The sequence below is a fragment of the Psittacula echo genome (genome assembly GCF_963264785.1).
Source record: "Psittacula echo genome assembly, chromosome: 18".
Classification (NCBI taxonomy): domain Eukaryota; kingdom Metazoa; phylum Chordata; class Aves; order Psittaciformes; family Psittacidae; genus Psittacula; species Psittacula echo.
The window spans coordinates 2,242,017-2,385,527 of record NC_137754.1 but is presented as its reverse complement, the minus strand read 5'-3'; the positions used below and the strand labels follow the sequence as shown (position 1 = coordinate 2,385,527).

At 49.0% G+C, this 143,511-nt stretch overlaps 1 protein-coding gene across 1 annotated transcript; it reads left to right on the top strand.

Annotated features, from left to right (window-relative positions):
- Positions 1-42,968: 42,968 nt before the first annotated feature.
- On the top strand, positions 42,969-132,974 carry NECTIN1 (nectin cell adhesion molecule 1; the record flags this gene model as incomplete). Its single annotated transcript, XM_080631586.1, has 9 exons — positions 42,969-43,050; positions 84,210-84,560; positions 85,203-85,505; positions 85,930-86,047; positions 88,798-88,949; positions 117,931-118,078; positions 119,827-119,914; positions 120,462-120,572; positions 132,756-132,974. The coding sequence occupies 9 exons, from the start codon at positions 42,969-42,971 to the stop codon at positions 132,972-132,974; spliced, it is 1,572 nt and encodes a 523-aa protein (XP_080487712.1).
- Positions 132,975-143,511: the final 10,537 nt, after the last annotated feature.

Below are 143,511 nucleotides of genomic sequence, written 5' to 3'. Positions count from 1 at the left end.
ACACCACTTAAAAGGAAGCTCAGCCAAAGGTGGGAGATGACACAAATAACCCAGGGGTCACAACTTGCACCAAGCAGCTGAAGTCTGTACCCCAGCTCTCTTCCTCCAAGCAGAAGCAGCTAAAGCAGACACTCCAACACAAAAGCTATGGTCCTTTAGAGCTTAACAAACTTAGTCCCATTTCCCACTCCTTCTCCCTTCTCTATCCCTGCTTTTCACTCCAAGCTCCTCCCTTGCTCAAATTGATTTAATTATTCATCAAGTGGAGCTCTAGTACTCTAGTTAATCTCTTGCATTCTTTTCTTCCCAGTTTAGGTGAGTGACAAAGCCATAGTGATGTTGATTAAAGTATTGATCAGCTTGCAGCATTTGTCATCTCAAACTAGAATAGTCAGTGCTAGTCAGTCGCTATTATACCCCAGGGCATCCAAGCTGCAGAGATGCTTTGGTCTGCCTGACAGCATTGCTCTACCTGCAAGAACAGAGGCACAACTCCACTCATGGCTAAGGCACATGCAGCAGGCTCCTGCAGCCTGGCTTTGGCATCTTTCACAACATCAGCACACAAGAGGATAAGCCAAGTAACCTTTCCCTGTATCATCTCCACACTGCATGGCCAGACACATCACATAGCTCTGCTATCCCAGGACCTGGGATGCTCTCTGTGCAAGTCAGCATGAACAGACTTGTGCAAAATAAAGACCTGTCTCTTTCAACACCCGAGTCTCTTTGCAAATCCAGTTTTTGGTTCAGACTCTGTAAGGAGGGGACACAATATGATCAAGTTTGGGCAGAACTTGCCTTGAAGATTTAAAGAGGTATGCCAGAAGAGAAAGCAAGGGAGGGATGTACTCAGCCCTAGCCTAAAGGCAGCAACAGCTAAGCTCTAAAACAGCCCAATGACCAAATAAAACCAAGATTCATTTGCAGCAGGAACTGGTTTTACCAACCTCTCCTCTTTCCTCCATCAGCTGTGACCCCTATAGTCCCTCTTCCCCCACTGCCTCCCTGATGTAACACAGCTTTTTACAGCCACATATGGCTCTGACTAATGAAGCCACTGGTTTCACATTCATTAAGGGGTTTTTGGTTTGCCATTCCTGGACTCTGCAGCCTTGGCACTTGCTGCTTGTGATGTCTGACATGAGAGGAAGAGATTGGGCTCTGAAGCTGGCAAGGGTTGGGAGAAGCTGTGGAGGAAAGGACAGTTCATTGTACCATTACAGGACAGCAACTTCTGATCATAATTTAGCTTTAAGCAGCAGGAGAAAGAATTTCTCAGGCAGCTATTTCTGACACCAAGGATTTTGACAACGATGTCTTCTGCCCTTCTGTGCTGCCTTTGTGCCTGTTCAGCTCTCTAAGGAGAATTTAAAGGTGAGCTATAAAACAGGGAGAAAAGGAGGGGAAAAAAAGTAGTATGTGTTGGCCTAAAAAGCTCCAGTATCAGTGATAAGGGCAGGTTGAGAGCCTGCTTCCCACCTGGGGAATGGCCTGTATTTTGATACCAGTGAACGCTTAGGAGACAATACCTCACAAGAAACTTGTTGAGCATCTTGGATTCGCATGCAGAGGGCAGCAAAGGGGTTGAGGCTGTAACATCTCCAGCTGTGAGAAGACAATTCCAGTCTTCTGCTGCCCTGAAAAGCTTTGAGTCTCAGCAGCCTTCCTGATCCTCAGCAGCCACAAACCCAGAACTGAGCACCTGTGTCTATCCCACATCCCCAGGCATTTTGGTCAGCATGATGAGATGTGTTCAACACCAGAAGCCAGGAGAATCCACAAGTCCTGGCTCCAACTTTCAGGTTGCTCTCAGCTTACTCTTAATACCTGTCTAAAAGGAATATCTCCATTTTGTCAGATAGAAGAGCAGGAGCCCTTTTCCTAATATTTACTTCTAATCCACAGCACAAACATGTTCCCATAGAACCTGACCCTAAGGGGTAATTAACACTTGCAACACCTATTGACTCCAAATGAGAGGCAGAGGTTCATAGTACCCCCTCCTTCCAGAGAGGCTTCTTATCATTTGAGAGCACAACCAGTCCCCTTTTGGCAATACAAAATGAGGGTTTCCTCAATGAGATCAGCTGGGCTGAACATGAACCATGTGAATGCTTCACTTTGCAGCTTTCAAATTTGGAGCCACAGGGCTCTTCAGAGAGGTATTCCTCCTGATAACATGAGATATCTATCAGCTTTCAGATGATACCACAGGAGACAAGAACACATGAACCTGCAGAGGCTTCTGCATGCCAAAACCCCTCTTTTGCTATATATATTCTTGTCTTTAAAGTGATTTCAATATACTGCATTAAAAATTATCATCGAGTACAGGAAAGCCCTCAAACCTGGGGGCACAGTGAATTCAGAGCATCAGTGACAATTCTGTACTTTTCCAGTCTCTCATCTCAGGCTGTGTTGCCTGCAGGGTTGAGATCAGGCCTCTGTGTGCACATATATATTTTCATCTAATCACTGCTGAAAACCAGCAAGGCTTTTCACACACTTTGATGAAACAACTCAGTGTGTGGCTGGCCAACAGGGTATCTCTTTATCTCCCCTTGCCTTCAAGGGCAGGGGAATCCACTGACATGAGCTACAGCCAGAATTCCAGAGTACCTTTGAGCCAGTCACTTGCATGCTCTGCTTTCTCATCTATGAAAGGCTACCAGCAATGTCTTCATCTCAACACAGGCTGCCTCCATGTTCCAAGGGCATGCCCTCAAACTCAAAACCCATTGGAAAAGCTCATTGAGGCACAGCTGAGTACCTGCGATGCTACCGTAAAATGAGGGCTCATCTTCAGACATCCTTCCCAAGTCTATTTGTGCCTCGCCTCTCAGGACAATCTTTGCACTTCCCAGGCTGCTCTGCCCTTGCTGGAGTCACTCCCAGCCCTGCTTGGCCCCACGGGTCCTTGTGTCCCACTTCTCCCAGCTAGCACCAGTGAGCCCAAGAGAAGGAGCACTTGTACTAGTGTCAGTGCCACAACAGTTGATGGAGGCACATGGAGAGGTGGAAGATGCAAGAGATTGTCACAGTCGCAATCACTGCTGGCACAGCCAGGAAAAATGAACCTTAATTCTCTCACTCCTAGAATATGACTCCTGTCTCCTTAACAGAACAGGCTGTGAAGCAGAGAACGTTTTTTCCTTCCTCCTCTTTCATCCATTTCAAATGTCAAGCAAATTGAAGCCAGTTCTGAAGGGCTAAAAAACCAGGCCTCTTGCAGCTCCACAGCACTGCCTTGCACCATGTCAGGGATCTTAACTCCTCGTTTTGTAAATAAGTTCAGGGCAGCTGGAATAATATACCTGTCAAACAACAGTGAGCTTCCAATTTCCCTTGACAGCATCAACTCACATGGGCTGCCTGCCTTTTACAAGAGCCTGCCGGAAGGAATCAATCCTTTAAGCATTTGTTGATGTATAAACATGTACTCTGTTGCTTTGGTGTGTTCTAGCCATTGACCATGGACCTGAAGGAAATTTCACCTCCAATCATCATTTCTCATTTCGGTTTCAGTCCAGACCTAGTTCCAGCCTTCCACTGTGAGGTTTACTATAGGCAATGCAGGTAGGTTGCCCACAATCTTGACTTCAGTTATGACTTTGTCACGTGCTAATCAGTTGAGCTAAAAGTCTCCATGCCAGTGGCTTGTCTGCTAGACAAAATCTGACAGGGAGTTTCTTTTGGGATAAGTTTGCTGCTTCCAAGAAGAAAGGTAGGGGTTTTCATTGGAAAACCCATGTACCTTACCTATAGCAAGAAACAAACACTGTTTCGGCTGCATTTTTGCAATGGTCTCCATACTGATACATAGAGACTCATTAAAAAACTTGAGTCCATTGAAGCAAAATAGTTAAAGAATAGATACAGGGCTATACAAATAGAAATCCTTTCAAGTTTACAGGGCACTCAATTTGACAGCCTTTGTGGAAATCCTGTGTTGTTGTAGTTGGCTGTTGCCTCAATGTCCTTCTCTCAGAGAAGCAAATATAACATTATACAGTTTGTATAATAATGTCAATAATGGAACATCAATTGCTATTATATATAATATATATTAAATAATATAATGTCAATTGCAACCCAGGCTCTCAAAATATGCTGTGGACTTCAATGAATGATGCTGAACCCTGTGCTCTGACAGGTGGAGGTGGATCCAGACATCCCATTCCAGGATGGAGAAACTGAAGCGCAGGGAAGTCAATGTTTGCTCAGGGTCAAAATACGTCTGTGTTAAAAGCGGAAACAGAAGAGATGGCACAACCCAATACATGGGACAAGCCTTTGGTGCTACAAACTGGAACAAGTCTCTGTATGTGTGTACAGCAAAGGCAGCAGGTGCTTGATTTCACCCACAGGATCAGCCCTTCGTCTCTGCAAACCAGCCTTTTTGCCTTGTTACTGACATATCACAAAGGTGCAAAGAATGACATAGCAGCAGAACATTTGACCCAAACTAAAGCCAGCAAAGCACCTGGGCAACAAAGTTCAAATACCAACTGTGCTTCTGGTTACTGAGAGGTACTGCTTAATACAGCGAGGAAGCACTCTGACCTCTCTTACAATGCTAGAAATAAAGGAGCTGAAATAAGCATAGTAGCAATGGTGGCAAGTCACAGCAAAGTAGGCTTGATTTACTCTAGTAAGGACAAAACAAGGCAGTTATGTTTATGAATCCAATAGGTGAGAAAGAGTGAATTCAATGTCTTAATTGCAGGCTCACCAGGCTGTGACCCATGTTGCCTCTAATCCACCATCCTGTTTTATACAGTGGCCAGATGTAGGGACAGCAAAAGAACAGAGCAAACATATCCAAGTCTTCCCTGATCTCTTTGAACATTGATTTATCATACCATAATACTGAGTGTAATTGCATTAAAAATTACTAAGACTCAAAACTAGGACTTGGACCATTGAACATAAGCTTAGCCAAATTATTTTTGCTTCTCTTCAACTCAGTGCACTATCAGCTCATTTACTAAGCTAAATGAACAGAAATTTAGCAGCTCTGCAGAAGGGTTTGATAAAATTCCCTCTACCAAAGGCCAGCCCTTTGCTGCTTGAGCTAGCAAAACAGCTCCTGTCAGTAAAATCCTATTACCCCCCAATAGAGTAGGGGCTGCAACAAGCATTGTACAACCTCATTAAGAGTCAGTGCCTGCAGATCTAAAGGACTAGAAAAGCCATGAGCATCATTGCAAGTGACACCGCAGCTGACTAACAGCACTAGCCAAAACACTGACCAAATGTCTCCACTTTGTGTCAGGAAACAAAACTAAGTGTTGACAAATAAAGACACAAAAGCTGTGCTGGGCAAGAGACACTTCAATATTTCCCTGTGTCTGGCTTTTGCTTTCTAACGTTGAGACATGCAAAAAATCCCTGCTATGCCCAAATCTGGGAACACATCCCAGAGCGCACGGAAGGTGCCAGCCCTTCCAGCAGGCACTTGCTTGTCACCATTCGCCAGCAGAAACCAGGGCACACAGAGGGGACGAGGCAGCAGGCTCTGCAGAGTCGCAAGCAGCTTCACTTTAAGCACCTGAAACAGCCCTTTCCTATAGCCTGCCCAGAGCAGCAGAGGGGCTGGCGTGGGACAAGGGGTTTCTCCTATCCCATTCTTGCTGGAATCAGGGCTATGGAGCTGGAACACAGGCGAAATCAGGTCCTCTGCACTGACCTATTCTATAACACAACTCAAAAGCAGAGCTGGTTTCCCACTCACAGCTGACCTCATTGCTGCCTCCCATCCACAACCTCTCCCAGCACTGCCTGAGCTGTGCTGATTTCTCATCACTGCTCAGATGATCTAAAGGAATAGGATGGGACTCAAAAAGCAGGTCCTTTGCCCCAAAAACACTCCACTGGGGGTCCGCATGATGCAGAGAACTGGTCCTCATGCCTCAGCAGCTTATCAGATTGTATCCTTCTTGCTGTATCTCTTAGATGGCTGTGACACCCTCCTGGCATGGTCTCTTTTCCCATGTCATTAAGTGCCTCCTCACCTCATTCAGTTATTCTGCAGAGTCACTGCATAAGGATCCATGTTCTGCTCAGAGATAACTCACTTGGAAGTCCCAGTGCTCACATTCCAGCAATGTATCTGCCTCCAGTCTGTCCCATTTGAAGACTTCACCTGAAGACCATATTCCCGCTCAGCAGATGCAGTTACAGGCATCTACCTAATGGGGTAGTTTTAAGCTGCCTTTATTTAAGTGCTAAAACTCCTCTTCCCAGCCCAAATCTTCCCTGGAGCATTTAACCTTCTGCAGTTGATTCCCAGCTCCACCTACCCCAGGTAAGTTGCATTTTGATGGTGGTAGCTCACTGTTGAAGTCATCTCACCACACTGGGGATCTAGTGTGGTTGAACAGGCTGCAGAAAGAGGGATCTATTTGTCTCAGTGTAGACACTGACCAGGAGAAGGTCTTCATTTGAGCTTCAGTTCCTCAAGAAAAATAGGTGTTCTAAAGAGCAATGAGTCCCATCCAGGTCCCAAAGTGGACTCCTAATATCAGGTAGAAGGACTTCTCTCATCTGTTCCTCTTTCTTTTCATTGACTAAGACAAAACAGATGCACAGATTGTAGGTGCTGCCTTCTCAATGCAGTGGTGTAAGGAAAAACCATCTCAGCCAAAATGCTTGTTTTGGCAATGGGAAGCAGGGCCCTGCAAACCAGGATTTCCTCCCCAGCCCTTCATACTATACTGCAGCTGTGCAGACCTGAGGGGGAAGGATTTAGATTACACTGTCTAGCAAGGCCTCGTAGTGAGATTGCTTTTGGCTGCAAGCAGAGCAATGCATTTGCAAAACCACTACACCACCCTGAGATGCCATCTGACTCCATTTAGGGAGGTTTGCTGCAGAGTTCCCCCTTTTGCAGATAGGCAAGAAAACAATCTGAAGTGGGAGGACTGCAAGGAAAACGTTCTGGCTCTCACAGGCAGTCTGAATTGCGAGTCAGGCTGCGACAGCAGAATAGAACAGAGAAGAGAAAATGGGTAACACCTCTTCATAGAACTGGCGGCACTGCAGTATTTCAGAGAGCAGTTTGGGAAGCTTAGGGAGCAGCTGAAGATTTCAACCCCCTAACATTAAGAATCAAAGTCTTTACAAACACAAGAAATCAGTCCTGTTGATCTGGCATTAATGAGCTTTGCCATTGGGAACGGTGTTAGCCTCTAGTGGAGAGCTTTCCTTCTGATGGGGATAAGGTCTGGCCATTCCAGTATGCAGGTGCTGTGGTGTTTTATCAGGACAGCAGTTCAGATGCCATAGGGATCCTTTCAGCAAGGGAAAGCACATTAGCGAAGCTGCTGCTCATCACAAGATGTTTGAATGAATTTAAACTAATTTGACAGATCCACCAGTTTAAGGGAATTATGGTTTGGAGTTTTTTTGTTAGTTTTGTAACCACTGGCAGGAATGAGAAGAAAAAGGTCAAATTCTTGCCCTGCTCCTAAAGAAAAGGCAATGATTACACTCAGTTATGTTATTAGCTATCAGAGCATCCACAGGGAAGAGTGTTTTTATGAACTCTCCAACCATGCACAAAGCTTCAGAAGCGCACATTTTATGAGACACCAGAGACTCCAACATAAATCACAGGTCTGAAGCAAAGCTGGCTGCATTACTTCTGCAGCTCCTGGAACTGCTTGTTTAACAACACAAAGGACACAAAAGACAAGTAATATTTGTATACATAACTATGTGTAACCATAGGCAAAGCGCTGTGCCCTGTTGCCCAGCTCATGGTGCAGAACAGTACCACTGATGCCAGTGATGCTCATGTGTTTACAGCGATACAAGAAGTGGGAGGGTATCTCTCAGTACTTGCCAGACTCTAAACTGAAGAAGGCAGAAGGGTTAACTGAGACCAGAATGTCCTGGGATGATTCTGCTCTGGGCTAGCATGTATTTAAGCCTCCCGATCTATCTTTGGAGCTCCTTAGCATATTTGCTCAGCTTATTTGCATACACAAATATAAACTGTGCTCTCCAAAAATTGCTCAAGCAGAGTCTGGAGCAAATTAAACACCAAAGCGGAGGAGAGATAGAGGGGGAGAGAGTGAAAGATGTAGCTATTGCATGTTCTGGGCCTGTAGCAGACATGGCTTAAAGCAAAGTGACTTGCAAACATTAAGTGCTAGGAGAAAACACAGAAAACATGACAGGAAAGTCATGCTAGTCTAAGAAGATGCATGAGTAGTTTATTTCTGCATATTTTTTCAGCTAATACAGAAAGCTGTAGCTGTCAGCTTTAGCTATAAACCCTGACAGGGATTATATCTAACTGCAGAAAGACTTGGGGAAAGAGCAAGGCACAGGACCTGACCCAGCATTTCCTGGAATAAGGAATACTACTGATTTCCCTGGCCTTCAATCAAGCTTTGACTGGCAAGAGGACTCAATTGCATTGGTCCTGCAGGTGTCAGCTTCAGAGGGCCACAAGCTGGCCAGGCTGTGTGAGCAGATCCAACCCCACAGCTTGACTCCAACTGGGAAACACGTTTTGTGTCAAAAGCCAGATGGGGAAAAGGCTGCTTACACTGGCTGGTCCATTCTCCTGCCAAAGCAAGATGCTCCATAGAACACTATGCTCCATAGAACAGTGAGTCACAGTTATGTTTGTGGCTCAGTGACACAGGAATGGGCTACTGGGACTCTTAACTCAGGGCTGTAAATACTTGGCATTTCTACCATTCTGCCCCAATCTCTGATAATCCAGGAGAGGCAAAAAACAGCAATCCAGAAGTTCAAGATGGAATGAAAGGAGGCAAACTGTTGGTACAGATTCTTCCTGCTCCCTGCAGACCAGTAGCAGAAGCCCTGAAGAGAAGCTTCACCTAGTACAGGGCAAAGAGCAGCCAAATTCCCTTTTGGCCTTCCCTCACCCACCTAGAAGATGCAAAGCCCCCTCCACCATTAGCACTGCAAAACATCTCCCCAGTTCTTCCATTCCTCAACAAAGCAGCTGAGAATAACCCAGTTCCTTTTCCCCATAACAGGCAAGGCTGCGAGCACCCAGATAATGCTGACTTGCAGTATGATGCTCCAGATGCATTGCACCATGCAGGGACTGGAGGGGATATTGTTATGCAGGAGATGGAAAAGAAACTAATGGAAAGATGGAAGAAGAGGTTTCACACTGCTTTCTAGCAAAAAGTCTGTTTTGGGAGTGATGGATTTATCTAATGGGGACAAAGAAGTGCTAGAGTTTATCCAGGCTGGCATAAAAGGAGGGGTAAAAAAAGACCAAAGAGGCTCCGTCATTCATTGTGCTTCTCTCAACCCCTGGCTGCTGGAAATTAGCTGGGGTAGACCAGGCAGAAAGAAATGCAAAGGGACTACCACAATACCACCTCAGTTACAACCATCAGCCCACAGTGGAACAACTTCATCAAGCTCTTCCCGCTAGCCTCTGCAGATAAACCACATTGAGCTCAAAGTAGCTTTCATTGTGCAAAAAAAACACATCTGCCATTCACAAGGGTTGAAGTTTTTGTGACCAAGCCCTCACAGACACTTGTTTTGATCAAGCAGTTCCAAAACCATCTCTGCAACAGACCTAGGCCCAACCTCTAATCAATGAGCTTGGATGATTTCAGCCTGTGTATCTATGGAAGCTTTGTCAGTGAAAGCAGACCTGGCACTACAGCAAGGACAACCCAGGACCTCCATTGCTCTGTTATATTTCACCTTTGCCTTAAACATGTTGCCCCATGGCTGAAGTGACATCCCCACCAGCCTCACACCATCCCTGTTATCCCAACAGCAGGAAAACTGTCTCCATCTGCTGAAGTGTGAACCACAATCCAAGATTTTGCCCCTGGATTCACAGCTTCTGACTATATATGACTGGAGATGGTTGTGATCTTCAAATGCACTTGCAAGCATATCCAAACATGCCAACATTCTGAATTAGATTAAAACATCACGATGGTGGCAGATGCTCGTCCTATTTGAATCAGCAGAGGAGTTTCCCTCCCAACAGGGATTTTTCCTGAAGTTTTCAATCTTTACCATTCCCAAAGTCACTTCTATTCTTACCACACAAGGAAAGAAACTTGGGAGAAATAAAGGACTGTGCCTGGGGGAACTTGGGCACATTCAGTGACAAAGATGGGAAGAGATCCAAACAATTCACTGCTGCTTGCCTTTGATCTGCTGAATAATTCTTGCGAGGCCAAGGAGCATCTTGGGTACATTTCTAAAGGAATTACTGGGGAATCCTGGAGCTGAGGTTCCCAGTGAATAGCACAGTTACACACAAAGGGTTCTCAAACATTGCAGAGGAGCAGAGTGAGGAATCCTTTTTGTTCTGGGCATGTAACATTAGAGAACCTGTCAGCTCTCATTTCATTTGATGACTTGGGTTAATCTCCCTCTTTTTGTCTTTTTCCACTTTATTTCATTGTTTTCCCCGAGAAACAGTTGACATGAAAAATGAGAAACAAGAATTGCATTGTCTGTTAGAAATGCATACATGTAATGAATTGTAAGCTAGTTAACCGTCCTTGGGTATTGAGTCTGCTCTTTAACAAGGAGGGGAAGCACAGGCTGCTTTGCAGAAGCCTATAGAAGAGAAATGAAACCTGCCAAATGAAAACTGAACCCAGGATTTCCTTATTTTAAGCTCATCACAGGGCTGGCTGGAGCACTAAATACAACACAATTCTTTCACTGAAAAGAGGCTCCCTCAAAATGACTCTTTTCTGCCCATGAAAAACTCCCCTATTTCCGTTGATCACCATTTTTATCATGAGGATAACGTAAATAATGGAGACCACGAGCAAAGGCAGCCTTCTCAAAAGGACGGTTCCAAATGTTTTGCTTCCTGGGATCCCATCTCCCATCAAAACCTTAAAGATGCTCATGAAATATTTTCACTCACTGGAGAAGCGTTTTTATGAAAAAAGCATATTTTCTGAAGCCAAATTTGCATTTTTCAAACAGCTGCAGTAAATCCTTATCTCGCAGGGATGCGCAGAGAGGAATACTAAGCTTGAAACAGTTTTAGACACAGATCTTCAGCTGGCATAAATCAGCCTAGCTCCACTGAAACAACAGACTTTGAAGCCCAAACACGCATAATGCAACTCCAGAGAAGCTATCCCAACTTAGAGCAGGTAATCATTTGGCTCTCTACAATCCCACACACACAAACAATAGAAGACATTACAAGTGACACATTCCCAACTTCAAGCAAAAACATTTGCAATCATCCCAGCTGAACACCTGGATAAACCTACACTGCTTACACTTAAGCTCTTCAGTATATTCATCAGCATCGCAGCTATTACTGTGTATTGCAGATGACAGGAACAGGTAACAAAGTGCTCATGTAAGTTCCTCTGTCAGGCAATAGATGTTGTTTGCATTGCAGAGAGCATGGGCATGATTGACTGTGCACAGAAGCACAGACTGAAGGAAAGGTCCTTAAAGATAAGACTTGCAAATATGCACAGAAACACCAAGTGCATTTCCAGTACATGGATGCATTCAGGTGTTATTTCACCCCACACCCCAGAGGGCTGGCAAAAAATGCTTTCTAGATTTTCTCCACCAAAGATGCAAAACAATGAACCTTCAGTCTCAGCAACAAGCACCAGCAGAAAAGGGTAGGTAACAGCAAAGTGGGATGCTTCAAGGTAGCTATTCAGCCTGCCGCTTTTCATCACTGTTGCCTGTGCTAGTTATACATGCTGTAGTTTTCCCTCTTTCTTTTTAAAGAGAGTGTGTAAGTAACTTTTACCAATCTCCCATGAGCATAACCCAGGGTGTGCAGAACCAAGAGACACCGGAGACCTTCTCTGCAGCCCAAGTGGAGAACCTGTGGCAACTACAGAACAATCAGACAGAAACACCGAGCCTTACAGAGGCAAATCACTCAAATGGAGGTATCTAGAGATGCAAAGGGCTACTCATCAACTCATATTTGCCTTCAAAAGCAGGGATCCCTTTACTAATCTTTTGCAGAATGTGACTGCAAATGGTCTTATACCAAGATAAAGTCCCTGGTTTTAGTAAAACCATCCCGACTTCAGCACAGAATGTGTGTTTTCACAGGGGACCAGGGCTTCTGCTAGTGCCCCACACAAACACGCTGGAAACCCGGTAACAGGAGGTGCTAATGCATCTCTCTGGCCCAGTCAAGATAGAGGCCAGCAGATGCAAAAAGACAGGACACCTTGAGTAACACATTAGGAATGTCACAGGGTTAGGTCGACCGACTCAGAGAGAAACTTGGTGGTCTCAGCAACAACAGAGCTCCCCTTCTGCATTTTGCATCCAGTCAAAACCACTGATGATTCCTCATGCAGCCCTTCTATGGGAACAGCCTGGCTGCTGCTTGCAGCACTTCTATTCTGCCTCAAAGGATACTGAGCCATGCTCAGTGCCCTCCAGCCCAGCTGACCTTACTGAGCAGCAAAGAGGGAGGAACAGAAGTACAGACTGGAAATGCAAAGCTAACAGATGGGCATTAGCTTGATACTCTGCATAGCACTACAAGACCTCCTGAGGCACAGCCTTAGCAAACTCCTATTTGCCCACCACTGCACACTGAGGAGGAGAGTCCGGGGAGAGATTTGGGGCTGGGCTACACAGACAGCAGAGTTTTCTTTATCCTCTCCTTGATACAGCCCCAGAATGCCCTGAAAGCAATAATAAATAAATAAATCAAGAAAAAAGAAGGGGAAAAAAGTGCTGTGTCGACATTTATGGGCAGATGAGGAGGCAGAGATGGAAATGAATTACTGTGCAGCTGCTGTCTCATTGACAGATATCACTGCTCTTTAAAACGCACTTATCCCGCTGACAGATCTGCTGCATCTTTCCACTACCTCCTCTAGCACTCCAGGCTGGAGGAAGGGACACGAGGCTGAAAACCAGAAGCTACGGAAAGTTTTCCTACCTTATCATCAATGCAGCTCCAGGGTTCATTGAGGCGAGTAGAGCAAACAGGAAAATCACCTTGTACCTACAGCACGGTGAGGCGCAGCTACAAAAAGGAACAGCTAAAAGCTCAAGCAGGGCATAGGACAAGAAGCAGCTCGACATTTGCAACACAAAAGCCAGAGACAGAGCTGTGCTCCTCAATAAATACCTCACCTGCAAAGGCGGTGCCCCCAGGTGATGGTGCTGATTGAGGCATCATGGCCTGATGAGAAACAGCTGGGTAAAGAATGCCTGAAACGTGGTTTGTTTGCAATCCCGACAGCTCACTCCGATGCCAGGCATAGGTTGCAGATGGAAGGTAGCATCTATAGGTGATTTTTAATAGACTGAAGAAACTGATACATGACTATGGGAGAAAATGTTTTCCCGAGGAGAAAACTTTATTGCCCCAATTATTGAATCAGCTGCATTCCCAAGTGAGGCTTAGGACTGCACCCATTACTTGTACCTGACGCTCTATGAAATAATCCTGCTGTTTCTGCTGGTTTCATGTTTATCCTACAGGACTCCTGAAATCCCAGTCCAGTTTCACTCTGTTTACAAGAGACAAGACAGTGTGTGAGAGTGAGGTTCTGGCATGTCTCTACATCTTAGGTCTAGAGGGAGAAACTGTTTCTAGCACTGCTGAAGCATGAGACCATTAGACATTGAAGAAGCTATGCAAATGCTCATCCCTTGGAACTGTGAGTCCATAGATTCCCCAGAACAAGGACCTAATTAAGAATGTATTTAGGTTTGCAAAGTGGATAACGTTTTCTTGTTCTTGTCCCTTGCTTGGATGAGTGAAAAGATACTCCTATGCCAAGGCAATTCTCAGTTGTCCCTAAGGAATAGCTGCAAATATTATCAAAATTACACCATGATGCAAATGACGACTGTGTGTTTGAAACTTTCCATCTATTAATATTTATTGAAAAGACTTGAAATTCCTTAATTCCAACAAAAACCTGGGAAAATAGTGGCTTGAGCAAAAAGTGTCTCTCGCTGCGTGGTACTGGCTGAGTTCCATCTGCAAAACTGGCATCTAGACCCAAGCTTCAAATGAGCTCCAGCTGAAACCCATCTTTGATCAAGCTTTGGAGAGAAGGAAAGAAAGAAGAGCCGCAAGGTCTAAATAACATTCAGAGTAATAGTGGTAGCAAGGGAAATGCTTTATGCTGATCGCATGGAAAACAACATCAAAGCCTGAACAATAAAGTGAATTTATTAAATTGGTCCAAAAAGTTTATTTTAAAATCAATTCTTATTGAACCTCCATAACAAAGAAATCATAAACTCCTTGCCATGTAATGAACTTCAATTGACCTCAGCCACTCATCTGAAAGATGGGAAGCCACTAGTCAACAGACAACCCCCTCGCCTGCTTAATCCATATCCTGCTCAATTCAGAAAAGCACTAGCTGTGTAATTTAGAACACAATCTCCCCAATCTAGAAGTAAACTGCCCTCTAAGCAATCAAATTCAGAAACCACTAAACCAGTCCGTTCCCCATTCCCCGGTACATCACCGGTTTAGAACACAGTGACTGTTTTATCTATAAAGGAGTCAATGGCGTAAATCTAATACCCTGTAAAATACTCTCTCAGAGAAAAGGTGCTGTGCTATCAAATTCCTACAGTCTACCAATTAGCATCTAGAGACTCTCCAGCTGGAGTTTATTATCTGTGGGCATTAGCACCAACAGATCTACACCGAATCCAAACTAAAATCACAACCCACTCTAAAGCTTGATGTCTGACTTAGATAACAGATTGGATCAGCCTTTGGTTGTTTTCTGAGGCTCAGTGCCACACAGATCTCCTCTAACAAATGTGTGGCAGGTTCTGACTGAAGTTTTTCTTAGGGCTCAGCAATCAGCATGTCTCTGGCCTATGTGGATTCTCTGGTGCCTGTTGCTGCTGCTGTGCTCACACCACAGCTCTTCCTTTAGCTGGGGAAGTAATTTCAGATTCATTTCGCAGCTAGAAAAACCCATCAGAACTTCACCAGGGATCTGCTGAAATCAGCCAATAGTTCAAACTGATTAGGAACAGGACTGGCACATAGATAGACATAGAGAGAGCTGGACTAAAAAACGCTGCCATGTTTGACTGTAGTAAAGAACAAACAGAACACTTAACAAATATCTGTATGCATGTCTATGAAAAGCATTATCCCCCCTTACATTTAAGAAAGTCTTTACTAAGCAGACCTCCCAGATTGAAACCCTATAACCTACCTATGTTTGGCTGTGGAGCACCCCAGGCCTGGGGAGTACCATGTCAATACCAATTAGAAGTGAAGGGACAGAGGTTTGCCCCCGTCAGCACTTTTACATGCGCAATTAGTTTCCCAAACCGCCCTGTGGATAGGTAAGGCAGCCTGCACTCAGTGATAGGAGAGGGATGCCATGTGCATTACAAAAAGGCTGGACCTTGCTCTGGGCTCCAGCCATTCACGGAGCCAAGCAGCTGCTCAAAATCACATTAGCTCCTTGCAAAAGTGCTATAGCAAGGGAAAAACAGAGGGAAGAAATTGGCATTGCTCTTCCCCTTGCCTCTGGGTTCCCACAACAACTGCAATCACTCTTGGCTCCTTGATGACGCTCTGGCTTGCCTTGAGAGAGGGATATTGGAAAGGGTACCACGAAAAGGAGCAGACTGTCTCGCATCACCACTGTGTGAGAGTGTGGGTGAGCACTTGAGCACTGGAGTGCCTTGCAGGTGAGTTGAGCATAGCATGTCTATAGCCTAGGAGGTCCATGAAGCACACAAGCAAAGCCATCAGCCAGATGCTATAAATAAAAGGAAGAAAAATGTGATGAGTGCAAAGAGAAGGACATCTTCATCCACCTGCTTCTAACACTGCATTCCAATAGGAAACAATAGGAGACTTGGATCCAGCTGGCCATATCCCACTTGTATGGCCCTTGTGAATGGCAGCACACTGATGTCCTGAGTGAGGGGTTCGCAGCAGTCCCTGGAGGAGCAGGGGTTTCTGCGAGGTTTCACCACATCACCAGCAAATCCCTGTGTGCAGAAAAATACTGGAAACAAAAAATCCACCCACATGCCCAGAACAAGTGTGTAGGGCATGAGAGAGCTGTCTTTTCCCTTGGCGCCTGCCAGACTTGGCTGGCTCTGCTGCTCTGGAAGTTGCTAAGAGTGGCATGAAAGTGGAATTTGAGGAAACAGCTTGACATTAAGCGCTAGACGTTTCTGCTCCACCTTCCACCTGGGTAGCTGAGATCCATCAGAACCATTCCCTTCTCTGCTCAGATCCTGGCCAAAACCCTTGGGAAGTGCTGCTCTGAGGACTATGGCCACATGGTTGATAGCTGCACATCACCAGGACCAGTCTTATGGAGAACTGAGCTCGAGGTCCTGATTTATTTTCCTAAGTCTCAGATATCGGATGAAAACAGGACAGGCAGGATTTTCAGAAGCTTATGGGAACTTCACACCTCAGAGGTATCTTTTTTTCTGTGAGAGCCAAAGGGGCCAATGACAACAGAAGTTATTAGTGGAGTGTACCAGGCACACAGGCAGACAGCCAGCAGGTTGCATACACCTTGCTTCCCTCGGGAGTCAGGCTTAACTTTCTAAAGAGAAGCAACCAGTAGCGCAATGTTTTCCCTACAAGCCCCATCTTTATTTTTAGAGCTTAACCAGAAGAACATTTTGTCTCCCAGTCAGATCAAAATGTCTGCAAATGCACAGGGGGCAGCTTTGTTCCTCTTTTCCTTTCTTCTTTTGTAAGTGGAAGAGTGGAAGCAGTGAGGAGAGTGGGAGGAACAAGGCACACGTACACCTCAGTGCTGCAATGGCCCAGCGAAGCGACCGCGCTGTTATCAGCACTGTTGTGCTTTCTGCGAGTGCACGGTGAAGAATGCAGAGGCAGAAGAAAAGCTTCATTTAGAAACACATTTCATTTACATTTTTATAACAAAACTTCAAGGTTCTGATGTATCATAAGGGCTTCACTTAGTACAAAGAGCGGAATGATTAAAGCTCACATAAGCAGTGATTAAGAGCCAGAAGCGAAGTCATTCTCCCTTACTGATGGAGGCATGTTTATCCTGCAAAGATTTACCTTCTCCTAAGAGTTTCACAGCACTCTGTATTTATATTGAAGCCACAAGTGTGCGGGCAGGCCCTCCAAGACTAAAGAGACAAGATGCAGCCTCATTTCCAACTGTGTGTTTAATAAATGACCCTGCGACCAGAAGCATAGATGAACCCATTAAGGAAAAGTTCCCATACGTGCTAACAGATGAACATTATCCATGCTAAGAAACAAAGGCCAAAGGACCACAGAAGCAGTGAGTGGGAGCAAGCATTGCCCATTGATGCTGTGCAGATTTATGCCTGCTGAAGCCCTAACTCCTTATGTGACTGGGACAAGGAAAACCCTCAGGGCCCTGCAGGGCTCTCAGCATGGAAAAGGAGCGAAGCACTGGACAGCAGGACTATGGGTAGAGCGCTCAATCCTGCTGTGGCTCAGAGCCCCCAGCTGTACAACAGGGGGAATAACACTCCTTTCTGCACATCTTTTGCCTTCCTCCTTCAATGAGGTACCCCAAGGCATCCCACACCATAAGGCCCAAGTTGCAGTTTAGACAAAAACCCCAAAGCAGCCACATTCTGAGTTAGATCTACCATCCTGGTAGAGCCATCAAAATATCAGCATAGAGTTTGCCATGGGCCAACACACAAATGTAATTTGAAGTGGTCATCACCCAGATACACAGGCTCTCTTGCTTGTAAATCTGGCCTCTTCAGCATCAAGAGAAAGTAGTATCACACTGAAACCCATCTCATAAGCCTTATGAGGAAAATGGATCAAGAATTGGATAACACCTTTCTTCAGACTCAGGAGTCAGGTATTTTAGAGAACTAGTTTGGAAATGATCCAAACGGTATAATTAAGGGATCAAGATCAAGTTAAACTAGACTTAAATAGCTCTGAAACAGTATCAGATCCATTCAAGTACAAAATTGTTCTGCATTGCAGCACCATTTGGAGGTTCTGGCAAAGAGGTCCAGGTTCTGTCATGATGCTTATCTATATACTAAGATAGGGCTTAAATTCCCCAAGCCTGATAGGTCTCTGTTATTCTACATGCTGCCAATACCTCTATTGAGAAGCAGTTGCTGCCACAGTGTCAATGTAGCTTTCACCTTCCACTTCCACATGGGAAACTATTGCCCAATCCATATACTAACCTGGAATAATAAGGGGTAAAAGGACTGATATCCCACAGCAGTCAGGACCTTCGGCATGAAACTCTTGGCTTACACCCATGCTTGAAAGTTTTAGCCTGCATCAAGCAGAGCAAGAGTTAAATCATCCCATAAAGATAAGATTTCATGTGTGGGAAACAGCTTAAATCTGTTCCAAAGCAATGAGCAATATTGACCCCCTTCATTGATGTGACACTGGAGTTTACAAAAGCTGGGGATCAGTCTCAGGATTTGAGGCTTTCCAAACTGGTTATCCCACTTACCAATCTTTGCTTGGTCCCAAAGCTTCTCCCTTAAACACCTCTTGAAGAACGAGCATTTGGAGACCTGAAGGATGTAAAAATTACCCAGATTTTGTATCTTTATGATTCCTGAACATCAGTCATGACTCGATTCGGAGCATATTAGATCTTGAATTATATATGTATTTTTTCCCTGATTAAGAATACATTTGTACTGAAAGGAACACTATGTATTTTATTCGCAATGCTGTGACTAGGTTTAAGATTGGCCAAATACAGTGATCTGTGTCTGCTTTGTTCTCCTCATAGCATTTTTCTGGCTCTTTAGTAGGAGGTTTATGGCTTTTTGTGCAATATCAATTCGGCAGCCTGTATTTTTTCTTCAATAATAAATACAATGTTTACAAGAATAAAACCTCAATTCCGGATAGAAATATGCACCCTCATATGTGTGTCAGTGCCAGGGGCTCCGATCTCTTCCCATTGGTAAGTACCAAGAGTAAGCTCACAGATGCACATCATCCTCAGAGGGTTTAAACAGCTGGTCTTGGCTCGCAGGGAGCTTCACAGACCTGTCCCTGCTATGGTACAGCTCATCCCAGCAGAGGAATGTTCCTGTGTGAGGAGGAGGGAGGCTCCTGCTTGCCCAAGGGACCTGTCAAGTCCAGGGCACTACATGGCACATGGGTCACACGCCTGGGAGGCCAACAGCTGCCATGTGCCACTTGTCACAGTGCTCCTTGAAAGAAGGGTCTCTTGAGGTGATGCTCAGGCGAGCGGCAGTATCATACAGCTGCTAGTCTCTGCTCGGAGACCCTGGCACCAGCACACATGAAGGCAGCAGTGCTGGAAACAGATAGGCCAACAGCCCCTAGAGGGATGCAAGCTGGAAGAAGACTGCTAGCACTAAACCAGCTCGTTGGGGCTCAGCTGAAAGTTAGGTATTTCTTACAACACGGCACAGAAAGAGTACAATGATGGCACAGAGGCAATGTTCCTGCAGCAGGATAGGTCCCATTTGCATAGATGCACCAACAACAGCCATAACTCTGTAAGTGATTTAAAGCAGGATTTAAATCCCCATGGCTTCACAGCCCAGCTGAAACATGGCAACCAGCTGGACACATCCCAAATGTCAGGTTGGATGCATCAGAGCTTCCATTGACCTCTGAGCTAACACAGTTCTTTCACAATTGTGGTGCCAGTTAAAATCACAGTTACCAAACTAGAAAAGGGGTTGAAGGCATTGTATTGCCACTGTGAAGGACACAATCTGCTTGTGTTTACCTCACCTGGTACTCAGCAAGTGACCCAGAACCAGGAAAGGACAGGTTTTAATACACTTGTTACTGCTAAGCACAGTTATAATCCAACCATCGTGAGTATGATTACCAAAACCACACTTAAACCAAAACTGCAGATGGACCCTTTTGCTGCCACATCTCCTTAATAAATGTATTCGGAATAGCAAAGACAAATATATGATGCTGTAGAAAATGACACCAGAGAAGCTTCGGAGGGGCTGTAGCCAACGATCAGAACTAATGGATCACTATTTAATGTTAATACTTAGCACTTGAATAGGTTTGAAGCTTCAAAAGAGCTGTGCAAACGGTAGCTAATTAATCCACACAAAATCCCAGCCAGGTATTACTGGATTCTTTCCTTCCTTACACAACGTTCAGAAGATTACAGCTCCTGATTGTCCCCACAGTCACAGTGGCAGAGTGGAGATTGCTAAGGTAGAAGGAAGCACGTTCATGTGGATGCGAACTCCACCACACACAAAATGAGAGGTTTAGGCCCTTGGAAACATTAATTGAGCTAATGATTCATCCCTTTCCAGTGATCCTAGGGGCTACTATTATTATTATTACCCTAATCTTCACAGGGAGGAGGGAAAGGAGCATCAGAAGATGAAGAGCCCATGTAGGGACTTGGTAGAGGAGAGGGTTAGAAAGCAGACCTCAGGATGGGCAGCAGCAGTGTGCAAGGGCAGCAGGGTGAGTGTGGCTGAGGAGCGGACGCTCCTTGTGCAGTATTCCCCAACCACTCTGCTTGACTGTAAATATTTAGCCCCGCAGGGCCCGAACACCAGCTGTCCAGGTAATAATAGAGCTAAATCCCTCCTCAAACACCCAGGCACCTCCTCCCTCTGGCAAGGCCATTTGGCTAATGCACTGTTTGCACATGTTAATCTGGAGCAGGCTGAAGCTGAGCCACCCCCTCCGAGGCAAAGGCTGAGCAGATGGAGATGCGCAGGAGATGGGATTCACCCAGGAGCAGAGCGCTTGTGGGCTCTCTGGAGGAATAAAGGAGAAAGCAGGAGCACATCCCTCCATCCCCAGGGTACTGGCAGCACGTGGAGACCCCAGAGGAGAGGTTCCAGCCCTGGCACTGGCGGTGCTGCTGCTCTGCTTGCAGGGCTCCGAGGCACAGGGCACAGGGCAGGCTCTGGGGCATAGGGCTCTCTGTGCTGTCAAGGGCAGGAGCCTGCCCCAGCCTGGCCATGGCTTCACCACTGAACACCCTGGAAAGACCAGGGAGGAAGAAGCAAAGGATCTTCTCTTGCTCAGTGAGCAGTGTTGGGGTCTCTGGCTTGCCACATAGTGATCAAGAAGAGTTTGTGTCCATTCTGCCACTGCTGCACTGAAAGACTGCTTCAGCAGTTTGCTACTGTTCTCACTTGTTTTGTATGTGTGGTATAAACTCTTGAAGGTTTCCTGTTAAGGCTATGTATAGCACATTCACTGTGGTCTGTTACGGATGGGCTCACATCTCTCCCTCTCCACTGGTGTCATATGTGGCTGTAGAGTCATCATAAGGGACAGAGAGAGACATACCAGCCAGATCTATGAGCTTATGTGGCTTGTTCCTTGTGCTGCAATTCAGACTAGCTGCTGCAACCAGAAACCCTGCAATACTTCTGTTCCACAGGGAATCTTTCAGCTCATCCCCTTCCCTGCCTGCTCTTCAGGACCAGCTCAGACCACTTCCATCTTCAGGCATGAAACACCAGGTTTGATAGATTTGAGCCCTCCTGAGTCATCACGGATTTCTGCAGATCCCTCACTGTGCAGTTGTACAGAGCAAACAAAAGGAGTTTGCCTTTCCCTTTTTGCATGTGATTTGTGATCATTCAGCTGGGCATCACAATACAACTAACTAATCTTCAGGCTTACAGGGCATTTTGCCATCAGCAATTCAGCACAGGGGAGGGAAATAAAACGATTTCTTTTCTTTGTCACTGGCCGTCACACTAATACCACAGCACTGAATGGGATCAATGGGAAAGTGCTGCTACACTTCCTTAATGCTTTATTACAGGCACCAGGGTCCTGCTAAACAGCATAATAAAATATCAATAAATGGACTGTTTGCTGTGAAGGCTCCTTCTGCTTCTGCAATTTCTCCACCTCAAGTGCAATCTCTGCATTTCAGTACGTTTCAGCATAGCCAAAGGGTATTCTGGCATGCAGGGAGAGATGGGAATGGATAGATGGATGAATGAACGGATGGACTGGCAGCAGGCACAGGGGTGCTGGGTTTCAGAAGCTGGGAAGAAACAAGCACACCACCAGAGAAACACTGATGCCCATTAAAATCGTTCTGCTTTCAGCTTCCTACAAACCCCTCAATTGTTCATGTAAAAGCAAGACTGATTCCCCTCCCTTATTAAACACCCTAGAGAAAAAGAAGCACAGCAGTGTTTTTTAAGCCAAGATTTGGGGGAATTTGGTATGAAGGGATATTTCATACAGGTACAGGAGTAGGGAAAAGCAAAATATAAGAAGGCCTACATAAATCATTGTGATTAAACACAGACAAAAATGGGTCTTGATAAGTGATGAAAACCATCAGGATTTTCATTTTGGGAAAGCAGGCTTTGACCTTCCCACAGAGCAGGAAATCCTCTACCCAATCTGCTCTTCTCACTCGCTCCATTTTGGATATAATCTTTTCTTTAGTGCCTCTGCCTAGAATATCTCAGTGAAGCTCCTCGCTCTGTGATGCAGCGTGGTATAACACAGACCTCCTTTTTTATTAATAGCTGGTGGTCTACCCAAGCCTTTGGGTTAGCCAGGGCTCCACGCAGCCTGGCTCTGAATCTCAGCCAGCCTGTGCCTGAAAAACCTCTGCTGACCAAGTCCTGTCCTACAGCTTCCCCCTCGGGGCTTTGGCAAAGCACCTGATAAAGATGTCTTCAGCGTGTCTGACATCAAGCTATTATGCTGTTTACAAGAGATCTGTCACAGACAAGTGCCTTCTGTATGGAAGCTGTTTCCTTTCCAGGCAGAGAGCAGAGGACATCCTAAATTAGCTCCTGAGAATGGAGTTATTCCAACACACCCAGACACAAACTAAGCCATGCACAGAGCTGCATCCTATTGAGTTTGGCTTACAACCTGTAAATTTTCTCTCCCCTTCCTTGTTTGCTTGGCTCCCTGACCTTGCAGTTTATCCAGAAGTTCAGTGGGAGAGAGGGAAAAATCTGGAGGGGAGGGACAGGAGGTGGCAAGGCTGAGAAATGCCTGCTGGGAATGCTTTGGAAACCACCCAAAAGTAGGAATGCATCATTGTGAAGAGGACTGGTAATATGAAACAAAGCAGTGAGGAGCCCTGCCTCAAGGGCTGCAACCCACTCCTCCTCTGAGACACACACGCAAAACCCAGGAGCCCAGCGTACAAGGGTGGCTTCAGTTTATCCTCCATAAACCAGGGTCCTCCATGGCCTCTATTCCCCCTTTGCCACTGCACTGCAGAGCAGAGCGAGGTGCTGCGCTCCTGCATGGTGTACAGAAGGGGGGGCAGCATGGAGTGATGGAGGGTTCATCTCTCTAATCATAAATTCAGCCTCCCGTAAACTCAATTCCGTGATGCTGCGCCTGTGACGTCAGTAAATCACAACCAGAAAGACGGGAAGGCAACAAGAGCATGCAAAGGGAACGTAAATGCATCCGGGAAGCTGGGGCCATCACTCACATCAGGTTGCTGCTGAGCTCAGACAGGAGAGGCAGGTCTGACAGCTGCACAGGCAGAGATGCCCGTGCTAGCTCCTACCCTCTGGCATTCCCACCAGCCATCCAGCAAAGACAGCATCTTGCAGAAGGAAATGGGAAGCATCTCCCTGGAAGCTGACTTAGCTGAATGGATATTTGGGTTCAGTGGAGGATACCTGGCAGCTCCAGGTTTTTAACAGCCGGGTTTCATCATCTCTTGTCTCTCTCCGTAAAAGCTGATATTCCTCTTGTTTTAATGACCAGATTTTCCCCAAAGGAACAGCATTTACTGCACATTTGACACCTGCTGTGCAGAGCCGGGTGCACAGCAGTACAAAAGATGGTGGCTTGTTCCTCTTCATAACAGGTAACCCTCTGCATCCTGGCACTGCCACTGAAAGTGCTTCTGCTTTGTATATGGCAACACACAAAATCTCTTCAGATCCCACTAAGTGAGAAGGGACTGCAGATATTCTCAGGGGTGAAGAATGAGGCATTTGTGGCCTGACATCTATGCAATAGAACATGTATGAGAACTTTGCCTCCCCTTGTGCACTGAAAACATCCTGCTCTGTAATCATGGCTGAATTCACCCTGCACGGGTCTGCCCAAACCGATCCCAACTGGATTTCACATCCAGGTGACCTTCTTCCAGCTGGCCATCACATGTGTGGCTCTTGGCAGCACAACGTGACGCTGACCTAAGCTTCCCCCCTGCACACGCTGCTGCTCTGCAAAGCAGAGGCCAATGCAGCAGCGGCTTGCTGGCAGCCCCGTGGGTAATCATGATGAGCAGGGAAAGCTGCTATGCCCTCTGTGCACACAGCAATGAGCCTCCTGCACCCCCTTCCCAGTACCCCCTCTTTGAGCCCTGCCACACCAGCACAAACTACTTGGGGTTTGGCCCCCTCTGCTTTACCATGTTGCTCCTTTGCCCCCCTTGCAGGGTGGCTTTGTGAGCCCCTGAGCTGTCACGGCATGACTGCCCACTGAAAGTGAAGCTAATGCTGTGTGACATCGCGCTCCCAGCACATCACACACTGACGATGAGACCAGCTGAGGCTGCTCCTTGCTTCCTGCCCTGGAAACTTCCAGCACCAGACACAAAAGTCTCCCCGCAAAGAGCTTTTCCAGGGTGATGGAGGGATTCTTTCAATGCATCTGAACTCAGCCTGTCACAGTCCTCACCATCTACTTTCTCCCCAGAGCAGGGTGCCTAACTCAGCGGCAGCAGATTGGGTCACAGCCTGATTCCTGCTCTGATCCAACTAAACCAGGAGAGGCAACATTAGAGGAGTCTCAAAGGCTTCTCCATAGTAGAGGCTGGCTGTATCGCCCTTGGCTGTGCATGGCAAAAGCCATCAATAAAGTCCACTAGGAAGGAAGCTGGGTGAAAGATTCTGTTCTCCCTCCTGTAGAACAAAACCTCATCTCAGCCTTGCAGCCTTCTTTTAACTGCCTCCATCCCTCCTCCGTGGAGAGGCTTTGCACAGAAGTCACAGATGGGCAAGGGCCATTTCTATTTGCAGCCATTCCAGCGACTGTGCTTCATCCGCTTGCTGATAAAATGCCCCTCACCAGAGAAACAAAGAACAGCTTCTAAAATAATCCATCCGCCCTCTACCTCCAAACCACGCTCCACTTCTGACTGACAGCTTGGGAAAGTTCCTAATTATGTCCCCTGGATACTTTGGAGGCCACCCACCCCTGAGCGTGATTTGATGGCTCAGCGAATGGATGGCCTCGTTTGCACTGATTTATATTACAGAGCCAGATCGAGCCTCATCAGCCTGGCTTGACCTAGTTTTTCGCTTGCATAGGTCAATAAAAACACAGCAAATAGAGCTAATCAGACACTGAGGATGCACAGTTAATATGGGCTGGTCCAAACTTACCAGAAGGCTGCAAACTCTGCTGTCATGAGAAAAGAGAGGATAAATCTTTGCCTAAAGAGTCAAAGGGAATTGTACACAGAACAAAATACCATTTCCAGGACAGATAATGCAAGAGGCTTTCTCTTTCTTTTTATGGTCTGTCTGCATGCGGTGGATGCTGCACAATCCTCCTTCCCCTGAAAGCAGAGAGGATTTGTCCCTCCTCTGAGCTGGGGTTATGAGGAATCACCAAAAGGGCACAAAGTCAGACAGAAACCAAACAACCAAAAAAACGTGTGCAGCTGGCTCTAGAGTGTCCAAATAAACCCTGCGTAAATGCCAGGCTGCCTTAGTCACTGGCTGTAGTGGGACAAGGATGACCTCCTTTCAACTGCCTGTGTAGTGAGAGGAGCAGTCCTCACATTAGAGGGCTGGCTGCGTCGTGGCGCTGTGCCATTGCTGTGGGCACGGAGCCGGCGGGACCTCAGGCAGCAAACAGGCACACGGGACACAGACACTGCAGAGCGTGCCTCGCAGAGCACACACAGCGGGGTAACCCACACACACAGACAGGGACATCCCAACCAAATGCCTGGGTTTCGTGCTGATTCACACGTGACATTAGAGAGCTCTGCAGACCAGGATGCAGGGAGATGCAATGCCTTACAGACACAGACACGCGGTCCCTCCTTAGCCCGACACGCCACGTGGATGTGACGTCTGCAGTCAGACGTCGGCATAAATATGTCCAAGGCAGAATGCTTACATGTATCACCCATGCATGGAGGTGGGGTGCAGGGACCCAGCCATTTTCTGCCCTTGTATGGACATTGTGTCCCTCACTGATCCCACTGCAAACAGCACAGTAAAGGTGTACTCTCTGCTGATGTATTTCCCCATGTAGTCATACTGGAGCATCAGTCACAGTACGCGTGCTGGTCTGTCACAGTAGGTATGCAACAACAGTCTGTGTTAGACCATACAGATGTCTACAGTACAAAATACACCCCATCACAAAAAGACACCATCTACAACCTACTTAATGGCTCTCCATTAGCAACCTGCATGCTTCCAGCACCTTTTCCTTCCAAAAGCAGCCCTGACAGAAGCACTAACAAAGGACCATACCTGTTAAGGTGCTCCAGCCCTTTGCCTACTACCAGCCTGTGCTCTTGTCCCTCCTTTCTCCTGCCTCTTTCCTCATGTGGATATCCTCATGGCTCAAGGGAACAAGCCCAGGCCTGTGATAACCTAACGAGGGTATCTCCTGCTATATATACATCCACCTGCTATTATTGCCACACACAGTGGATGACAAGCGGAGCTCACCAGAGCTCAGGGCTGGTTGGTCTAGGGCTGAGGTCAAGAGTGTTCATTTCCCTAGGGAAACTAATAGACACGTGCAAGCTTGCTTTGCAAAGCAGGCAAGAGCTGATGTTTTTCCATGGAACACTTGCCCCAGGGGGCTGTGGGAGAGCCTGCCTCCGTGTCTGCAGCCGCTGCTGCCATTTCCACTCAGGGACTGCGGCTTCAGTGCTGCAGGCACTTGGAAACAGCCTCATAAGGGCAGGAAAAGGGGCCAAGGTCACCCATACCCATGCTTGCGCTCCAGTGAAGGCAGTCAGGCAGAATCCCATGAGAATAAAAGCTGGCACCAACATGCCAGTAGTGATGAGGTCTCTGCTTCTGGATGGAGTTGGGATGCTCAACCTGGACTCAAAACACCCTGGGGAAGAACATCAATCCCTGCAGGCACTGAGCAGCTGAATCCCTACGAGGTAAATGGCAGGGCTGTTTGCATGGGGGGAAAGCAGGGAGAAAAGCAGGGTAGTGTGGAGTGGATGGAGGTTGAACTGGCCCACAGAGGACTGCAGGGCAGTGTGGAAGACTCCTCTGCTGAACGAGTGTCTGCTGCAGGGTGTGCAAAGCCCACCCAAGCCTGACATGTGGAGACCACGCTCTATTCACCACTGTGGGGAGAGGGTTTACCTGCCACCAGAAGGGCACCAAATACTGCACCAAGCAGCAGGCTCTGGTTCTGCCTGTCCGTGTGCTGGCTGCTGTCTCAAGAGATGCTCCTGTGTTTGCAGTAAGGGACAAACAGCAGCTGACAAAAGCTATTCCCAAGCAATTAGCCTCAAGAGGCCTGTGAAGGCTGCAATTGCTGTGCTGCACTGCATCCACGTTTGACTGTACTGTTGCCAGGGCAGAGGGAAGGAGCAGGACCTGGATGCACGGAGATATGCTTGTGTATGTGTAGGAGCTCCCGCTGCTCTGGTTGCAATTCATGAGGGTATTTCTGCATGGGGATCCAGGCCTCCTCCTGCTGCACAGGGAAAATGCAGCTCTGAGACCTGGTCCTTGGCTTCAGCTTTCTACGTCTTGGCCCACTCTTTGCAGCAATTCCAAAGAGCTGGGTGTTTTCAGGGACTCCTTCTTTAGGGAAGGAGTTGTGCAATCCCAGATGCTTGCATTGACGCAGCCTAACTTTCTGTAAAGAACTGTTTATTCCAAAGATAACAGCGTTTAGATCATAGCTTGGTGAAGGGAGGTTTATCAGCAAGGTTATGCTCCTAGGCCAATATCCTCCCACTGGCACAAAAGCAAGTGGGATATATCCATCCAGGAAAGAAAACAAACTCCAGTGTTTAAGTACATTGGGAATACCCAGATTGTATTTCCCCCATTTTACCACCACACACCCTAACTCTACTGTCCCTTAAGGCAGGGCCAGGCACAGGGATTTAAGAGCCAAGTGCCACCACCAGCTGATGCTAGTATCCGCGGTGCTTGCCCTCCCCTGGCCTGCAGGAAAACCCTGCTCTGGTGTGCCATGCTGCCAGGACCCCAACAAAGACTCGGTATTTGCAGAGCAAACTCATCTTACGGCCTCCTGGCCCCCACCACATCCCACTCTGCAGCATCGCCCCTGTGTCTCTGGCGCTGGAGCATCAGTGTAATGTGATGTGACGCCTTCCCCCACACTTTGTTATAAATATCATGGTTCACTGTAACTGTGTCTGACACCCCCTTGGAGGCATCTTCTCATGCTCCCAGCCAAGACGTGGGCACGTGCAGATCCCCCCACTGTGCATTGTCTCTGATGGCAGGGGGCTGCCCTCCATACCCTGTCCTTCCCCACCAACAGCAGCAGAGGCAGCAGAGCCAGCATGACGGGGTTGTGTAGGGTGAACCGTCTGCAGGGATTCCTTTGCGTTCAGCCTGACTCTCCAAGAAATAACACTGCTGCATCACAGTCTTTCCCTTTTGTTCTTCCGTAAGATGGATGCCAGTGCAAGGGACAGGGGCTTATATTTCCCCGTGACCAAAGCCTATTACTTATTTGGAGAGCAGAACCATCTCCTTACTACCATACATACCCCACCTCTCTCCCCGGCACCCCCTTCTTAGCTTGTAGTTATAGGAAAATGCCACTAGATGTCTGTCAGGGTCCTACACACTGCCTGCTAGGGGTAGCCCTGGTAATCAAGGCTGGGGTGCAAGCTGTGCAGAAAGCTGTCTCCTTCTCACTGCATTATCCCAGTCAGACTTTTGGATATTATTGGACCTGAGGAGAAATCTCAGTTTTCCATTTATTTCCTTCTAAGAAATGCGGGGAAGCTCAGTATTATCTCTGTGTACCATAAGCTCTTCTCCAGTTTCATTGCAGATGCTTTTCAGGCAAGTTTTAAAGTGTCTCTTTAGGACATGGCCTTGATGTAGATACCTCCATTAGGGCTGCTTAGACAGGCCTTCACCTTTACCCTACTGTAGATAACAGGAAGATGCTGTTCCAGTACCAGCCAAGAGCAAACCCAGCTGTGCAACCCTTGAATAAGCCCTTCCTAGGAGGACTGCTCACCCCAAATCAATCCTACAAGGACAAAACATTCATGCAGCTCATGTTCTTTCAAGAGCTGAGGATGTCTTGCAAAAGATACATCACTTTTTCATCATCTCAGTCTCAAATGACTGTGTCCTGAACTGAACTCCTAAAGACATCCCTGGGCTCATCCCTTTCTTGCCTCTCCAGCCTTTTAATTCTGCCGTTATCACCTTCTTGTCCTGGGAGACCTACTCTGCTTTGTTGGAGGGTGGGATGCCCATTGATGGGTTGTAACTGCAGCTGCCTCTGCTCCTGGAGCCACCCATGGTGCTGGAGCACAGGTCAAGGCAAGGAGCCGCTGCCCAAGAGCCATCACTGAGGCTTCTTCTTCCAGCAAGAGGGCAGCTGCAGCATTATGGTTTCACCTCTTGGGTAACTCTCTGCCGGCAGATGCAATGCAATTACCGTCACTGATGTAAGCACAATTACTGCTCAAGCTGCTTGAGAGATGGCAGTTATTTTTCAGAGGAAATTTGGGAAGGAAATCATCTCTTTTTGTGTTTTGAGGAATTTCAAATTTCCACTTGCTTCTTTTTCTCTCAAAAGCAAAGTACGAGAAGCAGCCTTCTCTTAACACTGTTGATGTAAAAACATATTAAGGAAACATGAGGAAGAAAAAGAGGAATTTGTAAGAAAGAAGCTATCTTGGAGTAGAAAAGAGAGCATTTTACATATTTTACTTTCTTTCTCGATTTTTTTTCCTCTTTCTTTTCCGAGGGTATTTATCTTTCTATGTAATAAAGTTAGCTTGAAAATAATGTTACCCAGCTTTACATGCAGGTCTATCCTGTAGAGGTCAGGATAGCATAGGAGCCTCTGCATCCAGAGCTGTCTCTCCCCATGGCTGCACAGCCCAATGCCAGGCCAAGGAGATTGTGACAGTCATGGAGATGAAAAGCAAACTTCCTTCCCTTTTGCCCAGTATGAGACCAAAGGGGACACTCTGTCAAAACCAACCAGAAAGGCATCTGGCTGATAGCTGGCTGGGAGAAAAAGGTAGTTAAGAAACACAATGGAGAGGACAGAAAAGAGAGACAGAGATAAGGTACATGGCTTCCAAGATGTGGGATGTAATGAGCACAAAGCGTTTAGAAACGCTCAGAAGTTGCATCTGAAAAGCTCCCCTGGCTGATGTGTCAAGGAGTTTCCAATCGTCTTTCAAAAGCTTCTCTCTGCTGCCTCTTGCTCCCTTTGTAATGGGTGGCTGTTTCTAATTATCTGTAAATGTTAAATGTTCCCTAATTCAATCAGAACAACTTGTTCACAGATGGCAAACCCTTCATCTGCTCAGTTTTCAGCAGAGTCTCTGACTCAAGAGCCGTTGATCTCTTAGTTCCCAGGGAGGCTGGCTGGAGACATGCAAGGGATGAGGACAGGAAAGGAATGTGTAGTGCACAGGAACAGTTTCAGGTCTTGCTGTCTTCCCTTGACAGCTCTCACACCATCCTCTGCTCCCCCATAACCCAGCACTCTGTCCTGGGCAGGATACCACCATCATTGATGGTGGCAGATGCATGGCTTGGGTTAAGTCTCTCCTCCTCTCCCCACGGCCATATTAGTGCTCCTTGTCCTATCTGAGCGAGCAGTCCTGCTCAGTGCCACCTCACCCCACCTTGCAATAGGTACATAGTGTGGCATCTTGGACCCTGATGCAGTTATGTCACAGACCTGTGGTTTATCTCATCCTGCATCCCAGCTCCTGTCATCACTATGCTAGCTCATGTCACACTCATGCTTAGCAGATGGTGATACCATTGGACTCTGCATTTCTTACATCATTCCCTACTGGTGAATGGCACATGCCAACACTCTGTGTCCTTTCTTATTCCCTGCTCCTAGCACTTGTGCTCAGTCATATTTATTCCCCTTGGCTATAGCACTTTTCCCCATGCTGCCATCCAGACTTGCTGGTTGGGGCAGAAAACTACTGCCCAAAGCCTAGGAATAGCTGTAACAGGAATCCTAAATCAGGTAATTCCATTGATGTCACTGAGATTTTCAATTTACACTGCACAAGCCAGGGGGCATGGGGGACAAAGGAGGGGGGTGGTGAGGCTTTCTTGTTAAACCCAAGGAAGCTGTCTTTACTGCTGATTCCTAATGATTTATTGAAGCATCCAGTCTTCCGCTCAGACCTCGAAAAGGGTCTCGCCTTTGATCAACCAGTGACTCACCATCTGCAGCCGAGGTGATTTACGACAAACGCAAGCTATTTCTGCACATAGAAGGAGAGAAAAAATAGGCCTCATCATCACTGAGAGGGTGGGAAGGATGGAAAACAAGCCGCCCACAGGATAACGCTGGCTGGGCTGCTCCTCACTGCTCCGCTGCTCCCCAGCACCTCTATGCAGTGCGTGGCTCCCCACAGCAAACATGCTGCTGCAATGGGTTGTGTGGGGGAGACTCTTGCGTCTCCGACAAACGGATCCATGCCAGGATAGGAATAGAACAGCTTAAATTATACTCTTCATGTTGCTTCACGGGGCTGGGCGTGGGTCTCCATCAGCCATGCTGACAGAGCGGGGCTGCGAGCACGTGGGGCTGAGAGGATTGGCAGCTACTGTCGAGCACACAGACGGATCATGCTCTTTTCAATACCCATCTTTCCCTCCCTCATGGCGTAGACAAAATCTAATCACTTCCAGATCAGGAAACTCTATTTCCTGGAAACCTCTTCTTTTATTTTCCCCAAAATCTCCAGCCAAATCCTGCCAGAAAAATCCTTAAAGACCCCTAACCTCTTTCCATGACGTACCTAAAACCTGAAGCATCACCTCCACCATCCTCCTAGCCTTCACTTTCTGACTCTGCAAAAAGATGCCTTTAGCTAAAAGGCTGTGATTCAAACCAGACTGTTTAGAGACGGAAAACGTTTCATCGTGCAGGAGGTGAGCAGATTCACAGCTACCATCCAGCTACCCATGAGAGACTCCCAGCACAGCGAGTGTTGCAGAATCACTGCTCCATATCCTCCAACAACTGGCTAAGGAGAAGCAAAGTCATTAAAGTGTGCATTACATTCACTGTAACAATCCTTGGGCAGAAGCTTCATGCAGAGCCCCACTGGGCAAAGTGCTCCACTGCTCAGGAGCAGTGATTATGGAGAGTTTGTTAATGAAGCAGATTTCAGTGACTAAAGGCAAATGGAGAGAGAAGAGAGAGAGAAGACTTCATCAAATGGCATAATGTGGGCTCGCTGCAGCTGATCTTCAGTGGACATAAATCAGTTCGGTTCTCCCAGCTTTTATCAGCCAAGGATCTGACCCACGGGATGTGAGGATCATTGAAGGGCATAGCACCAATCACATCATAATTAAACTGCTTCTCTTTGGCAACTGGCTGCTGCAGATCTCAAAGTGTTTTGCAGATGTCCAAAGCTGCTTTAGAGCCATGAAGGTTTTCCTCCCATTTCCAAGCTTGCCTTTTACATACTCCCTGAAGGTTCAGCTGCTCTAAACCAGGGCGATCGCCCCCAAAGCAGAGGAGGGGGGTGTAAAGGGACCCTGACTGAAAGCACAGTCAGCCCTGCTGTTGTGATCTCACTGGGCCATCCGCCTCTGTAATGAAAATCAGCATCACCCTGTGGATACCAGCAGAACATGACCAATTTACTCTGTCTGAGGCTCTATTCCCAGCTCTATGGTACATGTTTTGCCCTGTGTGAAAGATGAAAGGGTGGATCAGTGCTCTTAAAAGACCCAACACGGTTTCACCAGTGCACAGATGGTGTGTATAGCACACACAGCATCCCCAAACACAGAAAAACACACTTCCTGTTCCCATCTTGCCTCTCTAATTTGTCATCCTCCTCCCCATCTTCATATGTAAAGGGCACCCTAATGCCCTTTACACCATCCCCTCATTGATGTAACTCCACCACTGCTAATACCCTTGGAGCTGCAAGTCCCTGCTCATGTACAAGTTCAGCACGAGGCGGGGAACTTGTGTCCCTGTTGCAGTGCAGAAAGGCCATAGAGGAAAGGAATGAGCTGGAAGTGGAGAGGATTAGCAAAGAGCAAAATAACTCCTGTTAGATGCAGGGAAGATGTCCAAATGACTCCAAAGCACTTCCCAGAGGACCCAGGCACCTGGTGCATGGCTTTCCAGTGGCTTTCCGGTAGTGCCAGCCTTTATCCTCTGTTATCCATAGTGTGAGCTCTTCCAGGAGCTCTAGTCTCCCTTCCGATGCTGAATTACCTGTGACAGGAGGAGATTAGGTTTGAAGGGATCAGGAATGGATGGCTTTGGGGAGACATCTCTCCTTTCTAGAGGAAAACTGGGAATGAAGGGAAAGAAGACCTCCTGTGGTGCTAGGTGGAGTACAAGCACAGAAGAGAGAAGTAGAGAGATTGCAATCAGATCTTACACAGGCTTTCCACATGTCCTTCAGGCACAAGTACCTCAGTTTGGCAAGCCCTTCTAGTTCCCTGCAGTTAGCAGTAAAAATGAGGCATTTTCCCAGCCACCATCTGATCCTCTTCATCAGTCACTGCTCTGCACTGCCCACCCACCCATCCCTATTCATCCTCAAGATAAAGCCACTTAGCCAAGCCCCTTCCCATACAGCCCTTCATCACTAAGAATCGATTTCCTATATTGACTGCGCAGGCCCCAGCCATTAACAAGTTCATTTTCCACCACTTAGATGCAGATGGATTCCCTCAGGAGCCCCAGGGTCACCAAAGTTTCATTAACAGATGCTGTAAAAGTATTTAAAGGCATGAAAGAAAAAAGAAAGAATCACTTGACAAATGGAGTGAGCCCACAGCCCTGCTCCTCTCAGGTTATCTTAAAAGATGAGAACCTTGCTGCCTGCAGAAGGACAGAAAGCTCTTAACAGCTTGTCCCTGCTATTATCCATCTCACAACACATCACCTCCAAAGAGGGCCAGATTCCCATAATGCGCCAAATGGAAACCATCTATTCATTTACCTAAGCTCTGGATGAGCATGCTTCAGCCACTAAGGGCTTTTGGCCTCCAAACTATCCTGTTAGCTGTGATGTGTTGTCTGGTGGCAAACTGAGGCATGAAATGATGAAGCCTCAGGCCCAAATTTGGATGCTCAGGTACACTAGCAGATGTTGGTATTATAGACAGGCATTGGCAGCTCTGCTGCAAAGTGAATTCTAGTCCCAGTTGCTTATATCAGGGCAAAATAGACATAACTGTGCCCTACCCGGCCTTGAACACCACACAGAATATTACATGGGAGAATATGTGTCAGAAATACAGATTAATAGAGACTCCTATATCAGGAGCTTGCTTCTGCTGCTGGAAGATTTCTGTCTTCTTGCCACAGATAAGACATGCTGGACTCCACTACCATGAAACTCCATATAGATGCTCTTTTAGCTGTCACTATGAGAGGGCAGCTTGGAACTCAGAACCATCACCAAATCTCCACCAAAAGCATGGAAAACTGAGCCCTGCAGACAGCTTCCACTGGGAGCTCATTTGTGTTGAGAACTCGAGATACACATGTGAAGAATTTGCAAACAAGAATGTAATGTGACATTTTTCTCCCTGCTTGGAAAGGGATGACTCATGAAGTCAGCCTCCAACTCTTACTGTGTGCCCAGGATGATGAGATCTTACAGCATTTGGAAGTAGAGCCACATTACCCCCAAACACTAGGAGGTAGGGCAAATAAACCTGGCTCCCCCAGGTCTCCCCATTGAGGAGGAATCCATGAATTCCCATGGATTCCCATGGGAACGCTGTAAAGTACCACAGATCTACCGTATTTTTCCTAGTATCATTTCCATCCCCCAACCAATCAGCTAGTAGGAATTATCAGGCAGAGCCTGGCTATTTGGCTAGCTGGCTGGCTATTTGGCTTAGTTGAGTGAAAGCTTGGGTAGACCTGCCATGAGGACAAATGCTCCTCCAGCTCTGCCAGGGAGATGAGCAATGCCTCCCTATCCAGCATCTCCAGAAAGGTCCCATAATCTCCTAGGAGCTCAGCAGAAGGAAGGTGACCTCTTCCCTCCAACACCTGCAGAAAAGAGCTCATGGATGGGGGAGAACAATTGCTCCCACTGTTGGACAGGAGGAGGGAATTGGCCCGTGAGGAGAGGTTTGTCCTCTGAGAGAGAACAGTAACATCATTCCGCTGGCCCCTCTGCAGCTACTCCAGGCTGACAGAAACATTTCCCTTGGAGTCCCTCCAAATTCACATCTTCAGCTCCCCAGACTGCAGCAAAAATCCCCTCAATAGACAAGAGCCAGGCCCAGTTGGCATTTGCAAAAGCAGGCTGAAAAGGGGATTACTCCAGGTTCACAAAAGCACTGTTTGGATTAAACCCTTTCACCTTCCCTCAGATGGCGGAGGAGCATGCACAGGAGACCTCCACTGCATGCACAGCCTGGCGATAGCCTCCCCCTGCTCTCCAACAGGAGATTCATTAATGCCGACAAGGTAAACTCAGCCTGTATTATTCATATCTGTATTTATCAAGTATTTATGCTGACAACCTAGCGGGCGATAAATCAGCATCACCGGGATGTGTTGATTCCTGTGGCTGATTCTGATGCTGACAAGGCTGATGCCTGCCTCGCCTGCTGGAGAGGGGCAAAGGGCTCTGCTCACAGAGGAACAGCTCGTTTGTGACAGCCAGAAATTAACAGCCTGGCTGGGAGCAGGGGGGAGAGAGAGGACAGACTTTGCTGGATGTGCGTCACAAGCAAACGGCACTGAATGGGGAAGGTGCTTGTGCAGCAGAAACGTGTCCTCACCTGGATGTGGATTTAAACAGAGCTCACATCTGCCTTGGAAATGCTGGGGCTGCCTTCTGTGTCCAGCCACAACAGCACAGGCTGGGCTGCCATGCTGCTCCATCGGTTGTGCTCAATTCAGTTCATATTTACACCAGAAATTCCCATGTCTGGTCTGGATTTGCTGCAGATTTGCATTGGATTTGCTCCAGAGGTGCACCTTGACATGGGGGATTTGATTCCAGCGGGGTGACAGTGGAGTTGCCCTGCTGATGGCAATGTTCCCCTCCAGACTCACTGTGGTGTCTGCAGGGGCATTGTTCCCCATTCACAGCAGCAGCTCTGCTGCCACAGCATCAAATTTACACTCTGGTGCTATTGACTTGACAGCCTGAAAATGAGACAGGCCTGCAAACCTCTTGACTTCTCGCCCTCTGATCCAGAGATCAGGTTCCAGAAGAGCTTATGCAAGAAAAGAAGCGTATTTGTGCAGCTACTAAAAGCAAAGGGCTTATTTCCACTTGTAAATTTACAGCAAGTTCTGATCCCGATTCAAATCCAAAGCAGAACATGTCAGTGAATTTCCAGCTCAGAAGAAATCCTCTCTGTGGCTTTTCCCTCGTGGATGACTGCACAGCAGCTTCTAAACCCCTCAGACAGAAGGCTATTCTGGGTATTGGGACTCTGTGTCCTGCCTTCCTTGCCACGCATGGGCACTGCCAAGGCACTCAGGAAGGCAGGGCTACAACACTGTTCAATAATGCATGCCATTTTCTAATACGATAACCTCTGAGACTTGTGCATGCTCTGAATGAGCTATGTCAGTGCCAGAGAGCGTATGAGTTCAGATGTTGGAGTTGAGAAACAAGTGTGAAGAGGAGAGGGAGAATTCGCCTTGCTGGACCTCATTAGCAACGCCAGGAACACATAGAATGGTTTGGGTAGGAAAGGACTTTAAGATCACCCAGTTCCAACCCCCTGCCACGGGCAGGGACGCCTCACGCTGGACCACGTCGTATTTCCACCCCTATTTTCTTTCTCTATGCCATCGTACCTCTGAATTCTGTCTAACCTTGACCCCTGGACCCATGTGTACGCAGCCGTCCCGCCGCGGCACCGGTGATGCCCTGCCCGACGGAGCCGATCCTGCTGACACTAGGTGGTGCTCGGCCGTTGTGCTCGGTGCGGCGGTGCCCGGGGCTGGCGCTGAGACTCCTAACGTTTTCCTTTGCAAGGCGTTCGGCCCGTTGCTCCTCCAGACAGGGTCCCCTCGCCGTGGCCGTGGTCCCTGTGCCGGGCAGGATGGACGCAGCTGCATCCTGCTGCTCCGGCGGGATGTTTGCACTGACTCTGCTCCTGCAGCTGGAAAGCGAGAGGTGCCCCAGCAGCACTCAAGCCGTTTGGAACCCTTTCCCCTGCCTATCAACAGATGGAGCCTCCACCCCTCCTCTGCCGAGCTCTGCTCCAAACTAAAACCATCTCCCAGCAAGAACTTCAGCGTTAATGGCTGGAGTGGAAGGTGCTCGTTGGCGTAGAAAGCCGAGAAGAGTGGACCAAGCCACACCTGGATGCTGCTTGCATGCAGGAGCACTACAGATCAAATTCACACCCGGTTTATTGCTGCTTGGATTGAGAGACACTCATATGGACTTCTGTTGGGCATTTCCAAACGCGGGTCCTTCCAAGTCCACCAGCTTTGCACTTCGAGGCACTTTCCACTGAAAGCCCATAGCGGAATTCATACTGCTTCCTGCAAGGCTGGTATTCCTAATCTCCCCGGGCTTCTTTTCTCCATGTATAATGAGGATTATGGATTAATTCCTGTCTCACAAGGGGGTGCTGTGGGGATTGAGAGGGTTAAGGCGCTCAGATAGCATTGCAGGAAGGCTATTACAAACCCTTCAAGAGAGGGGGACAGTAAAACCCCACTGCTGTTTGCAGACTGCTTACAACCTTACCTTACAATCAGCTTCCCTTAACTGGGAGGCAATTTTCTCACAATTTCAGATTTAATATCTTCTCCAGCTGCTGGCGCTATCCAGAGAACAGCAGGACAGGAGTGACTATCAGCACCGAATTGCCTTTCAAAAGGATAGTGCTTTCAGGAGTGTCTGCTGTCTGTATAGTGTCTACGTGTGCATACGTATGTGTGTTCATGTAAGCATGTAGGAGGCTGTATCAGGAGAGCTCAGAAGTGAAGCCAAGCAAAGAATCAGCTCAGGAAGCCCTTTGCTTCTCTGATCCCTCATTGTTGACTGCGCTGCACACACGTTATGTGCGTTTACAGATGAAAAGGCAAAAATAAAAACGATGCTGGCTTTAACATTCCCTTCAGCACAGCCTCCCGCACGGATTCAAAATGTTTATAAACACAGAACTCAGTGTAATCAGCGCTGCAGCAAATACACACCAGGTACACAGTGGAGACAGAAGTGTCAACTGCACGCCCAGCTCAGAATGACAGGCCTCTGCTGGGGGCTCCTGATCAAACAAAAGCAGCTGAAAAAACCCACAGAGGAATGTTTTAAAGAGCAATTCCTCCTCCCCTTCCTCCCCTCTGGTAATAACCATTGTATAAAATTATATAAGATGTCCATTCAAGTCCAAGAGCCTTTCAAGTTGCAGAGCTCTGCCAGGCAGTGTGTGTGCAGGGAGCCACTGGAAAGTCGCCATGGCTGGAGAAGGGGAGCAGAGGCACAGTCCCAGACATCAGGAGAGGAACTGGAGTTCACCAGTGTGGGGGAATTCCTGGGTGACATTTCCTCCTCCGTGGCAGGCAGCAGCCCCGAGGATGGAAGTGAAGTGGTCCCCTGAGGGCAATCCATCAGCTCAGCCCCATTGTTCCTGAGCATGTGCTGTGCTCATCCCAGAGCAGATAGGAGCTGCATTTCCAAAGGTTTGGATGAGCCATTTGCCTTGATTCCAGCCCAGCAACTGTTCAGCCCCCGGCGAAAGGATGTGAATCAGCTTGCCAGGAAAGACCCTATCCAAAGGAATTGTGTCACTGCAGAACCCTTACCAAACCCATCCTGTGTCCTCCTGCACATTGCCAGAAGACTGCGCTCAACCACGTTAGCCACTGGGGAGGGACACATGAAATGTCCTAGTACAGCAGGTTGCCGCAGAGACGTTACCTCACATGTCAGCATCAGCAGAAAACTTGTGCTGGCTGAACAGCCAAAACGCTGGGCGGACAGAACAGTGCTCAGCTACAAGCAAGCCTTGTTTTTCTCCCAGCCAAATGTTGTTTCATGCTTTAATGGCAATTTTCAAGAACCGTATTAGCATGACAACTTATGTAAGTGTCGGCCAAGCGACTATACCATTTCTAGTATCTGTGCCTAAGACAGATTTCACAGGGGTGTAAGAGGAAGGGGCTGGTGTAACTTTTGCATCTCTGTTCTGATGGCTTGTCGCTATCTGAAACAAGACTTCTGCCACCCCTAAACATCAAGAGTGGGTAAATATGCCTTCTGTACAGTATTAGGAATGATTTTCCCTGTTTGCCCATTGTGGAAGGGGGATTCCTCACAGGCCAGTCCTTCAGACTGTCTGAAGCACCAGGTAGGTTGTTCTTGTCTCTCTTTGTTTCTAGTGGAATGTGTTTATAGAGTCATGAAAGGGATTTCTGAGCATCAGAGTGGTTCACATGTCCACTGAGTGGAAAGGATGGGCAACCTCTGAAACCCCTGCCCTACTATTGCAGGCACTGTGGTATATAGTTAGGGCTTCTCCATCACATCTCTGGCTGGGATGCGCTTTAGAAACCTACTGCTGTGAGACAAGGCACAAAGCAATCGGCTAAACCAGCTGATATGGCAAAGCAGAAGGCAGCCTCATCAGAGGACATGCACACAGAGACCCCCCTAAACCAAAAAAAAATCAGTGTGATGCAATTAAATATGTTACATATTATGCTCTTCCTCCCCTGGAAATAACAAAAACCTGCCAAACTGAAGTATTCTGGTCCTGCCTTTCCTGCTCATGCACAAGTCCCCTTGGGCTTCACGGAAATTTTGGACTCACAAAAAGCTGCAGAACAGGGGCCCCATGGCACTGTGTAATAAATCTTAGAAGTTAACAGCCAGAACTGTGCCAAATGTGATGGGTTTTGCTTTGCACAGGATCAGGAAAATAATATATTCTGGCTCAATCAGTTAGGCCTGATGCACCAGGGCTAATGCTCTACTGCTGCTGCTGCTAATGGAGTTACATTTCTGTCTCAAATGCTTGAGGTCTGTGATTTGGGAGCCCAAGGTCCAGTGCTCTATCAAATCTCCCTATATTCTTGAAGGGAAATCTTAACCATACCCCAGATGCAGCAGTGAAATGTCAGCTTATTTAGATCAAGCTATGATCAATCCTGAGTTTTTCTTTCAGTGATCGATTTCAGATTTGAGTGTGCAACAGACCAGGAGGGAATTCCCTGCTTTGGCCATGTCTGTTCTGTGTCACCCGCAAGCCCCCAGGAACAGCGTTCCCCTTCCTAGCAATCACAGTGAATGACTCGATGAATTCCAGTGTTTGCCAAACCATCGCTGCTCCCCACGGCCAAGCAGCACCAAAGGGTTGCCAAGGGTGAGAGCAGACCTGCCTGGCATACTGCATAATCACAGCTTTGGCTATTCTCTTCCCTTTCACACAGGAAAACCTCTAGCTGCTGGCCCTCAATGTGTGAAGTGAGGGTACCCAACCCAAGATGCCTTTGCCTGGATTCACATAAAGCTTATAACAATAGTGCTGAGATCTGGCCTGCCCCATGCATCTCAGGTGCCAATGGCAACACACTAAAAGGGAGATAGGGGAGTATATCACTGGGAAAAATGAAGTTGGACCATTGTGCAATGTGGGGGACTCGATTGCAACTTAGAGAGACCTGCCCAGGGGAGTAACGTCTCACTGGAGGTATCTCTTTAATGGAGTCGGGAAAAGGAATAATGAGATTTTATGGTTTAAAGGTGAAACCAGCCAGATAAACACTGCAAGGACAGGAAAATCAACTGCTGAAAAACCTGTTGCAAGGATGCCAGGAGCTCTCCATATCTTGTTTGTCCACAAGGACAGGGAGTCATGCTCCTAGCTCTGGCCTTGCAGCTTTACACAAGAGGCAGGAGGCAGGAGGCATCAGGGCAAGCTCAGCATCCTCTCCACAAGCAGGCTGTCCAGAGGAATCCCAGTGGCCTTAAAGTCTGTGAATCTATTAACTAAACCTCATTACTACGTAATAACTTTTGTTATTTTGGAACAAACCTTGTATCTGGCTAATCCGCTTTGTTACAGAGCTGCCCATCCTTCCCTCGAACAGGAATTAACTTCTAAAGGAATTAAAAGAAGGAGGAGACTGCTGAAGGGGTCCTTAGAGATATCTTTTTATAGCTGCTGCCTGCCCCCCCCCCTTCCCTTTTCCACTATGTGTGGTATCCTTCCCCACTGATTCTTTCCTTTTCTGCTTGCCAGGCATTGATTTGTTCCTGTGTTGTTCTAATGGAGCTTGAAATCAACATGACTTTGTTGTTGGTTGTTGTCATTGTTGTTCACATCTTTGTTTGGGGTTCAGCATCCTTGTGGAGGCCAGGGCAGCTCAGGAGCTGGCGTTAGCAGGCTAAATACCTCCTTAGCAAAAGATCCACAAAGGCTGTGTCTGTGTCCACATAATAAGCGCTGTTACAAAGTACAGCAAACCAGTGCCTCCCTCCTCTAGTGCATCAGCCCTTGTGCTGATTCTGAATTCCCTCGCTTATCAGCGCACACACAATGTGTCCAGAACAAGGTCCTTCTTTCAGTAGGCCCCACGAAAACATTGTATATTATTTAGGGTCTGCACCCAAAGCATTTATGAGTGCAAATCTAGATGCTATCTGATAGCTGTGTCTATTTCACTCCCGGTTTATGCAAGGCATTTTTGCAAGCCGGATCAATGCTGCTGCCCCCGCCAGCAGCCACGGCCCAGGCGTTCCACCATCCGTAAGGGAATTCGGAAACCAAGCCTCGAGTGCACAAACCCTGGGTGCAGAGCACCTTCGGAAACCCGACAGAGCGGCGCCCGGGGCCCCCAGGTTGCCGCCTGCAAGTACGCCGGACACTCGCCTAACAAAGGACAGCTGCCAACAGCAGCCGGCTGGAGGGGAGAAGGCGAGGAGAGGCGGGAGGAGGAAGGAAGGGGAGGCGAGGCTGGGCACACCGGTACCCCCGACCCCTCCGCAGGCCGAGGCGGGCAGCGCCCGGTGCGGGTCGCGGCGATCCCCGCGGCGGGGCGGCTGCCGGAGCGCGGCGCTCGCTAAGGGTTAACGCTGCGCCCTCCTTCCGCTGAGCGCTGACATCACGCGGGAGAGGGCGAGCGCCGCCGCCGCCGCCCCCCCCCCGCCCGGGTCCGTGTGTGCGTGTGGAGGCGAGCGGAGCCGCCGGCCGTGCCTCGCAGCCCGGGCACCCCGCATCCCCCGCCCCGCGGCCGGCCCGGCCCCGCGCCCACCGCCCGGCCATGGAGCGCCGCACCCGGCCCGCCGCCGCCGCCTGAGCGCCCCGGGAAGCGGAGGGCAGGCAGCGGGCGGGGGCTGCCGAGCCCCGCCGCTGGAGCCACGGGACCGCTGCGCTGCGAGCGGCGGCAGCAGCCCGCGGAGGGCTCTCGCTCGCTCTTCTCGATTCGCTTTTCCTGCCCCCCTTCCTCTTCGTTTTCCTTTTTTCCTTCCCTTTTTTATTCTCCCCCCCCCCCCCCCACCGCATTTTTCCGCCCTCCCCGTCTCGCCCGCCCGGCTCTGCGGCCGTGCTCGCTTCCCGGAGGAAGGCACCGCTCTGCCCCGGCGCCCGAGGAGAGGGGCCCTGCGTCCCGCCGAGCCCCAGGGCCCTTGCGGATGTGCGAAGCTCTCCTCCGGCCGCCGTCCTCCCGCCGGTTCCCCACCGGGCGCAGCACTTCTTTGTCCTCCCGCACCTACAGTTTTTCAACCCTGATTCCCCTTAAGCAGACCTGAACTTAAACCACCGGGGTCCGGGAGGGGTTGTTGGGGGGGCCCAGGGACGCTGCCAGACCGACCCCTGCCCATTTCTCCTAAGGAACTCTCATGGCTTCACGGCTGCAGGCAAGTTGCCGTGCATCTCGGTGGACTATCGGAGTTTGCATCCTGGCGGCCGCGCTCCTACCAGGTGAGCCGCTGCCGGCCGGTCCCCCCGGGAGGCGGTGGGCTCTGCCGGGGCGCTGCGGGGTGCCGGTGGCCGGGAGGGGGGGAACGGGGTGCGGGTAAGGTTGGGATCGGCTTTTTGGGGTACGCGCCCGGGTCTGGAGCAGGTGTGGAAGCATCTGCGTGAGGGCGGGAGGGAGTCGGGGCCAGTTTCATCGCTGGCTTGGAAAGGAACAACACGATCGTTTGTTTTGTAAGCAGCTGCAGGCAGTGGGCTCCGGAGTCCTGGGAGCTGAGGCCGTTTGTTTGCTTTTTGGATCGAGCAACGTCTAGCGAGGCATAGCAGCCAGGGAGAGGGAGCCACCCGGCTGGGGAATGAGCACAGATGTTTGGGAAGGAGAGAAAGGAAGGGTTTAGCTGTTCAGCATCCCCGAAACCCCCTTTCCCCTCAGCACACACACACTTCCCACAGGCTCTTTTGTGGAGGGGATGGGCTGCTACCGGGTTTTAGACCCTCCTTTCACTGCTTTTGCACTCCGGTGTCTGGTGGTGTCTGAGCCATCCCTTTGGTTCTGATCCATCCCTGGGAAGGAGGAGGTGGGCAAAGGTTTGGATCGACTCTCCGCGGCTCATTTGACCCACCCGGGCGGTTGCAGAACAGCCCCTGTGTCCCCAGCCCAGGGCTTGGTCCTGCCCCGTTTGTTCTGTCCTGCACACCTCTTTGAAGTAGAAGAGTGACCCACTTTGCAAAGTGCCCTGCGGGGGACTCTTCTGCTCCAGTGCGGAATGGGTTAATGCCATCCTGGAGGGCTTTCCGGATTCGGCTTAGGAGACATGGAAGGGAGACCCTCAGTCTGGGTTTACAGCGCTTGTGAGCGAGCTGGGAAATGCAAATAGGACCAATGTTTGCCTTGTTGAGGCTGAGCTCGTGGTGGCTGGGTCTGAAGTGCTGGTGGCTGACACATGTGCCACCCTTGGGTCCGTACCCAGCCTTCTGCGAGGGTACGAAGCAGCCTGTGCCTGCAGGAGTGGGATCTGCAGCTGGAGAGAAGCTGCAGTGAAAACAGGGTGAAATTGCCTCCTCTCGCCCTCTCGTTGGGCTGGGGCAGTGTTCTAGAAGAGCAGCCAGGCTGGCTGGGCTGTGAGTGAGATGTGACTGCAGTTAACAAGGTCTGGGCCAAAGGACCGATCATCAGAGCCAGTGCCAGGGCCCACGGGTCTCTGGTGCTAGCAAAGACAGAGGTGATTACATCCAGTGCATGGGGGATCAACAGAGCACAGTGACTCAATGGTCCAGCTCAAATGGATGAGGACAGAGGTGAAGTGGCAGGGGGTGGCAGTCGTGAAACCAGGGAGACTCAGATGAAAACGGTTGAGTGATGAGAAAACAGGTCTGGGTATACCTCTGTATTCCTAGGACAAAGAGATGTACTGTGCATTACAGAAAGAGGTGATGGAAGGGACAGCCTCAGGCTCTGCACTCCTCTGCTTCGAGGCAGGTGCCTGGCTGAGCTCTGGTTCCTCACAAGGAGTCTCACAACTTTCCATGCCATTCTTCACCTGGTCTTCCCTCCTTCTCATCCCTCCACCAAGCAGCCTCCTGCAGGCAACCCTCCCCACAACCCCTGTGAAGGGCATTAGAGCTGCAGTAATGCTGAAGTGACTGTGCTGGGTAAACCAAAAGGGGTTGATGCTCCCCCAGTCCCTCTAGGAATAGCTTTCACCAAGGAGACACGCAGACAGTGACCCTGGCGCAGCCTGGTATCTCACCTTGTGCTGCCAAGAAAGGCTTTTTTCGCCCCCCACTTATCCTATTTTTGGCTGTTCTCAAGGCTTTGCTGCCAGCAGTCAGGCAAACTCATCTCCTGCCACTCTGCAGTAGCCTGGTAGTTTGTCTTGCACTGTCCCGCTGACAGCTCTGCCAGGATAAGCCAGTGGTGCATCTAGTGGTGCCTTGCCAAGCGAAGGGTACAGCCAGCTCTGCAATGTTCCGGGAAGATAATCCTTCCCGACCCCAATCCATGCTCACCAAGTACCCCGCAGCCTGTGTGGGTGAGACGTGGCTGGACCAGTTTAGTGGTGGATGCACCACGTTTGCAGGAACGACTGATCCCATGGTATATATTTACTTGTTCATTTGTGTGCTTAGTTGTACTGTGGATGCATCCCAGAGCTGCAGGGAAGGACCAGCACAATGCTGTGCTAGCTGCTGCACAAAGCCACGGCAGCCTGACAGTCCTTACTAAACCACAGGTCTGCTGTACTGAGGCAGGTAGTTCCTCAAGTTTGCAGTGCATTGGGCCCAAATCAGCTAAGGATATATATACACACATATATATATATACACACACGCGCATATATATATATATATATATATATATATATAACAAGCCATATGTAAGCTTTGAATCAGTAGCTGTGGACTTTGTTGGAAACTGTGATTTGGTACCAAATCACAGCCAATAGCAGCTAAGAAGGATGAGAGGAAGGCAGGAGACACTACCTGCTTTCTGGAAAACCCTTCATGCTCGTCTGATCAATGCCATTTCATTTGGTTCCCATCCACGTATGCTGCCTCCCCCTTCTGACAATGTTAGCTTTTTTTTCTGATAAGGAAATAAAAGTTCCTTGCTGTAAAAGCTGTAAAGGAGCCCCTTATAAAAATCTGCTTTACAAATTGTCTTTAATGTGATCGGCTCAATCGTCCAGAACGGATTCAATTCAGTGCTCCTGCAGCCTTCCACGCAGATCTGCCTGCCGATCCGCTTGGAACCATTAACCAGGTATCAACTCAGGCTACGGCGTTAGGGCTTCAAGATACTGATATGAGATCCAAGGCAGATCTTCAGAGGTTAAGAACACTTGCAGTTAAATTTATGCTTTCCAAGTCTTAGCAATCTGTCTGTTTATCCCCGCCATGAAACTCAGTACAGCTTGAGATGCAACCAGGCAGAGAAGAGGCATTCATCTTGTGCTTGGTCCTGCATCTGCAGACCTGGGCCTCTGTTTCCAAGCTTTCCGCTCCGTCTGTGGGCAGATTCCTGTCTGCTGTCGCTGGGCTACCTCTTGGGCTCTGAGAGGGGCCTGTGAGTCTTAGTTTGCAAAGTGCTTTGAGATCCTCAGCAGGGCTGGAGAGGTGTCTGAGCCTTTGACACAGGGTTTTTCCAACACGGCGCTTGAAAGCGGCATTGACTGAGCTCAAGTGACCTGGAGGCCTTGGGTCAAACTTGGCTGCAGCTGGATGGGGGCCTCCTTTTTGGGGAGGTACAACAGCAATCAGGAGTGCTGGGAATAGTCACAGTGTGTCACTGCAGGATCTGGTCCATCTTGTACTCTTGAGCTGCTTTAATGTCCTAACAGGGGCAGAAAGCTGCCAGAGTTGTGTTCAGCCTTTGGTTTAAGTTCTTGGTTGTGATTTTTCCTTTCCCCCACCTATCTCCTCCCAAAACTCAGAAGCAACATCAGGCTATTTCAGGAAGCAGAGGTGCACCTTCTGCTGGCATTTTCTCATTAAACCTCCCTTGTTGCAGTGGAACCAACCTGCCGAGTTCTAACCTGGTGCGAATTGATGAGCTCATGTATGTGTCAGTGTGGGTGAGGCGACAGGCTGTATTGAGAGCCAGCTCAGCCCACAAGCAGGAGAGTGTCTGCCCCATGGCCAGAGCCAGGGAACGGCTGTGGTTAATGCTGTTTGCTCTCTGAACCAGCAGCGTTAATCAAGCAAGAGCTCCCAGGCCAGTGCACACGGATCCATTTGCAAATAGATGTAGAGAAGCAGGGGCATTACTGCATCCAGCAGCACTTCTAGCGTGAGGCAAATGCTCAACATTAGCCGGTGGCTGACAAGATGCCGGTGCTGGTGGAGCCTGGCACATCTCTCTCCTCGCATCACCCCTCCTCTGGGTTGCAGCTGCACCAGCCACAAAGCTAAGTTTAGAGGCAGGCACCAGAAGGATGCTTTGGGCACCGTTCACACCTCAGCTGAATCACGAAGGGAACCAGAAGAGCCGGTTGTCGTGACCTGCTTCCCAGGCCTGTGTTTCCACTGGCACCCCTTGCCCTCTGCTAGCGCTGCTAAGGGTAGGGACAGCCCATCATATATATGATGCCTGTGAATGCTGCAGGGATGCATTGGTAAGACCTCAGATAGAACGGCCACAATCCTCTAAGAAAAGGCTTGCATCTTGCAACATCATTGCTCGAGGTCGTGATGGCTCTTGCTCAGTCCTTTTAACAGGCCATCAGCAAGGCATATCAGTGCAAAAGGCAGAAACAAACGAGGGAAGGACAAAGGTGCTCCCGTCTGAGCAACCCCTAGAGATCTTGCTTTCTCAACTACGTCAGATTAAATCAGGGCTGCTCTGATGCAGGGTGAGTTCGAGCCGCCAGCCACTGGAGCTGGGACCCAGTTTGCATTTGAGACACCTCTTGTGTTAATTACCAGAGCTCAGCCATCCCAGCGCAGAGAATTCAGAGCTCTGCAGTGGGGGTTCCCTAACCCAGATTATTGTTCCAGGTGAAAATTTGTTTAACTAAGGAATGGCATCTCATGAGACGCACCTCTCTTTTCCTCCTGCCTGCTGTTGAGATGCAGTTATTCTCCTGGCCTTACAGTTTTCTTCACTTCTCCAGTAAAGGTTTAGTCCAGGCTAGGTTGATGCACTTCACCCTTTCAGCACATAGGCACATATCCTCCCAGCTTGGTTTTCAAGGGGAAACCCTCAGCTCCATAGCAGAAGAGAAACTATTGCCCAATCTGCTCAAATGCAGAAGTGTCATCCATGGGAGGAAAGACAGTTTCCCCTCTGTGGCAGCCAAACAGGCACCTCTGTGTCCTTCCAGCATGCCACCATCCGAGGTTTAAAGTCCTGCTTTTAATAACCCTGTCTATATCACACAGAAATGGGAAGCGAAATTTGCCCTTCCCAGCACCCTGTTATTTTATATGCCCTGTGCTGTCATTTCTGTGTGTCCCTGCCTCCATGGGCACCCAAGGAAGCGTGGGGAGTTCAACGCCTTGCTGTCTGTTCACTGTTTCTCCCCATCTCTGGGGCTGATGCAGCAGGCTGGCATCACGAAAGCTGCGGCAACTCTCAGCTCTGCAGCACTCCCGAAGAAGACAAACAGCAGCCACTGGGCATGAGAGGGGGAGAGTGAGCTTCAGGCCCTTGCTATCTGCCCAGCCCAGGAGGACAGGGGTCCCAGGCTAGGGAGGCTGCTTGTGCCTGTATGGTACAGGTCTGCAGCGGCGGGGGATAGGGGGAATCTGGCCAGCAGCCTCTTGTCCCTTTGGAATCTCTGTGGGATGGATAGGAGGAACTGACCCAAGTTGATGAACTGTTTCTTCATTCCCCCAAGATAAAGCTGTCCCTGCAGGAGGTTTATAATCCTCCTTTGACATTATTTAGTGTGATGCAGGAGGAAAGACTTTCTAAGCACCATTCATCTAACCTCTCCGAGCTAGCTGGAGATTGGTGTGCAGCACTGCTTTCCGTCTTCATTTGACCTACAGGTGGGGAGAGCTTAAGGAGCAACAAGATCCTTGTGACTCTCCTACCTGAAAGAGGAAACACAGGAATGGGGGTTTCTGTTCCCCGTCCCAGCCTGTTTGCCTTTCTAACTGCAAGAAGTGGCAAAGTGCCTCCATCTGCTCCCAGCCATGCAGGGATGCTACAGAAGGACCTGCAAATCACATCACTGCCTTGAAGCAGCGGCAGGTAGCAGATGGACCACCTGGCTATGTGACAGCAGGTGCTCCAAGCCTGGTTAGACAAGAGGACTCTGCCTCCATCTCTCTTCTCAGCAGTTCTCCCTACCTGGGAAAACCCCGTAATCAGACTGAATTGGAGTCTATTTTCCCTTTCCCATGGAAGATCCATTCCTCTCTTCCTGCTAGGTCAAGGCATCCAGCGGCATGGCCAGGAGTGACAGAGGGTCCATGCAGCTTGCAGCCAGTGGCTAACATCCAGCGTTTCTGCTCTGATGACAGGCGAGAGCAGTTCCCAACACAAAGGCCCATCTGTGTGGGAGACGAGGGGGCTGGAGCAAAGCGCTGTGTGGCCACCTGAGAGCAAAACCAGCCTTGTTCTCTGTGTGAGGCTACAGACATGGAGTCAGAACAGGCTGCTGCAGTGGAGAGTCTGTAGCCACATCATGGCGATGCTGGGGAGGACACTGGATTTCACCTGCCCTTATAGGTGTCTGCTTTTTGTAGTGAGCATTCCACAGGTGGCAAAACCAGATTTCATTTCTGATACCCTCTGGACTGAGGGGGGGAAGCTCTTCATTGACCATTTTCACTGTTCTTGGAAGGACAGCCCAAGGGAGCAGTCTGAGGGCAGAGTTCTGTCTATGGGCTCAGGGTCTAATGTAGAGTAGGCTGGTGGGAGTCAAGCAGAGGTCTGTAATTAAAGGCTGTTGTGCTGAGCATCCTAGCAAAGTGAGGAGTTACAAACAGTCCATGATGAACAGAAGTCATAGACCTAGGGGAGAGTTTAATACGATGAACAAGGTTTACTGGGAGGCACAATCAAAGGGCTGGATAGTTTGAGGAGAAAGGCCAGGGTTTCTGTCACTGTCTTCTTCAGGTTTCTGTGTAGAGCAGCTTGATACGCAATGGTTATGCTGGCTTGTGAGAGACATTGTGGCACAGGGCAGAGGAGAGCAGCAAGGGATGATGAACCTTGCCCTGTCCTTGTGGAAGAACAAGCTGAGCCTACACTCTGGGGCTATGTGAGTTATCAGCACAGTGTGGATTCATAACTTAACCCCTCACCCAAACCCATGGCCCTGATGGAGCTTTCCGCTGCCTTCAGACATCTCTTCATCCTCCCACTGGGCTGGAACCAGAAAGAGAGAGACTGTCCCAGTGTCTCAGTGTGCTACAGCCTCAGCTTTGCTACATCCACTGCACCAGAGACTGATGAGTGCTATTGCCCATCAATGTGGATGCTGCGGGAGCAGGAGAAGGGTGTTCGTTGCTGGCAGCACATTAAAATCCATACAAAGCCTGCAGTCAGGACTGCATTGTTTTCTCTGGAGAACTAAGCTGCATCAAGCTATGGCTGCTTTTTTCTTAGGGAAAGGCATCTAATGGGCTTTACTTTTTGACTTTTCTTGGCCTTCATAATCAGCACTGAGACCCCTTGTAGGCAAGCCCGGAGTCACGTTCCCACCAGAGTAGTTGTGCTGATGGCCTTCCTAGCCTGGGGGTGCCAAAACTAGAGGAAATGGATGGATAACCAAAGTCAGTTTAAGGGCTGGAAGTACACACAAAGAGGAAGATCACCCCTGTTCCAGGGAGGCTGCAGCACACAGTGATTCCTTGCTGTCACTTAGCCATTTGAAAAGCAATGTTGTTGTAAGGGCCGGAGCAGGGGCAGCAGGTAGTGATTTGATGATGTACAGCGGAGACGGCTGCACAAGCTGTTCATTACTGGGCCTGTTCATGCTCTTCCCTCATCAGCTGCACCATCGCAGTGGCTGGGGACCGAGCTGCAGGAAGGGGTATCTCCTGGCTGCAGAGGAGAACCAAAACTGTGCCCATGTATGGTCATTAGGATCAGGGATGTGTTGCATAGCAGCATCCTTGCCATGCTGTAATTTATATCAGCTGCCACAGTTTCCATGGGATACAGGACCCCTCTTGGCTCTGCAGGCAGTGCTGCTATTGCCTGTGCATTGCACCCCACAGCTGGATGCGCTGGAGCTCTGTATTTCACTCGGGAAGGATGAGTTCATGCATGTGTACCAAGGGGCTGAGACCTTGGTGGTAGGTGCTGAAGAAAGGGTCAGCCCAGGATCCACAGCTACAGGACACCTATTGTCACAGTGTCAAAGCCAAGTGCTGTGCTTGTGTCATGTTGGTAAAGCACATGGTGTCTTACGAAAGGCTTTAGAAAAGGCTCCTTGCTTTTCTCTTTGAGGCCATGGTTATGAAAGATGCTCATGTGCACCAACATGTGAATCAACATGTATGTACCGGAGAGCCACTTCTGCCCAGTGCAGGCATTCCCACCCTGCTGCTAGTGCTCCCCTCTCCCTGGGCTGGTACTGGTTTCCTGCTGTCTCCCATAGGGAAGCAAGGAGAGGAGGGTGAGGGTGAGGAGATCTGCTGCTATCACTTGTGGCATCTGCAGCAGCCCCTCCTACTCAGGATGTGAGACCCGGAGCAGCAACAATGCCCTTCTGACTGCAGGGCACAAGGGCTGGGGCAGCCTCTGAGCATCATCTGTGTGCTGAAATGGAGGAGAGGGTTTGCAGGGGGGCCAGGAGCTCTGTGTGCAAGTTAAATGAAGAGACTTTTACTAGTGCTGCAGCTGAGCTTACCAAACCTATCTCGTGTGCTTGGGTTCAGAAAGAACCCAGAGAAAGTGGGGGAGGACTTATTGGGATCTCCTCGCAGAGGGAGTGATTACAGTGTGCTCTGATCTTTAGAGGCGGCTTGTTTGGGGATTTGCTCGATGCTCTGATTCCTAATGGGTGTGCTCATGCATCCCTTTGATACAAGCTGAATAGGATCCTTTTGGGAAGATAACAGCAGTCCTGGTAAGGGGTGGGAGGGTTGGGAGCGGGAGAGGCTTGCACAGAGCACAGCTTGTAAAAGGAGGGATGTTCTCAGTGCGAGAGGATCTGGGAGGAGCAGGACTGAGTTTAGCAGGAGGAAAGCTGCAGTGGTTGTAGAGGAAGGCAGTTTATCTCTGGGTCCTGTACGACCCCTTAGAGAGCAAGGATGAGAACTCTCACATCATTACACCTCCTATGGCAGGCTGTTGCCGTGCAGCATCAACCTGTGGTCAGTCAATGATCATCAGTAGGTGACTGCCAAAACCAGAGCCCACTCTGCACAGGGAAGGAAGCATGAGCCAGCTGTAGGAACAATGGAGCATCAAGAGGGAAAACTGTCCTGGTGCATGGATTTCCCTGCCCCAAAGCTCAGGTGCCCTTGCCATGCAGAACGGCTGGGACATGCTGCTCCAGCGGGCAAAGCACCACGTGGGGCTCTGCTCTGGCTCTAACTCCAGGGCCACATCCTTCATTGACATCCTGTGCCCTGGTGTCCCATCCCTGCTGTGTCTGGTTCCCAGCTCGGGCTCCTGGCCCAGCAAACCAGACTGCTGTTCCCATGAGGGTGCTGCCATTGTCTCATCTCCTATGGGATGCTATCGGAGACAGCAGTAAGCAGGGGCAGTGCAGAAGTCACCCCTCAGGATTCAGAGGAGCTGATTTGCATTCACTGCTGATTCAGCTGGGAACTGAACTAGCAATTTGCCAGGGAAGCAACCTTTATCCCGTGTCTCCCCTCAAGTCCCTGTGGGAGTCTTGTTTCCCAGCTTACACCAGAACGATGGTGGAGCGATGAATTCTCTGGGGCTGGTATTTCCAGCTATCCCGCTATAGAAAGAAACCCCCTTCTTTCTTTCTAGGCATGGCAGGAACAGTGCACCCTGGTTTTTAAATACCCTTTTCCCCTGTGGTGTAAATACTAAAATGTGGTTTTGCTCCCCCCCTCTCTCCTGGAGTTTAAAAATAGCGCTGGCCTGGGGAGGTGCATCTTTCAGTGAGATTTGTAACGGCTGCTATCGAGTGATGTGGAAAATGAGCCTCCCTCTGCCCCATCCAGCCTGGCACCTTCCAGCAATTTATTTCCTTTATTTGCGTGAGCCTAAGGATCCTTAGAGGCTGCATTTCTACCCAAGCACTCTAATTATCTAAGTTTTGTTTATGGCCGGTTCCTGGGGAGCGGAGTAGGTCCAGGCTGCCGGTCCTTCTTTCGCCTGGGTAATTCAGCCCTGCGTTACTGCCTTGTGATAATGATCAACAAATCACAGATGCGCTATCTATTGCTCGCTATGTATCACCCCGGCTCTGTGAATTGGCCGAGCCTTTGGAGCTGCTGTGAGCAAGACGTGCACGGCTTCTTGCATGGCAGAGCTGCTGCAAATAGGCAAGGAGCAGTGAGGATGATGCAGGCAGGGGGTTGTGAGTCAGCGGGCTGGAGAGCTTGCTGGGGCAGGGACCTGTGCACAGCACCTAGCGTGGCAGGGATCCTGACCAAGCTGAAGCGTTTAGATGCTATCTCAGCTTTGCTTGTGCTAGGGCTAAGCAAGAAGTAGGCAGCTTCGTATGTGAGCACAAAGCTTTGGCCCATTCCTGTCCAGACACCCAGCCGGTGTCCAGCTCTACAGTCTGTGCCTGCCTCTGGTCTCTGCAACTCCTAACCACAGGACGTGCTCCACCAGCACCCCTCAGTCCCCATCTTTGTCTCCTTGCTATGCCCAACCAGGTCCTTACCCATTAACCTGCTCGGCAAAGGCCACCCGGAGAGTTTTGGCAGTGAGGGTCTCTTTTTCCACCCTATGGCAAAGCATCCCAGCCTCAGTGTGATCCACAGGAATCCGTAGTCTCTGCAGGCCACGTGGTTGCCAGTGCCTCTGTTCCCGTCACGCTCCATGATAAAGAGAGAGCGAGAGGGATTTTGATTACATTATGACAAGCAACAGAGAGATGGAGTGAAAGCTGCAGTCTGCCTATTGTAATTCCAATTAGCAGGGGTAATGTGGCCAAAGCCTGACGGCTGTATTGAGCCAAACTTTGTACGGGGAGAACCTACAATGCAGCTTTCAAAGGTCCCCAGGGCATGGGGCCGAGCACACGTACAGCAGTGGGGCAGAAGAGAAGAAAGGCCTGTTTATAATGGACCACATGAACAGGCAACTGCATCTCACCATGCGAAATCCCAGAGCCAGCCTGGTAGCTAAGCTCTCTCTGAGGCTGGATTTGCCTCAAAATCTGTGCTGCGAAATCCCATTGAACCTGTTAGGACTTCTACCTGCGATGATGAAGCAGGTCTTGTTGGTGTGCACGTGGAATGAGCTTGTCAGGACTCACTAGACAGAAGGTACCCAAGTGAAGTGAACCAGCGGTGATCTCCTTGCTGGGGAACAAAAGGCCAGGGCTGCATGGGAAGCAGGGAGGAAGGGGGAGTTTCCCTCTTGCACTTCAAGGCAGCTCCTCAAGGTCAGAGCAGAGGCAGGCTGGCAGAGGCTATGGGCAGGCTGCTTGTGCAGATGCTGTCTCAGCTGTACCCTTTCTGTGGCTAAGGGGAGGACTCCAATTTGCAGGTTTGCTGGTATTGATCTGAGACCTTTCACCAGCTCTAAGCTCCCTTTGCAAATGAAAGTCTTAAGTAATTATTTTTAGGTATATATATGGTTTTGTATCCTTGACATCCCGATTGCTGCCGTGCCCGTGGAGTACCCTGCAGCACCTCGCTGGAAGTGGGAATATCTGCTGCCTCACACTGACTTCTACCAGGAGTGAATCAGCTTTTACTTAAAGGGAAAGAATGGCCTGGAGGTGATGGCAAAGGCAGGCTGAGCTCAGAAGGCTGGCATCATTTCTTGGCTTTGCCACAAGCTCCCTGGAATATCCTTGGCCAGCTCGCTTCACCTCTGTGTGCCTTTCCTTGTCAAAAGCAGTCCCCCTCCTTCTCTGCTCATATTGCCCTGTGTCCGCGGGGTGCCTTGCACAACTGATCTTGCTGACGTTACTTTATACAGGCAGGAGCCCATTTGCAAAGCACAGGGAAAGATGACTCCCCTTTATTTTGTCATTTTTCATAGCAGCCAGGAGCCAACAGCTCCTTACCTGAGGAGTTTAGAAGACAGGGAATTGTTTTGCATAGATCGACACACGCATTTTGTCAGTGCAAACACTGGGCCCAGTTTCTTACTGCTCTGGGTGTGTGATGGGTGGGTCGAAATCAATACCCAAATATGGTCCCCTGGCTTCCCTGCCTGGTTTAATTCAAAGGCAGGGCAAGTGGCAGGGGTTCACATTGTGCCCTGTCCTTGGAGGGTTCACTGTAAATGCTAAGGCTGGAAGGATGGCAGCGTGCTGGGGACAGTAATTGAAGTCTTCAGGTGTCTGAAGGGTGTTTTGCTTTTGCCACTAATATCCTGTGAGCAACTGTTGTAACACCGGAGTTGCCCCATTGTAGGATGCAGATTACAGACATACCCTGCCTGTTGCAGGAACAAGCGTTTCACAAACTCTGTGGTCCATCCATAAGAGGGGGCAGGTAGCAATGCAAACCCAGGCCCTATGGACCATGCAACTTGTTCCACATGTGATCCATCACATGGTATTGATTAAAGTTGCCTCAGACAGCAGATGGATTTAAACAAGTGTCTTCATGCTGTAAGAGCTTTCTAGTCTATCTCCCGGGTAGATTACAATTTTAGCCATATGCAAGGGTCTACGGTATTCCAAGGGTGGGGGAAACCTTCCCTAGGAAGTTCCCACAACAAGCCATTTCTTTTTGTGGCCAAAGGAGCTGCAAGATCCATTGAACGGAGGAAAGGAGGTTCCTATCCAAGCTCTCTGGCAGCTTGGAGCTGGGACACGGCAGCTCAGTGTAAAAGCAACTCAGCAACTGCCTGCATTGGAGTCTGTCTGCATCGCCCTCCTTACCCCTCCTGCCCCATTGTGCCCCAGCAAAGCGGGCTGGGAGTGTTTTAGACTGGATGAGTTATTACAAAATCCTGGTCAGAACAGAGTGAGAGATGGAGGTTTTAAAGTTCAATAATTGTTAATTATTACCCAAGCTTCCCATGGGACTTGCTGGGAAAAAGACATGCCTTGCTCTTGCCGAGGTGCTTCGTGGAACATTAGTCTCTGTCCTGGCCATGCTGAGTCCTTTCATTCCGCCTCCTTTCTGCCTCCACTGGGATTAATAAAGAGCTGCTGGAGAGCTTCTTATCTAGCAGCTGAATAATGTTGGTAGTACAGGGAGGGGAGGCAGCTTTGATCCGGGATAGAGAGCAGAGGAAAAGCAAGAGATGGGCTATTGGGGCAGGGGGAGGGTGTGGGCCAGGCTGGAGCGTGGGAAGCGGGCACGGCTCTGGCACCCAACCTGTTCTGCAGAGAAGAGATGTGGGTTTCAAGGGCTGGGGAAGAAAGGGCTGAACCCAGATGTGAGCAGAAAACATCTGTGAAGCCCCCTCCGAAGGAGAGGAAGCGAGGAAGAGGGGTGCTGCGGACACCCCCCTCCATCCGCACCAGGATGCTCAGCGGCTTCCCACGAGCCCAGCAGCTCCTGCCTCCCTCCTCTCACCAGCACAAGTGGCCGCATCCAAGCTGGCACCAGCGGGAGCCCGCAGGCGAAGGGCCACACCTGAGAGGCAGGATGGGCCCTCGCTCTTCTCACGGGTGTGGGCTGGGAGCCGGTTGGGCCGGGCTGGGCCCCCGAGGCCAGTATCTGTGAGCGTGCCAGGGCTGCGGGAAAGGGAGCAGCTTGGCTCCTTGGAGCAGGGAGAAGCAATTGCTGTTAGGCAGGATGGGGGCTTAGGGCCCCATGGGCTCAGTTCTCACCCTAGGATGACTGCTTTGTGTCCTCAGCTGCTTCTGGCCCCTGAGCCCTTGAAGAACACATGGGATGAAGCCTCCCATGGGCAAGAAAAGCGGCTGCAAGACTCTGGTCCACAGAGCCTTAACTTGTCTGGAGCTAAGCAAGTTGTGATAATGGTGGTAACAGCTCCAAAACTGGCTCTGGAGAGTTTATAATGGACCATTGAGTCCAATAGTCCAATGAGTATTGCTTTGGGGTTTTCAGGAGAGAATGGGCCTGAGCAGTTGAGACAGCCTGTGCTAGGAGCTGAGGTTCCCAAAGGAAAAGCCGCTTCTTTACCTTGTAATTTCTTGCAGTGATGTTCCCTGTTATCTTTAACATGTGTTTCCCCATAGAGAGTCCTTTGCCTTTACAGGTCCAGGCAGCTGTGTAGTCTTTGAAGTGTGGATTCACACTTGCTGCTTTCCCCCATAGTGCAACCAGTTATGGGGCTGATCACACCAAGCTCACTCTGCAAATCCAATGAGAGAAGAGGTCTGTGCCCCTGAGAAATACCTTCTTCTCTGTGGATCTTCCTCTCAAATACTCCAGAGTCATGGGTGCCTCCAGCAGAGCTTAGATGTTGTTTGTCTGTTCCAAAGCCCCACACCATGGCCCCACATGGACAGGCTTGAGAGTTAATCCACAAGGAGATTAGTGGCTGAGATTTATCTTCACCCACCCCGGTCCTCATCCCTTGTCTGCTCGGATGAATCCATCTGGGAGATGCAGTCAGGCTGTGGCAATTGAGCCCTGTGTCTGCTCGCTTCACAGATGAACAGGTCTGGACCCCACGCTTGCCTGTTGTGTGATTCCTCGTTTTGGGACATCAGGTTTGCTAAAGGCAGGCAGGGAGATGCTCCAGATATCTGAGTAAACATGGCTATTCTCTTAGCTAGAGAAGCCCATGGTGGGTCTTAGAGGGTTCATACCCCTTGGGACTGAGCATCCATGTGAGGCCACCCCAACATGGCACCAGTGTCGCACCATGGCTGGAGGACAAGGGATGGGAGCTTGATGGGGGTGACCCCCCCTGCCCTGCAGGGCCCCTGTGCTGCTCCCCTGGAACTGGGATTTGGCTCGCCAGGACCATCTGTTCCTTTCGGCCCGTTGCCATGGCGACGGGGTGGCTTGAGATGGGGTTTCACCAGCCGCAGCCGGGGATGATGGGAAAAACACCCAGGAAAAGTCTTCCTTGTTTTTTTCCTTCCTGGGCGGAAATGAAGGGGAGAGGGAGGGATCCTCCCCCTTCCTTCCTCCCTGCTGGCCTGTCCCCAGGCTCCTCCTGCTCACCCCCCTTTCCCTTCCTGAGTCTCAATGCATGTGTGCAGCAGCAGGATGGGCTGTGGCTCTGCAGGTGTGTGCTGGGTGGTGTCTTTTGTTCTTCAGCTTCTCCCCCAGCCCTGGTGCTGTTCCCATCCATTGCCCATCACTAGAGCGTGTTTACTGACCCTGGGGAGACGCTGTTGTAGTCCCCTCCGCACTGTGCCTGTGTCCCACTGCTTCCCACTTTCTGCCTGGTGGCTTCTCAGGCTGAAGTCACCGGCGTGACGCTGAAGCGCAAGGGCATTCAGGACGTCTGCTGTGAGTGGTTTGGTTTGTGCTCATGCTCAGCCCAGACAGTGGGAGCAAGATTTTGGGTTCCTCCTTGCTGGGCTGTGGTCGGGCCCCTCCTCTCCCGATGCAAAACGTGTGGTTGCATGGGAACATGTTGGCTGGTGGGCAAGTGCGGACTGGAAACGGGCTGAGATCTGCTGCTGGCGGTGTAGACACAGCCTGGCCTCTTGTTCGGCTTGTGCACCACGCAGGGAAGCTGGGCAGATCCCCTCGCCCTGCCTGTGTGTGCAACCAAGAGGAGGCTGCGGCAGTTTGGCTGTTGGTGTTAATGCAAAGAGTCACTTGTCAGACCAAGTTACTCCCAGTCTTTCTCACTAAGCCTGGAACAAAGAGTAAGCCTGGTGAAAATGGTGCGCTGCTGTTTGTGTATGCCCCTGTGTGTGTGTCAGTGTATTTCAAGTGGAGATGGATTTAAAAGGGAAAGCGAAAGAGGAAACAATAAATAACTGTGCTTATAGACAGCAAGACCTGGGCTAACGCGTGACAGATGAAGATGAAATGAATGCGAAGTGGCAGATTGACAGAAAGACAGACATGTTTTTGTGCTCGTTTAGCATCCCGATAGAAACAGCAGATAATTCAGGTTGCAGAGGACCTTGGGAGGTCATCCAGATACCTACTGAAGCAGAGGGGTGCACTAAACACCTTCCATCAAGAGCCCAATCCCCCTTCACCTTGCGGCACACACACCAGAAGGCTGCTCTGGGTGGCAGGGCTTTTCAGGGCTATGGTAGACAGAAGCCTGGGGCGGTTCCTGTGCACCGATTGCAAACTAATAGTAATAGGCTATGAGCAGCGTGTGCCCTCGGAGGGGCAGGGGGTCAACAGGCAGCGAGTAAAACAGTAGCAAGTGGGGGAAGCCTAAGCACAGAACTCCTTTGGGTATGATACTGGAAAGGCAGTCTGGGGTTTTCAATGATGAGGCTTTTTGTTTGTTTCTACCAAATGGAGGGAAGCGGGATCGATGGAGAGAGTTATCACTGCATACTTTTGTGTTAGAGTCCTGCTGTGCTGGCTGCAGTCCCAGCCGGGAGATGTTCCCATCTCCGGCTTTATCCCTGTGCCGGACATGTCTCTTAGACGTGTCTGCTCCCAGGGCAAGAGGAGGCATTTGGGGCCAGGGCTGAGTCTGCTGCTTTGGAGATCAATCTTGCACAGTGAGAGCTGTAGGAAATGGAATATCAGACCTGACCTGAGAGGAGAAACCAGGGGCTCATGCGGCCCTTGTGAGTGCGGAGCTGGCTTAAAGTCACCTTTCTCTTCCCCTTGTATCCCAGACCTGAGTGCAGCAGGACTGAATGTCACCTGTTCCCTTGTGACTAGCGATTTACAAGTACTCATCCTGCTTCTTGTTTGCGGAGCAAATGCCCTTTTCCTGTTGGCTCTGCCCTCCCTGCAGTGGGGAATCAGCATATTCTGGTCTTGAAGCTTCTCCCAGATTTATGAGCTTGCTCTTCACCTTGAGAGTAAAGGCTCCCTTGCCCTGAGAAAGCTTTGAAACCCAAAACACCAATTGCTGACTTAAGCAAACAGCGCTGATCCTCCAGCGAGTGAAATTTATGTCCTTTACCTTTTTAGAACGTGGGTTGTTGTGATTGTGCTGTTGTCCTCCTGGCGTTTCTCTTTTTTCCCTCAGGAGATGTGAATCCCAAAGGGTTCTGAGCAAAATCAATGCTGTTTGAAAAGAACTCGTCGATAACACTTATAGGAGATATTGCCAGAGACCAACAAAAACCCCACCAAAAAAACCCTCTCTCAGTTTCCTCTCCCCTTGAAAAGCAAGGTTCTCTAATTGGCTTTTAATCTGGAGAAGATGAGAGCTGTTTGCATTGAATTGGTAATAGGGGATAATATCTTACCCTGAGTGATGGGTTATTTGATCTCTGTGCGTCAGAAACCTGAGCATATGTCTGTGAAATCAGGCGGGGGGGGGATACCAGGGCTGGCTGAGGGCCCAAATAGGAGCACAGCTGCTTTTTTATTTCCAATCATAATTAGAAATAAGATGGGGAACAATCACCTTTTGTCCTGTTGCTCCAGGGTGTCAAATGATACTGGGAACCCCGGGGGAAAGCCTTCAAAGACATGCATGGGGCATACAAGTGGTGTTAGCACTACCTAGCCACTTCATGGGGCAAAGCCCAGCCAGTGCTGCAGCCACCTCAGCCTGGCTTTAGTAAGACCTGCAGTCATGGAAGGCTGCAGATACCTGCCTCAGTATATGCACAGCAAGGAGGGCAGCTCCACTTCAGCACTTGCTTAACTCCAAGCCCATGAGGAACCCTAAGGAGAAGCATCTGGGAGGAGGAGGAGGAAGGTAAAGGCTGTACCATCCAGAAGATCTGTGCTGTCCTTTTGTGAAACACAAATCTCTGCCATGGTGTGATCAGATGTTTATCAGGGCTGCAAGAAATGAATGAGTTTGGTATGGGGACACTGTTTTGACCTTGGTTCCCACCAGTGTCCCACACTTGTCCCCTAGGACTGGTGCAGCAACAGCAGCCTCATTGGCCTCTGCAGCTGCAGGCTCACAGGGCTGGCTGAGCACCTCCTTCTGTGTCTCTAAATGCCATTGTTTGGCCTCTGCTGGTCCCAAACTGGGCTTTGAAAAGGGGATGAAAGGGGGTAAATGAGTTAATCCCCAGTTTACCCTCCCAAAGGCATCACAGAGGTTTTGCAGCCGGATCCAAAGCGAACATCATTGACGTCATTAGCCGATGGATCGGGCTGTAGCCTGCTCACTCATGCGGTGCAGGGAGGAGCAGAGGGTGCTGGGAGGCATGTGGGACCTAGAGAGCCATGCACTGACAGCGCTGGGTCCCTGAGCACTGAGCCCAGTGAAATGTGCTCTTAAATGCCTCCTGGCTTCAAGCTGACTCAAGCACACATGGGAAGCTTCTTGATGTGGATGACACCGTTCGTTCCTGCCTGGTTTTGTGTGCTTTGGTATGTGTCTTGCTGCAGCCGCCTTTGGAGCAAGGAATAGCTGTGGACGTTGCCTGTGGTCTGTGCGGAGTAGTTAATATTTAATTAGAGGTCTGGAGCTCCATTTGTTTGCTTGGCAAAACACAGAAACTGCTTTTTCTGTTGTCAGAGCTGGGCAGATAGGGGCAGGCTTTAGGGAAAGCTCAGGGTCAGCTTTGAATCAATCGATTACTTTAGGATTAAGGCTGGCATTGATCAGTGACAGGTTTCCTAAACACTAAAGCACCCTGGTAAAAGTCTGAAACGGCTGGCATCCAGCGTGCCCTTGGTGTGGATTATTGGTTATAGTAAAAGTCCTGCTGGCACATGCTAACAAAGGGTTATCTTTTCATCCACTCCTCCTTCTGTTCTTTCTTGGGGTTTTCCTCCAGGTCTTTTCACATGGTTGGATTCTGCTCCTGAGGATGCAGGGAGAAGGTGAGAGGGATATCCTTCCTGAAGCAGGATCTTTCTTAGGAAGCCTTCCCTCTGGCTTTGTTGGTATTAGGGATCCAGGCCCTTTACCCCTATTAGTGTAGAAACCCTGCTGCAGATTCCGAAGAGAGAAAGCCTGAGCTTTGATTCTCCCATTAGCAATTCTTACTGCCTCCAGAAATGTTTCTACAGTTGGACTCCATGGTCAGGCTGTCTGGAGCATTGCAGCACTTTTCTTCTTCTAATTCTTTCATGTTGAGCTCAGAGAAGAGAAGAGCAGAGGTGCACAGGCTTTTAAGAGGGCTGTTGCCAACCTGGAAGATGGTGGCTGTAACATTCGTAGAGCAGTATCCAGGAATGCTCCTTGTCCCAAGCCCTGAACCTGCTGCAGTAGCAGAGGCTGGTCTGCAGCATCCTGCCTCTTCTGGTCCCTGTGGAGTTTTTATGGCCCCTTTTGTCCTTTCTTTTGGGAAAGACACTGGCACACCAGCCTTAGGAATCTGCTGAGCCCCTCTTCACATCAAAGTACATGGTATCTTTCCAGAGAGATAGGAGTGAACCCTGCCTGTACGCAGAGCCAGCCAGACCACCAGCACCATGTTAGCAGGGAGCTTAATCCCTGCTTGATGGATCCTATCCCTCTGCAGAGCACAGCTCCCAAATTGGAGCCCAATTGCTCCAACTGTTGATTTGGGACTGCTGTAGGAATTTTGCAACCCTTGGGGTTCTCCACTGCATTGTGCAGTGCCTGGTGTCTGGATTATCCCTTGAGACTAAGCACCGGGATGGCCAAGACTTAGCCAGCTGGTGTTTTCATTGTGTAGGAGGGCATGGTTTATTTGTGGGGCGGACCAAGCACCAGCATGTCAGCCCTGCTGCCTCATGGTCAGAACACCACGCCTGCTAAAACACAGCGATTGTATTAGGTCATGGAGTCCATCAGTTCACCTCCAGGGGCCAGTGCGTTGTCAGGTCTTGTTTCTGAGGGTTTTGTGTGCTGGCCTTTTGGTGGACAGTTATGCAAAGGATGGAGACCTCGCTTCTGCCCCTGCTGATCAAAACACTCCCTGCTGGGGCTGGCTGAAGCATAGTTAGCTTTATGAGCTCCCTGCGGGACAGATCTTTTCCAGCCTCACCTTGCACCGCCACATTCATCAGTGTAGAGGGGATGCTAAGCACAGCATCCAGCCTGCAGCCCTTTCTGCACAAGCCCAAGGGGACGCAAGGGTTGCAGGATGGGGTTAATGCTCTGCCAAGGCATCCTTTGTTCTGGGCAGGCTGTTGAGGTTTGGAAATGGAGTGCTAAGAAGTGAACACCACAAACTAGATACGTCTGCACTTTCTGATGCTGATTTTCAGTTTCAACAGCTGTTCCAGTTGGAACGGATGAACATGTACTCCGGCTTAGTAGGAGTCAATTAAAAATAAACTGAGGGAGAAGGACTGGTGCAGGAGCCCAGCGACGCTCGTCGGACATGAAAGTTGCATCCTTTCAAGCCTGGGTTTTCACTCCAATTTGCCACAGGCAGCGGGATCTAACTCGGAGCTTTCATTAGCATAGAAATGCTGTTGGTTGCTCTGAATTCCTGGCCCCATCGCTTTGTTCCTGCTCATGGCAGGAGCAGTGATCAAACCACCTCCCTGCAGATCTCCCCTCCCCCTGCACACCCGGGTCCAGTGCACATTCCAGGCTGGGAATGGCTGGTCCAGCACCCCCTTTCCCTTCCTTCCTTTCCCTTCTCTTCCTGTCCTTTCCCTTCTGATGGACAGGTTGTTGCATCATCACACTGTCAGTGCAACAAATACATCTGGGTTACCACTGCCTCTGTCTCATAGACTGGCTGTTCAGGAGGGCAGTAGGGGGTGGGAGAGAGAAGAGGTCAAGCATCATTTTACAAAGGCTGGATTGAGCGTTGGGCCAAAATGCATCATCTTTAAGTGATGAGTCAGAAATGTGATCCCCAGGCAGCGTCAGTTTTCACAGAGAGGTATTTTGCAAACAGAAGAAAAAAGACCAGTGCTTTGCTTAGAAATGTGGGCAAGAACTAAGCTCGTACTGCCAAGGAGGCTCTGGAGGAGGAGATAGGTTCAGCTGACGTTCCCCTTGTAGCTTGTGATTTGGGCTGTCCATGTTAAGACCTGTTAAGGAGGCCAGCACTTCATAAGTCACTGCGGGACGAGCAGGCTTACATGAGATCGGGTCTCCAGCTTGGCAGCCTCTTTAGAAAACCTAGGCCAAGGTCCCCTGAGCAAGTGTTTTGAGCAGTTGTTGGTAAGTTGCTGAATGATCAGCAGCAGGAGCTGTGTTTTCCATGAGAGGGGCTGCTTATGCAGGCAGGGTTTCTACTCCTCTCACCTTTCTGCCACTGCAACTGTAGGAGCCAGTTCAGTAGCTTGGCATCATGTTCTGGAGATGCTGAACTGCTTTACAGAGTGGGAGATGGAGCCTCCATCTGCCCTTCCCTGCTTCTCTCAATCCCTCCTTGTGCCTTCCAACATTTTTAGTAGTATGTTTGTGTGATGGGAAGACACAAGTGTGGGAAATTAAATACATGAATCAATCCATGCAGACAGGGCATAGTGGCATCCCGGCATGGTGGCATCTCAGCCCTCGGTCTGATTGTGCACAGAAAGCTGAGGATGAGGGCAGGAATGACTGCAGAAGCTAAGACATCACCTCCCTTTCAGCTGCTTGTGCTCTCTGGGGGTAATTCCCAGCACAGTGTTTCCTCTGGGAGAGAAGCAGAGGACAAGCCAAGCCAAGTGACCTGGCTGGCGTCCGCACTGCAGGAGTTACTCTCCATTCATCTTTAGAGTGATGATTATGGGGTTGATTATGAAAGCTGAAGTCTCCTGAGTGCATCTGGCAACAGCTTATGTGGTACTTTGAGTTGCTGGGAGGCCTTGCACCCTGCTTGCACTTCTGCTCCTGTTAATGTGTTATTTAACATTGCTATGGGCAGAATCCTGCAGTCCCAAGGGATGCCAGAACATGCTGATGAATCCTCTGGCTTCATCCCCTGGCATTATCAATGAAAAAGCCATTTGTCCTCAATGTGTACACTGAAAATTTGTTGGTTCATCTTTTTTTCTTCATCACCTTCAGTGCACGAAGGCCTGGGACTCTATTTGAAATCTATTTGAACAATGGTTCAAAGGTTTCACAGTGTCTTGGTGAGGTTTCATAGCCTGTGTATTCAGTCAGCGACTTCACTGCCTCTCTCAAGATCTTTTGCTCTATTTCTACCTGTTTGTGAAAAACAAAGGCAAAGGATCAAGCTCAGTTTTCAAACAAGCACACTGCATACTCGGGCCCAATCCTTCCCTGGCAGGCAGGAACAAACGAGCAGCACGGGCTCTTTGCTGAGTTGTGGCTAGAAACTCCTATCGTGGTGCTTCCAGTTGCTGGGTGCCTTTGCATCCATGTGCAAGTGCGGATGTTTCAAGGCAGGGAAAGTTTCTGCAGTGAGATGGGGTTAAGTGAACCTGCTCAGCTCTTCCCTTCCCACATACCTGGCTCCCTGCGCGCCATTGCTGAGCTTCACTGCTCTAAATTTGTCAGGATGCTCTTTCTGGCAGCAGAGAACAATGCTGCTGTGTGCAGCGGTGCCGGGCGGGCAGAGCAAGAGACGATGTGGTGGGTGGCAGGAAAGGAAAAGAGAGAGGAAGTGCAAGTCAGGTGCATTTGTGCATGGTCCTGAGCCTGGCGCTCTGCTTCCCTTCCTCCTGGGAAGGCAAAGCTGAGAGACAGAGGGGGAGCTTTGCAGCCAGCTCTGTGCCGCTGCCCTTGACACGCGAGAGGGAAATCACTGTGCTGGCAGGGACCCCAAGGCAAGCAGTTCCAGCACAGCTTGCCTCCCCTGCATGCCATCCCCTGGGAGAAGGCATGGATGCTGCCAGCAGGCCCTAGCACCACAGCTATGCCGAGTGCTTCCAAAGAGAGCTCCGGGCTTTCCTTGGTGCAATACAGCCCTGGCTGGATGTGTGCTGGAGCTGGTTGTCAGTGGGGGCTAGTCACAAGGGCACCCTGCGCAGCATCTGCATCCCAGCAGGATAGTGTGAGCTTAATAATACAGTACTTAATACAGTACAGATGAAGGTGCTGTGCCTTCTGCTGTGTTCCAGCCCACGGCAGCTCCTGCACAAATGAGGTCAGGCCAGGAAGCACCATCCCTGCTCTCCTCCTGCTCTACCCAGCTGCTCCGCGCTGAGCTGTGTCTCCAGGATTTCTCATTTATGGGCTGGGTTTCTCTTTTGGCTGCTTTGTTTGCTGGGGAATAAATGACACAATCAGCCGGGCTGATCTTATGTGTTGGGAGGAAGGAGAGGATTGATCCAGATCTTCATTGCTGCTGCAATCAGCTTTAGCCATTCTCAGGATCAGGGTCTGTAGAGATCAGCCTTGGTAGGGAGCCCAAGACCCTGCTCTGCCTGCAGGGAGGGGAGCTTTAGTGGGAGCACAACTAACCCCAGTGTCATGACATTGCTCCCCCAGTCTTACAGCCCTCTCCTTTCTCCCCACCGCAGTGCACATCGCTGTGGGCAGGCACAAACCAGCCCGTGACTTCTTCCCCTCCTGTTTTCTTTGTGCTGGCTTGCTCCTTGTCCCATAGTTCTGGGTGACAATCCTTCCTTGCAGCTCCTGGCACTCTGCCTCTGCCCGTATCTCACATCTAGTGCTCCTATTTGCTCAGTTGTGCTATTGGAGGGTAAAGTACAGGGAACAAGCACACTGCCTGCCCGCCTGTGCCTGCCATACATGACAAGCTGCTGTGATAGCCATAGCCCAGTGTGGGTTAGAGAAGGTGGGTAGGGAGCGAGCGTGGGAGAAAAGGGCCTGTGTATGAAATATTCCAAGTGGGGAAAATTGGCATGTTTGCTAATGCTATAAAGGAGGCAGCCTTTTCTCAAGCCCTAGGGCAGATAAGTAGGCAATAAAGGAGAGAAAAACCACTAGAAATGAGATCCACCAAGCTGACGGCCCAAGCAAGCTGAAACTTGCCAGGTGAGGAGGCTTGTTCCAGAGTGGGAAGGGGCAGATTCCCAGTCAGGACTGGCTCTGTGCAGTCCCTTTCTCATGGTAATGGAGCCCAAGGTTTCCAGGAAAAGCTGGGCTCCCAGTGTCTGGAAGGGAATTCTGCCCCCAACCCTTAACCTGGACTTGAGGCTGCTCCAAGCTTGAGGAAGGCTGTGAACCCAGTTTGAAATGCAAGCCCAACCTGGTGTCTTTCTCTGCAAGTCACAGTTCAAAGAGCTTATCTGGGTCCTGTCTGAAGCCACGCTGGGGCTAATTTACAATGACAGTATAAAAGCAGGCTCAGTCTAGCAGCATGCCAGGACCTTTCACTTGTGCTCAACTATGGAGAGCCCATCAGAATAGGAATGAGAAAAGGAACCTTTTTGGTGGGTCCTGCTGTGACAGCTGGGTTTTGCCTCTGCAGAAGACTCATACCAAGTATCACCCCACTACCAGGCTCCACTGGTCCTTCCCCTGTATCATAAGCAGTATTTACAACTGTCCTCAGTTCTCACACCAGAGCAGCTGTATTTAGCCTTCCACCCTTATTGAGGCTGGAATTGGGGAGGGCCATGGCTTTCCTGCACTAAACCACCCCTTGTCATTGAGGCTGGAAGCCAGAGTACATTCCTCAACAAGCCAGCACAGACCCCCTCTGTCGACACGCACACCTCTCCCTGCTTTGCACATAGGTCCCAAGTGACAGGGACTGATTCCATGGCCCTTCTGCTTTCCCGCTGATGTTTCTAACTAAAGCTGCGTTTGTGGGGCAAGTCAGAGCAGGCAGCCCAGTTTCTTGTTGGACAGGCTTTGTGCTCTGGGAGAAATGGGGAGCTTGGCTGCAGGCTTCACCTGGGATGGGAGTTGCATGGTTGTGGCCTGGGAGAGAGAGAAGTGGATGTGTTGTAACCTGCTGCCCATTGCTCCCCTTCTCCCCGGGTCCCTCGCAGGGTTTTGAACTTTGGAAATGTCCCTGCAAAAATAGGTGTGAAATGGTGCCAAACGGAAGCAAAGGCGGAAAAAGGGGAACAGCAGGAGCAGGTGATTCTGTCTTATGGGAGTAAACTTGCTGGAGCGTGAGCACTAAGCGCCTGTTGAGGCTATATGGTTGGAGCATTGGGATGCAGCCATCCCCCATGAGCTAATGCTCCAGGCTCTGGAATTAAATAGCTTGTAGCCTCCTGTCCTCTTGGGTAGCTCAGGCAGAGCCATAGGAATCCACTATCCTTTTGTCTTTCTCTGTTTCAGCCCCCTTCCTACGTGTCTGCAGAATGCCTCTGCCCAGACACAACAGATGCTGAAGGGCAAGACTGGAACTACTCTAGATGCAATCTCCATTTTGCTCAAGGATCATTAATTACCTTGGTGATTAAATACAATTAAAGATCCGTAAGACCTTTCTGATATCAGAGCCTTTAGCAAGGGCAGCTTTTAGGAACCTTCCCCAACAGTAAAACAAAAGAAGGAGATAGACCAGTAAATCAGGGAATCCCAATTAAAATCCATGCTTAGCTCATTAACCTAATTACACATTGTGTCGCGCTAGCATCAGCTCCACGGAGGGAGAAGAGAGGCAGCAGTGGGGGCAGGCTGGTTCCCCGTGTGCTAACCGTACTAGGTTGTTTGTATTAGATCTCTATTGTCTCTCTGCCTGAGAAAATGGCCTTTGTGGGGGATGTGTAGCTGGGCTGCGGAAGTTGAAAAGCCTTTGTGCCAAGCCCTGAAAGGAGGAGTGCATCCACGGGAATAGAGCATGGATTCCTCTTCCCAAAGCGTGCTTTCTGCACACGCAGTGCTCTGTACCCCGCTTGTCAGATGGCTCCCCCAGTGCTAGGCAGAAACAACCCACACCCAATACACCTCATCCCGTCCCCTTGGAAAAGCACCAGTGGAAGGAGAGGAGTGCCTGAACAGGGTGATAATGGAGTTGAGGAGGAGAGGGGGTCATTGAGGAAGGGGGAAAGGGAAGGGGTCGATGCTGAGGCAGTCTCCTTTGGTGCAGTCAAGGCTGAAGCACATCAGCCCTCCGTGGCTTGCGGCTTGCTCTGCAGGGAGCCGCCTGCTGTAGTTATCTGCTGCAGCACCAGACATCCCTGGCTCTTCCCTCTTTCCCCTTTTTCACAGCAGGACATCAGGTTGCATGAAAGCCTCCCCTTCACCCATCCTAAGGGCCGGGATCCTCCTCTCAAAGCAGTCTATGTCCCTTCCACGAGCTCCCACCAGTTACTGGGGAGGGAAGAGGGAGACGTGGTGTCTTGGGAGCGCGTCTGTCCCACTGAGCAAGGGAAGAGGATGGGAACGTTTGCAGGCCCTGTCTCTGCTGAATGCAGGTGACTCATGGAGCTGTGGTTTTTCCACACCAAAGTCGGAGGGCTGGATCCTGCAGCTGCGTTGAGCGTGTTTCGCTGCCTACGTGTCTGTGTTCAAAGGGATGGGGAGGAGGGGGCAGGCTCTGGCTTGTCCTACCCATAACCAGTCGAATTTGGGGAAGCAAGTCAGAGCTCGAAGAGGTCAGGGTGCGGCTTCCCACATGACAGGGCCATACTGGAGACCCCGAGTCCTGTGGGACCAAGCCATGACTTTCCTAGAACAGAGGGAGAAGGGCAGGAGGCAAGGAGCCAAGAAGACATGTTGCCCTCAGCAAAGCAGCTCCATGTGGGGTCTACGTAGCTGAGCCATTGCCAGCTGGGAGGGGACGGGTTTACCCTGAGGAACATCACTGTATTCCATGAATCTGCAGGGATTAAGCAGCCCTCCTTGGGAAGGAGGCAAGGGAAGAGCAGAGAGGGGGGTTAGGCATGTGCAGGAGTGCCATAGAGGCACAGCACAGCTTGCCAAGCAATATGCCATGTACGGGCTATTTGAGCCTCTGGTGCAGAATGCTGCCGTAGCCTCGGGTGACTTCATACAGGGACAGGGCGACCCAGGAAGCAAATGGCCATCCCTGCTTCAGGAAGAGCTGCAGTTCAGCACTGGCTCCCATCTTAGTCTCCTGGGAAAGAGCTGTTCCTTCCCTTCCCTCTGCCCGCATATAAACACACCCAAACACCATTTTCTTTCACATGGGTATGCTGTGGTCATTGAGGAAGATGGCAGGGATACGAGGGGACCAGAAGAAGCCATGGGTAACTATTGGGAATTGCGTAGGGCTAGGTAGGATTGGGACAGATGGACTCAGATAGGCAAATGGAGCCCAGAGGTGCAAGCAACCAGGTGGGTGGGTGAGACAGGATCATGACAGAGTGAGTCCCCTTGCACAGCTCAGTCCCACATTCCTCTGTAGTCCAAGCCTGAGCCATGGTGAGAGTGGTAGACCTGACACCACTTTGCTTGAGGACAGTGTGTATGAGAACTGTTTCTGGGGGTGACACATCCTGGAATATGCACTGATCTCCTGAAGCTCTAGGGCTCAGAGGGTGGGATCTGCGTCTCTGCAATGGCAGGAATGGAAAAGCAACAGCTTCAAACCCTGCTGAAGTCATGGTTCCTGGGATTTTGCAGGGCGTGTTGTAATCCGGATGGGAGGTTTGCAGTGCTCTGGGATCACAGGCATTGCCCCAAGCCAAACAACGGACTCGAGGGTGCAGGAAAGAAGTTATCCCCATTGCTGTCAAACTGTAGGCCAGTGCTCACAGAAGAATTTAATCTAGCTAAAGATCAGCAGGCAGCCTTCCTGAGACATCCCAGCCCCACTGGGACAGCAGGGCTTGCTTTACACATTGACCATTCTTTGGCTGGTGCTCTGCTTACAGGTAATTAAAATGGCTTAACCCTGCAGCCCAAACAGCTGCCTGCAGATAACTTGTCTTTATGCCCAAGGGACCCTTACCTCATTGTCTGCTCCAGAGAACCCCTTAACTGCAAGGCATGTTTGGAGGATACAAGGATTTCATTACATAGCGAGAGAGTGAAGGCAAAACTCAAATACCTTTTTCCGGGATCAGGGCAATGGAAAGAAAGGGCACGAGAGAAGAGAAAAAACAGGTCTAAGGGATGTGAAAGAGCAGAGGATTTGTAGATCCTACAGTAGGAGCATTCGCAGTCTTATTTCTTAGTTAGGCCAAGCATATCAGGAGTATTCCCAGAGCAAACAATGCAATTACTTTAGATTCACACTATGCCAGTCAGTTGTCAGGCCTGAGGTTCAGACTCCCAAAGGGTCCTGTGCAGACTTGCATGTAAGCTGTTACGCTTTCCCAAGAGATACAGAAGCTCGGAGAGAAAATGCCACATGCACTTTTCTGAGGACAACTGTAAACTTCCTCTTCCTCTTGGGCTTCCTTCTGCTTCCCTGTCTGAGTCCTTCCCTTGAGGAAAGCAAAACCTCCCAGTCCTTTTCTTAGTGCTTGTCGAGCTTGTATAGCCCAGAGGGTTGAAAATAGCCCTGGGGATAAGATTGGGCTGCCCTTTCAGGTCGCCTTCAGCTCTGCAAAGAGGCAGTTGTTTTCCATGTGAGGGGTGTTATTTGTTTCTGATGGGATCACTGCTGAGGAAGGTGTGTCTCTCCCCTAAATGAAGCCTCTTCATTTCCCTTTGGGGCACATCATTCTTATCCTCTTGCGCTGTTTCCTCCATCTCTGCCCATGTGTTTTGCTGGGTCTGGGCACAGGGTGACTTTGGATGCAGAACCCATCACCCATTCTTGCTTGGGCAATTCCAGTGTGGACCGATCTGCTCACCACACTATTGATCTGTCGAGAGCTCAAGTCCAAAGACCTGTTACTTCTCACTGTTGGATTTGGTGCTGTGACAGCATCAGAAACAGTCAATTCTCAAGTCTGGTGCCTTTCCAGGACTGGGAAGAAACTTATCTTTTGGTTTAATTAATGATTCTTTCATTTTATCCAACTGGTGGGTAACTGGCAAAGCACCAGTCTGTGCCTTGCAGCAGTATTCCCCTTGCTTAAACCAACTGTGCTGCTTAGCACAAGTAGAGTCTTTTACTAGAACGACTGTGCCATTTTCCAGTACCTGAGCTTACATTTAATGAGCAAGTTCAGCTATTTCTGCATGGCACTGTGCTGTGCCAGGAGGACACGTCCTGCTCTGCTCTGTCTTCACACAAGGTGACAACATGCCTTAAAACTGATGTGTTTCTGCCCACGTTTGCCTCCTCTCAGAGTTTCTGCAGACAAGCAACAGCCCCTGAAACCTCTACCCTTAACTGGATTGACCCTTTGAACCCTCTAACCCCCACACTAATAGGAGTTCATGACATCTATCTACATACTTACCTTTCTTTTCCCCTGCCCACACTGAAGTATCTGGGTACCTTGGGTATTGGTTTGTGGCATCCAGGTGACATTAACTCTTTTTGCAGGATGGGAGAATTAATGTTCAAACAAGTTAAGGGGCTTCCTTTAATCTCTTTTCCCTGGTTTCTTTTTTTTTCTTGTTGCATTCATTTAATATCCATGTGGATATTTCTGGAAGTCTTTCTCCAGTTCTATTCTGGTCATTTTTTACTGAATTGGAGGTGGGACTTTTTGTCCTCTTTTCTCATGCTCTTAGCTATTTATATCCTTCCACCCATCTTCTTATGTAGTCAAGCGTCCAGATGTTATATCTGTCACCTTGGTGCCTAAGCAACAAGTAAAGATGTTTCTTAACAGATGTTAGCTCAAGCCATGCCTGCTCTAGAGCAGGGGTGGCAAACAAGTGACAGCCTGTGAGCAATTCAAGCCCAGCTGCCATGCCAGAGGTGGTGAAGCACCAAGGGGAGTCCTGGCCAGGCTTGTCCTGGCCTTCTGTGGAGCATCAGGACACCAGGGGAGGTGCGGATTCATTCTGCACAGCTCCTCCTTCCCTTATGTGATGGTTATCAGCGGTTCCAGGACCTGGCATGGTAGGTCAGGAAACTCCATCACATCTGACCTACATGTCTGCCTGCTTCTACTTACAGCGCTTTGGCTCCAGAGCCATTTTCCCCATCGTGATAGGGAACAGGGCTGCTCTTGTGTGGTGCTGTGGTGTTGGGGAGCATCTGTCCTTGGTAATGTTTGGCTTTAAAAAGGTACAATGTTCTGCAAGAGCTATGTCCATATTGTCACGTCTGCTGAAAAATGCAATAGTTGGGTTTGTGTTCTCTCTCCTGCTTTCCTCCCCACCCCAATCTGAAAAGAACACGAGTTCTCTTAAATAGCTTCCCATGTAGTTGTTAGCAAGTGGGAAGACACAAACAGCAGACGGAGGAGGAGGTGGGCACAGCAGGCAGGTGGAGGGTGGGAGCAAATCCGTCTGTCAGGAAGGAAGAAGGAATGGAATCCAGAGGGACACGCATTGGAATGGGGCACCCTGTGGAGTGGGGCTGTGCGGTCCCATCCTGGGCTGTGTGGATTGTCCCAAGTCCTCAGATGACTCCTAACCCAAGGACCGAGTGGGATGAGACTCTTACAGAATGAATCCAGATGGATTGGAGATGAGAGTGGGCTGTGGAAATGAAGGTGGGGAGATTTGCAGGCAGACGGGAGGTGCTTTCTCTTTGGATGTGAGTGCTGTTGGAAAGGTCAGTTGTGGAGATGGCTGAAACACAGAATGGGAACACAGAATGGGCTTGCAAGTGGGGACGTCGGGTGTTTCAGAATGAGTTTTCTTTCTGCTTTTGAAACAAACTGGCATTTGAAAATGTCCATGGAAATGAAATTTCAAAGGGAAACTTTGGCCTGGCTTACTCCAAAATGTGCCATTGCATTACAACCAAAGCATTTCATTCTGGTTGCAGTTCTGGTCAGTGTTTTACCATATTCCATTTGAAAGAGAGTCCAAAAGGATAAGTTGTTCTACAATGAGTTTAATAAGACTTAAAATGAGAAAACCCTTTTTTGACAATGGGAAAAGCTAAAACCACAAAAAAAGGAAGCATTCAGTTCCAAGGTTGGCCATTGCAACCTTATCAAAAGGCTTTTTATTTATTTAATTGAATTTTGCCAAAATCAGCACGTTCCAGAGGACAGTTTTGGCTTGGACTAAATGGCACTTTCCATCAGAAAAAACATGCCATGTTGGAAGATTTTCCACTAGATCTAGTGCTTTTTTCCACATGCTCTCCATTTTTGTGGCAACTTCGTCAGCCCCCGCTTTCAGCTAGGACGAAGCACACAGGAGCCCCAGGAGAGCAGTTGACCTCCTGGTCTTTGAAGACCACGATGATTCACTGGAGCTCTCCCCAGTGGCATAGAGGAAAACACATCTGCCCTGCTGAGCAGCCGAGCAGCCTGCTGTTCCTGTCCGCATAGCCAGCCTTTGGAACATGGCTTAATGCTCTGTAAGGAGACAGGGAGCCTAGTGCTGATGCAGTTTCAACAGAAATAAAATAGCTATGAAAGCCAAAGAAATATGGCAATTAAGGCCAAGCGAGCTATTTAACCCTCGGTCTATGAGCCTAGTTTCTCCAGTGTGAGGCTGAAAATGGAATGTTGACTTTCGGCTTGCTCCATCCTGTCTACTGTTAATAGATGTTTGTGGGGAACTGATTGCTTTTTGGTTCTAGCTTGTTTCTCATGAATCTAGAGTTAGGGAACAGTTAGGTTTAGAGCCTACTATTGGGATTCAGACCTGCAGCTCCCATCACAGTTGTTGGTATCCCAGCCTTCCTACTCAGGCATCCCCAGATGGGGGGAAAAGTGACACATGCAAGGAGAGACCCCAAAAAACAGCCCAAACAGCAGAAACCCAATATAGATGCTGATGCATCCATCAGACTCTGGGTGATGCATAGCAGAAACGTCTCACAGGATGTGTATGAAGGGACATCTCTATACCTGGGCATAGGAGGCCCAGTGAGTCACTCAGCACAGCATGTCATTCCTCCTCCTGAGTGACATTTGTCATCGAATTCCCCTGAGTGTTGTATCACAACCCACCTCCTCCCTGTGGCTACCTGGAAGCACAAAGCTGTCTTGTTTGAGGAGGGGATGGTAAGGCGCCAAGAAGCCCTCATTAACTCAAAGTCCCCAGTTACCCCTGCTTACTCCACCAGAAAGACCAAGCCTTGCTCCCATTGAGGTATCCAAAGGGAAATGCAGTGTGGCCCCTATTTTGTAAGCTCTCTGCAGGACAAATCATCTTCTTTCTGCAGAAGTCCCTTTGAACTCCTTTTCCTCCCTACTTGCCCTTTGCTCTGGGCTAAGTGCTAAATGTGTTCACAGTGCAGTGAGCTCTTGCTGACTGCCCTCACCTTTCTGTGCAGGTAAGAGTGGATAAAACCGTGTTGGTCTCCCTTGCCATCCCCAGAAAAGCAGAGCCGCTGCCTCATGTATCCCAGAGCTGTGTAGCAGGCAGGAGCATGACCCCCTGTGGGAGGCCTCCTCACTGCCTTCCTCCCCCTCTTCTGATGCTCATCACTGGAGCCAGACCAAGCTGCCTTTAATGGGTGGTCTTGTCACTTGTTTACAGTTCTGAGCCTTACAAGCTCAGCAGGCTGCGCTAAGCCCCCACCTGCGCAGGCGTTCTGAAGCTCAGCAATCGTTCCCCAGACAGCCTGGATGGAGGCTGTGACCTTAATAGATAGAGCGATGCATCTCCATCCTGCACGGAGTCTGTATCTCTGCCAGCCGCCCTCCACTCAACCTCACCATCTGCTGCGAGGTCTGGAGTCAACGGGACTCCCATGCACCCAAATCTGTCCTGTTCACGTGTCTCTTCTCACTGATGTGGCATTGCTGCTGAGCTGTAGCGGGCTGTGCCAGGTCTAAACCTGGGCTAGGAGGATCACAGCAGACACTTTAAACAGGAGAGAGATGAGGAGTGGATGTCAGCTTCTTGGGGCAGTGGGGGATGGAATTGTGCAGCTGGCTTTGCTCAGAGGTTGAACAGGACACTCACCATCAGCCTCAATGTCTCTCATAGTTTCTGGCGTGTTCTTACACAAAATGACACAGATTTGGTTGCAGCCAGTTTGCTCCTTGAGAAGAACATGAGCCGCATTTTGGGAGCCTTTAGTCTAGCTGTTGATGTGGATAATGTTCAAGTTTTGCTCCCAGGCGCTGTCAACAGAGTTAAGTTTTCCACTTCATCTCCCTGTGCCTTGGTTGGTTTCCTCAGCCGTAAAAATGAGGGTGATCTCTTCTGTTTGCATGAGTGGTGGGTGGGGCTGTGAGGCCTCACCACAAATGCCTCCATACCTGCTTCCTTAGGTGAGAATTGTCACCATAATATGCAGATACCCACATCTAAACCAGGCCATTCAAGGGAGATTGCCAGTGCTTGCCTGGGTGGCCTTGGGCACATCTCTTTGTCATTCAGCACCTCTGATTTCCCCATCCCTGAAAGCAGGGGTAATGATACTTTCCTGCCTCTCGGGGTGCTGGAAGATTAGTTACTGTTTGAAAAGCCTTTTGAAGATGCAAAGCTTTTCATAAAGATGCAGACTTATGCCTACAGATGGGGCCCAGGTAGGACTAAAGCGTGGTGTCTGTCCCTCTGCACTGTGGAGATGGTAGATTCGAGAAGAGGTTAAATTAGTTCCCTGCACGAGGACTTGGCGATAAGAAAGCTGAGCAGCAGCAGGCTGGAAATAAGGCAGGGCACTGAGATAGGGTTTATGTGTACACACTGTTCTTGACAGCCTGTTATTCATGGGCAGGAGTCCTTAAACAGGTCAGACAAAGTTGGGAGGTCTGAGTCTCTTTCACTTTTCCTAGGACAAGATCATCATAGAAATACAGAATGCTTTGGGGTTAGAAGGGACCATAAAGATCATCTTGTTCCTATGGGCAGGGACACCTTCCACACTTTATGGGAGAGGCAGTTGGCTGGCAAAGGGTGTCTGTCCATTGCATCTGTTTGGTGCCATGTTTGCGTTTATGTTGTTTGCAAAGCTTTTGCCTGGTTATCAGCTCTGATGGGTCATGAGCTGCCAGAACATGTATCACATTCTTCTGGTCACATAAAAATTGTGTTGTTTCTGTCTCCAAACAAATTATAGTAGAACAAAGCATGGCATTCCCACTTGCAGGAGTAGGAAACATTTGCCTTTAACTGAAGGAGATAGTGCAATATCAGCAATACATTATATACTAAAAGGATGATGGGAAGAAAGACGAGAGGAAGACCACAGTCACAAAGCCGTGGCTGGTTAGCATGCATTAAACTATAGGAAAGTGAGACTTTTGATCTTCTTCACAGAAATTGCAGGTCTGGTCAACACCAGCGTGGTTTGGCAGTCAGGGGTGCATTTTTCACCATGTCTTGGACAGAAGACCAGAGGGTTTGTGTCCTTTGGTAATTTCCCATGACCTGGCATCTACCCCTCTGATAAAAGAGGCCCGATTTGAGTGAGGGCAGAGAGAACCAGGGGCTGGTGGGGGCAGCCAGCTTAGGGCTGCCAGCGATTAACCCTGGCGCTGCAGTCACGCCTGAGTCAGCAGAGTTTCGGCTTTGTCGCGTTCCCATTGTGGAGGCGAATGAGTCACGACCAGCCGAGCCCTGAGAGCTCCCCGGCTTCCTGCTCTGAGCTGTCAGCCCAGGGAGGGAAGGAAGGATCTGATATTCCCTCTTTCTGTGCCATCGAGTTTATTTTTGTTTGTGTTGAATCTCTTCAGTCTCAAGTTCCTCCATTTCGGAAATGAGACACTCTATGGGTTACTATCTTGATCCCCTCTTCACAGCTCTTCATTAAATCCCTCCTCCTTAGCACCTGGAGAGCTCTAATAGCGAGAATATTTAGCCCTGGACCAGGACTCCTTGAGCGACATCCAAGGCAACAAGGAAGTCCAAGAAGGAGGCAGGGCAGAGAAAATACACATGTGCATTTGGGGACTCAGCCCATCAAGATAAGGTCTCAGGACAGTCTCAGCTTAATTAGCTTACCCCTGCTTAATGCTTCAGCATTCCCCCTCCTCCACACTTGATTTTCCAGCTGTACTGTTTTTTTCTGCCTTTGCTTCCCCACCCAACCACCAAATAAGCATTGGCTCTGACTGTGGTCCTCTTTCCCAGTCTTCCCTCTTGTTTACAGCTCAAGGTTGGTAAGCAAGAAGACTCTGGCTTTTTCCTTTGTGGCAGGCAATAAGATGGCTCGTGAGAGAAGAGTCTTTGACTTTTTTGTTCTTTGCCCACCCTTGTATTTTAGTGGCCCACTGCCTGCTTTTCCTAGTGGAGAATTATGATCCTGGACATATTCACCGATGCCCCTCCAGAGCGACTAGTGGCTAGGGATGAGAAGATGCAAGTGATGTTGGAGAGACACAAAAGGGGTAGGAACTGTTGTAAACTGAGTGGAGGGCAAGTCAAAGAAACAAGCATTGTAGACCACGTTTGAGAGGCAGTCCCCTCCCAGGCTTACTGAGACAGGTAGCAGGGGAAGAGGGAGCTGTGAGTTAGCTATACTAAGTTGCACAAGGCCACAGAGGAAAGGAGATGACAGTCTTGTGAAGCCAGGCACTGGACAGGTATGAGTAAGAGCTCGCAGTGGGAAAAGAGCTGAAGGGAAAGGCTGCATGGATGGGAAAGTGGTCCCGGTGCTGGTGCACGTCAGGTGGAGGCTGGGGGCAGCCGGGTTCGCTGCTCAGGTGTGTGGGAACTGGCAGCTCTTGCCCAAGGATTAGCCGACATGCTTGCGGGGTGGGGCGGGCAGCGGAGCCGGCTCCTCGGTGGTGACTGAGGAGCCTTTGTGCTTTGTTGCTGAGCATGGGGTTTCACAGCTTTATTGCAGGAAGGCCTTTCCCAGTGCTGTGTCAGCTCTTTCAGCAGCAGCCCTGCTCTGCCAGCCCTCCTGCGTTTGCCATGGGGCATGTTCCCCTCCTTGACTTGGGGGGGGGGGAAGCAAAGCAGCTGTGCGAAAGCCAGAAGAGGTACAGGATGGAGTGGAAGCCAGGGGCAAATGGAGGCATCGTTGTTCCTTTCCCACTCCTCCGGTTGGCAGCCCTTTTCCTAGACAACTAGAAGGTTGGCTGCAACTGAGACCGTTCGCAAAGGAGAAGCACAGACAGCAAGAACTAATGGTCCAGCCTGGTGTTCATCTCTGCTTTCCACTGTCTGTTTGATCTGTGGCCAGGCTCACCCTGGCGTCTGCTTTTCTTTCATCTATTTCTGTGAAGAACGCCTGGGACAAACACGGCCCCGGTGTTATTTGGGGCCTTTGTGTGAATCCCAGTGGTGGCTCAATGAATAGACCTTCCAAACCTTAACAGAGAACAAGTGGAGCATCAATGGATCAGGCCCTTTGGGGAAGATCTTTTATTGAAGGGGATCCTGAGGCTACTTTGTGCTCCATTTTTATCCTAAGAGGAAATACTACATAGGCAGAAGGCAGCCCTGCTTTATCCCAAAGGCATCTCCACTGCCCTGTCCCAGCAGACAGCCAATGAAGGACCGACTTAGAGACCTCACTCAATGCAAGCCATTGACTGGACCTCAGACAATAACATCTCTGCTGTTGCTACTATCTGCTGGGTCTGAATATGAACCAGTGACCTAGAGTAAAAGGCCTTGTGTTTCTCATTTGCAAGCCAAAGCCAAGCCCGTTGGTTCTTTTTGAGAGGGATTTGAGTGAAAGCCAGATGGGCCATTGTACACACTGCCATTTCCCCTTCAGCTCCCATAAAGCTCCCAGCTCTCAGCTTGGGGAAGGGATGCTTGGGCTTGCAGTTTCTCTTGGTGTGCCCCCACCCGATCACAGTGTTATCTCAGGCCTTTTGCTTTCATGTGCAGCCATGTCACCTGGAGCTATAATCTTGCCACATCTCTTATATTCATCTTCTTTCTAAGGCCCTTGTGTTGGAAACTTAGTCTTCCTCTTCTAATCCCTTTGGTGTTCAAGCTCCACAGTAAGTGGGGCAGAACTGAATCACTGCATGACAGTGAGACCTCCAGTGAAAGTCTGCTGCTGCAGGAAGTGCATGTTGGTGAACCACTGGAGACCACTCCTTCGTTGCAGTCGGCTGCAAGCATTGACTAAGCAGGGTGAGGCAAGCACTGTGCTCTTTTGGAAGAGCAGCAGAGTACTGATTTGAATGCCTGGCAATCAATACAAAGTCTCTCTGGCAAGAGGACAGGTATTAACCCCAACATCTTGGCACAGCACCAGCTCAAACCTTTGCTTCTTGCCACCTGAAATTCCCCTGCTGGGATTCAGGATCTTCTTTCCCATTTCCCACCCTGCCTAACACACCTGTGGCATTGCTCTGGGCTGTTGGAATTTGGTTGTGTTCTGCTCCACAAGGGTTGTGTTTCCGACCTCGGTTTCCACGTAAGAATAAGGAGGACTTGAAAGGTGAATTCAGAAATGCCAACAAATGCTTTTGTAAGGTCCAGCTACTGTGACCTTCCGTTTAGTTATATAAGTGATGCAAAGACTATCAGCACTGATTCCTCTGACTTTTGCATCAGCCATGATATTGCCACACTGAAGGGTGGCTCATCCCGCTTACTGCCAAGGGCTGTTTCAATGCCCTTGGGGTGAGATGAGTATCAGGGAACAGGAGGGAAAGAAATTGGTGAGAGGCTCAGCCAAGGCAAGGTTGTGCAAAGCAGCGTGGAGTTCACATGGTTCTTAACAAAGAGGCATTGATTGGAGGCTCGCTGTTGTGACAGAGCTCACTAGGGCCTGGAGATCATTTCCAGAGCTTTCTATATGGGGGAGCAAGAACCAGATTTACAAGTGTGGGAGCCTTGATGTAATAACAGCACCTTGCGGGCTTTCAGAAGAAAGGGTTTTCAGGTTCAAGAACCACAAGCTGCCACTGAATCTGCTCCCTCCCCAGCGCCCCTCACACCCAAGGAGTCCAGACCTCCCTTCCCAGCCCACTGCCTGTGCCGCAGGGCACCTCGAGTTCTGCAGAGTGCCCCCAAGGCCTTGTGTGACCTAGTAAATATCTGGGTTTGGGATCGTGGGGAAAGGCATCAGCACAAACCACTTCAGAGGCCAAGGTGGAGGAGTAGGATCTCAGAGGTCTCCACTAATGAGGTCTTGGCACCAACATGTCCTTGGCACTCAGCTGGGCCTTTTTTATTGCCTTTGGTCCTGAACAAAAGCTAACACCAAAAAACTAACGAGTAAAACACACCTCGGCAAGCTTCAACCTATCCACCTAATGCTTCCATGTGTGCTGGCTGCCCCTGGGAGGTATCAGAGTGCATTGGTGGTCACTGGGAGATCTGGCATAGGAACCCCAAATGGCAGGATGCATCCAAGCCTTTTCGCTGCCACATGGACCACACAGATCCTTCAGCAAAGAAGCAGCAAGGCGAACCCCCAGCGCTGCACATCCACACACGCACGTCCTGCTTAATATGTTCAAGGCTCTCCAGAGGTTGATTAGTGATTTTATTTTCTCTTCCTCTCCCGGCCTTGCACGCTCATTACCATCAATTATCTATGCGTTTGCCCTGATGAATTATTGAGTGTGTAACGGGGCGAGGGAAGACCTGCCATCCTAGCTCAGTCACCTTGCAAACAACTGCTCCCCAGAGCGCGACGGCCGCTAGTTTGCCCTCTGGCTTCTGCTTTAGGATGGGAGCATGGAAGGCTAATCCAGCAACTTGCAAAACCCCTTTACTCCATCTGTCCCCCTTCCTCATCACTGCTGTTGAGGTGCGGGTGTTGTTGCCCTGGTGTGGAGCAGAACAATGGGTGAGCTGTTTTCCTGACGAGAGGCTTCGAGGAGCACAACAGAAAGAGTTCACCCTCTCTTGCAAAAGAGCCATGAGTTATTCAGTCACCTGGAAAGGAAACACGATTTCCGCACAGTGTTTGGGGTTTTTTTGGGGGTATTTTTTGTTTGATTTGTTTTGTTCTCGTGCTGTTTTTGTTCTGCCCCGTTTCCCCCTGAAGCCTTTAGAAAGTTTGGAATGTGTTTTTGTGAAAGCTGCTACATGTAGGAGCCTGAATCCCAGCTTTGGCAGCGTGGTGTTGCTGGCAGGCAGTCCTGAACTGGCACCAGCCTTTTCCCTAGCCAAAAGTTTGCTCCACCTGGGCAGAGGGTTCTGCAAGGACCGTTCTAGGGTCTGGTTTGTCAGCACCAAAGTCTGCTTTTTCTCCAGTTCCTGTCCAAGCAGCCTGCACTGATGCATGGACCCCATGGCAGTGGTAGGGTAGAAGGGGGAGAGCAGGACTGGGAATTGTTTCCACCTCTCAAAGTCAAGAAAAATTGCTTGATTTTTTAAAGGATCATATGCAGGGAAATCAAAGCTTGAAGAAAGGACATAGCAATGATAAGTGAGGGACTGGATTGATCTCTCTCTTGTGATGTATATCGCATTCTCCTCTAGGTTGGCTGGCAATATCATTATTTAAGAGGCACGTCTTCGGTGCCCATCCTTGGGCAGCGGTAGCCTGCATCCTGGCATAGCCTTCTGCATGCACTGCTCATCCGCAACCCTTGCTAGGGAGAGACCAGGCTGCTGGCCTGCACGGGAGCTCTGGGAGCTCTGGGGAGACACCGGTGGCTTTCCATCCATCCTCTCTGGGGTTCGGCTCATCCCTCGCTTCACTGGCAAGGGAGGAGGCGCCGGGCCATGACTTCCTGCTGTCGCGAACGGGGCCTCTTTTATTGGGATGTGGAAAGCTGGGTTCAAAGGGAAGCGCTGGGGCCTGTGGGGGGTCAGGCAGCTTGTGTGGGAGCGCAGCCAGCTGCGCCATCGCCCCAGCCGTGGGCAGGTCCTGCTCCAGGGCATGGGCCCTTCTTGAAAGAGGTGGGGACTGGTGCTGATGAATCCGCTCTGCTCCAGCCTTGGGAGAAAGAGGGAGTGCTGAGCACACCTACAGCATGAGATGGGCTGCAGGTTGTTCCCAGGGCCTTTGCTACGTGATTGCTTTTGCTCTCCGGCAAGCTCCCACATGCTTTGTGAAGCTCTGAAAGCTTCCGAGCCAGACTGCTCTCACAAATGGTGTTGCTCACCTCTGCGGGTGTGGGCAGTTCTGCAAGAGACTCTCTCACCTGCAGGATAGAAGGAGCAGCGTATGCTGCGAAGCATGTTGGAGACATCTCCCCTCTCGCCATCCATCTGCCTCACATCCCAGCATAGTGTTATCTACACCAGTGCCCTCATTCCATCAGGAATGTGTGTTTGGGTCCCACAGGTCATGGGCTGGTCCGGTGTCGGAATAGTCTTCATGCATGCAGGCACATGAGGGCATCAGTGCTTTGCTGTGGCTGTAAGCAGCACTGAAAGGCATTCCTGAGCGCCCAGCTGCGATGCTAGGGTGTGGGGCAAACCAGCACTTGACTCAGGGAAGGGGGCAAGTTCACACAAAGCTCTAGAGACCGAGTTTCGGTCTTAACTGCTGATGACTGTGGTCAGCTGATGGCGTCTCATGGCCGGGATGGATTGTTGAGGCTTGTCCTCAGGGTCATAGGCTTGGCGTGGTGGGAAGAAGGGGAGAAAGAAGAGGCTTAGAGATGAGATGTGGGGACTGAGATGAGGCGGAGTGCTGCAGGCATGGTGTGAGAGGACAACTTGGGAGCATGCCAAGGGGATGGTAGAGGTGATGCTTGTGGGTGAGACTTTTGTATGCCTGCACTTGTGTGCGTGTGAAGGTGCAGGAGGGAGACCTTGCTCAGGTTCACATGGACATCACAGGGTACCACCACCAGGAGTCTGTGGGGGCTAAGACTGAGGAATTCATCTTGGACTTACATGAGGAACCTGTTTGTCTCCTGGAAGCAGAGCATTCTGAAATGCTCTGTCCCCTCAGTTAGGAGATGCTGCCCTGTTTCTCTTGCCATAGGTTTTTTCTTTGCCCAGACTTTGTCTCTTTCATTACCCTTTCATGTTCCTCACTCTTTGTACATCTTTCTTTTTTTATTACCCCTTTCTTTTCCTTTACTCTCAGTTTCCCAGAATACATCCAACTTCAGATTCTGCCAGAAGCAATGAGCAAAACCCGCTTTTCTTGTTCTTACCACCTTGCTTCTGTATTGCATTTATCATATAAATACTGGCTGTATAATTACCAGAGCATTATCTCTAAACATACAGATTAGGGAAAGACACAGTGGCAGTCAAAGATGAATTTCAGGGTCAGTCTGGCGGGGGATCTTGTACTCCAGCTGTTAGGGGAGGGATCAGCTGAGACAGAATAGCAGTCATGAACACCAGCCACCACTTTGCCCAAGCACCTTTCATCTTTACTCCGCAGGATCAAGGTGGAAGGTTCCTAAATGCAGCCACTTCTGGGGTTAATGAAAGGCCACAGAAACAGTCTAGATTATGCAGCTAGATCATGCAAGGTGTATGGGCACTGCTGTAAATCTGTTCTTAGATGGGAACTATTGCTACTCCGAAATCAGGGCTGAGTCTTAGCAGCTCACTTAATTACTGATGCATTTGCAATAGGATTAAATGGACATCTGAGTGTGTGTTAGCATATGTTAGGATATGCTGTGCTGATAAATATCAGTGCTTTCATGAGCCTCCAGATACGCATGCTCTGTATATGTACAGCAACTGATCAAGTGTCATCCAAATTTGAAGACAAAAGGAAGGGAAGTATTATTGGTCCAACCTCATGCCTTTTGGTGATCATGAACCCTAGGCTGCAGAGCATTAGGGCTGGTTGTAGTGAAGTGTAAACACCGATTGTGGAAAGGAAGGTATTTATGAACAGGAATGAAGCTGCAGGAGATGGAGGTGGATGCAGGTAGTTGCAGAAGATAATTGGTGCCTGTAGCCATAGACTGGGCTCATATCAGCCATGCCAAGAAGCAGAAAAATGAATAAATAAAGGAATTCATGGGCGTGATGTCCAAGAACTGTTCTTTTTCTCACGTTCTCTGTCTGAGAAGCACAGGTATATTCATGTCTTTCCATTTTATTGCAGGGCTGCAAGCTCAGACTGTCTTAGTCAATGACACAGTCTCGGGGTTTATTGGAACAGACGTGGTCCTGCACTGCAGCTTCACCAATCCACTCCCCAATGTGAAGATCACGCAAGTGACGTGGCAGAAAGCCACCAATGGCACCAAGCAGAATGTGGCTATCTACAACCCTGCCATGGGGGTCTCCATCCTCTCACCCTACAAAGAGCGGGTGACTTTCCGGAACCCTTCCTTCAAAGATGGCACCATTCAGCTCTCCCGGCTAGAGCTGGAGGATGAGGGAGTTTACATCTGTGAGTTTGCTACCTTCCCAGCCGGCAACCGGGAAAGTCAACTCAACCTCACTGTGCTAGGTAAGAGTCGTGTGAACCATTGCCTCCAGTTAAACAGATCTGGAGGAGCCTGAGACTCATTTCCTGGGAGTTTAGGGCAAAGGTGAATCTTAGGTGTGAATTTCACCTATGATGATCTTTCAGGTTGACTGTAAAGAGGCAAAGAGCAGGGAACTCAGGGTAGGTGGTTCAGTGAGCTCTCATAGGAATGCCTCTTCCCCTTTCCAGGCCTCAGTTCCCCTATCTCTTAAATGCAGGAGCAATAACAGTGACCTGTTCCCTAAGGGAGTGGTGAGTTGTAGTGAGCCGGTGGCTGTCAAGTGAACAGAGAAAAGACAACAGAAAGATCCTGTGCACAAGTAGAGCTTGTCCATGGAGCTTAGGTTGTGAGTGAATAGACCCCACCCACAGTGTACATGATTCATTTGCTCTCTAGTTTTGGTTTCTCATTCAAGCATAGTGTTGAAAACCTGTGGCAGGAAAGGACTGACTTTCCATGGTGTGTCTGTGCGCGTCTAAGGGACCTCCACCATTCTTTCCCCTGACAGTTGCTGGCAGTTTTCAGCAGGAGGCTCAGTGGTGCTAGATGTCTCTCGGGCTGTAGTAAAGAGGGTAGCATTGCTTTCCTAACCCTTTTCTTCTCCTTTTTGCAATTCCTTGCAGCCAAGCCCACAAATTGGATGGAGAGCACCAAGCGGCCACTTATTGCTAAGTCTGGCAGGACAGAAAAGATCTTGGTAGCTACCTGCACCTCCTCTAATGGGAAGCCCCCCAGCACTGTCACCTGGGACACCAAGCTCAAAGGGGAAGCAGAGTTCGAGGAGATCCGGAATAGCAATGGCACCATCACCGTGATCAGCCGGTACCGGCTGGTGCCGAGCCGGGAAGCCCATCGCCAGCAGCTCATGTGTGTGGTCAATTACCAGCTGGACCGCTTTACCGACAGCATGACCCTCAATGTGCAGTGTAAGTGAGCACGGGCAGGGCTGGAGAGAATTCTCCATGGGCAGGCCCTGGGGTGGAGATAAACCTGGCAAAAAAGGGATTGTTCTGAATGCAAGATGCTGGCCTGGTGCAAGGGTTGAAGTAGGGGCTGCTCTCTCCTTCTGCAGAGTGAAAGCTGAAGTGATGCCTGGAATAATCATATGCTTTCTCTTTCTTCTTTCCCTCTCTGCCTCTGCCATGTCCCTTTGTTCCTTCCCCTTCTTTCTCTCTTTTTCATTCATTCTCTCTCACATTCCTTGTCCCATCATCCTTCCCACCTTTCAATCTCTCTCCTGTCACCTCTGCCCCCTCATCTCTTCGTACTTGATTTTCTCCCTCTTCTTTTTCCGTAATTCTTTCCTCTCCTTTTCCATCCTGCTCTTCTATCTTTTTCATCCCCTTGCAGATGAGCCTGAAGTCACTATTGAGGGCTTTGATGGCAACTGGTTCCTCAACCGGAAGGATGTGAAGCTGATATGCAAATCTGATGCCAACCCCCCAGCTCACACCTATGAGTGGAAGCTGTAAGTGTCTACAGTGCTACTGCTCTGAGCAGCACATATGATCTTCAAACAGGGACAAGGAAACCTACAGAAACCTCAGTCACCCTCTGGTCAGTTAGGGCCCGGTGGCATTACTGTCAGTGATAACGTCCAAGGTAAAACTTGTGCATGTGAGGGGAGAGTTGGTATTGCAGCCTCAATACCCTGGATAACTTCCTATTCTCACTCCACTGGAGTAACATTCTGCTCTGGTGATGTGAAGAGCTGAGATATGACAAGGTGAATAATTTGCCCAGCACCAATCGAGTGAGTCAGTAGGAGAGCTGAAAAAGGACCCGAGACTTCCCTTCCTTAAAGGGGCACAAATAGCACCAAAATTATCTCCATGTCAAAAAGCCTTTCCCTGGAATCAGCCCCAGCAGTGAGCAGGAGCTCCCCCTTGGAACACTCATCCTCCCGTGACTGACATTAAACAGAAGCAATTCCCTGTCCTTCAGGGTTTCAGCTTTTGGCTGAACGCACTAAAGGAATTGAAGAGTGAGTGAGGGGTGTCTGGGGAGTCGAATGGGAATTGATGCAACCTGATGTGGTTCTCTCTCCTCTTTCTTTTCTAGAGGCACTCATGTGGCTTTAAAAAAAGAAAGATCAAATGGATCCTTTCTTCTTTTCAGCTGGCATTTGTCATAAGGAAAGAGGCTCTCAAAATGGCTTTGTAAGGAGCTAGGCATATTCACTCTTACTCTGCTTCCCAGATCAAACTGTTCACAGTGAAAGGCTGAAGAGGATTGTTTTTCTTGCCTTCTTTCTAGTTCTTGTTCCCCTTTCTCTTGCTCTGTTGGTTCTGCTGGTTTGACTTAAACTCCAAGAGGCTCTCTGGGTTCCTCACAACATTGCCAGGAAAGCGATAGAGGCAAAGATGCCCCTTGTGGCACCCAAGGCAGAAGAGATTCCAGTTTAGGCTATCTCTGTGCAGCAGGACTGATGAATTGAGCTGAAGCAAGCCTTGTGAGATGGAGCTGGGGACAGAAGGCCGGGTTTTGCTCTGCTTTTGGGCAAGTCATTTCATCCCTTTGTTCTGCTATTGCTCACATCTAGGCTGGAGGCTGAATGCTTGCTGGGCTCCTGGGCATCAGGCTTTCTGTGGCAGGGGCTCTGTCACTGACCCTGCTCTCTGTTGGAGCAGTCTGCTCCTGCTATGATAGTGATGCTGAAGTCAGGCTGAGAGCTGAAGCATGGGGTCACAGGTGCCAAGGGTCTCAGCCAGGTGATGTTTCTGCAGCCCTGGGCAAGAAAGAGGTTTAGTTACCAGCTAGGTTCAAACACAACAGGGGATGCAGGTGTTAGGGTTGAGCATGGCACCGCATGACTATTATGTGTCATTTGCACACCTGGTTTATACACTGTGTGAGTAATAAACTCAGCTCTGGCAGAAATGGATTCTTGGGAACAGCATCTCTGTGAGCCAGGCATTGAGTTGGTCCCCATGTGCTTATCTGATTGATGCCTTTTTTTTCAAGGCTGGAAAGAGTTGTTTTCCTATTGGATTCTGTATGAGCTGGGCATATGTCCATTTGTCTGTCTTTAGCCTGCAAGGGTTTCTTGACTTACAGCTGGGAGCATCAATACTTTGGTTTGAGAAGGTGGGAAGAATAATGGAGAGAGAAAGCGAGGAACTACAGAGTATGGGTTTCAAAGCCTGACAGTGCTTCCGCCTGATTCCCCAGTCTCTCTTGCACACTTGATGGGTCAGTTAAGACTATATAGGATTATTGACCTGAGAGGATGGAAAGGAACGATGGAGCGCAGCTGAAGATAAGGACAATGGAGGTGGAAGAAGAGGAAAATAGAGAAAACAAGTGAGACTGGGGGAAACAGAGGTAGAGAGGAAGGAGGATGATGTTTGGTTCCTGCTTGGAATGTAAAAACCAGCCATCCCCGAAGAGCAACAGTCAGGGGAGCTGTTAGAGGAAGCAATAGCCTTCTTTAGCATCACACACCACAGATTTTAGATGCACCCTTTTGTTCAGGGCCCTATAGGCAGAGATCAACGTTAGGCTATTGTGTTCTTCTAACAGCTTTGGGATCATTGGCCTGATGTAGCTGCGAAAGACTTCAAGTGTTTGCTATACATATGTGCCCGTGTGTACAAGTAGACATGCAAAATATGTGCATGTGCGTTTAGGCACTTCTTTACAGACCTAATTATACCCCCATTATTCCCTTTTGTTTCCTACAAATTGCTGACAATACGTGCACATTTTTGGTAAGAGGAGGGGAAAGAATGACTTGAGTAATTTTTAATTGCCTAAGAGGAGTAATTACTTTCCTTTGCTTCAGTAATTAAGAATAACCAGGCCATGTGTGTCTTTTCCTAAAACACAGGGGGTTTGGTTTTATTTTTTGACTGCTTTTGTTCATTTATTCTGTGTATCTCTATATCTAGTTCTGCATTATGCCACTTTCACACCTATTCTGACATGGGCAGGTCATAGGTGGCAGGGCTCTAAATCAGCACCACTTTACTCGAGCTGAATTGCAATTAACACTGGCTGATAAGCTGCCCAGGAGACTTCCATGGGCAGGAAATGGGAGTAAAACAGGGTCAGGTTGGTGTCCCATTCCTGTGTATTCCATCAAATGCAAAGTCAGGGTTGGAGGTGACCCAGATATGTCCAATCTCCCTTGTAATCACAGAGAAAGAACCCCAGACAATGCATACAAAGAACCTGATTCTCATCATTCAGTGGATTTACCCTCTTTGTTTCCTCTAGGCCAAATGGGACTCTGCCAGGGAGCGTGGAAATCCAGAACAACACCATCTACTTTAAAGGGCCCGTCTCCTACAGCGTGGCTGGCACCTATGTCTGTGAGGCCTCCAATGCCATCGGTACCCGGTCGGGGTTGGTGGAAGTCAATGTCACAGGTAGGAAAACACTTGGTCTGCTTTGAAAGACAGAAGAAGAGGAGGAGTTGGGGAGAGAAGTGTATGAGTGGCTGACAGCTACCAGTTATGTCTCCTTAATGTCTGTCTTGATCACCAGTGTCCCCTCACAGGGACAGAAGTTTCATGGTGGGAAGGGAGCAGTGTTGCTTTGTGCTGGTTTTGCACTGGTTTTGGCTTGGATTTTTTTCTCCTTTCCTCTTGTTGTCTTTTCCTTTCTTAAACCAAGATACATTCAATTTGTTTCCCCCTTGTCTTCTGCTTTGGATTCAGAGAGATTACTGAATAAGTTAGAAGCGAAGGCACAACAGGGAGACATTTGTTAGAAGGTAGAAGGAGTGGGATGAGGATATGGACTGCCACTGAGGCAGTAAAGCATTGAAATGGATGAGGCAGTTGTTCAGGATGATGTTTGGTGTTTCTGATGTTAGGCAATGGTCCTTCCAAGGCCATGTTGGTCTGTGCACTTGCTCATCTGACTGCCACACATTACCAAGAAGCTGTGGGTAGCGCTTGAGTAGCATTGTCTGGGCTGCAGAAAGCGGTAACATCACGGGCTGCAGACAAGGTGGGCAGGCAGCACAAACCAGGGCACATGGCCACTTTTCCAGCCGGGCTCACAGCAGGGACCATGCGGTATTGTAGCAGCAGTGTTCTGCAGATACCACAGACAGCACTGGTACCTGCTAACTAGATGGGGAATGAGGTGCACTGGAGTCTTCCCAAGGCATGGGAAATACAAGAAAGGTGCCTGGGGTTGTTACCCCTACCTGCTGTCCAGCCTGAGGCAAATCAGACCTGGTGGCAGGCCACCTCCTTGAGCCACACCAGTGCTGAAGGAGCTGTCTAACCTGGGAGTGATGAAATGGGCTTATCGGGGGGCTGAGCTGCTGCTCTTTTCACCCACTCTCTATAGTGGTAAGTGCTAGGCAAGCATAAAGAGGAGGCCTGGGCAGCTGACCTCCTGAAATCAGCAATAACACTGTGTTTGGCACCCTCGCCACCTCTTCTGCAACATGGGTAAATAAGGCTAATCTTCTTCTATCCAAGTGCTTGGAGGTCAGTGGATGGGATGTGCTAATTAGATGCTAATTACCAAGTATTTATTTATGATCATTATCAACTGTAGCAAGCCTTTAATTCACACCTCCTGTCCTGGATCCTTGCCTGCTGGTGTATGCTTTTCTCTGGGGGATATTTCATTAGCCAGTGAAAGGCACGAGAAGAGCACAGCTCTTTGTTCAGGACAGATGTGGCACAGCACCCTTTCCATCCCTGCCCAACCACTCGAAGCTGGGGGGAAGGTCAAAATCCATTCAGGCACTGGCCATTTAATGGCAGTTGCCACCAAAGGCGCTGTGTTTCTGGGACAGTGCAGGCAAGTGCCTGGTACAAGGTATCAGATGTGCTTCCCATCAGTGATAGAAAACAATCCCACACAGTAACAAGCACCTTGAGTCACATTGGAAGCAGTAATTGGAGGGAATAAGGCTCCTATCTCAGTCCCCAGTCGCAGAGGAGGAGGTGGGATGGGTGTTGCGGAAGACTTAGAGGAATGGGCTCTCTTCACCATGACTCATTTTCCATTTCTGCATAGACTGTCCATTTCTTGCTGTCGTTCTGTCTCTTGCAGTGTCAGGGCATGTGTTCCGAAACTCCAGACACAGCCTTGTCCTCATACTCCTTCTGCCATCTCCCAGCATCTTACCTGTCTCAGCACAGTAGCATCGCAGCCTGACTTGCCTGCATGGGCACAGGCTCCTTTAAGGACAAGAGCCTGTGGGTTCCCCCTCTGGGCTTTAGGAAATGTCTCCCTTCCTGGTGTTTCTTTAGGGGAATGGTAGAGCATCATTCTCATGCTCTATCGGTGCAGTGGAAGTGGGGACTGGCAGGGTTTTGGGGGAGTGATGTTGGGTTGATGTCTACCTGCCTGTAATCTCAGCTTATTCCCAAAGGAGCAGGTTATGGGGTTTGAGGTTAAATGAGAGGGAAGGAAGGGCACTCCCGCAGCTGCCTGGCTAGGAGGGATTACCAGGCAATCTGTCAGGCCAGGCCTCCACCACATAAAAAAACGCCTTTAATAATTCATAGGATCTGAATATGTTTATCCAGCTCTCCCTAAGGACCGATTAGGCCAGTGCTGGGGAGGGCTCAGCCGTCCTCGCTCAGCTATTACAGGTACATTTGTTTGGGTCTTGCAGGCAATTTAGGGATTGTCAGTGGACCACGAAACCTCTTTCAAGAGCTGCATGCAATAAATGGAGTTCAATCTAGGGAGCAGCCAGCCTTGGGAGGAACAAAAACAGAAGGCTGATGCAGAGAAAACCCTGCAGCAGCTTTTCTCCCTCCTGTCTCCCTGGGTACAGACCTCCCCCTCCTGCCACACAGCATCCTTCCTCCCAGTGCTGGCTCCAGATAGGACTGCAGGGATAGTTCAGCCCCTTTGTGGGGAGGGCGATTTGTTCGCAGGGAGAAGGCTGAGCACTTCTATTAGAGTTATAGCACATTAAAGAGATTGATAAGAGGAAATTTAATATTTTATTCCTGCAATCTGTTCCCATAATAGCTTCTCCTGCCTTGCAGGACCTTTGTCAGTTGCAGCCTAGCCATGTAGTGTGACATGTAACTATTTATTGCAGGCGGTTAGGTGACTTCTAAAAGGCTGTGGTTATAACCTGCATGGGTGTCCCTGCATGCCTGCACACACATACATGCACAGAGCTGGTCGTGTGCATACACATATGTGTGACCCCAATCTGTATCCTGGCATGCAAACGGGCCTCCCAGACCTCCATGCCTGCAGGCACATGTGCATGCAGGGTGCACGAGCATCACATTGGCATGTATGAATATGCATGTATTAATGAACATGCTTTGCTCTATGGGCCTGTGTGCAGCAGTGCATGTGTATACATACACATCTGTGTGTCTGCAGGGGGGGACGTTCATGCACTTGTGTACTGGCTTTAGCCAGAGGAAGCACAAGGAGAAAGAGGTTAAAAGAGGCTCCCATCTGCTTCCCAAGGCCAGGAAGGAGTCCTTTCTTCCAGGATACAGCAGGCTTATGGACAGCCTGTGCTGTTCCCTGCCCAGGGCCAAGCTTTGCAGCCTTGGCCTTGGATGTGCAACATACTGTGGTGGGAAAGAAGGGCAGGCAGGGGCTGATGGCCCCCCCATTTGCTTGGCTTGCATCAGGGAGTTATTTACACACCACCAGTGATCTCATCCCAGCAAGGTCACTGCAAACAGCCCGTGGGGCTCGCTGGAGCTCTCTGCCATGTGGCCCTAGCCCTTTGCAGAGGCTCAGAGCTGAAGAGGATGCTTGTTCTGGGGAGCGTTAAATGCAAGTGCACCTGCCCAGATGCTGCACCAGCAAGTGTTTGCTCGTGGCTGCTTTAGATGGGAGGATGTAGGGCCAGGGGCTACAGAGGAGCAAGCCTGGGGGTCTGACTGATGTTAATCTTCGGGATGCATGGATGTCAGTAGGAGTGTCTGCTGCATCCTGCCTGGTGTAACGGGCCCCTGGGGGAGCAGCGCTTGATTGACAAGCGATAGGTGACCTGACAGAGAGATTAGAACCTAAGACACGTTTGGCATCTGGCCTGAAAGCCGTCACACTCTGAAATGCCAGCGGCAGCTGCTGAACTTCTGGATTAGCTGCCAGTGGTTTTTCCATCCCCACTGCCTCCTCTCCCCATGACCCTGCTCCACAGGAGAACAGAAATCCCTGGTAGGAAGAGGAAAAGCAGGATGCCTTGAAGCCAGAGATGGGCATGCATCGGTGCAAGGGCTGTTGTGAAGGAAAGAAGATAGTGCTACAGGTTTCTCACGTTGCAGCCCTGGGATAATTTGGCATGGACTGGAGTGGCAAGGGAAGCTTTGCCATCAGCAAGCTGTCTCTTAACAAACCCCACATGATCACTGCTGTGTTTGCCGAGACCAGCTAGGAACTGGGAAGCCCCATGACCCCATTGGAATTAAGGTTCCCGGAGCTGCTATTCACCCTGGCCATGCCCCCTTCTGCTTCCCATTGCGGTGAGTGTTTGGTTTTGCAAGGCAGAAGGAAATCCAATCCAGAGTCTTCCTCTGGAAGAGCTTCACACAAGGAGCAGCTTGGGCTGATACATGTCAAGAAAGTGATTTCTTACGGCGTTTGACGTTGTCCTCAATGCCCATGGCTACAGTGAGAACCTTGGCTGGTGCTGGGTTTTTCCTTGGCACTTACGATTGAAGGAAGAAGGGTGGAAACGTAACTTCAAGAAGCAATGTGTCCACAGGAAATGGTATCTTTTCAAATACCTAAGCAGTGTGATAAGCAAAAGGGCTTTTGAAAGCTGGTTTCCTGTGGATCTGCATATCCTAGAAGAATTACTTGATGTCTGAAAATAAGCTTTTTCTGATCTGGGCCCTTCCTGCCCTTGGGAGCTGCCTCTTGTCCCCATGGGTTCTCTGATGTCTAATGAGGTTTAGCTCACACCTCTACTAAGGATCCCACTCCAGCTCTCTCCAAGAGCTTTATGATAGGATAATTCGGGCTCATTCTTCTGTCAGATAGCGCTGAAATTGGCCAGCAGGTTCAAAAAGCAGTAGATAAGGCAGGATGATGGACAGGCAGGATGATTTGCATACGTCTCATTTTCATTGGAAACCAGCCATTAGAAGAAAGATGTGGGTTTTAAACCATGTATTTTGTGATGGGGAAAGCCTGGTTTGTCACTGGGTACTGATGGCAGCAGGCAGGAGCCGGGGCAGGGGGATGCTCAGAGCCTTGCATGGAGGGATAAGGAGAACCTGTGGGCTTGGCCCCGTCTCCTTGCGCTCCCAGCTGCTGCCCCAGAGGTCCAGCTCCTGGCACGGGGACAGGAAGCAGGGCTGAATGCAACAGCTGGCAGAGCTGGGCAGTGGGCAGATAGTGTTGCTGCTCTAATTCCTATTCATACAGCACTCCCTCTTTTATGAGGGGGGGAGCAGGAGAGGGGGAGGCTTTTTATGCTGGCATTAAAGCCTGGCTTGTTCCCCCTCCCTCTGCCCTGCTGTCTCCTGTTTCTCCAGCCTGCTTTTCACAGCGGCTTTAATTCTCTGCAGACTCTTCCTAATGGATTTCTCACATGGGGCCCCCGGCACGCTCAGGCTTCGCACTGCTTTCCAGAAATTTCACGCACCCCTTGGACACAAAAAGGGGGATCCTTTTCCCACACTTTGCCCTCTCTCCCCAGGCTCTCTTGTGCACCCCAGGCACGAAGCTCGGTGGGCAGAGGGGTAAATCCACCTTTGTGGGGCTGACAGCAGCGACTGTGTGTGAAGCAGCACCCGCTGAGAGCCGGACCTGTCCCAGGTCACTCATTTCTAGTTACCTGGGTAACCTGTAATTGATGAAGGAGCACCCAGCCATCAGTTCAGGTTACCTGGGTGTCGAACCATAGCAGGAGGCTGCACTTTGTTGCGAGGCAGAAACACTATCCCGAGCCGGGGATCCCCATCCCTTACGGGCTTAGCCCGGCCTGGCCGCTCGCTGCAGCCCAGCGGCCACGGCGATGGGCTGCGGAGGCAGCGCGGTCTGTACCGCCATCCAGCGGCGGTGTCGGGCCTATGCCCTGCCCTGCTCCCCAGCAGCCGGTCCTCCTCCTCCTCCTCTCTTGGTCGCTTTTACCCTTCTACCACGGTCCCCCTCCGCATCCCATTTCCAGGCTCCGGGGGAGTGCGGTGGGTGGACGAGCGGGGAGGGAACTATGTGGGTAGGGAGGGGATGGTTTCGGCTGCTGGCTTGCGATCTTCCCGTCTTTCTTCTCCCTCTCTTCCCACAGTTTGATTTTGTTTTCTCTGGCATGGGAACTGGGCCACTGCGAGGAGGATGGGGATGGGATCCGAGCAGAAAATAGTTTGTTCCCTGCACAACGTGTGAAATCCAACCCAGCAGCGTGTTAGTGTTCGTGTCCGCGGCGTTGGCAGTGGCAGGGGGGTGGCATGTAGGAGAGTGCTATCTTAGGGGTGGGCAGCACAAAGGGCAGGGAAAAAATAGGTAGAAAAACATTCGTCCTTTTGCTTCCTGCGTCCAGCCTGGGCTGTTAATGAGGCTTTTAATAGAAAAGTGGGCCAAGCTCCTTTTGAAATCGTGCACAGACACAGATTTCTGCTCTCAGATCTGTCTGTGCTCCAGAGCTGGGAGGCAGAGGGGATCACTATGGCTTTAGGGATATACACACCATGTCTGGGTTCCATGCCTTGCTCTGGGTAGGAAGAGGCTTCAGGCTGGAGCTGTGGGGTGGGTGAGGCTGTGATGGCAAAGAGCAGCCCTGAGGAGGTGCTATGGGTGAGGGCAGAAAGAGCTGTATGGATGCTTGTGCGGTTGAAGCTGAGCGCTCAGCAGCCAGGGTTACCAGGGGATGGACGTGACATTTCTTACTGTCTCTGCAGAGAGGTTGTGTATGAACCAGCTGGCTGTGACGAGCCATGTGTTGTTGATGCAACATGTGGCTTTGGCTTTCCAGAAACCAGCCCCGTGCTGAAAGACATGCCCTCGCTCCTGCTCTGGAGGCTGTCTTTGGACAGGGATGCTGGCTCCTGCCTGCACAGTGTCTTGCTCCTCATTCTGACTACAGCAGGGAGCCCCTCCATCTGCCCGTCTTCCAGCTCATTCTGCCCAGTGTGCTGCTCTGTGTGTGGTTTCGGGCTCGTGAGGCTTTGCTCAAGGCAAGTCAAGCACTGCAGAAACCAAGATGCTGTTGTCAGGATGATGTCCCAGGAAAGGCAGGCACGAAACAGCACAAGCAAAACGTTTATGCCACAAGGGTCAGGCCAGCAATCGCTCGAATTCAGTTCCCTTGTCCAAACTCTGCAGCTGTTTCAGGAGCTGCCTCTACCCTGGGGATGCTCTGTTCTACCCTCTTCCGCCAGCAGCTAGGCTAAGCTGTGCTGCAGGGAAACGCACTCCCTGCCCAGCTCCTGCTTGTTCTAACACAGGAAAGTGGCTTCCAGCAGCAGGCAGACCCACAGGTACATGAAGAAGGGGCAAGAAGCAGGCTCTGCCTCTTACCCTTTTAAATGTGCTGCCTTTGAGCTCTTCCTTCCACATCGCCCTATCCCGGCTGCTGTTCTGGGAGGGTGTGCTGAGATTGCCGGCTGTTCTGCACCTCTCCTTGGCTGCCAGGTGAAAATGTGAGGGCCAGGAGGCTCCAGAGCAGCAAACAAGGACTGCAGACAGGCCTTAGGGGTGTTAAAAACAGTGTGAGGGGTCTGAGCATGGTGTGTGAGGGCAAGGCTGCCAGGGGGCATGAACCAGGATCCTGCTGTCTAAATTCAGAGGCAGGCAAAGTACCAAGAGAGCCATTTGGTTCTTAATGCCTCACGGACAGAGATGCTCAACAGGCAGTGTGTGAAAGCTGAGTTTGGCCAAGGGCTGTAACTGTGCCCAGGGAGTGTTAGGAAGATTGATGGAAGTCCTGGATCAAACTTTATCTGTGCCAAAGTGTAGGTGTTGAAGTGAAAGAGGAGAGTTTCTTTGTGATGTCTTTTCTTTCTCTGAGTGATTTATGGCTTTTTTAAATAGGTCAGGGTAACTGTAGGAACAAGATTAGCATGAGCAGTGGCATTTAGCTGGCCACAGCGGTAGCAGAAGGAAAAGAAACAGTGGGAGGGCTGTGCTCCTGTGCTGGGTCCAGGAGCCAGCCATGGCCTTGAGCACATCACTTGTGGGGCGGATGAGAGGGCAGATCACAAAGTGCTGCTGCCTTCTGGCCTGACCTGCACTGGTTGGGGTCAGCCAAGCTGGGATGCCAAGAAGGGGGCTGCAGAGGTGGCAGATCTGGCATGGCATCTATAGGAGCAGCCCTGGAAGCTCCCTGGCCACTGTTGAACAGGGTCTGGGTCTTGCTCCCCAGCACGAGCACTCTGGGGCTGTCGGTGTGCTCTGGTAAACTGGACCTGAAATTCACCCAGTAAAATGACAAGCATCTGGACTCAAGGCACTGGGCTTGTGGGATCTGAGCTCGTCTGGAGAAACCAGGTGGGGTGGGAAGGGAAACACTGCTTCCAGCCTGTTCCTGCATGAGGCTTGGCGAGCTTGGCACGGCACGCTGTGTTCCCCTTGCTAAGCAGAGCTCCCGTGCGCTGTTCCCTCTGAGGATGCACCCCCTTCCCCTTTCCCTACTTTTTCCCTTCCCTGTTCCTTACCCTCATCTTCCCACCCCCTCACCCCACAAAAATGGCAACGAAAGCATGGAGGGAGGGCGCGTTTCCGCATGGTTTGACACTGTTCCCCCTTCCATCTGTCTTTTCCTACCCAGAATTTCCCTACACCCCGTCTCCAATCGATGATCGCAAATCCATGGTGCAGCCGAACATCCCCACACCGGTGATTGGGGGCATAGTGGGAGGAGTCTCGCTGGTCCTGGTGGTGGCCGTGGTGCTCTTTGTGGTACTCCGGCGCCGGCGTCACACCTTCAAGGGTGACTACAGCACAAAGAAGCACGTGTACGGGAATGGCTACAGCAAGGCCGGCATCCCGCAGCATCACCCCCCCATGGCCCAAAACCTCCAGTACCCCGACGACTCGGACGACGAGAAGAAGCCGGGCCCGCTGGGCGGCAGCACGTATGAAGATGAGGATGAGGATGCAGGAGGCGAGCGCAAGCTGGGTGGCCCCAACAAATACGAGGAGGATGCTAAGCGGCCTTACTTCACGGTAGACGAAGGGGAGGCGCACCCCGAACCTTATGACGAGAGGACACTCGGCTTCCAATATGACCCGGAGCAGCTCGACATCGCGGAGAACATGGTCTCACAGAACGACGGATCCTTTATTTCCAAAAAGGAGTGGTACGTGTAGCTCGGCACCGCATCGCTACACACACACATCCACATCCATACACACGCACCACGAGTGATGCCCTCCCACTCCCCTGCATCCCTGCCGAGCGGAGCCGAGCGTGCGCGGCCGCTGGCACACACACACTTGCACGCACAGTGCTCACCCCCCTGCACACGCACGCCTGCCCCAGGCGCTCAAGCAGAGACTTTGGATGCTCCCAGCAGTGGCAGGAGCGAGCGAGGAGGGCAGCTTTGCTTACAGATCATTTTTTTTTGGGGGGGGGAGGGAGGTGGGAGGTCGGGTAATTATTTTCTCAGTTTTTTGGTTTTGCTTTTTAATTTCCCTTGATGACTTTTCGTCCCCTTCTGTGGTGTTTGTATTGGTCGGTGGCTTAGGTGTTACTATTTGCTTTAACGATTGTTGCCCAGCCTGTATATTACACTCTTGTTTGTGTCTTCATGTCTCAGAGTGCCCTTCGGCCCCACTTCCCTCCCCGAGGTTCCTCCTCCCACTTCCGCACCCCTGAAACACTGGAATTTGTTTGTATGTTGTCTTCTTTGTTGTTTTTTAACCTTGGGAGGGGGTCAAGTGGGCTGTCCATAGAAGGACAGAGGCCAGGAAAGGTTATGGCGATGGAAACGTAGGTGCCATTATAAGGTGAACCGATTGACTTTTTTCCCCTAATCACTTTGTTTTCAGTGGGGTCTGGGTATCCCACTGCCCACTGCATGCCTGGGGAGATCTGGAATGACTCCAAAACAAACTACGAGAATTAGAAGAGAGGGGGGAGAAAAAGCCCTAGAACAAATCCCAGGTGCATGGGCTGATAGCAGGGCAGGGAAACAGCTGCCATTTTCCTCCTACAATTTATTATTTCCTGGCTTTTCATTTTCTGTCTTTGTTTGAGTGTTCTTTTAAAAGAAAGGAAAGGAGTATTTATTGCTGACATTTCCCCCCCTGTGATGGCTCAGAGAAATACTGGCTCTTTTTGTTCTTGTTGCTGTTGTTGTTGCTCGTACCAGCCACAGAGCAGTTAACTCTGGCGCTACGGTCATGCACACACCTCGCCTGGGGAAGGGGACCAAGTGATACCACTTTGATTCTTCCACAACCCCACTGCCTGGCCCTGGCAGGGCACATCTCCCAGTGTACCACCCACTGTCTTTGAGGGCTTCAGCGCAGGATCAGGCCCCTAAGTTTTATTATACCACTAAGACTTAATTGTCATGTGTTTACACTTCTTTTTGAGGAGGGGGTGTCAGAGCATGGGGGTACTTCTCTTCAACTCCCCTAGCAACAACCCCAGCCTTTAGATCCATTCCTTAGTCTGCATTGATTGCCACTTTTTCAATATCACATCCCTTTTCTAAGCAGAGCCTTGGTAGACAGGGCAGGATTGAGTGAGCCTGGGGTATTGATCTTGTCCTCCTTCCCTTGAGCCACTGTGTTGTGATGGGGAGGCTTGGATTGCTGCTATCTCTGCTCTGTGGGTAAGTGGGATTCCAGACTTCAGGGCCCCTCTGACACTGACCATATCCAGATCAGATTCACTGGGTTGGGGCTTATTTTCCTTCTTGTGGGTTGTTTTAATTTTTTTTTAAGTTGATGTACAAATAAATGTTTTGTTTGAAAAGAAATCCCCAGTTTTCTGAGCTGTGTTATCATGCACATCTAAAAATAGCAGGACTAATTCTCCCCCTGCCTTACCCGCTGGGTTTTGTTCCATAGCATCCAGTAGCTATCCTGCTGCAAAAGGGAGGGTGGAGAGTGAGACCCACGCAGATGAGTGAAGGTCAGATCTCTCATCCAGGCAGCCTCCAATGCTTTCCTTTGCATGTGGTGCTTGGTCCAGACAACTGAGGCTCAGCCTGAGCCATCCCCACTTTGTAGCTTGCTCTTATTGCGTTAGCGGTGTAAGGGAATGGGAAATCCAATTGTTACCCTGTAATCTTTCTGCTGTTCCTGCCAGCCCTTCAGGCTTCCTGGCTTCTGGCAGAACAGCCAAATGCCACAGGAAGGCTGTTTTATGTCCACTCAAAGCAGGGCAGACAGAGATTCCCTCGGGATCTCTTGGGATTGAACCTATAATCTGGATCAGGGCAGAGCAGCATTGCTGAGCACTGTACCTTAGCCACAGCTTACTTTAGTGTGACACGGGATGTGCTTCAGAGCCTGTGCCGTTTGTGGTTCAGAGATGATTCTCCACAAAGTCCATTTCTTAAGTGAATCATCCTTTAGATCTGAATTTCACAACAAGGATCTACAAAGGGATGTGACAACATCGCCAACATCAAACTCTGGGTGGTCCATGGCCGAGTGCAGAGTGGAAATCAGTGGCACAGCCCCTCTTCTGCACATTTCCCCCAGGACAGATAAGCTCCACGAGGCAATGGATTTGGAAGAAAACAACCTTTTATAAAGCCCGCAGGGTCCAGCAGTGATTCTTTCATGTTCTGCACCAGTCACAGGCAGGGACCACTGAGCTCATTGGCAAATCCACATTGCACTGACTCCACAGCCCCGCAGGGTCCCAGCCCACAGTGAAGCTGTGTCCTAAAGACCAAAGGTACAAAGCCTTGCAAATGAAGCAGACAGACCTGGGAGAGAACAGGCCAGTATGCGTGCTCCTGAGTTAACGTATGGCTTGCAGGAAGTATGAGCAAGGAGCTCTAAGAAACACGCTTTGGTAGTTGTTAGCTTTGCACTTACAGGTGTCATTTTGTGATATGTAGCCTATGAATGGGTTTATTCATTGCCCATTCCTACACAGTCCACATAGTTAGCTCAGCAAAACAGTGGGACTGAGAGAAAGGAGAGGAGATAGCAAAGCAATATGGTGCTTCCAGGTGTTGTGTGGTGCTTAGTTGCCAGCTGGGGTTAAACCATGACAAGCCTATATACATTACATTTTTTGTTTCCCACCAGCACAAGCATAGCAAAGAGCTCAGCCATTTAGCTCATCAGAGTGGTTCAGAATGAGGGTTCAAATGGTTATTTCTCATCCAGAACCTGAGCAAGCCTGGAGTGGAAGGTCCTTAGTATTGCACAACAGTGGGGTACCCTGCAAGGTTCAGTAGTGCATTCCTCTTCATCCTTCAGCATTTACTGCATCGGTGCAATTATCCACACAGCCACAGAGAAATGCCACCTCTGTGCAGTGATTTGCTTCTTGCTGTCCCTTGCAAGGTCAGCTAATTGGCCTAGATACTCTTGGGGTGGTAATTAGCCAAATGATTAGCCATTAAACTGAAGCAAGGTAGAAGAAAAAAGAGGCGCAGGAAAAAAATCAGATTGATGTTTCATCCGAGAGCTGTTTTGATCCAGTAATAGCATCACTCCCTTCTCCAGGTTGAATTGCTCTGAGGGGGCCATTGAAGGAAATTAGATCAGGTTTTCCAGCAGCGTCAGGAAGAAAGTGGTACCTGTTTCTACTCAAATGCAAGGGTGGGCTCAGTAGAGATGCCAAATCCGAGACCATGTGTATCCTGGGAGGTTCTGCAGGGGAGGGGAGGTGCTGGAGACCATGCAGTACTCATCCTGCAGGGACAATCTGCCTCCTGGTGGTCCCTAGGGCTGCGAGGGAAGGCAGAGGGGCAATCTTCTTACCTTGAGGGACGGTGTCACTGTCCCTTTGTGCCTCAGTTTCTTGCGGTGGTCCAGATTCTGGCAGGCTGGAGCCAAGCTGCCGGATTTAAGTGGTGATGCACTTCCCAAAGGCTGGGCCAGCTGAGCCACCTCTCCCAGGGACCCTCAGGCTACCTCAAGTGAAAACTCCCCTGCTTCTCTACCCCCATTTCATCAGAGGTGCTAAAGAGGTGTAAAATGTCCCTGTGGGACGCTGCAAAGAACAAGCAGAAGCTTCCATTCAGGAGATGGAAGCTGCCTTGGAGGCATGGCCGGCTGCCCTACCTCCATTTGAAGGTGTCATTGTCCACATTCCTTTGCTGGGTTCTTGCCAGTGAAGAGACTTATCAACATGGTGCTTTTCCCTTCCCAAACCCTGATCCTGAACGGCAACTTGAGGCAAAACTTGTGGTACCTCAAGATGTAAGATGTGCCTATGGGAAAGCTGAACAGGCGGATGAGGAGAGGTCAGCCTGAGCCCTGTGGTACATCCCTCTGGGTCTCATCCACATCTCAACAAAGCAAATGCAGCTGAATTTGAGCCAAGCCCCTGTGTGTATTCAGGGAGTGGTACTGATGCAGACGCATCGATGTCACAACCCGAAACAAGCCTGTAGTTTATGTACAAAGACACCCCAGCTGTTTTCCTGCTGGGGCTTAGCTCTAAGATTATTCATCGCGATTCACCCTGGTGATGTTATTTTCCCTTATTTAATTGCCAGATTCCTCCACCCCATCCCTGTTGTTAAAACGTTTTCATTCAGCCAGGGGAAAAAAGAAAAGGATTAAAAAAACCCCAAACCAACCCTGAAGATTTCTGAGTAAAGATAAAAAAATCAAACCAAATGGTAGCACCAAATTGATTACAAAGACATAAGGGACAAAGGGAGCCATTTTCCTGATGTTGAGTCAAAAAAGGAACACAACAACCGTTCAGCAGGAATCACTGAGGGTTAGAGAGAGAGATTCAAAAGATTGATCTTCAAGCAATTAGAGGAGGGAATGAAATTAGAACAGGAGCTGCTGCTCTCCTTTGCTGTTATTCTTTCCCATGCATAAGCACGCAAGCACAGACGCACACACACAGAGCTTTTTGGAGGTTCAGCCACCAGTCATTATGCTCAAGAGTGGAGGGGAAACCCCACTGCCCAGCCCACTGAGGAGGCAAATGTGTTGTGCCTGTGGGCTGCACAAAGCTAGAGGGTTTCATGCTGTGGAAATGAGGGAGGTATCCCAGGCCCATTAAAGTTTTGGGGTCTGTTTGCTCTGCAAACCCAGTGAGAAGTGATGCTGCCAGCATCGTGTGTACTGCTGCCTGTTCTTCATTCTGCCAGGGTTATGACAGCAGAGCACAGCCAGGGCTGGGGTGCTGGAGCAGAGGGTGCTGCCTTCTGCAATGGGGCTGAGGGGAGGATTCAGTCCACCAGCAAGGGGAGGGAACCCAAGCCTTAGAGAAGGGGATGAGTGTGTACTTCAGACCAGTGTGACTTTCATATGGCATTTACCTGGGGGTGAATGTAAGAAGCCTATGGAGTCCGATCCTCCGCTAGCATAAACTGGTATTGGTGGAGGTACTCTCATGCTGAGGATCTGACTTTTCTTTTCTTTTGCCTTTCTGTTTTTTAAACATAATTCCTTAACTGCAGTGATTTGATCTCTCTTTCTTCCTCCTCTTGCTGTAATTAAATTGTGGAATAAAGACTAGAGACAAACAACCCCAACCCCACTTCTTTCTTTCTTTCTTTTTTTTTTTTTGTAATCTGTGTTGTAAGTGCTTTTGTAAAAAATAAAAAATAAAAATAATAATAATAATGTAATGGACTTTTATGATTTTTTGTTTGGGTTTTGTTTTGTTTCGTTTCGTTTTCCATCCTTTGTAATTTGTTTGTTTGGGGTCCAGGGAGGCATTTTCATGGTTATAATTTGTGTGGGCAGGGTGTTGCATCACCCTTCCTTTTACTTGTATAAAACCCAATAGTGGCTCAGCTGTGGAAAAAAAAAATGTACTTTTTATAAATAAAGAATTTTAAAAGAAAAAGAGACATTCTCCTTTTCTTTGTGCATCTGTGACTGCGTCGGTTCGCAACCTGTGGCTGAAGCTGCAAGGAGAGTCACAGCAGCAGAAATGGCATCTGCTTTCCAATGACCGTGGGCTGTTCCCATGATGTGCAGTGTTTTGTAATGGGAGTTGCTTGCAGTTGAAGGCTCAAGGGTGAGGGTTAAGAGATGTGCCAAGCAATGAGTGGCCTGGAGAAGGTGGGCAGGGAATGACTGGTTTTGCCACTGACATAGGTTGTATTACATGAAATTCTCCACAGCAGATTCAAGACAGACAAAAGGAGGTGGGAGCGTTTCCCCTTATCAATGTAAACAGTGAAATTCCTTGTTAAAGGATGCTGCTGATGCCTGAAGTTAACCTGAGCTAAAAGAGTTCTTCCCTAGAAGAACCTAGGGAAGAAAAATCCATCAAAAGCTATTAACAGTTATGATATTGCCTCTAGTTCTTAAGTTGCTGTTAGCTATAGCAGATGGGACAGGCTATTGGAAATATGTCAATACACACTTGCTCTCTTCTTACGTTTCCTCTAGGCACTTTAAATTAGGTGTGGTCAGGGCCAGGATACTGGGCCAAGCCAACCTTTGATTTGACACAGTAGGGTATTCCTATAGCGCATCAGAAACATCTAAATGCTATAGGGATGCTAGAGGTCCATTGAGAGGCGAGATCAGTCAAACTGCATCCCTGCATCTCTGTTACTGATCTCTGCATTGGGAAGAACAGTTTGTCTTTCCCCTTTCAGCCTCCTGACTGTGAATATACACTACAAAGAAAGCCTTGTTCCCAAAGATCAAGGCGGACAACTCTGCAAGACGCAGACTTTTGCAAGGGAGGGAGAGACAAAGCAAGCAAGAGATGATAGAAAATGTCCATGCTCTTCCTTGCAGTGATATCAACAGGCATTTTGCCATGGCTCTGGCCTAGAGAGAGAAATACTCCCTGGGAAAGGAATTTTGCACCCAGCTTCAGCACGTGAATGACGTGCTGGAGATCTGAGCCAAATCCCAGCGCACCCCGTCACAGAGAGAGGGATCCTGACCATATCTGAACTGAACTGGTCTCCATTGTGAAGAGATGGGTTGGATGGAGCAGGAAGTGTTCAGGATTAGGCTGGAAAGGAGTGGTTTGGTGCAGACTCTTCATTCCCAGTCAGCAGCAAAGCAGGCATGGAGCATGAGCCAGAGCAGCAGGAGGCTCTGGTACAAGACTTGATGATCAGTGCATTGTGTGCTGCTTGGCAGACAGGCTCCCTCAAAACCCCATGCCACTGAAGGGACCGGTGCTCAGCCATTCTGCTGATAAAGGACAGTGGGCACCTCACTTTGGAAGGGGTTAAAGATAAAGCCTTGGGGAGCCTCTCCTCAGATGCAAAGAGAGCGAAAGCCAGGAACACTCTTGTTATCAGGCTTCAACGTGGCCAAGGGAGTTGTGACCACTATCTGGCCTGTATCTATATGCCCACGTATTTTACTCCTCTCATTTTCCCCTGTCTGCAGCTCCTCTTAGTCGTGACAAGATGTTAGGAGTGTAGCTTTGTTTCAGCTGCAGCAGTTCAGGTCAGTAGCCCTAGGACCAACCATGACAGAGATGCAGAGAGGCAGGAATCTATAGAACCGGATCCCCAGCAGCTGGCTCATCCACATCAGCCAAGTCTGGGGGCAGGGAAATAAAGGAGAAAGAAAAGGAACACCGGAGAGCTGGGATGGGGCTTTTGGATGGAAAGAAGGATAGGAAGGGCTATCTTTGCCCATGGTCCTACTGCGATGAGCCCTGGGGAAATGCTGCGCTGGTTTCCCAGGCCATGTCTTACAGTTAAGCGATGATGGATAAAACCCATTGCATGGGGCCTCTTCTCAGCAGCTCAGGTTGCAGAGAGCTGAACACAGCGGGAAGTGACTCCTATGCAGTGCCCCTAAGTATTGTGTTTCTCTGGAACAAAACAGAAACACGTTGGGGGCAGGAATGCCAGCAATGCATGTAGCCCATGGAAAAATGGCAGCGTGGCTTGGATCCCTTCTCAAAGCCACATCTCTGCAGGCGAGGGCTGCTGGCCCCAACAGCAACTTCAGAGCCCTGATGATCAGCAGAGGTGGCAGCAGAGTCAGGGGAGGAGCTGGATCAGGGCAGGAGGAGATGAATAAGAGGCTTGTGTTTGCTCATAGGCTGTTTGCCCACTGCTGAGCATGGTCTGGCAGCAGAAAGCCAGTCTGAACCAGAGCAAATGCCATGAGATTTACCTCCCTGGACCTGGGAGATGTACATGGAATTCAGGGCTGTCCATGGTGAAGAGACAGAGCCAGGATCCTGGATGGTGCGAGCGTATTCAACTTTTCTGCCTATAATGGAGTTATGCTTATTTCCACCCATAGCAACGAATGTGCCTAAGTAGGATATATAGTGAGTGAGAGTGAGATACAGTCCAGTGTAATCAGGGAATTAGCAGGCAACCTGCCCAATACCCTTGGGCACTGGCTCCTGGGAGGATGTCCCTCCCATACTGGGATTAATGTCTTGCACAACGCTCAAAACCCATTCATGGCAGGCTCAGAACTGGAAGCACAAAGGGCTGCAACAGACAGAGAGAAAGGCAGTGTAACTGGGAGATGTTAAACCAGCAAGGGATGGGAGCTTGAGGGGCACTGAAAACAGGTCAGGCCACAGACCACCAGTCCAGAAATATGTCACCATCAGTCCAAACTTCATTGTGAGGTAAGAGGCAATCTGTGCTTCAGTTCAAGGGAAAGCACTCAAGGTCACACATACCATTAAATCTCTTCAAGCTAGTGCTGGAAAAGTGGAACTGAGGGGAAACTTGTCGGTTTAGGGCAGCGCTGGGTGAATCACTTGTAGTAACAAATACGTATGATGAGGTTGTTTTCATGGTTTCAGTGTGTTTGCAATCTTGAGTTTGATTTGTATGAACATATTTGTTAGAGGAAATTGCTTTATGCAAATGTATTCCAGCTGGGGGACCTGTGACACTGTTGATGCTCTCAGTGGTGCCTGGCAGAAGGCAAGGGGGGCTGCTTCATTCCTCCTCCAGACAATGCATTTCACAGCCTTCCCCGATGTGTTTAGATGCAGGCTCTCTCACTTATATAGGATTTGCCAGATGATGAACAGAACGAGGATCAGCCTGTTAAAAACTCCACCAGATCCGTGTTGCACAGGCATGGCAGAGCAGTCAAAGCAAGGGCACAGCGAGATAGATGTGTCCGCTATTAAAATGTAGGTTAAAAATGTTGTATCACACCTCAGGGGCTGAGTTATTGAAAGGCAGTGATCTATGGATACCAGCCATTGGAGCTGCTCCCTTCACCTCATCTGACTAAGCCCAGTGCCAGGTGAGTTAGGGACAATCCCTCCTCTGTAGGTTTCACAACTGCTGAACCAAACCCAGATCCTCGTAGGAAGGAGGCAGAGGTTTCTGTCTGAAATGGGTGGAATATGGGGAAGAAAATGCATGCAAAGAGGCACTAAATGCTCTCTGCAGAAAACATTGTCCCGTAGTTTGCTGGGGAGATCAGGAGGAACAGTTCAGTGCTGGCTAAATCCTGGGAGATTAATAGGGATCAAATGTTAAGAGATCAAAGGGAGTGCCCTTTGAGGAGCTGTGGGGGGAAAGGGTTTCTCTGTTTCATTTGTGCCAAGCCTTTTTCTAGCCTTGCACCCGAGCCCCTGGTGTATCTGGACCTTTGCAAAGTGAATGCTTTCCTCCATCCATCTGCCTGTGAGCCCCCGCTAGCCCCATGGGGAGAGGGCACCTGGATGTTTCCATTCCTCCCTTATCTCTCTGCTCCTGGCAGCCTGTTTATCTCACTGTTTTGAAAAGAAAATTGCCAACTTCACACCTGTCAGGTTTAACTGATTGCCTGTTGCTTGGAGGGAGGGAGTCCATCCATATGGCCTTGGCTGCACAGCCTCGGCTCACCAGGGGAAATGTCTCCATCCCTCAAGGAACAAACCGCTTCATTTTCCATCTCCCGGCCTGATCTTCTTGTCCTGCTGTAGGTCCCAGCCCTTTCAATTACTGCCTTACAGTCATAAGGAACAGTAGCTTTCTGCTGGCACACAGTTTTGTCCGCCCAAGGAGCTGATCTGATCATGAAACACTCATCCCCTGAGGTCCATCATTTTTCCCCTTTCCCTGGGGGGGTGGTACAGAGAAGTGAAATGAATTCAGTGAAGATGTGCAAGGAACCAGAGGAGAAGGCTCAGGGGCGGACTTAGGAGAACTAAATCCTTATCTTGCTCATGAGAGCACACTTCTGCCTATGGGATATGTACAAACATACGCTCACTGTCACCATCTTCAGCAGGTGCTTTTCCATGGGTCTGGTGCATACCTCATCCTCTACCCCTTCTTAATCTGCAGAACATGGAGGACATTTAATACTGGCTGTGCCCTTCCTAATAACTTAGACAAGGAAGAGGTAGGAGAAGGAGCAACAAGTAGGAGGGGCAGCCAGTCCAGCTGCTGCCAGCTGTGCAAGGACCATGGCTGATGGTATGAATGCTGCAGCTGTCTGGTATTATGAATGGATACCGGAGTGGGAATGCTGAGTCTGAATGGATAGAGTAAACACTGCAGAGCAGTCGAGAAATAATGGCATGGGGGCTTTATAATAGGAAGAAATCATAATTAAATAGAAATTAGTTACTTAAATGGTCACTTCCTGGGGTTTCGTTGATGTCCGATTAACTTAACTTTTAATTTGCATAAGCAATAAATGTCTAATTATGTTATTAATATATTTGAATTGAGGAGCTTATGGGGTTTTATAATTGGCATTTAACTAGATAGTTCCAGCATATTAACTGATGTTTTATAGCTCCACACGAGGTTTCCCAATTATAACTGACCTAAAAATTTCCTTGGAGGACCTGCCTTGAAAGTGTTACCTGAGCAACAGAATAGGGGGAGCTGTGAGGAGGATGTGTGAAGCCGGTTCCTGCACAGAGGAACGTGTGCAGGGAGCTCTGCACCATCCACAGAGGCTTTGAGACCCTTCTCCCCTCCCTAGGATGCTCTTTCCTCAAAGCCAATAACATTCCCTGTGTCAGAGAGGGGATCACCTCCCCTCTCTCAGCATTCGGCTGACTGCCGAGCCAAAAAGGCTGACACACAGCGGAGGATTAGGTGGAGAGAAAGAGGTGTAGAGATGCAGAAGGTTTGTCTGTGGTTTACAGCATCACCTTGTGACTGATAGGTGCTGGCAGCCTCTGAGATTCTGTGTTCCACTCTTGCTTGTTCCCCTGTTTCTCTGCTGCAGGTTGGCACCGGTTTCTTTCTTGCCAGGGAGGTGTTAAGGAGCATTGCTTAAGGTCCAGCTTCAATACACTTACTGTAAAGCTATACTCCTGCATCTTCTGCATTCTTCCCTTCTCAGTCCTCTTCCCAGAACTGAATTACAATGTCCTGAGTGTATTAATGGTCTTCTGTACAAATCCACCAACCGCTGTCTCCTCCAGGGATTGCTAATGCACTGAGGTGGTCATTATTTCCACCAGCCCTATGAAAGCATTGAGTGGCATCAGAACCACCACCCCTCCTTCTAGACTATGTAGAAATGTGCCCGCTGACAGTGATTCCCTCTTGACAGCTTCTGAGACCTGTCAGCTAGCCAGTCTTAATCTGCTTTCCATTCCACCTCTACGCTTACGTTGACAAGATGACTGGTTTAGGAGGCAAAAGGTGACACTGTTTGACTGACAAGAGTTATTTCCCATGGACCAGGTAGATTGGCATTGATTCTATGCCTGCCTTTCATTAATTCTTTATTAACTGGAACCTGTGTTAGCTTTTTTCTTTGATGCCAGCAAATCAAGACATTCTCTGTGTCCTCTTGCAGCCTGCTAGAATTGAACCTTCTAGAATTCAACTGTTTTAACATACAGTAAAAACTAACAGGACTCAGTTAGGGATCTCCTCAGCTGAGACTTTCAACCTGTCTGTTTGCTTATAGTCACTGGAATATCCAAGGAGATGGTGTCCAGCAAGCTCCTTGCTCTTGTCATCCTCAAACATGTGGCAATTGTTTTGTCGTCTTAGACGAAACAAACAAATGGCTGTTGGTCTCCAGAGAGAGATCATGAATAGTTATTCAAATCTCCTGCCTTTTCTGAATCGTTACTGCCCTCTTGACCATATCCGTCTGGTAAAGTGACTATAGAGCACTGCAGAGATTTTGTTTGTTCCTGTTGTATTCCCCAGAGTAACCCTCGCTTTTGTATCCATCGCCTGTCCTTCACAGCTTCTCTCTCATACTGACTGATCTCTCGCTTTCCAGCTTTTGCATTTGATCTATATTGGACATGGGGGGAAGTTCCCTATGTGCCAGCTAAGAAGTACCCAGCTGAATAAGTCTACATGGCTAAATATTGAGTTAAATTGCACGCTAAGGAAGAGACTGCCCTGCAGAGCCTGCAAGACGTTTGAGAAGTTAGGAGGGAAGGTTTGTTAGCAGTTTCCATTGCTATTAATGGAAGGGAGAAAACAGGAAAAGGGTCAGAAGCATCAAGTCTGAGTTGCTTTCTGCCCCATTGTCTCTCTTCTGGAGCAGGATTGAATAGAGGCAGCTGGGGATGTTATTACTAAATCAGCGCAGGCACAGTTACAGCCCTGGCTTGGGAGAAGCAGATCTCACCCTCAGCACCACTGGTCAGGAAGATGCTTGTGAGAAGCAGGAGAAGAGGCAGCAGTTACCAGGGGAGGTAAGAGTCCTGTAGCCCTGTCCACCTTTCCATTTGCACAACTGTTCATGCCCTTTTGGCCAGGTGACACAGAAGGAGAGCAGTTCCTCCTTGCCCTGCAGCACATACCCAGTGTCTGCACCTCTCTCTGCATAGATGCAAACAGGGAACTGATCTCATCCTTTGGGGACATTCAAGATACAGCTGCCCTGTGCTGTAAGCATCCAGGAGGCAACAGGAGACAAATACAACCCAGGGCACGTGTCCAAGCAGAGCGAGACGTACCCAGGAGTGCTGCTGAAGATTGTGGAGCAAATTAACTCTATTAACGCAAATGATGAGAGTCTGAGCTGCAGTCCCTGTACCTTCTATCTGACACAATTCATCTGGTGGCTGCTTGTAATAGCAATACCTTAATGGACTCATCAAGGGAGCAAGGCTGTATCTCTGACTAAACATGGATTTGGGACCACACTGTGCTCTGGGCAGCCTGCTAAGATCAAGAGAGACACACTATGGTGTAATGGGGTTCAGGATCTGGCCCCTTCCTCCTCCAGGAGAGGCAATTTAAAGTGTCATCACCTCCTTGAAACTGTACAGCAGAAGAAATAAACTGCTAAAGGGATTTGATTGTTCATTACTCTGCTGGGTTGCAAGGAAATGAAGCAGAACTAAAATTAAGGGCTGGGAGGCAGAAGAAATATCAGATAACGTTTTCCATCTTCTCCAGGGCCCATCTTCTCCCCCAGAACAGGTTTGGGCACTCTCCATACTGCTGCATTGAGCCGTGAAGCCCCTGGTTCTGGCAAAGCAGGGAGATATGTGGAGATGAACAAGCAGGATGGAGAGAGGGCAGGGATTTGGATAGATGGGTTAGAGACAAAGTCATGTCTGGCCCCTCGTTGCTACAGCCGTTGAGTGTCATAGAGAGACAGGGATATCCCAGAATGTGGAGCTAATGCAGACATTGTCTGGCTGAGTGGAAAGCACAGGGATGTGCACAAACAGAGGAGCTCGGTTTCTAAGGGTGGACACTGCTTCAAATGACTGCTTGCTGCTGCACCCTCAGCATCTGGCCTTTCTGTTGCACAGTGGTGTCTTTGCTAAGCTCTGTCCTTTCACACAGGAAACAGGCCTTCCTTCCTAAGCTCCCAAACCATGTTTCCAGGTGCTGTTTAACACCTTTGCTCCAGGAGTGGAAGAAAAACCAACTCAGTAAGAGGCGTCTGCAGGGGAGCTGCAAGGACCAGTCCTCCTCTCTGCTGGGTCCCATGGGGTTAACACTCTGCTCCTATTGCTGCTGTCCAAACCCCAGCCTCTTTAGTGCCCACTGGGAAGCATTGCAAGGGAAGGTCACCAGGGGTTAAAGCCACATTCCAGACATGCTTTTGCAGCCACCAGCTACTTAACCAGATGCTACTTAACCAAGGATGACTCTGCTGCTTCTCCTGCAGGAGAGGAAAGGGAGAAAGCTGGTCATTACTGGGGAGAGCCGAGATGCCTCCACCCTTGGTGAATGGCAAAGCAATTGCCTTTGCTGGAATGTGTGTGAAATCTCTACTAATATCAAGCAGATCCATGTGTCCACTTGCAGTTGGGCATGCTCTTCAAAGCAGGCACCCCAGGGAGGGCTGCATCCACACACCACACTGCCAAACTCTCCCAAAACCTCATCAGAGAAGGGCAAAGTGGTCTGCAAAGTCTTTAAGTTGGGCTGGTAAAAATTACAAGGGAAAGCAAAGTGGGCAGGGATCTTAAAAGGATGCTGTGATTAGTACCTCGGCAGTGGGATACCCAAGCTCCGAATGCACTTGGGACCCGGAGAATACCCATAACTTCATGAGAGCAGAATTAGAGGGGGGATATATCGGATCGCCCATAGAAGGCTTGGCAGTTATGAGGGATTCCCGTTTGTGGGAGAGAAAGGACAACAAAAAGAGAAGTCAGGAGCATTTGCTTGTTTAAGTACCCCTGGGGACACTGAAGAACCAGAAGCACCTTCTCTTGTTAGCAAGATCGGTCCTGAGCTCTTTTTGTAGCTGGAAGAGTCTCTGGGAGGCAGGGATGGGGAGGGCTGCTCTTGCCAAGTGAAGCCCGGACACTCCTCCTGCTCAGAAGACCCTGCCAACCACCCTTGCTGACCAAATCACTCCTCTTGCCCATCTTTCTAACTCCCCTTCTTTGTCTCTCGGCATATATCAGCAGATGAACAGCACTTGGTAGCAGAGCTGGTTCTGGATGAATACTGAGATGTTGTGTTCCCCTTCTCCATTTCAGGCCAGGACAAAAGGAAAGGGCATGAAGATTTGGGACCCAGCTCTGATGGGTGAAGGAAATGCTGCTGCTGGGAGGGGGTAGGATGGAACTTCAACCTCAGACACTAAGGGTCGACTGCCATTGGCTCAGCATCTTTTCCTTCTTAATCCCTTTTATCCTCTGGATGCTTAGCTGTCCCTGCGAGGGATTCACTTAACATACACAGTGAAGGGAACTGCCCCAGAGAAACCTACCCCACCTCTCCTCCCTCATACTTCAGATCCCTTTAAAACCTCCAGTGACTTGCAAGCCCTGCTGTTCATCTTACCCTTTGGCCCATCAACTCTACCAGCTCACATCTCGGCTCCCCTGGGAACAGCATTTCATTAACCCTTTACAAACACAAAGCATCACGAGGCTCTGAACCAGCTTGTGCCTGGGGATGTGTATGCTATTGGAGCGTGTCTCTGCTCTTGTCTTTTAAACCAAACTGGGGATGTATTTGTTCTGCCAAGCTTTTCAACTCAGTTTAATTTAGCTCTGTGAACTTGCCGTGTCTCAGGCTCCCTGGAATGTGTCAGGTGGGGTGTATTATAAATATGCATCATCTGATCTCAGCGTCTTGCTCAAAGGTTTAGCAGCAGAAAGAGTCCAGCAAGTGCTAACTCCTTCCACTGGAGCAGGGTGACAATACAGGTCACAGACAGGCTTACTTTGAGCTGGCATTGTACCAGGACAGGCTGCTTTATAGCTGCAAGCTGTATATGCCTGTGAACAGGGATGCAGTTGAGTACCAAGGTAACATTAACTCCAGCAAGGCTGGCAGTTAGAAGAGCTTGAAAGCTGCCAGCATAAAGAAAAGAATCACGATTCCTTCCTATTGATTTGCAACTTGTCTATGAGCAAGGCAGCACATTGCTGAGTGCCTTGGCCAGCCAGCCTTGAAATAGATGGGGATTTGTTTTGTGTGGGGAGGTGATAAACAGAAAGGGAACCCTGCTTTGCAATTGGTTACAGGTGCAGGCAGATCTTTGAGCAAATGGCTCATCAGAAGAAATGTATGTTGTCATGCTGGTTTTCTACGAAGCATTGAGGGATCAGGTTGAAGTTAGGAGGAGGCAAAGACAGGAGAAGAGTTTGCAGCTCTATTTGAGCAAAGTGGTGCTCAAATAAACCGCAGAGCTCAAAGAGCTGCAGTGAACTGGGCCCAGAGACTGACTCGGTTTCCACATTTACCTGGGAGATGCAGCTTAGTGCATCAGCAATTAGATGGGGCTTAGGCTCTCCCTGGGGCAGCTGAATACACAGCAGACAGGGTAGAAAGAAGACATTAAAGGTGTGAGACCCAAACTGCAGCAAGCACAGAATTGTCTGGCCAATCCCAGCTTTACATGAAGTCAATCCCATACAGGCACAGGCCCTTGGTGGGGATGTAATATAGCCCGATGGCATGCTTTGATCCCAGCAACAGACAGGCAGCTTCATGATGCAAATGTCCCAGCCACCCAAGAGCTGTAAGGAAAGACCCCTTACTTTCAAAAGAGTGACAGACACTCCTCTGTCTCTTCTTTCCTTTCCTTTTGCAAAGTCCTTCACATCACCCTCCACCAAGAGCAACTGAGTCATTTCCTCTGCTCTGGAATACCCTTCTCTGGAAGCTTTCCAGTTTATCCATCTTTGCCTCACTTCATGTTCCCTTTGGGAACATCTCTCTTGCTCTCCTGCAAGCTGGTTCTCCAAAGCCTTCATTGTTCCTCTATTATTATTTACTACTGCGCTCTGCAGCTGCACTATTTCACCCCATGGGCATAGCACGTGTGGACAGCTCTGTCAGTTTGTCTCTGTGCTTTGAAACACTACCATGGCTGCGTGCAGTAAATCTGAGCCATGGCTCTGTCCATACAGAGAGAGCCCTGCGGCTGTTTGGACAATGGTTTTTCCACAGCCGGTGCTATGAAGCTATGCATCAGTTGAGCACTGTGATTGTGGCTGATGCATCTCTACAGGATGGACATTCTTGTCTAGTGGACATTCTTCACTTGTTTGGGAAATGGGAACAACAGACAGCATTGAACTTCTGGGTGTGATTTAACTGAGCACGGGGACTGGTGAATTACAGTATCAGCACCTCACACCATGTTTTAATTGACCTAGTTGGTAGAAAGGTCTTCATCTGTTACCAGTTACTTTTGGAAACCCGGACACATACACACACACCATTGGGTGAGTGGGCAGGATGCTTTACAGATAGATAACCACTTTTCTTCCTTTACTGTGTCTTCTATCTCCAGAAGAGCCATGGGAGAACAAAGTAATGAAGGAAACTGCTCTGAAAGAGACTGGGAGTGGAGTGTCCTTCTTTTCTCCTTAATTGTAACACTGTGAATTAATTCAGTTTCCAACAGGAGCGAGAAGTTCCCAGCAGCCCTTAGGCATCCAGATAAGGCTGAGCTCTTCATTCAACCCCTTTGGGTTCTCTGGTACCAAGCTCACTGCCAACTGCTTCACACGAACTTTTTGGAGAGTTTAAATTATCCGAGCGTGACACAGAGCAAGGGGTTTTGCATTCTTAATTGCCAAAGCCTTTTCCCACTCCAGTCTGGAGGCCCCTGAGCTGCCCTGCCAATTTATTCTGATCCTGATTCGCAAGCCTTGCAAACACCTTCCCAGGGCTGCAAGAAAGCCTTGTCAGTGTAACTGAATCCTCATCTGCCTGCTCTTATCTTCTCCTGAGGCTTTCCTCGTGTCCTCCTGCTTCACTTACAGCATCCTTTCTTGCAGCCCCCCTACCCTCCAGACAAGCCCTATTGGTGCCTCTGACTTTACCTGTTAAGGAGGCAGTGCCCACAAGGGAAGGGCATAGGCTGGGTTGCAGGTGAGTCCTCCAAACTATGCTAGCAATAGCTCTTCCCCAGGAAGGGGAGGTTGAGGAAATAGGCAGTGATGCTGATGGAAGAAGGTTTAAAACAGGAAAAAAACAAAGCAAAAAGGGGTGAGAGAGGGAAGAGCCAGCAGAAAGGAAGGTCTCTCGCTACCTTTTCCATTTCTTCTCCCCTCCTCTGCACTTCCGTGATCTCTCATTTATCTCCCTTGTCTCCTGGTGTTTCCTCTTATTGACAGCAATGATCCCATTGTCTTTCACAGCTTCCTAGCTGGATTCCTGCAAAGATGTCACCACCACTTCTGCAGGCGGGCTCAGTGGGTCCTCAGGAAAGAGACCTGCACACATAGGGCAGGGCTTGTTACTGTAGGACCGTGTCATTGTTTGGTATTTGCCTTTCTGTGGAAGCAAAACAGCCCCATCTTAGGCAGCTGTGATGGGTACCTACACCAGAATGTTCATACCTTAGCTTAGCAAGAAGGAAGTACTCTGTTGGACACCCCAAAGCATTCACAGCACTCCTGTGTTCTTCCCCTCTCCTCAGCCCCTCACTTTCTTTACCCAGTGCCCTGTATTTCTCTTCTGCAAACTGATGGCTGCATTTTCCCCTCTTTAGATTTTCCTAGCCCTTTTTCACTAGTGCACAGCCCTGTTCAAGTTCCTGGAGATTCATTTTAGCTTTATTTATTTCCCTTTCCCTCTTCCTCCTTCCATCCCTTTCCCTCACACACATATACACACTGCTGATTTACAGCTGTAGCAGGAGGCTGATGTTCTCTGCTCACTACCTGCCATCCAGAGAGCCATTAGGGGCCAATTCATCATGGAAATGCCCCAGCCAAAGTGACTGGAAGATTCTTTACAGTCGCTGTCTCTGCTATCTCGAATGCTGTCCTGGGGTTTGGATTGCAACACGTCAACCTGAGCATGACTGTAAGTGAGCTGTCTCAAGGCAGAAATATTGTTTACAAGATAATGTGGCTTATGGAGAAAGGAAGAGAAAGCAAAGGGATTGCCACTGCTGAGGATGGTGGGGAGCGGAGCCTCACATCCTGACACTTTAAGATGCACAGCTCTTAATTAATGAACAGGGAAAGGTGGGGTGTGGGATGCTGACTGATGGAGGCAGGAGAAAACCAAGTTTGCATTGAAAAGGATGAGGGATCTGTGTCAAGACACTTCCCAGGGAAAACGCCTCATTGGTAGCAATGTCTCAGCATGGTGCTGGCAGTTCAAGTGTTTTGTACTGATGCAGTAAACATGCCAGTTCTCTGCTGTGCAATTTGTCAGTATTGACCAGAGAGGGGTTTTCCCTGGGAAAGGTTTATACATCTCAGTTCACTTCTGGATGACAGGAGCGAATCTGAAAGGTGAAGAGGTGAGACCTGGGAACAGGCTCTTAGCAGCACAGCTCTGCAATTGCACCTGGTGTATGTGATTTCAGGGAGCCCAGCCTTCAAGCTAAGCAAGCGATGAATCCATGGATATGAGGTGGAGTACAGGGCAGACTTTCACCCTGAAATGTCCTGTATAAGTTGTCCTGTGTGATTTGGGAATGTGTGCGGATGTTTTATAACCATGCACACACGTAAGGTGGGTGTAATTTTGAGACCTTGGGTTTAGTGGAGATACAGGCTACCACTATGATACCAAAAGCCAACTGTTGCAGAATGAGGTCCATACAGTCCAGTATCTAGTCTCTAACAGCAGCCAGGGCATTAAGTATGAGAATTAGATGTGACAGACAAGTTCTACGAAACACCTTGCTCCCTCATCCCTGTCTTGCTCCCCTCCCCTGAATTCCTTTTCCTTCTCCTCCTCCTTCTTCCTCCATTCCAATTATCTCCTCCTTTCATCACTGCCAGAGCTGTAAGTACAAAGTACCAATTAGCTAGTTTTCAAGTTTAATTAGGTTGGAAGGTAGAGCAAATTAAATCCTTTTATCGTATGTTTCAAAGCGCTTTCCCGTCAGGCCCATGGGATAGATTTCCTTTGAATGAGGTCCATGTTGGCCACTGAGGAGCTGGCCCAAGTCACCGAGCTCTCTGACCATGAGGCAAAGAGGAGATGAAATGCAAGATGTGATACATCTTCCCCTCACCCCTCAATCCTACATGAAGGTCTTCTTTTTGGTATGGTTTAGGGGTGTACATAGCTCTACTCCACATCGATAAACTGAGCTTTGGTCCTCAGGTCTTCTAAGGTCTACATTAACAGCAAAGCTCTTCTTCATTTCAACAGTGCCAGGACTTCACTGAAGACACTGTGATAAGGCCCTGAAGAAGGCTTTCAAGATAGTGATTGATATTATTATCTCAAGCAGCAAGTCCATATGAGTCCCACTGCACCACATGGGGTGTCATCTTGGAAGCACCTTTAGTCTCTAAGCCTTTCTTTCTTTGAGGACAGAACAAAAGCAGAACAACAGGCCCAGGAATAACCACCTAATTCAAGGGGGAATTGCAGAATGGAATAAGGAAGTGGTTAGCACTTGGAAACCCATGGGCTGCAATTGCAGCTACAGAGTTCTGTTCCTTTTGAGCTCTGATAACTACGTTTCAGCATGACCTTTGCTCTTAGCACCTTACCACTTGTGTTGTCTGATACCCTAACCCTCTTTCCTGTGCTTCCCTGTGTGTTGCAGATAAGCCACTACCTCAGGGTGCCCCAGGAGGCATTATTGGGATCGTGGGAGGTGTCATTGCAGCAGTCCTCATCATTGGCGTGGCTGTCACCGTTATTATTGTCTACAGGAGGCAACAAAAGAACCGCACTGAAACAGACAACGACCTGTAAGTAGCCCCATGCTTGAAGTACAGCACGCTGGTGGTACAGGCTGGATGGGGCTACAGACAGAGAGCACCACGGGCCCTTCACTACCTGCACAAAGAAAAGCTGCTCAGCAAACTGGTTTTCCTGCCATTTCTCCCTGTTTTCCACCCCCCAGCTCACTCCTTTGACCTAGAGAGGGGTCTCTGATAGAGCCTGAGCACTTCGGATATCCCAAGGAATCCAGTCACAGGCACTCCACGTTCCAGTTTTGTTCATGCGGTGCCAGCCTGAAGACCTGAACTCTGGAAACACCAGGGCAGGGCAAGGGGATGCCCCAGGGGCTCCTCTTTGACAGGTACTTGCTTTGCTCTGCCCTAGTCTGTGCAGCATGGATCCCAGGCAGGGAATTCAGTGATGTGGAGTTCAGGCTATGCAACATGAACAGAGCCCTCTTCAGAACTGTTTATCCTGGCCTCTTCCTGAAAAGCTCTATCTTGTAGCTGCCTTGTCACAAGAGCACCCCCTCCCTTCCTCCCTGCTTCGTAGGGGAGGCACGGAAAGCCCGAAGGCCAGAAGTTGCTTTTATCTTCCACAACACCCATCCTCATTGTTGATACATCTTGGCCACATTTTGTGCTCCATTTAATCCCATTTGAGAGAGGGCATTGGAGGATAACTGGAAGGGGGGGGGGGGAAGAGAAAAGGGAAAGCAGGAGGAGGAACAGAAAGGCACCACACAAACAAAACTATAGCACCACAAGGTGAAATTGCATCAACAGCATCAGCCCTACGCTAGAGATGCATTCAGACAATCCACTTCCCACAATGGCCCTCCACACAGGCACAGTGAAGAGCCACTTTAGCTGAGAATAGAAACACAATGGTGCCCTAGTCTGCAGAGGTGCTGCTTCTATTGCAGAGTCTGCTCCAAAGCCTCCAAAAGGTAACAGCATTTCTTTCCTTTAAAGTCATCATGTCAATGCTTTGCGGAGCCTTGGGGACCCATTTTACCTTCCCACTCACCCCTACACTCTGATCCCATGCTGGAGTCCATTGGGTTGCCAAGGAAAGTCGCCCATCTCTGTCAGAAGATCGGGTGAAGATTGTACAGAGAGAAGGGGGGGGGACAGCCAATTAGTGGATCAGTTTTAATAAGTTTTGTAAAAGGATTAGGCACATCTATGCATGTGAACAGAATGTGCAGAGACAGTCTCCAGGCTGGGATTATAATGGCTGCCAATCCTTATGCTCTGGGGTAAAAGCTGATCCCCTGACTGGGATCAGGGATAAATACACCTGCGTGGCATAGCACGTCTACAAGGAAGACTCAAAGTCCTACTGGGAAGCTTGTGTCAGGGGTTGCCATTCCAGACAAGCTCCTGAACTGGGGGTGACATTACCCTGTTGATTTGCAGTGACCACTGCCAGACACTCCCTGGTACCCTACAGCTATAAATTGAATAAGGCTGCTCCCATGGGATGGTTTGGAGCCATCCCAAAACAGCGCTGGGAGACAGGTATCCCAGCTGCACCTCAGGATCTGCAGTCCGACATGGGAATTTGCTTGGAGTTAGGAACAGAATGCTGATTTCTATTAACAGTTCTAATTGGGGTGAGAAGGAAGGAAGTTACAGAGAATAATGTGTATGGTTATATTGGCAGTTTGGTTCCAAACACAACCCAATCTTTGGTGCATGCAGGATGCGGCTTGTCACGTACACCAAAGCAAGCAGACCCCTTTCCTCTCTAACCACTTGTTTATCTGCAGAATCGACTTGCCTCCATCCCACAAACCTGCCCCTCCACCAAAGAGGAAACAGGACATGAAAAGCCACCTGACTGCAGAAGACATCCAGGTATGTGTCCCTGCCCATGGCAGGGGTGTTAGAACTATACGATCTTAAGGTCCTTTCCAACCCTAACTATTCTATGATTCTATGGCTCCCTAGCCCAGCTGCAAGTTCCTTCCTCTGGCAAGGAAAACGGACTTCAAGCAGTGTCCGCAGTTGGAACACTGGGTTTGCAAGAGCAAAATTGTGCATGGCTTAAGTTTGAGGGTCAGAAAGTGAGGACTTATCTGCCCAGAATTCCCAAAGACAGGCACTATTTGAAAGCTATAAGTGGGATCCTGCTTACTTTTGTGGGGGTTGAGTTTTAAATGAGGTGGTGCTCAGATGTGAGGAGTTTTGAGCATGCTCGCCATACTGAATGTCATGAGTGGTAGTGAGGGGCATGAGAATGAAGGAAAGAGAATGGAGGCAAATCATATGGTTGGAGGAAGGGAGAAGGTAAGATGCACTGCCTTCCATGGTGGTACCTTGTGATGGGGCAGATGTGGCCCCAAGTTGTGACAGAAGAATAGTACTTGTACTTCTCATCCCTCTTCTCTCTCCTCTGTTATAGGTTGTTCACTTAGACAACATGAGACACGAGGAGGAAATCCAGAAGCTCCCTCTGCAGACTCCATACTATGACATGGCAGCCACCGAGCCCTCTCCCTACACTGACAAACTGGTGAGGAGATCAGGGTGCTAACAGTGCTGCCTGGCCCCATCCTCACTGCCTTTCACACAGGACCTCTCCCCCCACCATCCACGGGTGTGAACAAACAGCCTTCCCAATATAGGAGTATCCTCTCCTGGAGCAAGGCAATCTCCACACTCTGATCTGAGCCCTCCTCTCAAATACCACTGATGCTAATTCAGCACTTGCCCCCTTTGCTGCTGGTTTCTATAGGCCCTAGAGCTATGCCTTATGGGTCATTCCTCTATAAAATACCCTGTAATTATCCACAGGGCTGAGGGTGCCTGTGTTTGACTCTCAATTGACAACCAGTTCTTTAAACCCCCTTTATTTGTGTGGATTTGCCCAGCCCCAAATAGCAAGATGCTAATGTAAGGCAGCAGCAGCAGTGAGATCCTAGCAGTCATGCAGGAAAGGCTTGCTTTCAACGACTGATGCTGAAGGAGGAAACAGTAGATTCAAAGGGCAAAGTCAAGGGGAGCAGAAAACAGGCAGAGTGAGAGTCCTCCCCTGAGAAGAAAACAGAAAACCTTCCTCCTCCAGACCTTGGACAATATCCTTTCCCTCCCTCATCCTATGGCATGGGGCTGCTCTCCCCATCCTCCATGGGAGACATGGGATCCCCATGTAGATGCTGCAGGTCTCTCTCAAATTCTTCCTCCAGGAGGGCTGATTCAAAATGCTGCACACCAAGAGTGGTGCTTCTAGGCCTCAGCAATGTGAATCTATTTGCCTAAGAATATTAAGTATAAATACCAGCCCATAGTGGAGTAATATCTTATGAACCTAACTAATTATAACCCTCCCTCCAGTTCATCCTGGTGTGACCCTTTAATGCATATTCCTGTGCAGACAATAGAAGGACAGGGCCCAGTGACCTTTAGCTAGAAGAAGTCCGCAGCAAGGCAGATCCTGAGGGTATTGGAAATACAAAGGCACAGCTCTGTACTAAGCTGTCTTGATGTGATCCTATTTACTTCACTCTAGCTGAACCTGACTGATGTCCCTAAAGAAAAGCTTCCCTTTGGAGCCCTCCCTCAGTCCCGGGGCTTGTCTCTAGTTCTTTCTAATCCTTGCTGAGTGGTAGCTGAGCTTTAAATGAGGCACAGGATGCTAGACTGAGATGGATGGCTTTGCGGGGAGCATCTGAGAGCCAAAATTCAGGCAAGCAGGAGGATGGAGGAGCTCATTTCAGGAAATAACGAGCAGTCAGTTAATTAAGTGGCAGAGTTAGTGATGTGAGATGGGGCCTGATGGGTAGCTGCTCCGTAACCATGGGAACCGAGTTTGCTGCTCTCAGTTCTGGTCTGAGAAGATGCATTTCTATGTCCCATGCTTGGCACTCGCTGCTCCTTACCCGTGGCTTTAGCCAAGAGGTGATGGACTGTGGAGCCTTCATTTCATTCGGCCCATGAAGGAACTCCCTGTGCAGTAGGGATGTGGTGTCTGGGTGACTCAGCCACCGCTCTGCCCGCTCTTGGCACACGACTAGCACAGCTGTGCATTGGACCTGTCCCCTGGTCAGCTTGGCTGGCAGTCCCTCCAAGTGGCATCAGGCTCCCCCATCACATACTCGTACCACGCTTTGGCTTCTTGCCCCATTAACAAGATGAAGCTCGCTCCCATTTCTTGCTAAATCACTGCGTCCTTTGGGCAGACAGCAGGCTATTCAGGTTTGTGACTGGCAAGGGGAAGGAGGGTGTGGGTTTGCTGCCAAAGAGTGCTGGTTTTGCTGGATCCTGCCCAGATAACACAGGCAGTGTGCACTGCCACAGCCAGCACCAGGTGTGCATCATGTTGCCCATGTGCAAGGAGCCAGCGCTTGCCCTCCTCCCTGCAGGACCACTCATAGGCATCACCTCTAAAGCATGGCAGAGGATTCTTGCCCATGTTGCACACATTCTCTTCCCTGCAGAGGGGATGCTGAGGGGTATCTGGCTTGGATAGCACTTGCATGGAAACCTCCAGGGATAGTGGTGGTTACCAAAACCAGCACACTTGGCTCAATCCCAGTAAACACACACCACCAGCATGCTAAGGGACTGACCAATGCAAGCTAGACCTGCACAGTCCTTTTTGCCCGAGAGCTGGGTCAGTTGGAGGGTGAGGAGGGAAGCACATTTCCTTCAGCTTCACTGGTTCTCTGCCAACCTCACTTTGATACAGCCCCTCTCCCACTGTGTTCAGATGCAGATGTAGGCAGCTGCTCTGCTATATATGCGGTTCTGGGATCCTTTAGAGGGGAAGGCACAAAAGAAGGGCAGGCTATTCTTGTTCTGCATGTACTTCATCTGGAGATTTGGCTTGGGAGGGTAGTGAAGAAGATGAGAGTTGAAGGGAATGGATTCAGCAGGAAAACGGGGCGGATGCATTCAGCTTTCAATGAATTGTGCAAAACCTCGTAATTTGGGATAAACCAGATTCATCGCAAGGCAGCATGAAAGCCACTGCCTGGGGTTGGCTATTTCACAGCACTAGAATGGGAGTCAGAAAGCGATTAGAGGTGGTAAAGAGCAAGGGAAGGGGAAATGGCAGAGGTGCCAGGAGATACGAAGGCAAGTGGAGGAGGAATGCACAACGAGGGTGTGCAGGTACGTGTGGATGTGTGCAGATGCGCGCTGGCAGGGGACCAGCTGAAGGGGACAGGCTGGGGCATGTCTGCAGGGACAAGATACCTGCACAAAGGATCAGGGATGGGCCCCGTGTCGGAGACTGTAAGTGAATATGTATGTTTGTGTGTTGCAAAAACTGTGGGAAACATAGCATGAGGCTAACAGCACAGAAATACACAAGGATAATGCAGTGGACAATTGAGGGTACAGAAGTAGGCGTAAGGGCAATGGGGTTGCTTGCAGCATTTGGCTCTGAGCTGTGATTTATGTGAGGATATCTAAGCAGGAGTGAATGGGATGGAAGGGCAAGTACGTGTTTCAGATAACAGCTACAAAGACTGTGCATGCCAGAGTGCTGGTACCCATGTGTGTCAGTGCACACAGTAACACGTGTGTGTACAAGTGTGCTGCGTGCACATGGCAGCGCCTGTGTGTCATGTAGATCCTGTGGGTTTGTATGTGAGAGGGAGCATGAACGAGAGAGGTGGAAGCAAGCGTGCATGTAGGAGCAGAAGTATGATTGGTGCCCATGTCAGCAATGCCCATTTGCACAGGTAGAAAGGAAAGTTCCATTGCTAGAGACAGCGAAATAATTCCTTTTGGTTTACAGGGCAATTACCAGGGTGCCGATGCTGATGATTTACACAGAGCACTTGCATGTGGCAGTGCTAGGCCTTGTATACAAGTCACATTATTGATATTGTAATAATTTTTGCTCCAAACAAGCAGCACAGAGCAGGAGCAAGCCTAAGAGTTGCAGAAAGCAGGGGATGTCCACGGAGAAAATGCCTCCAGGGGGAAAGAAGCACTATTTGGGAGAGAAGTGAGGCAAAGTAGGTAGAATACAAACGTAGGAGGTAAAGAATTAGTCTGCCTTTCTCTGAGACTAGAAGAGGCACTGAGATACAAAGTTCAGGGGGAAAGTTCTCCAGGGCACAGGTTTAGGTTTAAGACTGGAGCTGGCATCACTTACTTTCTCAAACATCCATAAACACGAAGCAGAAAGGCCATAGGATGCACAACTTTAACACCAGCATCTTGTCACTGCTGTCTGGTCACTTCCCCCATGGTGGGACATAGGGGGGACCTCAAGTCTCCTGGTTCTCCAGCATGCAGCACCACTGGGGAACTGGATACTGGAAATGCCACTGCAGCAGTGTTCCCCTTTCCCCTCATCCCTGTGGCTGAGGGGCACCATCAGGGAACCAAACCCTGTCACAGGCGAGCACAGCAGAGATGATCACTGACTGAATAACCTCTTCCAGCAACAGGCACTGAAACAGCTCATTATAGGGCTATAAACTTCTGAGAATGGCTTTGCCACAGCTGGTATGTGGCTGAGGATGCTTCCAAACAAAGAGAACCATTTTCAAATTAAACACCTTTTGCATAATTGCCAAGTGATGCAGCCATTTTGGAGAATGGATAGAGAAACTGGGAAGCGATTTCATTTGGAAGAGACAACTCTTCTCAGAGAGGCTTAGCAGACACTTGGCTAATGCTGGAAGAAGAAACCAGGCCCAAAAACGAGTATTAAACAAACTCCACAGGGCAAGTATCCAGTGTATCCCCTCCCACCTTCAATACTGACACCAGGGCTCCTCCTGGTGACTAATTTTCCCCATTAAGCAGTGAAGTTTCCAGGGCATTCTGCCTTTCAGGGTTCTCCAACCATTATTATTTGCAAGGCATGAAAGATGTCTGATCATTCCTGCTCAGACAAATTGGATCATATTCCATTCATGCAGTTCTTTCTGATAAGCCCACGTAGTTAGGAAATACCCATAAATATTTTCATGGCAAAGAAGGATGCTTTTAGCATCTATTAGACATTGTACGACAATGTCATGCTGCATAGCAGTGTCATTTCCCTATGGTAACGCATCCGCTGCAAACCCACCCATGTCTTTGACACAACTGCCTCTAGAAATCTCTTTCTTGACACTCAAAGTCCATGATTTTCACTCATGTCCCCAACACTGCATTTGCATCCAGTGTGCTGCAATGAACCCCAGATTTCTGGGTCAAAACAGACAGCTCAGATATCGGATAGGATTTGAATTCATTGAACCACCCCAGCTAAGGAAAATACTGATCCTAGAAAGGTTCATGGGAAGCCATGAGCAGCGAGATGCTGCTTGGGGCAGATGCTACCAAGCTGGGCTGTGTCACTCAGCTCAGTGGTGGAGGGAGCAGTGCCATTGGGACCTTTTGATTGGGGGTTTTAGCAGACTGACTGTTCATCACCTCCCCACCTCCCTCTTTTTAACTGGCTTTTTTTCTTCCTCCCCCTCTCACCCTTTTCTTCTTTCTCCCTCCACCTTTCACACACCCTCTCCTGTCTCCTTCACTCACTCCCCACCTTCTGCATGATTCCTGTGTTCTCACTCCCGTGCCTCACCACTTCAACCCCGACTCCTCCCTCTTGTGTCCCCACCGCCTTGCTGCTCTCTTCTCTCCAGAACTCTGGCAACAAGGACTGTGATGTCCACTATGCAGAGCTGGACACTTCCGCTCTGGCCTCGTCACCCAGTCCTCGGACCTCCATCCATGCTGGCGGAGACCTAGTCGAGTATGCAACTATCCAGCCCAACTTACGCTAGCGCATGTCACTCTAGGCCCTTTCCCCTCAGATTCTGGCCTCAAGGTACATGATCACACTCTGCCTTCCTCACTGCCCCCCTTTGAAGTCAGTGCCTCCCCTCTGCATCTCCTCCCCTTCTGTGGAGTGGCTCATATGCATCGAGTCTGTCCTCATCCTCCTCCCTCCACCTCCTGCACGCTGCCCACAATGGCCGGTTCCTTTGCTACCTTTGTTTCTGGAGGCACTGACAGGAATGCCTTTGCCTTGTCTTGCTTCCCGTGCATGCTCTGCAGTGTTTTCCTTTGCTTTACACAGGCAAGGCACGTGGGAAGGGGAAAGGGTTAATGGCTTTGTTTCAGAACAGGGGTCTGCTGCCTCTGCAGTCAGTGTGGCTGGAGACACAGGGAGGAATGAGGTGGGTTTGAAGGGTACAGGGTGGGATCTGGTCTCAGGGATTTCTATAAGGCTCAACAGTGTGAAGCAGAGCAGCAATACCAGGATGTGCAGAAGCCTAAAACCTTGTGGGGATGTTAAGAGGGCCTTTCCAAGCTAGTCAAATACAAGAGGAGAGAAAGGAAAGAGGCCTTACTGAAAGGAAAAGCAAAACAAGGAGCTTTGTGTGAATGGAAGAAACTATAGATAAGACAGAGCATATGTGCATGTGTGAAAGAACAAGGTGGGAGAGGATGTGAGAGGATATGGGAACACATAAAGGTTCCTGCATCTAAAAGAGTCGGTGAATAAGAGACAGACAGAGAGGAACCACGGATGTTAAAATAAAAGAGCTTGTATTGTGCGGGGTTGGTGCAGACAGCGCATTTCAATGTCTGAGAGGGAGAAAGATTATTTTCTTTGGAGCTCTCCTTCTCAAAATTGGATTCCAGACCTCACTGTTCCTTTTTCTTACACTTTTCTGACCACTTTAAGTGTCATCAAGCTCAGGTCTTGCAGCAGGGGCTGATTAGGACTCAGCTTGCGTTTAAACCTTCAAGTGGTTGCTCTGGACTATCCCTAGCTACCAGTGACCCTTTGAAATGGAATAGTGTTTGCAGTGTCTTCAGGGCTTCTTATTGCCTTCCCCTATAATCATGCCCTTTTCTCGGTTATTAAAGCCAGCAGGTCTCTGTCTGAAAGGGAGGCAACTTTCCTCTCCACCCCCTGGGAGATATTTACTGGGTGATACCAAGAGCTGTTGGCCTAAGAAATTCCATTAGCAGCCCCCTCGTTGGCTATAACTCTCCCTTGCTCCTGGGTATTCCCAGAGTTTGGCAACTGCAGCTCCTTCCCCGTTATTTTACTCCCTTTTAAATGGGAGGAAGGGGCTGTAGATTTAATGGGGCTACAGCCACACAGGGGTACTCAGTGAAGAGATGGAGAGACAAGGAAGAAAGCAAAAAGAGAGATAAGGTGCTTTGCAGCTCATCGAATCCCTCCCATGTCACCCAGGGCAGATGATAGGAGGCACAGAGTAGCTTGGGGATGGAGAAAGGTGGTTTGGAAAAGGTAAAGACGGGGGAGTTGTACCCTTAAGGAGGAGAGGAATAGCTTTGTGCAGGAGAAAAATGGTGTCCCACTGGACACAGGTTGATTAGTGCCTTCTTGCAGGCTAGGAACATCCATGCTAAGAGGTGGGTGAAAGTGGAGCACAAAGACCTGGGTAGATGATATGCGGTGGGTTAGCTCAGTCTGCCTTTATCCCTGTGGTCCCCGGTGTTCCTGTGTCAGAAGCAGCCCTGTAGTTCCCTTGCTGTAGCAAAAGCCTTCCTAGGTAAGTGTCTGCAGCAGGCCTGGCCCGGACCATAACGGTAACCTCTCTCTCTTGCGGTGTCTCACCCACCCCTGCTCCCAGAATGAGGATCAAGGTCTTCGTAGACGTAACAAGCGAGAGCGGACAGTAAGTGCTAGATTGGTTTGGTTTTTCTTTCTCCATCTGGTTGTGGGATCTGTTTGTCACTGGAGACAGGTGCTGATAGCTCCCAGGCAGCAGCATCACCAGCATCTTGCATACAGGGAGAGGATGGAAATGCCAGCCCAGAGCAAGATGTGGTCGGAAGCAGCACCTCCAATTCCCAGCAGTTTCTTGGCCTGCACTGGAGGACCTCTCCTACTGTAACAAGACAAGCGTTCCCTAATCCATCTTGGGAGGTCCTGCCTTGTCTCCCTCGGGTGGGGGATTTTATTGCCAGCAAAAAGACAGTAATCCTCCAAATCCAAATTGGGAAATCCTCCCACTTTCTCTGAAGTAAAAATAAAGCCAGTCATATGGTGCTTTGAAGGTGTGATCTCACCGCCACAAAACCTCCCTCCTCAGACACACCATAGAGCAGGGAGATGGTTTTGTGCTTTTTAAATGATGTCTTAAACATCTAATGTAGCAGACCTGACTCAATTCCCAGTTAACACACTTCCTTCCTAGCAACACCCAGGTCAGGAGCCCCATTTTCAGTTTTCAGGAGAAATAAAGCAAAGAACTCAGATGGCTCCTTGCTAGTTTCCCATTTGTACATGAGGACGACAGCCCTACTCTGACTCCAAAAGGGTAGACAGAAGGACTCAGGAGAGAAACAGCAAGGAGGGAAACGTTTAAGATTATTGTTGGTCTAAGATCCTATAGGAATGCACAACAGGTACGTACTCTAGGCAGCAAGAGGAGGTTAAAAGCATGCTGTAAGAAGGAATGCAACTTTAAGAGCAAGTTTTCTGTGTAAGTAACTCTCGCATGTGTCTGCGGGTGCATTGCTCATCATAGGTCCTCGCCCTATATTTTGGGAATTTCAGCCCTCCTCACACCACCTTTTCTTTTTCTCTAACCCAGGGGTGAGCCCCTCTGTCCCACTTGCTCTCTGTTTTGTCCTCAAAAAAAGGAGGACACTCCTAAAAGCAAGCTCAGGGCCACTGGTTCCTGCTCATCCCCCATAGGTTGACCTTTATTCTTTACTCCGGACAATGATTATTCAAGGAGGATATGAGGCTCCCAGCCCACACTTAACTGCTTCTTATTTTTGGTTCCCATTCTATTTTCTATCTTCCAACACCTACATCTTTTCCACGGACTGCTCCACACTATGACAACTGTCTTCAGTTGCTGTCACTCAATGGGAGAGCTTCTTTCTGTCCGTCAGCCTGTGCTGCATCCCAGAATTCAAACCCAACCTATGGAGAGGGTCAGGATAGTGGCAGCCCAAAGTCTGAATAGTTTCAAACTGCAGGGATTTTTCCCAGTCAGGGAACAAGCTGATACATCAGATCAGTGCATGAATGTGCACTGTGTTTGTCTTGATTTTGGCCAAGCAGAGAAAAAACAGCCTACTTCTGTTTGTGAGCCATGCTGCAAGACTAAAGACAAGTTTAAACTGCATGAGAGGTTATTAATTGGCTCTTGAGCTTTTGAGCAATAACAGAAACCCAGTTCCCTGTAGCGGTATCTTTCCAGCTCTCATATGTTACCAGAGTCTTCAGGTTTTCTTGAAACCGTAGCAGAGGAATCCTCAGGACCCCGAGAAGCAGTTTTTCACTTTTGGACCAGCAAGAACTCATTATTTTGGGATGATCAAAGGTACTGGATATGGTCAGATCACAGGGAAAGCTGTCTGCAGCACACCCAGTTTTACCAAAGAGATGGAGAAGAAAAGGTGTATAGGGGATGGAGAAGGGTTGAGAGTAAGTTATGGCAGAAATGAAAGCTAATTCAATCAAATAAAGACCGTTCAAAGCTAATCTACCAGGCTGTCTGAAATGGATAGATTACTGACATCCCCCTTAATCAAGCTCTTGAAAATAAAACTGAGAGGGGAGGATGTAACCCAGATAATGAAGAATTGTATGGAATCATGCTGGAAACAAAGACAAGTGGGAGAAGTCAGGTGGGGGAAGGTGGCAGAATCGTGTGCCAGTTTGGTTTAATTAGTTCATTATCCCTAATTTAATTTCAAACTTTTGTTGAAGATAAATTAGATTTGGGAAAAGTCACAGTGGGAATGGGGAGGAAAGTCAAAGGGCACCAGCTGCTAAATATGTTAAAAACATCGAGCTGATCTTGTTCTCTTCACTTTTGCCAGTTAGAAATGAGATCAGGGAGCAAATGAAGCAATGTGGCTCCTGGCTTCACGTGCTGCAGAAAGGTGAAAAGAGGGAAGTCTCTTTCTTTGACCCCAGTGCTGGTGTTCTGCAGCTGCCCTGCTCTGGCCCCACTCCGATCCATGCAGAGTGAAGAAAGAAAAGAACTTGTTCGTACTCACCTGACCAAACTGAAGTACTGACAAAAAGTCACTTATTTGCCCTAGTCTTACTTCATAGATGCTTGTTTCATGCCCACATTAACTGATAGATAAACAGAAAGAAATAGGCTTTACTAACACAGTATATTGTCAATAGGCAGCCCATGAAATATAATCTCATGACCTCTTCTGCTTCTTTCAGTGTTAGATGCTAATATCCAACTCAATTTACACAAGTTAACTTATGTTAACTCATCTTTCCTGTTAGACCTTTCTGTCTATTAGGCATTTTGAGTGCCCATACTAGTATGAAGCCCATGCTTTTCTGTTGCATGCTCAAAAATCATATAAAACCACACTACCATTTAATTGATAAAAGATTGCTAGCCTTCCTAAAAGACCCTTCCTGCCTGCTACATCTAAGTTTCAATCATTAAGACAACTTCCCTTTCAGGTTAGTTCTATCCAGGTAGCTGAGCAATCAGCTAATGACTTACCTCTATAATAATGCAGGAAGAGAGCACCGCTAATAACTTTTCCCCCTTGCAGGCATGGAAAGAAGCTCTCTTGTGTTTGAGGCTCCTTAAGAGTAGATTAAACATGGAAAAAAAAACCATTTACCTACTCTCTGCTGACCAACACTTTCCCTAACCTTTTAGCCTCTCTTTAGCCCTTTTTATCAGCTGGCTCAATCAGAAAAATAGCAAACAGCTGTTCTCTGTTCTATGCTTCCTTTATGGTATGAATCCCTGTTAATGCTACAGAATTTGTATGAAGATAACTCTCTCCAGGCTTGAAGTATGCGTTGCCACAGCCTACCTAGTTTTCTAGTCACAGAAATACTGTGGCTAGAGACAATATGTGTACAGAGTAAATCTGACTCTGTAGAGGCCTAAACTTATTGTGTAAATATAGCTGCAACTTGGAAGGATGCCTTAAAGCAGCAGGAAGAGATTGTAGTGGTTAAGATGGAGTTAGTGAAGCTTCCTCATGTCCTCTGGCTTGGGTTCCTCCAGTTTAACAGCTATAGCGATGCACAGCACCTCTCCACGTGTTCACTTTGCACTTAAAAGCCAAAAGTGGGTGAAACCCTCAGGAGGCAGCTGTGGGAATGGCCCACCTAAATTTCAGATGCCCGCGCAGCAATTCTAAGTAGAAGGGGCCAAGAGCCTTTTGTCCTTCATTATGTGCCCAGGTCAAGATCACTGACTTTTAACAGCTTAAGTGATGGGATATAGAGTTTTGCCAAGGCAAGACAAATGAAAATCAGATTGGCCTTGGCATTGCTGCAGTTTTCCTGGTGCTAAGACAAACTTTCCATCCTTTAGCAGCCTTCATTGCTCTTCGTGAGGCTGTTCCTGACATTGCGCTAACTGTGCAGCCCCTCCAACTCGCTTGTAGCCTCTTCGAGCAGTCTGGACCATCAATAAATTATTGTCGACACTTCATTTTCTATCAGATTTTTTAAGCACCCTGGTGAAATATTTATCCAGGAGCTGGCAGCAGACGAGCAGAGTAGATTGTTCTGTTCCTTCAGGCGTTTTCTCCTGAGGGTCACATCCTTGTCCTTTCCACTAAACTGACTGTTTCTGGTATTTTGAAAGAGAACAAGGAAGGACTCAAGGGCATGTTACTTGCTTCAACCAGCCCCCGTTCAAACCACAGGTATAAAAGATGATTGCTACTGCATTTGCTCTCTCTTAGAGAACAGATTAGCCCTTGGTGGGAGCAACTGAATGTGGGTTGATTTTAAAGACCAAAAGCACTGTCCTCGCTAGATGTCCCTCCTGCTTGGGTCATCTTGTAGGGCTCCAAACCGGAGGGAAGGGTCTGGGAGCAGGGAGGAATCCTTCCCATCTGCTGCCACCCTCTGGGGAGCCAGAGTCCTGGGCTACGGGAAATCTCTGCGCTCCTCTGAGCTTACACAGGCGTGTAGCAGGGGGGTTTCTGCCTCTTGTTGCTGCTGTTTGCATGGACAAAAAGGGTCTCTGCAATATTTGCACTCGAACAAGCAGTCTTTCTTCCGTATTGCCTCTGCAAAATTACCTCAATGGAAATCAAAGCATTTTTGACTCCAAAGGGGTTCATTTCATTTGTCACTTTAAGAAGACTCAGATTTTGCAAAGCATCCATAAGAATGCGCTCCATCAGAGGGAAGATCGTGGGACCACAGAGCGGTCTCAATCTCGAGAGTGCTTTGCATTCTCTGTAGTTGATTTGACTTACAAAACTGGCCCCAAGGCTTTTAGTGGGATTGCTCGCACAGGCAAATCTTAGCACATGCACTCCTATCTACTAGGTAAACATTACACACTATAACCTATTTTGCCTCCAAAGTCCCTGGTCAGATACATGTGCCCTTTAAATAAAAGAACATGAGCCTGAATCAGATTGATGATGCATACAAGCACTTCTTTTCCAAAGTTCAGCTGTGAAAGAGTTAGGAAGCTTGAAAAGAAACTGTCCTTGCTCAGCCAAGTGCTTATTTTGCACAGAGGCATTTGTACATTTACAGACAAGGGGCAAACCGTGCAAAATCTATCCATATTTAGCAGCAGGATAGATATTTCAGGGAGTGAGATGATGATTTAGGAATGTGAGGATTTATCACCTGGTTTCTGTTTTTCTGAAGCATTAAGCAGAACTGTTTAACTTTCCATCCTTCTTGTTCAATGTGTCTCAGCAAGGAACTGAAGAGTTGTGTGCTTTATGGCCACTGATGCCAGAGTTCTCACCCGTTGACTTTTGTCTCTGCTTACAGAACTTTGGAAAGTGTCACTCAGAGGTATCGAATGCGAGTGATTACCTGACCCGCTGTTACTCACATGAAGATCGATATCTGGAGAAGATCCCTCACGTTTACACGCCTATGTCAGAGCTTCCACAAGATCTTTATCCTCATCATCCTGACATCTCCTTCTGCTGCCCACCTCCTGGTTCCCGGGCTCCTTACATCTGTCCTAAGGAACAGTATGTTTAAAGCATCAACACCGCAAAATGAAGAAGCTAATGTTTCTCACTTCTCCTGGCCCAGTTGCTCAACAGCCAAGGCCTTTTAGATCTCTCCTTTGCCATTGCTTATTTTATTTATGGAATTTGAAACTGGGGTGCGATTTAATTGACATGGTTAGGTTAAGTATCTGCCTGGCTTGCTTGTGCTCAAGGGAACACTCTGCCATTGCCCACATCTCATTCGGTACTTGCATCTTTCTTTTCTCATCCTGGCCCTCCTGTATCAAGCTAGCTCTGTGTGTGCATGCGTATGTTGGTGACAGCTGCCCTGTGTTGGATGGGATGTGCCCAACCTGATTAAATGTCCGTAGGTTCCCCTGTGTCAATCTCTGCACGGTTTGCACCAGAGTAGCTGGGTGTGGATTCTTCACAGCCCTTGTTTCAGCTCGTTTGAAGTTTTACAGCACAGCCAGTGCTAAACCTGAGGCTGTAGCAGGGCTTTTTCCCCTCCTTTGCAGAAATTTGTTTTCCCCTTGGCAGTGGAGATAGGAAATCCCTGTTGTGAAGAGCTAAACAGCCAAGATTGCTGAACCAAATAGTAAGATGCTTATATTGAAAGATGCTCAAAACCAACCTAAGAATAGAGAAAAGGTCTTGGTTTAGGGGTTTTGTTTCTCTTCCCTTTCCCTCCTGCTCCCACTCCCAATATCTTGGATTGGCTCTTTTAAATCCAGATGGCATGGGGATATATTTTGAAGCCAACACGTTTGGAGAAAGCATCCTTTAAATAACCATCTTATAACCCGAAACCCAAAGGGAAAAAAAATATAGGAAGGAAAACATTCTCTCTAATTTTCCTTTTCAAAGCCTAATGTGACCTCCGCTAGCACTTCCCCCTCTCCCTTGCATCTGTTGATTGGAATTTCAGAATGAACTCAGGCAGAATATAAAGAATAAATCACAATTTCAGGTAATCCTCTTGCTCTTAATGAAGGATAAAAGCCAAGAGCAGAATCTGGCCTTTTAACTTTTTCTAAAGCATCTTGGTCTTGGGACTACAAATCTTTTGATACTGGAATGTGTGTGAGTGTGTAAATGCAAAAGTATATATCCCTGTGACCACAAAGTGTTTTAAAGAATGGAACTCATCTCCACATCACATTTGTGTTCACTTGTATTAGAGTAAAAATAAATATAGATACACACTTAAATGTGTATAAAAGCAAAGAAGAGGAGAAAAAGGCATTAACATCCTGTCTGAGAGCTTGGCTTCAAGGATAAGTTTCATCTGTTTCACCCAGGTATGGCATAGAAGAGATGATGGCTGTGACAGTTCTGAACAAGGGATATGCCCTCCTGGTGAATGTGCATTTACTTTCCTTTGTCTCAGGTTGGGTATTTGGCAGTCTGCAGACACTGCACACTTAATATCACTCTGGAAACCATGAAGATGTTTGAGCGAAGTGCATGTGGGAGGGAGAGATGGGAACCACACCATTATCCTGTTACCCATACACCGATAACGTGTCAGTGCTACCTGAACAAATAAGAAGTGAAACTACCAAGAAGACGAAACCCTCCCCGTAAGAGGAGGTATGAATACTGCATTGGATGCTTCCAGCCCAGCTCCTGCTGTGCCACATGGACTGAGGCACCATTTTATTTTTGTATATCTAAATCTAAACAGCTATAGTTGTTCTATGCACTTTCTGTGTTCCCATCATCTAAAGCAGCCTCAAGACTCACCCCGCTTGACCCTCTTCCTCCACAGAGAAGCACATCTGTGTTCACCCTACCTCAGGGATTCCCTGCAGGCTGATAAATAGATCTGTATATAAGAGAGATGTTCATACTTCAGTTAGGCAATATAGCACTGCATGAGTATGACGCCATGTGCATGGATCCCTGCATGGCATACAGCACACCCTTGGAGGACCAACCCTCCCTCTTCCCTTGCTTCTCTGGTGCACATTGCCACTTTGTGCTTTGTGGAGACAGCATGGAAGCTGGTCACAAGGACAAGGTTATTGTGTCTGAGGTGGGAAATGGCTACACTATGCGGGCAGATAGTTTCCTGCTGGGAGGTGGTTCTTCACTGGGTTGAGAGGCTGTTGTATCAGCTGGGTGACCTGGCTCTGCTTGCCTGGGTGAGGTGTGGATGAAAGGGCACTGATGTGTTTCTTGGCCAAGCTGAAATGGCCAGTACCTCTGATGGGCATAGCAGCTTTCATACGTGCTAGTGCATGGAGCACTTTCAATCCCGGAGGATCAAGGCACTGTACAGACATAGCCTTAGAGCGTTAAACGCAACTTTTCCAATACCATCCTTTTGGTCTTGACTGATGAAACCCTTTTCAGAGTAATTTGGATTCACATTTCCTCTGCCAGTCTCTAGGGAATTCAGCCAGTCATTTCCTTACAGCAATGGACTTGAGTGCTACGTGTCTTGATTCAGATAATGTATTTCTCTCTCTTGTTTTCCTCTCACCATACCTTAAGGTACTTTCTGTTTACCACAGAGCTGGAAATTGGGTGTGCTCTGAACTGAACTGAAGCCACAACCAACACATTCACCTTGGCAGGGGAAACATGGAATCTGACAAACATGTCTTTGGTCACTCTGTTTGGAGAGGTGATGAGGTGCTGGAAAATCCAGGGGTCTCTGACATCCTAGAATCAACCCAGTGCCACGGACCATGGAGAAAAAGCAAGGGAAAGTCCATAAGACACTTCCCTATTGGCTTGCCTGTAGTAGCAGAATGCTGCCTGCACAGCAGCAATTAAAGTAAATTTGACTGGGAGCCTTCACCTGGTGCACTTTCAGACTGATCTAAGAATGTAAATGAGAAGTGAAATACGGTCAGATCTTCAAATACATAAGGGACCATTTTCCATAGGAGGCAGGGAACACGATGAAGGTGGTTTTCTGTGCTGCCTGTGGCTGGAGAGATGATGCTTTGATAAGGAAGGGGAAGGCAGAGATATAGACTGCAGTGTTACAGAGAAACCAGTTGCCTTGTGCAGCTTTGAATCACAGCCACAAAGGGTTTTACTGTGCTTTCCAGCAAAGGAAAAGGATTTCAACTCTCCTTAGAAAGGGAAAAAGCAAGAAACGCATAAATTCAAGCAGTAGTTTGACTTATGTCAGCACCTATTAAGCTTAGGAATGTCTTGGTTCTCTTTGCCTCTCTTCTCCTTAAGACTGCATTGGTCTCCAAAAAAATGGCAAAAGACAGTCTGCACACACCACCAAATTCCTTTATACCCTAGGAAAAGGGGGGAAAACCCCGCAGAAAACCCCTGCTGTAGAAGACAGTGTGGTTCAAGTCCGTTGTTTCAGCTTTATAAAGCTGCATTTAGAAATGGTTCAGATTCAGGGCTCTTATTCCTCTCTCTTTTTCCATACAGTTGCACTGTGTTTGTCTAATGGCTGTTGCCAGACTTTGCTGCACTTGTTGCCATGGGCTTAACTGACCTTGCAGGCACAGAACTCCTGCCACAGCAATGCTAATGAGAGGTGTTCTCCTCCTGCCACGGTGCAAACAAGATCCCTTCTCCGGGAACAGAGCCATCCAGTAGCATTGTTGGGTGTAGACTGCTAAACAAGTTGAACAGGAAACTGGTCCAGTGTGATCATGCACCCAGTAGGCTCGCTGTGTATGGGAGAAAATGGTGTTCTATTCCCATGTCTGACTGGTGTGAGACGTGAAGCCGTTCTTGGTGTTACTGGGGTGAAATGTCATCATTTCTGCTTCGTATGTTGGCGGCACTGATACCCGAGCTCTTGCAGATGGACAAGACTGATCACAGAACTCAAATAAAGATGAACTGAAGAGTTACAGCTTCTCTCATAGCTGTGAAACTTGTGTGAGGTGCTTGATCTCTTCCTTTCGCCCACTGCTGACTTCCTCCTGGGTTGTTCACTACATCCATCATCCCTTGCACATTCACACCCCAAAATGTACACGTGTGCACACACACTCCTCCCTGGGGAGCTATTGGATGAGTTCTGCAAAGGCTGTCCTCAGGACTAGATTAAGCCACCTTTCATGTTGCATCCTTCACTGCCTGCAGCACTGGCAGGGACATGGGACTTCAAGGTAAGCAGAAGAGCAGCATTCAGGTGACCTGCAAGGCAATGCCTGGTGCACATCACTACTAGAGCTCTGCGCTCAGAGCAATGCAAGCATAATTCCGCTGCCCAAGTGCTCTAGGAGATGCCCCTTTCACTTCATTCATTTTACTTCCTACTCTTGTGGGAAGCCTCCTCCCCATAGTGCAAGTGGGTGGAATAGATTCAGAGTCACAACCAGTTCTCTGGGCCAGCAGCTATTTAGGGAAGGTGCAGGTAAAGTCATGCCTGAGGCCCCCTCCTCTCTAACCCACTTCTCTTGTAAGTGCCCTGATTTCCTTCTGCAGGCAAGCACTCCATATGCATTCCATATGGTTCCATATGCAGGTAGACGTTGAACACTGTTTTATGACAACACATGCATTGCAGCTGCCTTTGCTGCAAGGGAGTGCTCAAGAGCCTCTGTTTAACCTTGGTGTGCTGCATGGGATCTGTCAGAGAAGGATGAGGAGCCCTCCTCTACCCCATCCGTAATGCATAGGGAACAAGACTACTCCATCTCTGCCCCTGCTTCATTACACGCTCCCCTAGCACCCGTGAATCATGGTGCAGTGAGCAGCAAGTGCTGGTGTCCTGGATGCTTCCTTACCAGCAGCACATGGCAATCATCTGGTGGGAAGTGCTCCCTGGTTAATCTGGGATTAGCAATAGCTGGATTCACATGAGAAACAGGCAACAGAATAAAAACCTGTCTTTAAAAGGGGGTCCTCTGGTTAAAAACAAGCTGTCTGGCAAGAGGGCCAGGGACAAGAAGAGGAAAGCAGTCCTGTGGGGGGGATTTCCTCCGCAGCCCTATGACTGCACAGCCCCAGCAGCCCTAGGGTAAAAACTCCTCTGCACAAGGACAGAGCCTCTGCATCTGGATAAAGATCTTTTGGAGCAATTTAGCCCCTCTGCACAAAGACGAGTTTATCCTGTGCTTCTGGATCCTGGCATCTCCCCCCAGCACTGTATCTACTTTCTAAACAGGGGAAAGGAATATGGATTTATCTCATGTGGAGCAGTTATAACACATTTGGATGGAGAATCCCACCAATGCCCAGCTAGAGCTTTGCTCATCTAAGTTGAAAAGGCACACAAACACCCAGGCCAGTATCACAGACACTGCACAGACAAGGTGGAAAAGATGCCCATTCAGACAGAGATGCTGTGAAGCACATCCATTCATGCTTGTTTTCTGTTTCCCCACTGATATCAGATATGCAAGCAGGGTCAGCACTTAAGATGAGATTTGAAGTCTCTACCTCCAGTGCTGAATGTACTATGATCAACGCCTCACTCAGAACAGAGTACCTCCTGCAGCCTTACTTTGTGTGTATATAGAAGTCTACGTATGAATCTGTGTGTATGAAACTAAAATGTTGGTATTACTACCTCTTAGAGTGCACTGCATATATAAACCATATCAAAATACTTGTATAGGTTAAGAGCTGTTGTTATCCTTGGAGCTGGTCACCCTTCTGAAGAGTTTTTCATATAGAAGCAATAAATAGGCGCTGTGGAGGACAGATGATACACCACCAGTGTGGAGTGCTAGTGGGGGAGCTGCAAATTAGAGGAGAACACAGGAAAGAGCTGCATTAAAGATTCCACATCTCAGCTGCAAACAGGGATGGCTGATCTCTTTTTCTGCTATATTCTGTCATGCTCTATTTTCTTTCTCTTTATGGTGGATGGGAGGTGAGGTTTTAAAGCCTGCCAAGAATGCATCCAGCCTGTTCCTCTGGGTGAACAGCACCACAGAATGAAATGAACTTTCTCCAAGCTTCCTCCCACCCCCAGATCCACCCCTCCCCCTTGTAATCCAGGCTCAAGTACCATCATTTTCATATCAGGGCTAATTACGTTAATTATTCTCCTCAGTATAAAACTCATTAAGCTGGAATTTATGGTTCATTAACTCGGAGCCAGAGATCTTCCTCGGTGCAGTAGTGTGGGGCCAGGATCATTTCTGCCCTGGCTGGGGCCAGGTTCTAATCCGTGTCCCTTGGCCCCACTCAGCATCCCCTATTGAAGTGTGAACCAAGTTGTGTGAGCTCGCACAGGAGCATTGCACCAGGCAGGAAGGTGTTTCTGAACCACACGAGGATGGAAAGGTCAACACCCCCGGCGCAGACCTCGTGTGAAATGCGTTCAGTTACAGTTCAGAGAAGATCAGGTGTGACGAGCAGAGTGAGAGCAGCCAAAGGGATCCTTGCAAGCAGGCTACATGCGAGGACTGCAACGAACGTGTTCAGTGGTGTGGGAAAAGATTTGTACTAGTGCTTGGGTATAGGATAGAGAGGATTTGCACTCCCTGACCTAAGGCAACCTAAGGCTGGACGATGCTTCTACAGAAAGACATCACACCTACTCTAAGGGCAACCTCTAATCACTTCCTTAACATGTCACGGACTGGAAAGGCCATCCTGGCTTATGCACAGGCTCCCTATGACTCAGTGGTAAAGCTATGGTGAGCACTTGCACTCTTATTGGAGGTGATGGTAAGAGAGGAGCCCTCACTGTCACCCTCTCTCCCAGGAACACCTCCCTAACTAACAAACACTATCTTGTCTGATAAAGAGTAGCCAGGAGTGGCCTTTCAATGGGCCTGATCTTGGCATGTAAAAGCAGTCCTGGGAATGGGAAGGAAGGAAGGAAGATGGGAAGTTGCATGTCCCCTGACTAGGACATGGCGTCCAGTCCAGTGTGTTTCAGACAGGCCTCCAAGCTCCCAGACTTGAGCATCATCTGCTTCTGGAGATGGAAGTGACAAGCGAGCTCAGCTCCTAATGGACCCAACAGACAGAGAATCCATTTCCTGAGTGCAGTGCCTCCTTCACACTGCGCAGGTTTCTACCACACTCCTTAATTACTGTAATTAAGCAGTCATGCTGAGTGACGTTAGACAGAGGGTTCAGAGTCATTACAGGCCTGCAGAAAATAAAACCAGCCCTGCTTCAGTGTCTGAGATCTTCTTCGTGATGGTGATAATGAATGCTGGAGTAGGAGGTAGAGCTTTATGACATGGGGTCAGGTCATTTGTCATGGCTCTCAGGTCTGCCCTTGTCAAACATGGCCAGCACATGATGGGGCACAGCAGCGGCATGCATCCCTCCATCTCCCAGAGCTGAACAACTGTCCTGAACAGTAGTTTGGAAGCTCCAAAAGGGAAAGGTCATAGTGACTGGCACAGAGGTGTTAGTGGTGCTCGATGCCATGTCTATTTTGCCATTTGTCAAGCAATAGAATAAACATGCAGTTAGCCAGGAGGTGCAAGGGTAGTCTATAACCATGCACATCAACACCATAGTGATCATGGAGTTTAAATCTGGCTTTCCCTAAGGCGCTTGCTCACAATAGCAGAGGACTAAACTGGAGACCTCACCTTTTCAATCCCATGGCTCTGCTCCCTCCCTCCTCAACACTTTCTTTGCTTGAGGGTACCCTGTGTTTTGCAGACCTATTTCTATTCAATCAGGTAGGGAGACACACTGTGTACAAGAGACAATGGCTCAGTTCATATACAATTGGCATCTAATTCATTTCTTTGTGAATGTGAAAATCAATACTGTTTACAGAATCCACAAAGGCTCTTCAATCGGTCAGTGTCCTTGTTAAATTCATTTCTGGCTGCCGAAAGAGCCTTTCAGGAGGTGATTCTATGAGCTGAAGTAGGAAAATAATGATCCCATTTCTCTAATGAACCCGGAGAAGTCTCTCGGCTTCTCCTCCAGCCCCCAGTAGAGGGAAAGTGTTCCTTGGTAATCAAGCTTTATAGGATGGACTGGCTTTTCTTGGAATTCTGCCTGGCTAGTCAAATTCTGGTGCTTGTTTTGCTCCAATTAAGGTTCAAGTGTCACATATGCAACAACACCTATTTCTTCAGCAGATGTTATACAATTTCAGCTCTACTTGTGCTTGCAGATTTTGTGGCATAACAATCAAAGCCCAGTTTGGTCTCTCCTAGCGCCTCAGAGCTCCACTGGTTTTTGTAGTCTTCTATGCCTCTAATTTGATCAGTAGCAAGTGTCTTCAAAAGAGTGTTAGATCTGTGTGTTCCTGCCTGTGCTAGGAACAGTTCCAGCCCTGCGGTCAGTGCATCCAGCGATAGCTTCTTTCCATCTGGGGATGTTCCAGGAGTCTGTACAGCTGTTGGCTGCTTTCCCATTTCCATCTGTTTATCTACTCCGTGAGTCACCGGCTCAGTCCGCTATTTCCAGTATGGCACTCGGGGTGCAGTTATGTGGCAGCACCACCTGGAGCTGTTGGACAAGCGAGTGTAGCAGAGTGGGAAATCCAGGCTGAGGTCTCCAGTTTGCAGCTGCTCTTTTTCAGTGTTCACTCCCTAAAACCTACAGAATTGTTACTAATAATCCATCCCTGCTTATTGATGGTGAAGCAGCTGGAGTGTGATTGCTTGTTATTGCTCAGGGTCTACTGACAAATGTCGCCGTTGAGCTGGCTGCTTTACAGTTGTCAGGGCCACAAGACCAGAAAACCTTTCATTTCTTTTCCTTTAAATACAAAAACTGGAGCCTAAGACTTCAAAATTCAGGTTAGTTTTACCTTTTCCTCCTTAGTTTTACCTCTTTTATTAGTTTTACCTCTTTCCTTCACAGTCTAAAGAGATGGATGTTGGGGTAGGGCAAACACAAGATACCTTTTACAACTGTTCTGTGGTTCTGTATTCTACCCCATGGCTTAAACTGATGTCTAGTGCATTCCTCTGGATTTACACCCATCCCGAATTGACTCGTTATGTTCTGGGTGTGCATTCAGTTCCACAGGGAGCTCAGCAGCATCTTGCTGGGTGTTTCAGGGATTTTAGGAATACTTTTTGCTCTTCCATAGCTGTGTGGAATAGAAACGCTTCCTGGGTGTAAAATCACTCCTTTCCTCTCTTAGAGGGTAACTGCATCCGGATTAGGCATAGCTCTGAGGCAAGGAGCCCCATTCCCTCTTCAGGACCAGAAGGCGAAAAGAAGCAGCTGATCCTCCTGTGTAAAGATGGGACTTGTCTTTTTATCACTGGCAATGTCAGAGCCTCAGGATAAGTCACTTTTCACCTGCTGATCCCCAGGGAAAAGCAGGGCAGTCAGCATAAAGAGTGAGCATTGCTCCAAGTCAAGCCCAAGGGTAGGGCAAACCAAAAGGAACAGGACTCTATCATCTGTGGCATTTGCATTTGAGTATCTTATGGGGAGGGATTTCTTTCTGTATAACAACAGACAGCAAAGAAACATCACGGCAAATCCAGAGTTCAAATTAATTCTTTTTTTTCCCCTCCCTTTTTGGAAAGCAATTTCCCTTTTTATTTTCTTACAAAATGCTACAAATACAGTCACAGAACTCTACAGAATTTGTAGATTTTTTGTGAGCACTGGATTCTCCTGCTCCCATTAGCTCTGCTAATTACCCTTTTAGCTTGCTTTTGCTCCCTTTCCACAGATCTCTTGGTTTATTTATATCTACCTATCCATAATGATTTCAGAACCATTACTCACAGCAGCACCAGGAAACATTACATTTCCCAATTTACAATTGCAATTATGATATCCGTCAGAAACAAATGCAGCTGCCTTTAATTTTAAGCAATATTTTGATCATCATAATTAAAAAAAGAACTTGTGGCATCGCACACATTAGAGGAATTAATGTAATTTCCTGGCTGCCTTAAAAGGCATGCAAAGTAGTGGTCGCTGGAAAAGAGATGTAAAGAGGGAATTAACCCTTTACCACTCTTCAAGGTACGCTGAAAGCCTTAATGATATGTTTTTTGAGAGTTAACTTCACTGTAGTGTTTAACGTGTGAGTTCTTTGCCCTTCAACTCCTTTTTCCTCCTACTTTCCTCTTCAGAAATTGCTAGCTATTAAAGTATTTGTGTGCAAACAAGAACATTTTCCTGTCACTGTTCATTTCAGCTCGCACGTTTGAATGTGCAGGGACAGATGAAATCCAGTCGGTAATATTATAATCATTTCCACAATTGCATATTACAAACTCAATAACAAACTCTGGCAGATCCCGGGTCTTGTGTGTCTCATTGTGCTTTACAAGAAAGAGTATATGCAGAGCAAGTCTGGATTAATGACACAGCGGCATCTTTGAGGGGAGGAAGGATTCAGATGAACAGCCATAGAACATCCTTTTCATGAAAGCTGGGGCTCATTCAATTAATTTTAATGTGCTGTCTCAGCCATGAAAGGTGAAAGTTTGACTTCTTGTTGTCTTAGTGGCAGGAGATTCATCTGTGCATGAATTTTCTTACTGTATTATTTGCTTCCTACTTTGAACTCCCTTCTCAGGGCTCATCTTGGGTAACTGCTCAGCCAGTGCACTGACACGCTACAGACCCCTGAACCTTTGGATAATGCCGGTCAACTTGACTTCTTCCCATGCAGTATTGACCACCAGACTAACCCTGGAGGCTCAAGCTCCATCCGTATCAGG